The 115,000-nt window shown below is 34.8% G+C and overlaps 4 protein-coding genes across 4 annotated transcripts in view; all 4 read right to left on the bottom strand.

Annotated features, from left to right (window-relative positions):
• Positions 1–599, bottom strand: part of LOC127868618 (NADPH oxidase 5-like) — a gene marked incomplete at its 5' end in the record, with an annotated part of 17,895 nt that extends 17,296 nt beyond the window's left edge. The window contains one exon of the mRNA XM_052410558.1: positions 480–599. Coding sequence (XP_052266518.1) covers positions 480–599 — 120 coding nt within the window. The remainder of the gene's footprint in view (positions 1–479) is intronic.
• Positions 600–21,339: 20,740 nt separating this feature from the next.
• On the bottom strand, positions 21,340–60,689 carry LOC127877354 (sodium- and chloride-dependent GABA transporter 1-like). Its single transcript, XM_052423106.1, has 14 exons — positions 60,037–60,689; positions 53,116–53,247; positions 42,070–42,281; positions 40,666–40,781; positions 39,695–39,827; positions 38,519–38,653; positions 38,077–38,180; positions 37,632–37,756; positions 36,205–36,317; positions 33,595–33,726; positions 32,794–32,896; positions 30,210–30,310; positions 23,883–24,050; positions 21,340–22,948 (listed from the first exon to the last, which is right to left on the bottom strand). Exons 1-14 carry the CDS (start codon positions 60,365–60,367, stop codon positions 22,832–22,834), a joined length of 2,022 nt encoding a protein of 673 aa, XP_052279066.1. The 5' UTR covers positions 60,368–60,689; the 3' UTR covers positions 21,340–22,831.
• A 10,251-nt stretch (positions 60,690–70,940) lies between these two features.
• On the bottom strand, positions 70,941–99,589 carry LOC127868549 (uncharacterized). Its single transcript, XM_052410444.1, has 17 exons — positions 98,759–99,589; positions 97,223–97,333; positions 95,710–95,789; positions 93,391–93,496; positions 91,031–91,105; positions 90,648–90,736; positions 86,594–86,667; positions 85,676–85,830; positions 84,672–84,730; positions 82,788–82,865; positions 82,427–82,487; positions 81,537–81,648; positions 80,342–80,526; positions 79,025–79,198; positions 72,416–72,550; positions 72,031–72,153; positions 70,941–70,961 (listed from the first exon to the last, which is right to left on the bottom strand). The coding sequence occupies exons 1-17, from the start codon at positions 99,587–99,589 to the stop codon at positions 70,941–70,943; spliced, it is 2,469 nt and encodes an 822-aa protein (XP_052266404.1).
• A 4,967-nt stretch (positions 99,590–104,556) lies between these two features.
• Positions 104,557–115,000, bottom strand: part of LOC127877368 (uncharacterized) — a 17,350-nt gene continuing 6,906 nt past the window's right edge. The window contains exons 3-10 of the mRNA XM_052423129.1: positions 113,263–113,495; positions 112,695–112,809; positions 111,022–111,159; positions 110,245–110,417; positions 109,265–109,390; positions 106,821–106,920; positions 105,815–105,906; positions 104,557–104,811 (exon numbers count right to left, since the gene is read on the bottom strand). Coding sequence (XP_052279089.1) covers positions 104,758–104,811; positions 105,815–105,906; positions 106,821–106,920; positions 109,265–109,390; positions 110,245–110,417; positions 111,022–111,159; positions 112,695–112,809; positions 113,263–113,495 — 1,031 coding nt within the window. The 3' untranslated portion in view covers positions 104,557–104,757. The remainder of the gene's footprint in view (positions 104,812–105,814; positions 105,907–106,820; positions 106,921–109,264; positions 109,391–110,244; positions 110,418–111,021; positions 111,160–112,694; positions 112,810–113,262; positions 113,496–115,000) is intronic.

Here is a 115,000-nt window from a genome sequence, read left to right as displayed (position 1 = left end):
TCACGTTAAGGCGGAAAGTGTCGTCCCTTATTAGCCTGTTCGGACTGCACAGGCTAATCTGGGACGACACCTTACGCATATGCATTATGCCCAGTTTTCTCAGAAAGCGACTCAAATGATCGTCATATAAAAAAATAAGGGCGTCATATGCAAACAATAAAAAATAATTAACTTTCTATGATAGTTAAATAAAAAACAATCTCAATGGTGAATTTAGTAATCAGCCTTCATGATTGAATTCCCGGATTAAACGCCATGTCATTAACCATAATACGTTGTAAAGAACGTAGCATAAAAGCATTAAAGACGATAAATACATGTAAAAGCATGGCGAGAACACATTTTACTACGTAATTCGTCCATTTGAAGTCTTCAAAAAAATTCAAATCCACAACGAATTTTGAGACGCTTGTTGTTCTCTAAAAACATGTTTAAGGAAATCATTATTAAATAATGTTTAAAATAAGTGTAGTATTAACCTTTCGTAGTCCAAGCGCCTTTTGAAATTCTTCTTGGTAAATTTTACCATCCGCTCCTGCGATTTCCTTAAACTTGCTCTCAAGCCAGGTCAGCCATTTTGCATCTTCGTCGCTGTTTTGCGGAATGACATAAAATATGCAAATTTAGCTCATGCGTAGAAAAGACTGTATTACCATGAAATATTTCTTTAACGCTTAAAATGAAAACTACGTTTGCTTCTGTTGTTGAAATAACAAAATAGTTAAGGTTGAAATATCAGCAATAAATCATTTAATTTGGTCAACAGTAGAACAATCACAATGTAAGGAATGAATAATAAACGTATAGCAAACAATACATAACAGATATTAAAACAATTTTTTGAAATAAAAAAGGTTGAATAATTTTATTTTTTACATTCCGATGTTATTAAACAATAAACCGCAAATATCATTGCTTTCCAATTATTATTTTATATAAATTTTTATAATATTTTTATAGACCGATACACTTTTAAGTATAAAATGTTTGTTCGGGTTACATTATTATCACATTCGTTCGAATATAGATGGGTTTTTCATTATTGTTATTCTAGTAAGGAAACATTATTTATTGTATTGTTCACCTTATATGTCTTTCAAAGAAATTCCAATGATGATTTACGTCTTGAAATATTGATAAACGATACTTTTGTAGCACTATTGTGCTAGTAGCTGATTAAGTAGTCGTGATAATAGAAATGTGTCTTGTTCTGACAAAATTAGGCAGAATGCATGTGCGTAAAGTGTCGTCCCAGATAAGCATGTGCAGTCCGCAGAGGCTTATCAGGGACGACACTTTCCGCTTTAATGGTATTTTTAGTTGAAAGGAAATCCCTTTTTACCGAAAATCTAGTTTAAGAGGAAAGTGTCGTCCCTGATTAGCTTTTGCGGACTGCACAGGCTAATCTGGGACGACACTATACGCCCAGTTTTATCATAACAAGACACAATTATGATAACATGCAATTTACTAGCGTGATTATTTAAATGGCAAGCAATTATTCCGGTTATTTAATAACACACAACGTATAACTTCAGCTGTGTAACGTACGTCATCGGTCCCGTCTGCATATACAATAGTTTTCTTCCTTTGATTCGTTCCTCGGAATATTTTAAGGAACTTCGTAAATATCTGAAGAACATAATGATAATAAAATATACAAGAAACGTTAAAATGATAATTATTTATATATATACATATCTCTGTTTTGTGTTCGTATTATTCGTTAAATAGCAACAAATATAACAAGCTAATGTAGGGTCAGTAATTTTTCCGTCAAAAAACGTAACGTAATGTAAACACTATTTTTGATGCATGGCGAAGATTGCCTTAGTCGAACATGTTATAGTACTACTGCATCTATGATACGGAAAATTAAAACGCTAATAGATGATTGGGCTTTTCGTATTCGATTATCTACTACATTAGGTATTGGTGGCGAAAAATCGAGTATACAGTATAGAGTAAAATTCTGTTTCCGTTAACCACATATGTATTATATTTATTGATGGTTTGTGGCAAATAACATGTGCAAATGTTCGGTTCCTTTGCAAACATGTCGCAGTGAGAACGTGTTTACATGACGGCCGCATTGCGAATATAAACCTTCCCTTGATTGTTTTATTAGCGCGGGATCGGAGCAATTTCTGCTTTTATACGAAAGGCTTGCATTAAGAAAGAATGAGAGTAATTCATTTGCAGTTTTTATCGCAGGTTTTCCGAAATTACAATTGTAGAAGTGTAAGGAAATCGAAACTAAATGTCAGGGAAGTTCTACAATGTTGGGACGAACAAAATAGAAGCTAAAATACAGCGATTTTTCTAAATATAGGCATGTTTCGTTTAATGAATTTGCATGAAAACACAAGATGAATAAGAGCTAGCCTAATGCAAGACTTTAGATTATAATGTACTTCAATTATGATATGCTCGAAACTTTGGTTCATACGTAAATGCAATCCCTGTAATATTTTCTTCATTTGATCAAAGGGTAATCGTAGACATTGCCTTGCATGGGCGCAAGAAAACTAACATTAGCACAAAACATAACATGCATAATGTACTTAACAGTGATTTTCAAAACGTTTCATTCAAAAGTACGTGGGTAAAAACATTCAATTATTTTGATATAAACAAATAAACACCACCACCAAAATAAATATCTTTCATGACATTTTTTTCAAAGATGCATAGTCGAATAAGGTGAATAAAACGCTTTAATAAATAAGATAACAGTTGAGTGGTTGAACTTACTCCTCGTCCAAAGGAGGCGGTGTTTCTGCTTTACGGAGACTATCGACAAAAGTACCAGGCCTTCGTTGCCTAGTTAACGGTCGAAAAGTTCCGGTCGAGTCTTGCTGGTATAACGTCTTTTTATGTTTCTATATACAGGATTGAATTATATTTTAATATTATCTATTGTTTAAAGCGATTGTAAATTTTAGTTTTCGATGGTCACCATTCAAAATGCCGAATCTACATTTTTTGACATTTCGTGATTTTTGCAATGTGTATTGCGGGAAATCAGTGCGCACATGTCCAAATAACGGCGAACCGCCTACCCAATCAGAACACGCCAAACCGGCCTAATGATAAAATGCCGAACTGTGAAGCTGGAAATAAAAATATGCAACAATGCCAAGCTGAATATTCAATTATGCGAAGCTGAATATTTTTTGTAAAATGCGTCCGTCTGTGCGTAAATATTATTATTGTAACTTCGGCATTTTGCATATAGTTATAAAAATGAAAAAATAGCCCTCCTGAAAAGTTTTGTTATTGTAAGTTCGGCATTTTAAATTGTGACCAGTGTTATGCCATTTTCTTCAAACAAAAACACATTATCTAATCCCAATGCGTAATTGTTTGAGATAGCAATTATAAGATAAGCTTTGGTTTATACGCATTATTATCATAAACACCCTAAAATATTATATAACCATGAATTTGCTTATTAACAATATCATAGCATATGATATACATTTTGATTACAACGAGCATGCGGTACCACTAAATGCGCCTTTTTAGCTCAGCAAGTGTATGATTCATTACGATACACATTAATAAATGTTTAAAGAATTTGTTTAATATAATGACGCCCCCCTCCCCAATCGATTAATGGGGCATGCCAGTTTGACCTATGTCACTTTAACTGATGAATATCTTAAATTAATTCAATTCTTATCATTTATTCTGGGCGCTTGGCGGGAAAGCACTCAGTATCTCTCGATAAAACCAGCCGCTGCTTCGGCACCCTGCATTTTCAGATCGTGCCCAGTGTGGGGTTCGAATATTCTAACTCCATCGTAGCATTATACGACATGTCACGTTACGGATTTTATTTATATATTTTTTCTTTAGATACATTTCGCAGTATTTGCTACGCATTATTAAGCAATAAAAGTTACGCGGCAGGATATAAGCAATAATAATCTAAAATACTTTGCAGTATGTGCTGTTCAATTTAATTATATAATAAGTTACGCACTAGGATATGAGCGAAAATAAAGCCTCAAATACGCTACGCATTAGACTATCTAATAAATCGTACATTAAAATACGCTAACAATTTATACAATGTACATGTAACAGGGCAAAAATTATCGCAAAAACCGGTACTTCGATATGGGCAAATACATCTTTCAATACGCATTAAGAATACGGCAATAGCATGCTTTTATAAAACACTCAATCATATAGTTTAGTAAGATTACGCTTATGAATTTTTTTGTTTTATGGTTACCATCCCTTTCGTTTATGCTTACCTTAAAACCATTAATGGTAATCTTTACATCACGATATGAATCAAGGGCATCCTCCAGCGGCACTGATTCGCTTTTCGAAACTCTCCTTTTTCCTGAAAGCATGAATATAATAACCATCGAATGAAAAACTAGCCAGTTTATTAACCGTATTTTTTAAATTTTGTAAAAATTTCAATGAATAATTTGTTGTATGCTAAAAATTATAGTTTCAATGGTCTCTTTTGTTGTTGTTTTTTCAACTAATGATTTTAAAACCCGTAATCTTAAGTTGCGAAATGAAATGGGGATTGTTTGTCAGCAAGTAGATAATACATAAATACAAATTAAAAGCACAACCAGGCATCATAGAATATTCGTTATTTTCTACAGTTATAAAATAATATTAAATGTAAAAATAGTTGATTGAAGTAGTATTCATGTTTTTAGTGATGTAAAGCATTTTATTTAAGATTTAAATAGCATTATAAAGTATTGGAATCGGGTCTCCATGCATTTAAAAAGTTTCGTCATATTGGTTAGCGCAGCTTATAAAGGCCTATGGTAAAATACGAACCTTCGGGTATTCTTATAATGGCGCTTTCGTTTTTATTAATCGGATCGGTTTGGCATTTCCTGAGCGGTTTGTGGCCCGTCCCGACCTGACTGGTCACCGTTTCGTCATAGTGAAAAGCCGGATTCAAAACTCCACCTTCCGACATTTCGAGCCGCTCTTGTTCGTAGCTCAGTTGATCGCAAACTCTTAACAATTCCGAAGGTAATATTGCAGTTTCTGTTGTTGTTCTTTAAACGTTCACGCCACATACGTGGTCTTGGTCTCCGCAAATGTTGGATGAGCTATTAAAAAAGATTAAAAAAGGAGAATCGCGGGTAAACAAACATGCTACTTATACTTATTTAATCTTCATATCACAATGTTTGCACTTACTTAAAAAATACCTATGAAAAACTTTCACACCCGTTATTTAGTAGAAAACACATGTGTGTTTCCACAAAAATAAACGATACTTTTGTCGTGACTGACTTCTTTTTGCGATATTTGCTAAAAATTTGCGGTCACTATTTCCTAAGAGATCAACACTTTTTGTATGACGTTTTCTGTATAATATAGAATACTTTTTATCTATGCTATAACATTATTAATACAACTCGGTTTTTCATTTTTTGATAAAACACACAAGAGTAACGTTTGATAGTTTTAATCACATCTACACAATTGGACTACAGCCAGCAGCACGTTAGAACATCGTAAAAAATGTTAAACTTTATCCAAATGAACTAATTCTATGACTGTGCTACATGTATTTGAAGGTTAATGGAAACATAATGCGCATCATATTCGTGTCGTTACTGTATAGCATTTGGAAGGGTTGAAATGGGAGTACATTCGCATGACGCAGATATATTTGAAATGATGAATTATGCGTACATATTACACTCAAACATTGAAAAAAGTTAAACCATTGTAACAAATATGTATATTCAAACATACTTTAAGAGTTCAACAAAACATCATAACCAACAGAAGCAACCACCACTTCTACTGTTGGTACATCTACTACTGATACTTCTACTTTTACTACTACTACTTCTACAACAACAACAAAACATATTACTACTACTACTACTACTTCTGCTGTTACTACTACTATTACTATTTCTACTTCTGCTATTACTACTAATACTTGTAATACTACAACTACAACAACAACAACAACAACTACTACTACTACTACTACTACAACTACTACTACTACTACTACTACTACTACTACCACTACTACTACTACTACTACTACTACAACTGCTGCTGCTGCTGCTGCTGCTGCTGCTGCTACTACTACTTCTACTACTACTACTACTACTACTACTACTACTACTACTACTACTACTACTACTACTACTACTACTACTACTACTACTACTACTACTACTACTACTACTACTACTACAACTACTACTACTACTACTACTACTACTACTACTACTACTACTACTACTACTACTACTACTACTACTACTACTACTACGACGACGACGACGACGACGACTTCTACTACTACTACTACTACTACTACTACTACTACTACTACTACTACTACTACTACTACTACTACTACTACTACTACTACTACTACTACTACTTCTACTACTACTACTACTACTACTACTACTACGACTACTACTACTACTACTACTACTACTACTACTACTACTACTACTACTGCTACTACTACTACTACTTCTTCTTCTTCTTCTAATACTACTTCTACTACTACTACTTCTACTACTACTACTACTTCTACTACTACTACTACTACTACTACTACTACTACTACTACTACTACTACTTCTATTACTACTTCTACTACTACTACTACTACTACTACTACTACTACTACTACTACTACTACTACTACTACTACTACTACTACTACTACTACTACTACTACTACTACTACTACTACTACTACTACTTAATTTGGTCTTAATGCATTTCGTTACAACATCTTTTTAAAAAGTATTTAAAAATATAATTTTTCAGCAGATTGTCAAAACCACAAAATAATAAAGTATACAGGAGGTTCGAATATGCACGTAATTAGTTCGAATGCTCATACGTAAGTCGACTTACCGCAAATATTAAGTAAGCATTTTATCGTTTTTCATATTCCGTAATCAAATATTTTTATAGAACAGAACAGAACAGAACAGAATTTTTATTTTGACTTAAGCATAACAAGCTTATCGTCATATACAAATACATGATAATGTTACAGACATGCGTGATGAATATAAATAATAACATTGTATAAATTACATTCATCAATTCATAAATCACTCATCACTGGAGAGTGAGAGTGCTCTAATTGCAAGTTATAATGTGACATGGAATACATATAAAAACATAACCACATTTGATACATCCATGGTTAACAAACAACATGTACCAAGCAAAGTACCCTCAATTGTTAGTATAAGCTATAGTTCTTCCTAACATTCATGTGATAATAAACAAAGTGTTATCTCTTTTTTTGAAACATGATATACAATAGATGGCTAACTTTCTAAGTGTCGTTTTCTTACTACTATTAAGGAGTTTAATAAATTTGAACATACTAGGTCGCTTGTAATAGAATTCTGGGATATATTTGATTCTTTCTTCTAGGTATAACGGACATATTAGTATTATTAATATTTTTATATATTTGTTATAATGTAGCATGTATATAAATATCGACAAATAAAAAATCCGTTCCTTCTATACATTGGCCTCAACTTAAATTTTGCTACGAAGAGATTTTCTTTAAACGACACATATCATGAAAGCGGAAAGTGTCGTCCCTGATTAGCCTGTGCGGACTGCACAGGCTAATCTGAGACGACACTTTTCGCACATGGATTAAACCCCCGATTCACAGAGCACGGTCCAAATTAAGAAAAGTGTTGACATTTAAATTTGATAGAGGTAAAGCAGTTTTCAAACAAATATGAAACTATATAAACAATATTCTTATACCAGAGCCTTTCTAGATTTTTTAGGTTTTCACCATTATGTCTCGCTATATATTCACGACATTCCCAAACCCTCTAATGACCCGTGCGACCCCCATTTTAACTTGAAAATAATGTGATAGCATTCTTTCAACACGCTACATTTAGGCGGTCATTAAATTATGCGTTTAGTATCCCAATGGCAATAATTGATCAGCGAGCCGGAAAACTTTAAACCATACACATTTCGCACCAGACTCGGCTTATTACTATATTAATCGTTCGTATAAAGAGCGGTTTTTGGCAGCTTCTTTAATTAGTTTTATAAATGTTTTACCTATCATTCTCAATGAGGCATTCGCATGAAATATATTTATACATGGGTAGAAATGATGACGCGTGACTCGGTTTTGTTACAGCAATAATGTTAAATCTTTTTGTTTGAATGATTGAAATTTCATTTTAATGATATTGTATGCTTGAATGAAAAGAATCGGTGACAGCAGAACAAGACAAAATGGTTATTAAATTATTGCGTGCCATTTGTCAGATAACAGAGTAATTCCCTTTTCATTGTCAAATTTTCGTTCAATCATCAGAATCCCTACAGGATCTTTAGCTAGCATCATTTGTATCTAACAGCAGCAGCACGTAAACATGCGTCAGTACTGATGAATGACAATGACTGAACACTATTTTTCTTGTAAGAATTACATTTAAATTTTGTATTGTAATGGATTTTTATTTAAGTGATGAGCAATTAAGTATCTATCCTTAAAATTAAAACCCAATCATACCATGACTCATTCATTGACCCAATATTGTCTACTCTATGAACATGTTAAATGTTGATTTCCAACTGAAGTCGGGACGGGTTTAACATAAAACGTAAACATAATTCATTTAAATTGAAGTGCGTTTAAAAGCTAGGGCGATTCATGCCACTAATTTCGTGACCTATTTTCAACCACAATTTCATTTAGTTAGTTGAATAGCAAGACCGTTTTCTATCACTACTTTTAAGACGTTTTCAATGACATTTTAATTGCATGATTTTGGATAATATGATTACATATACCGGTACCAAATAACGCAATGGGCTTGTTTATAAATTTGTGTTTATTTTGAAGTTTTTACATGATGTTTAAAACATGTGAACTAAAGACTAATTACGAAATACATAAATAATAAAATATTACTGCTCCCATTGGGATTCCTATCATGGTCAACCTGAACAGAAGGCGGACGACACAACCATTAATGATGATGGTGATGATGGTGATGATGATGATGATGATGATGGTGGTTGTGATGATGATGATGATGATGATGATGATGATGATGATGACGTTGATGATGATGATGATGATGATGATGATGATGATGATGATGATGATGATGATGATGATGATTATGATGATGATGATGGTGATGGTGGTGATGCTGATGATGCTGCTGCTGCTGATGCTGCTGCTGATGATGCTGCTGATGATGCTGATGATGATGATGCTGATGCTGCTGCTGATGATGCTGATGATGATGATGATGATGATGATGGATTTGATGATCATGGTGGTTGTGGTGGATGTGGTGGTTGTGTTCATGATGATTATAGTCCTGATGGTTATTATTTTTTTGAGTCTCATGCTGATGATTACGATGCTGCTGCTTCTGTGGCTGATGATGATGAGGAGGAGGAGAAGAGGAAGCCGAGGAGGACGACAAAGACAATGCATTGAAAGAATCAAAAATCGAAATAACACTTACATTTTGAGTGCCATAATGCCACCTAGACAAGTGGCAACGGAGAGGATTTAAGAGATATATATCTATATATAGTGACAAGTAATATCTTACACGATATGATATAACGTACATGTAGGTCAGCAACACTTGTTCTACAGTTTAAATTTAAACAATTATTTCAAGATGGCATTTCAGTTCTTTTATAATGAATCGTTATTTATACCGAAACCTAGCTTTATTTTTAAATTGTCTTTTTTTCTATTTATGTCTTATCATAAATATTTGTGTTTGGTCATTTATTGAAGCTGGCCTATGGTTTACTTTAATAATAAGTATTTTACTTGTCTCCACGGTCGCAGCATAGCTCACAGACATGGGTGACTTACAAAAATTCTCTAATCTTTCTTCTAATTACACTCACTGGGTTTTAAGAAATTACGCCATAACTCTTTGTCCTGTCTCGCAGCCAACTATCTGTAAAAGGATCTGTGCGTATGTTGCTTGAAGGCCCAGTCTCACTATGATGCCAGCGGAGCCCCGGTGCGTGATCCGGGATGAACCGGGGTTCTTCCGGGAAGAACGGGGCTCCACCGGCGACGATCGGGATGAACCGGGGACAACCGAGGCTCCACCGGGAAAGTATTAAAATGTTTAATACCTCCGGGATGAACCGGGAGTCACCGGGAAGGACCGGCAACTACCGGCGCGGCACCGGGAACCACCGGGACGGCACCGTGAACAACCAGGGACGACACCGTAGCTCAACCGGGGCCCATTCAGACCCCGGCAGAGCTACGGCAACGCCCCGATGGAGCCCGGTGAATGCCGACATATAGGTGCGGTACATAAGTAAACCGGTGCTCTGCCGGGACGCCAGCGGCATTCACAGGGGGTCCGCCGGGGCATTACCGGCGACGATCGGCGTTAAACCGGGGCGTTGCCGTAGCTCTGCCGGGGTCTGATGCCGGTATAGCCCCGGTGAGTGCCGGCGGAGTTACGGTATACGGGGCTCTGTCGGAATGCTGCCGGCTTTCACCGGGGCTCTACCGGGGCATTTCCGGCGACAACCGGGACTCTGCTGGGCCTTAACCGGGGTACACCGTAGCCAGTCCGGGGTTGACCGGGACTCTGCCGGGCTGTTGACCGGCTTCAACCGGGGCGGCACTGGGAAATAGTGTGACCGCATTCAAACAATTCTACGAATCATGCCTTATTCTCGCAGGTCGACCGGCGATAGCAAACCGGGATGGACCGGGGCTCTACCGGCATTAGTGAGACTTTGGCTTGAGTGACCATTTTAACACTATGACATTCGTTTAAATAAATATGGAATTTTATATGTCGACCGCGCGAGTGTATGTGTTACATCAGTTGTATTTTTCAAAATAGTCAATCGGCAAAACAATAGTAGCCGTTCCTTTAAATTACGGTGATCAGTTAAACTAAACTATTTTGTGACTTCGATAATGATAAGAGTACACAAATACGTATAGCTTATATCTTAAGGATTTTAGTAAATGCGTTCGTAAAGTCTTTTACTAACACCAACCATTATTATAGTATAACAGCACAAGGATTAAGGATAATAATATACACGCTTTTTACTTTTAAAAGTACCAAATGTGGGCTTTTTAATCAAGTGAAACAATTTCTTATTTCAAACGGCATTAACGAAACTAACGTCATTAGTTACTCTTTTACAAAAACGAAATAAACGAACATTTTTAACAAAAGTAAACCGCACTAACTTAGATTGAGCAATATAATGCTCCAATAAACGAACACGTCTATTTTACTGGAATCGACTATCAAATCGTCATTCATTGACGAGCAAAATATTTCGGGCTGTTTACTTTGTAGTTCACTAATTAACTAGGGCACTCACATTAAAACTATCGTGTTAAATCTCCTAAAAAGTACAAAACATCAAGTTTCACATATTAACCCTTATTATAGATGAAAGAATTTACTCCAATCGATACATACATTTGCAATTATCTCAAACGTATAAAATACTAATTATGTGAATATTCGATCGAATAAAATGCGAATATTCGATTACTTATCGTGGTATTTGGTGCGATCTCTAGTTATTTTTCAAACGAAAGCAAATATCTATGACTCAATGTAAGATAAATATACAAAGCGGACATCATAGCCAAAACTCAACTGTAACAATATATTTCATGTAAGGAATGAATTTTCAATATCCCAAATGTTTTGCGGACAGTTTAGAAATTGCACTCAATAATAATTTAATCAATATTTTTTGCCTTTTTTTATTGCTTTCTATAAAAATTGTATTATTTTTTACTTTTGCCTTTTAAGCGTAAATATATTCATCACTGTGGATTGAATTTGGAATGCAGTACATGTAATTACATAGCGAACACAATATCTTTAACTCATCTGTGGCAATATGGTTCAATGTAAGGATCGATATTGCAACATTGCGGTTGCATGGCGGACAATATGCAAGTATCCATTATTTTACAGTGACGACAAAAAAAGAGTTTCGATACGTTGAGGCCGATGCAGTCTCACAACCGTGTAAGTTGTATTTATAATGATAATGCAATTGGGTAAAAACTAGAATTGAAATACATTAAAGGCCCTTTAGTTTTCCAGGGAAAAGAAACGGTTTTTGAGGCTTCGACTTCACAAATAAAAAAATGTAATGACAAATTGTTTTTATTCAATACACCAGTTTTTTTAAATCATCACATCGCAACCGAATATTAAATATCGTCTTATATTTCGGGTGTAGTCATTTATTATGTAAAAAACGTTCAATACCCGTGTCATTAAGAACTGACATAGTTTGTTGACATTATAAAATAATTGAATTAATCATCATGAGTTTAGTGTTAATTTTGGAAGCATTGTATTATTAATGATGAAATGAACATTTGACAAAATTTAATTTCAAAAGATATTGCAGTTGTCTATGTTCACTACACGATTTCTATTTGAACATACATCTTTAAAAGTTAGCATGTCCAATTTCTCCCATCACTGCATAATACTTAATTATTAACGTTTACATCTAGTCTAACTTAAACAGCAGGACCTATATACGAATTAAGTAAAAAAGATAATTGTTTCCTGCAAACGTTTTTTTCTAAACATTCTGTTTTTAAATAAACAGCCAATACAAAGTTGTAATGAAGCAATATACAATACCCATAATTCGATTTAAAATGGCAAACATAATATGTGCATTACAATATTGTATTAATGATACTTAAATTTAAATGTTATGATTGCGTTTCTTTATATTAAAAATGTTTACACGAGAAAAAAAGAGATTTTGTTGTATTTTTTTACTACGCTACGCTACATTTTGTAGCATTCTATTGGTTTACTTCAAATTGAAACTTGACGATTTAAAAAATAAAGTCAACAATTGAACGTTAGTCTTAACTATTAAATCTACAGGCAAAAATGTCATTTAATGATCAGTATCGTCTACATTTTCAAAACTCCAGTGCGAACACAATGTCTATTTATTCACTTATAAAATCAATACATCATTGTAAATACTGTATATACGGGTAATTTAGTTCTTTTGAAAAGAAAAACACACTCCAAATTTGCATAAAATTCCTGGGAACGCTAACAAAATAAATAGTTATATAAATGTTACCTGATAATGCTCAACAATGAGTTATTCCTCGACAGGCTAAATGCAGTACTGCCGTAAAGTAAAATTATTTAAACCCTTCGCAATCCGTACGTATAGCCGTACTGTTGAAATTTATAACAGTTGTAAAACATAAACTTCATTCAAGAAAAAAGACAGTGTCAAGTTTAATATTCACAACATATAGTTTGCCACGCTTTATAATACGGGTGTCGCGTGGAAATTCACTCATGTTTGGCGTACCATTTGGGTCGAAAATCAACAAGACCTACTAGGTAAAACGAGAAATGTAATTCGACGTACAATATGAACGTCGAGGTATATTTTTTGAACTTCGACGTAAAAAATTGTACTTCGACGTATAGTTTTTATCGACCCTTGAGTATTAGCCAATCAGAAGGCGCTTTACATCTGTTGCTTTTAGAGATATTTGACATTGAACATTTTTATTATTTATACAAAATTATGTGACTATCAACCGCTAACTCATAGTCTATTAGATATTGTGCGGATTTATTGAACATTATTATTATTATTATTTATACCAAATTATGCGACTATTGATCGCGAACTCATAAATATTGTGCGTATTTATTGACCTGGCGTGGCGGAATTAACCTCTGACTTATGCAAATTATGGTGATCACAAAATACGACCAAACCGGGGAGGTAAGTATACATTATAAATCCCGTGATCGTTTGGTAACTGTTTGGTTACCGTTGTGAATTTCCTACACAGCAATGCGCTGGACCGTGATACTCGCCCCGCATAACCAATAAATACTCACAATATGCTGGATAATTTTAATTTAAAAAAAAGTAACCTTGAATCTTCTTCAAATTTGTATATAATCTATTTCAATGCATAAAATACTTGAAACTGCTATGTGTTTTTTTTTTTGCAATTTTGATATTTTTTTATTCATTCTGTCCTCAATAAAAAAAGAGTGTTTAAACATTTATTATGAATAAATCTGAAGGAAATGTGTACGTTGAAGTACAAACTTGTACGTCGAAGTACAAATTTTACTTCGACGTACAAATATATACTTCGATGTGTATTTCATATTTGTACGTCGAAGTACGTTTCTCTTTTTAACTAGTAGGTCTTGTTGACAAATGGTACGCCATACTCATGCGCGTTCATATTATCTCTTCTGCCACTACCTTGAAGCGTGATAAAAAAGGATTAATCCTCTTTGTTTAATAAGTAATACGCTGCGTTTTTGTCATGGTATTGGATAAAGAAATTGCGTCACTAAAAATCGTTATAATTATTGATCTTCGTGATCAAAAGCTATTCAAAGCTTATGTTATAATGTTGGTATCACAGGTGGTTAGCGTGTGGCTATGATATTAATTAGTGAAAACATCATTTTAAATGATAAATAATCATATTATAACGAAAAATTAAATTTTATGAACACAAATCAGTATCAAATTTATATATAGATAACAAGGTATGAAACTCAAAATCACCCCTAAACGGGGTGCATCGCTTTGAACAGCCATACCTTCATCAAGTGTGAAGCGATTTTCACGATCTCGGTCTTATTCAACGCAGAAATGAATTTCCTTTCTGGAAATGTGTATGTCTTGTAATATTTTTACAAATGCTGGGTCAACTTTTAAGAAATAACACGATACACAACTCGCATGACATAGTTGACAATGATCATGCAGTCTTTAAGACTGAAATCTTCACGGAGAAAAGAGCAACTTCCCTACAAAGTTCATGTACCTCGATACCATAATTCAATAAAACGTATAAAAAACATTATTACCGTTCTTGTCGTTACATTATGCATCAAGACTAACTGTCCAGCGCCGTTTGAAACCTTTGTTTACATACATTTCAACTAACTGACATTTAAAACACACGAGTGATTTCATTGGATCAATGCGGAGGTGTGTCTTTACAACTGGAGATTTCATTCCACTTAAAAAAAATTAGAGCCACTTTTAAAAATTTAGCGCCATTGCCGACAATGGCGATCGACAGCGAAACCTCTTCCGTTTGTAGAGCAATTTGTAAACATGCAATGACGTTTTTATGTACCGCGACAGAACACAATTAGTCAAAGAGTGTGAGGCGGTTTTCTCAGATAAAGACATAAATATTGGAAAACAAACACATGCATATTTAAATGGATCTGACACGAGTTCATGTTAAATTATATTTTATCAATGTGAATCTAGTTAAGTAATTTGTTCGGAAAGATTTTTACTCGACGTTGCAATGTCATTTCAGAAAAATAACGTTACGCAAACAAAAAAGTTGCTAAAAATCCTATAAAAGTATACTTTACAGGCTAAAGAAAAATAAATAAAAAATATTTATATAACATCTGGTATAACACATTTATTTAATAGCCACGCTAAAAACCTTGCATTTTGATTGCTTATGCATTATTATAATTTACGAAGCACGATTAATATGACGGTTCAAGGGTGTATTTCGTTAGAAAAAATTTCAACTTTTATAAACCAGATGTATGTGATCATAAATAAAAAAAATGATCTTTAATACAATTGATCAATTAACAACATCATGCGGGTTAATTTGCACTATGAAATTTACGTGCGTAAATACTAGAATAAGGCAGGCATTGAAGTTGCTGTAAAAAACGTATCCAAACCAGGAGATAACAATTTTTAGATGGTCGCTTAGCGACCGTCTAAGGTGGTTAGTCTATAATTCAGGTCGATACGACTTAGCTACTAGCAGCCCAATACCCGCTTACTACGCGTATCCGCGCGAGAAAGAGTTGTATAATTTATGCAAGAGGTTTGAGTTCTCCAATTATATTCATTCACAAATGGAAACATGATATCAATATCGTGTTAAATGCAATAGTTTCGAACGGTGCTTTTATAGAAAAGAATCAATAAACAATGATCGTATTGTACGTGTCGCGGAGGAGATTGTTCATGAATGAATAAAAAAAGTCCACTTTCTGCAGCGTCTTCATGACGTAGTATTTTTGCTCAGTCCATTCATAATATGAGGCTATTAATAGATGCGCCTGTCGATAAACAAAGGAAAGTCCACGGGCGATAACAACGCAATAGGTTACGCTCTCACATACACCTCAATGACGTAGTACAGGTCGTAAATTGAGGCTATTAATAGATTCGGGAAAAAGTTAACGCTTATTTATATTACCAATTTATAAAATGTTGAACATTAGTTCAACAATAACTTCAGCGACACGATAGACAAAAACAAAAAAATGTTTCATAATCGCTTTACCCGAATATAACAAACAATTTATAATAATAATACGAATGACCTGTTTCGTAACCTCGTTCATGCTACTGCAGCGGGTATTTCTGGAAAACGTTCTTTGGTTCTCAACAGATAGCGGCGATCTTTTGTATTTGCGGGTGCTAGCAACGCAATAGTAGAAGGTTAGTAGAAGGTTTAGCTTGTTTATATTCACAGTTCTCAATACATAGACAGTTGGATATGAGTTCATCAATTACTACAGGCATACTGTAGGCAACCTCGAAAATGCTTTATAATCGCTAAAACCGAAAACAACCAAATATATTATATATTTATCTTTTAAAAATGTAGTCGGCGTATACGCTGACTTTGAAATACAGTTTGTAATTTACTTTTCTAAATAAATAAATACAATACAACAAAAGTTTAATTATTGTGTTGTGTTTTTCACTTGTAAGTTGCATATTAACCGCATGAAATGTGTGTTAGCATTGTCAAACCACACATTAGTGTGAGTAGATAAAAAATATACTACGGTAGAGCACTTCATATGTGTCCTCGTATGCCTTGGTATGAGTATCTTTCTTCACTATCGAAATATATCGTATGTTGATATTTGATTTAAACGCAGTTTTCTTTCGACACATTTAAATCACACGTCAATAGCGCCGTCATGCGAAAATAGGTCTTATGCGTTTCGGCAAGCGTTTGATAAACCCAACATGTGCTTTTGCGCAGTCATGCGATAGGCGATGCTTTCGCTATTAAATCACTCAATATGGTATGTTTTTTATATGATGGGCGCATATGGAATAAGACCCATTTTTGCATGACGAGGGTCATTACAAATCTCATTGCGAATTGAAAATGCCACATTTAAGAACAATTCTTTTTGATACAAAATTGAATTCAAAATAGCAAACTTGTTAATAATGGCAGCCTATCCACACATTAAGGAATGACTCCAGACTTGTTGATCAAGTACGGCAAACATTGTGGTATGATAATTAAACGATTTTCTCTTATCGTGACACTATACTATTTCGCTAATGATTGTTTTCTCATCTTGGAGGCGAAAGTGAAATTCTGCGAGATGGATTGTATTGCGTAATTGTAACAGGGCCACAATTTGTGTCGTTTGAGCATACAGAGAGTAGTCCGGAATTCCTTACACTGAACAGTGCTACATCCTTCGAATTGAGCACATACGCAGTGATGTAGCAAAATTCAGAGGTTGTATCTCGAATCAGATTATCAAATATTCGAAAATATTCATGCGTGTCTGTTGGCGTTATGTAAAAGTCACTAAGATGAAAACTGAGTAAAACAGCTACGCCTTAAAGCGCATTAGTGCTCTGTACCTATGTTTATGTCAGCGTTGTTGACACCGTGTGAACTGCTCGGGTAACAAGTCAAGTAAACAGCAATGTTTATATACTTTTATTCCTCCATATACAAGATACGAAGATTATTGTATATTTTGAATTTGTATATGGTGTCAAAAATCAAAAGTTGTGTACATGGAACTTTCATTATGAATTTATATTCTTGATGAAATAGTTATTTGATATTAGAAAAAAATCCTTTAATATGATGGTGACTGCAAATTTTCTTTATATTAAGTTCTCATTACCATTTTCATCATACTTTCTATGCTTTCAGAACGTCCAAAACGCATGTTGTTTTTATTTTGTCTAATTTATCTCTTTGAAATAATAAGGATGATAAAAAGTGCACACAAAAACTCGACCCGTGCGCTATGACATAAACTTTATAAAGTTGAATGGCGTGTGTTCATTTCAAACTTGCGATTGATTTTGAAAAAAAAAGGAATTGCGTGTTAAATTATGCAATAGCGAACATCTTCAGTGCCTTCAGCGCTTTGATGTTTAAACAGGAAAGGTTTAAGAAAGTGATATGTGCAAATTTTACAGTAGAATTGAAAGAATATGTCCTATATTCACCAAACCATTCTTAGACATAAGTATTAAAAACAAACAAACTTAGATTCAAGAAATGTGCTAATGGGTTTGCATACATGGAGGCTACCAATGGTGCCTATGTCATTATTAAAATATTCTAAATGAAGCACTAGGCAAAAACAGGTGGACAAAACTAAATCCTACTCAAAAAAGCAACTCTTTTAAATAAAAATCTCAAGAATATTATTTATTCTTAGACTAAATTGCAAGAATAGTTTGGTGAACATGGGCCTAGGTAAGTGCATGTCCTAGATGAACAACTGGAGCCAGTTTTATGATCTAATAGACACAGAGGAACAATCAGTTAAGAATCCTCTCTCATCTTTAACGACATTACATTCCACCTAAAAAGAACCTCAACCAATAATACTGACTTTCTAAATGCACATTTACAAATCCAGCCCAGCAACTTATTTGACTGGGTCTATTTATGCCTTGCCATTCTGCCCGGTCTTGACTGTCTGCCAAATCATACATGCTGTTAAGACTTATTCCTATTCACATCAAGGTTTATAAATCTTAAAAACTTTCTTTCATGTACAAGAGTATTTATGAAAAGGTTTAGCAGGCCTTTTGAACCTCTGGTAAGCTATTCAATAGGTAGATTATAGCTTGTGCATAATACATAGGTTATTTGATATTCTTTCTTTTAAACAGCATTGATCCCCGCTTGTCAGCTGTATAAATGACTTAGCCGCCAGCCAACAAGATCTGAATGTACAAGATCAATTTTCCAATTTCAAACAGTCCCTTCCTAGATACATGAACACTAGTATCTCAAGTCTCCTGCATAGCAAATTTAACGATCTGGCACATGGCCAAGTTGATAACCTTCCAGTGTTGATAACAACTGCTCTAGATTATAGCCCACAATGGATTGACCCAATTTACTGATAATCATGTATTCTCGAAAATTGCAAGAACAACCCTTATTTTCACATTTCTTATTTTAAAGAAGATTGAAGTAACCATGTAGTGTAAGATGCAATTTAAAAGTTGGCGTATTGCTAGCGATTTCCGAATGCAATATGCAAGTTGGTTATTTGCCAAAGTGGTTGTTGACTCCACCTACTTCATATAATTGGTTATTACCAAATGCATAAATACATCATTTTGATGCTTAAAAATAACATCCGGTTTCAAAAGCGACACAGCTAGATCATCATCATCATCACCATCATCATCATCATCATCATCATCATCATCATCATCATCATCATCATTAGTAGTTGTGTCGTCAGCCTTCTGTTCAGGTTGACCTGGATAGGAATCCCAATGGGAGCAGTAATATTTTACTATTTATGTATTTCGTAATTAGTCTTTAGTTCACATGTTTTAAACATCATGTAAAAACTTCAAAATAAACACAAATTTATAGATAAGCCCATTTTGTTCCCACGCATATTAGACGTGGAGACACGGCGATAATCGAATTTTTGGTAAAATCATATTATCCAAAATCATGCAATTAAAATGTCATTGAAAACGTCTTAAAAGTAGTAATAGAAATCGGCCTTGCTAGTAAACTAACTAAATAAAATTGTGGTTGAAAACAGGTCACGAAATTAGTGACATGAATCGCGCTAGCTTTTAACCGAACTTCAATTAAAATGAATTATGTTTACGTTTTATGTTAAACCAGTTTCGACTTCAGTTGGAAATCAACAGTTAACATGTTCATAGAGTAGCAAATATTGGGTCAATGAATAAGTCATGGTATGATCGGGTTTTAGTTTTAAGGAACAAATACGTTAATTGCTCATCACTTAAATAACAATCGTTTTTAATACAAAATTTAAATGTAATTCTTACAAGAAAAATAGTGTTCAGTCATTGTCATTCATCAGTACTGACGCACGTTTACGTGCTGCTGGTGTTAGACACAAATGATACATGCGAATGCCTCATTGAGAATGATAGGTAAAACATTTATAAAACTGATAAAAGAAGCTGCCAAAAACCGCTCTCTATACGAACGATTAATATAGTAATAAGCCGAGTCTGGTGCGAAATGTGTATGGTTTAATGTTTTCCGGCTCGCTGGTCAATTATTGCCATTGGGAAACTAAACGCATAATATAACGATATATGTTTGTTTATATTTATTTATTTATATAATGATTTTTTATAAACACAAAAGGGATGTTTTATTGAAAAAGCCCAAAACATTATTTACATCAGGTCTGAACCGTGGTGTTGAATTTTTACCTTATAAAGTTGAATTTCGAAAAGACATTTACCACTGTATTATTTGTGCTTTAAGAAACTTCTTTATCTCCAACCGGCTCAGAGCCCTTACAGCGCCAAGCACAAAGGTGCGGAGCGTCATCTGGGGCTCGAAATTCGTCGGTCACACCACGATTGCCGACTGATTCGCGCAGAGGCGAAAGGCGACTGAGCTGAAATCGACGAAAAGTCAGCAACACGTCCTCATGTCGCCGGACTTAAACGTGGATCTCATCGACACCGATGAGACGGCGCTTCCGGCGCTCACCAAGATGAACATTAGACGCGCAGACATGTTTGTCCTCGTCTATGACTTCAACTCGTTCGAGTACATCCGCTGGATACGCGAAGCGATAGTGGATATGCGAACCGCCGATGTTCCGATTACCGTCGTCGGCAATAAGATAGACATCCTGGCCCGCAAAGTGCATTCGGTCATCGCCGAATGCTTTATCACCATAGAGTGGGGGCATCCGCGCGTGGAGTTTGCAGCAAAGTACGGTAACGACGCATTGACGGCCGTTTTCGAAGAGCTGCTTCTACATTCGGCTCTCGAAATCGAGTCCCTCCTAACGGGAGTTTCCGCGTTTTCGCAAACGACGTCGTCGAGGCAGATGGCTCTGAGTTCGTTTCCGAACGAAGTTCAAAGGAGCACGTCGCCGCATTTTAAGCCGCAGAAAAAGAAGCGAATGTCAGCGTTTCCTTTATGGGGTATTTTGAAAAAGATCTTAAAAAAGTGAAACGGGAAAATATGCATCAATTATGTAAGCATCCTTTAATTTCATGTAAAATTGACAAAGACATATGTGGTATATGTTTGTTTATTTATCATACATTAAAATTATTATCTACAACAATTGGTCAATTTATAACTGTATTGGAAACAACATAATGTTAAGGCTTACACTTGCTGTTGTTGTTGCTGTTGCTTCTGCACAGATAACTGTTGCTTCTTCTGATGTTTGTTTTCTCGCTTATTTGTGATTACAACTCGCAGAGTCGATAATTCAACGTTGATTTTTATTTAATAAAATGAGTAGATATTTGTCCATATCAAATTCATGCGATTTTTATATACAGTTCTGATATGACTGGTATTATCTATTCGCTTAAAAATATGTAAACATTATAAATAAATATTGTGTCAAATATATCAGTGTGTTTAATTTGTATCGTACATAATTCAACACGACTAAAGCATTCCAATTCATGAAAAAGACTCGTTTGTGTTAACAGCCAGTCAATGAAATTGTTCGAATTCGCCTCCTATGAAAGGTGACTGCTTATGTAAGGCGACCAATAATTATTATTGATAGAAGGTTTGCAAATAGTATCATCTAAATATAGATTAAGAGGACATATGGCAAATTTTCGCATATTTGTTTACTATATGTCCACTATTTTTATATTGACGCATAACTTTGTGAAAACTTGACCATAGAAGATGGAGATCAATTATGACAACGAAATACTTATGGGTATCATACATATCATGCTATTTCGATAGAAACACGAAATAAATAGTTACGTGCCTTAAATTATTAGTCAAAAAGTTACAATATTTACATGAATGAAGTAAGTCAGTCATCAAAACATAGCACGTGTACTGAAATATCTTCATGAAGAAGAAAATTGGATTGAATCGTTGATGCCATAATTGCGATGATATGATGTTATAGTACGCTTATCTTCAAAATATGTAATAATGACTATGTATACATAGTAAATCATGCAGTCATTAAAACAATGCGGGTTAGCATGATTTTACAAAACACAGATACAAACATGGAGGTAAAACATACGATCTCAAGACTAAGACAAACAAATATATCTTGAAATAATTACATGTATACAAGCTGTTTTTAGAACATGTCATGTTAAATTAAAATCATAATCTCTAAAAAATGAATCACAGATTTTCGCTGAATGTTCAAAATTTTACTCAAACTGCCACACAAAACGAAAATAAAATGTTCACAAGAAGCTTAATGTCGAAGAAGCTCAATCATTGCAGCAACTACAAAAAGAGTTAAGAATACATGTTTAAACGGGACTCTTGTAACTATATATACAACTATACAATAACCATGGCGTGTGCATATATCTATTTCGTATTGCCCATGAACACAGAACCAGTGACTGAACAGACCACACTGTCGTAAATCGCCCCAGAAGTGAATTCAATGGTGTATTGCTGTCCATTGCTGCCACTGGCGGTCCGTGGTAACTTGCGGCCCCTGGTCCCAACCTAAAGCTGCACCTCGGCGTCTCTCTGCACGTGCATGGATACTTCCGAGTACGGCGGCGGTGGATCAGGGCCTCCACCAGGCAGCTTAATATCCGGTCTAAAGATCGCCTTGCATCGCTGAAAAACAATAACAAAACGTTCACAAAAGCGTTTCGTTTGTTGTTTAAATCTTTCTTTTGTGCTCGATCGTTGAGAAAGCCAGATTCTCATTAAGGCACACATAAGAGATAGACAGAACCATGTCACTTTTCTCAATAATGTTTCTCTTAAAGAGGCCTATTCACGATTTGGTGAATTTTGACAAAATTTTTAAAAAATGTTTAAGATCGAATTGTTGGTTGTAGTTTTGATATTTTTGAGGAAACAGTACTACTGAACATTTACCATGCTCCAAAATATCCATTACATGCATCTTTTGTCGATTTTATATTTTCTACACTTGAACATTATAAGCGTTGCAAAATTTGGAGAGTTCCGTTGTTGTCGTTATATTTTGTGATACTACGAGGATTTCTTTTATGAAGTATAAAAATACATCTCTCAATATATGCCAACATTTGTGAAAATGCCCTTTAAATTCCATGATGAAGAAGGTCTGTTTTTTTATATCAACCTGCTGATTTGTAAGGCCTATGTGCGTGTTTACCTACTGTTGAATTAGAATATCGGTATATTATGCTTAATATTCAAATATGTTGTTTCACTTTTTTTCATAAAAAGTTCATATCTTGGTTCTATAAACTGAAAACAGGATGATCGAATATTCGAATAAAAATTTGCCGATATGTCAAGTATATTTCCTACTCATGAGCTTTTATTCGGCTTGTTTGTTTATAACCTTAATCTACACATTCCTTTTTCAAGTCTTAAAATAATGTTACGATAGTACGTGTAAGTCTAATGTTCGCGTAGGACGTGTATATTTGCAAACAATATACGTTTAATTTCAACATTTCCAGGGCGGTCGGTCAAATTTGCAGCAAGAGGAACCAAATACAGAGTGGATAGGAATCTTGATATTTTGTTATTTATGTTCCAATATATAACCTACTTCTCTGAGGGTCCCTGGGGTCTTCAAGAAGATGTAGATCATGTATATGGGTATGAGCCCCACAGACGACAGTGCCATCATGACACCAATAACGTGGGCCCAGGTTGGGAAGCGGTATTCCAAGTAGGTCACGGGCTCGAACTTCACCACGTAGAACAGAAAGACGCCCTGAACGGGAAACAGAAAGGGGAGCAATATGGGGGAGAAAACAACACAATCTCGTATACAACCATTTCACGAAGTAAACACCAAGGCAAATTCGTGAAAAATCTAAACATATAGTAATTACTGTCCTGATAATATAAAAAAACGAGTGTTATGTTTAAATTTCATCGAAATTCATTAACAAAATATTTAGGTTTTCTTGTGGATGTCTTATCTTATTAAAGATCACCTGAAGAATTCTGACTTAAAAATCATATTTTGTAAAGGAATACCATATAATAACATTGAAATAAAAAAAAATAAATAAAAATATATATTTAAAGGTAAAAAACGATGACTTTGATGATCGGCAGTTTCCGTAATGCGTTCGGAAATTTCCGCCGCTATTTTCCCGGATGACGTAGTCGAGCACCAATGCGCATGATCCAGAACGACCTCCATTGTTATTTACCGTTACGCAAATTTCCCGCACAACGTCAATGTATACAGGACTGTGTTGATCATTAACTTGCATTTTATAAATTTTCTATCTACGCTGAGTTGATTACGATTTGAATTGTAACGTGACATTGCGAATCGACGAGTAATATGATGGTGCAGTGTGCAGTGTTTGGATGCAATGCTCGTCCTGAAAAGGGGGAGAAAGGATTTTTCCGCTTCCCAAAAGACGAGAGTATCAGGCGAAAATGGATCCTAGCAGTGAATTCACGACGGATAATCGATGGAAAGGTGGTGGACTTTACGCCCAGCAAACATGCAAAGCTTTGCATTAAACATTTTGAGGACAAGTATTTTGTCAATCCCCCGAGTGTGATGGCGAGTGCGGGCTTAGGGCTGAGACTTTTGCTACTTCCTGATACAGTACCAACTCTTTTCCCTGACACGGACTATGTAGACCAACTGTTAGTGCAATATATTGTTTAATACAATTAGGCCAGCATTTTAATTTTATTTGTTTTACGGGAAATTTTTCAAAAAATGTGAGTCGGGGGGATAAATAAGAAAAAAATAAAAGCATGAAAAGTGAACAGTCTACCAAAAAAATAAAAATAAAACTGTCTAAACCGATAAATTTTTTTATTTTTGAAAATTTAAAATTCAGCCAATTTAACCTTATGTATACTTGCATTAACCTTTATGTGTTTTATATATATCTCATTACACTGTTGTAGAAGCTTTTTATAATAATAGTAAACATATTTTTATATATATTTATAGGTAAAAGCACCTTTCGCATGTATTATACTATATTGGTTCAATAGGAACTATTAAACACGCCAGGTGTGTACTGTATTATAGTGATCGTTGAACTTTTGTTAAGTGTATATCATGTGTATGTTTATAACAAATATAGCATGCATTTTTGACTTAAATAAAAAAGACTTGAAAACTTTTTACATTTTTTAATATCTTTAAATAACAACCAACTTTGTCACTTTCATCCATGGGTGGAATATGCACACTAAAAATACTCTTTAATATACAGCAGACTTGCTTTATAGCATGATAATTTGTATCAATCATGAGGAAAAAAAATGAGCCACGTAACAGGAAATTGGACCTTAGGGCGATTGCGACCATTTTGGTTCCAAAAGAGCAGTCTGATCAGGATCCAAAATGTTCAACATAATTGTCATTCAGTCAGTACTTCTAAAGATATTAAGCGAACACTTTGTGTAGTGAAAGTTCTAGTACATAAAATGTGAATATTTCATTTAAGAAACCGAGAGCTATTGACTTATAAAAACATGTGCTGCATTTAATTTTATATTCAGAGAGAGTTATAGTGTTTATATATGTAAAGTGAACACAACGGGCATGACTACAATATTTGGTGTGTAACATCGTTATGGAGTTCTCTTTCAAGTTTGTTCAAGTCATGCAGAAAATTTACCCTCCTTAGGGGTTACTGTTTTGCTTATAAATATAAATCATATGATCATTCTCTGAAACCGCAAGGCCCATTGGTTTGTTACGTTGCATGCCAACCATATAGTGGTTCTTTGCTAAGTTTCCTCAAAGCATGTCTCCGTAGTCAAAACTGTTTGCGATTCAGGGGTCAACTGATTTATATAGGTTAATGTATTTGATAATCCCTAACAACACAGAAACCGCAAGGGTCAGGGTTCAATATTTGGTGTGTAACATGTAGGTGTTTTCTTCTTCTTGGTGTGATCAAATCATACATTTGGAGTTAACAATAACCGTCCTTGTTTCACATGATTAATATTTACTTGTTTAATAAAGAGCTTAAACAATCTTATTCTCTCAAAACGCATGGGTTAGGTGATACTTATTTTGTATGTGACATTGTATGGTGGTTATCTCCGTAGTTTTTGTATCATGTCCATTGGCTTCACATTAGCCCCAACAAAATATTGAGGTAAAAGACACAATATACCTATAAACCTTGATTTATTTCATTGAACATTTTCTTAAGTGAAAGCCGTATAAAGAATTAAATAGTACATGTAGCAAGGATTTAAATTGTTCTAGTAGTAGAATTACTCTGTTGACTGTATATACTTTACTCGCAACATTTAATTATATATAGAAAACAACTTTTGAGCTATGTAATTGTATATGTTTTATATAGTATTTTATTTTAATAATTTCGTAAAAGACTCACAGTATTGTCAAAATAAAATGGTGTAAAAGTTTGCACATATTATTTTGTTCCTCTCTTATTCACGGTTTAAGTTCAACTGAAAAAAATTACTATGGAATGTGTTGTCTGTATTATTTTAAGGAGAAAAGGGCAATGACATTTTCTTGGATATATAATAAACAGAGAGAGCTATATACATGTGAAGATAATAATAACCCTTGGAACACATACATAGAGCCAATTGAGCACATTTATCAACCGAGCCTAAAGAATGATAAATGTTTATACTTGCCTTCCTTGCAGTACTAATCCTGCAGTATGAAAACATTATGTACAGTTGATAGAACATTATATTTCGGCTAAATAATAACTCATTTTTTAAAAATGCATGAAGATGTATTTCTGATTTACAAAAATGATCAAATAATTAAGAAATAAATTCCATTTACTTTTTCATGACATTTTGAAAGTCAAAACTTTGGTTTCGTCTGTAGAAATTTTTACACACCGAAAGTTATCGATGGTGACACCTCTTCATCATTTGCAAAAACTCTAATTATTTTTGATTTCGTATCACATAATATGGGCATGATATCAACAATGGTGTTCTGAAGATTAACTTTTCTAATTGAAATTGTTTCTGCTCCGTTTTAAATTATTTTGATTTTAAAATATGCTACATTTGTCTTGTTGTTGTTAATGTCCGCCATTTCGGAAATGCAATATGAAAATCATTTGTTTAATACTCACCGATTAGCTAATATCGTGTGGTATTGGCTGCAATAGCTAATGAAAATCGCTGACGCTATAAAAGTCGACTTGGCACAACGAAACAACCCGTATTATAAACACATTTTGAACAACACTTTCGGCAATCTTCGCATTTTTTTTCTAGTTTTGGATAAAGTACCAGGTCGGCGCGTGAAAAGTTAATAAAAAAAAATGAAAGTGACTTTTATTTTTATTTGTATTTGTCAAAAAATAGGGTCGGGCGCTCCCGTAAAACAAATAATAAAACAATGCTGGCCTTAAATGTTGCTATATACATAATTGAATTGGAAACAGGTTTCAGTGTAATAAACCAATTTTGGCAAGGAGCGATGTCGCTATATCATTGTAGCATTAAAGGTACTAAAGGTGTATTGCTTGATAAATTTCTTTTTAAAGAAACATGTTTTATTACTAGTATGACTCAAAAGTTGTATTTATTATATAAGTTTGTGTTGCAATTCTTGTATTACTAGACAATAAATGGATGTTAACTGTCATCTCATGACAGCATTATAATGAGTGCAAAAATTAAATAAGACCATTTCAGTTTATTATTTTTACATTTCATTTATAAAGTTCATTCAATTTGATGGTTTCTTGACCAAATAAGTTGGTCATTAAAGTGCACATACTGTTGCAAATCACCATGTCAACAAGGCATGGAAGTGGCACCAAGTTGTCAGAATTCTGTGTATTTCCACCTTACAGATGCCATTAATCAAGATGGTGTCATAAAATAATTGGTCCTGTTTGTTGCTGTGCAGTCATGTTATCAGTGATCTACTGTTATCAATTTCATCCGTCACAGACAGTAATAAAACAATCAGATTATCAGTCTGCAGTAATACTTATTTTTTTTAAGTTGTATTGCAACAATGTTTAGTAAAGCTCATGTACTAATTCCGTCCAGTTTTCTAAAACCTGCTGTTATTGTACAGGTTGTTCTCTTTTGTTTGTCTGTGGTAATTTATATTTGTAATGTTGTAATAAAATTGTATGTATCTTAAAGTGTTGTGTACTCCATTTCAATAATTTAGTAAGTAAACATTTGACATGATATTTGTCCTTTATCATATAAATTCACCTCGCTATGGAGAGTTTAGAACAATTCAATTTCTACATATTTATATGACGAAATTTTTTAATTATTATTAATTAATTATTAATAATTTTCATTAAGACAAATTATTTATATAAAAAAAAACAGAAATGAGTAGTTTCACGTTGAAGTGAATGGCGACAACAACGAGATCAATTAAGCATAGTATTTAAGTACAATTAAATCGTGTGCAGGGTCAACATCGGGTTTCAATAAAATGGCCCTTTTCCGGATAATAGCAAAAGAAATTATAGAAATAGATATTCTAGACAATTCTAGTTTAAATTACGCGACATTTACGTAAGATTAATTCATTTTAAATCAACATTATTTGTTTTGACTACATTGTTGAAGTGTTAATTTGAACGGTTGGTTTGGACTTGCAATCGAACATCAATCAATTTCAGATAATAATTGTATCTGTTCATTATGTGTCAATTATAATTGTCTGATTAAATCGTTATTAAATACTTAAAACAATCAAGATACCCCGTCATGTGTGTGTACTTAGAAAACCCCTCGATTTTTGTGTCGATCTTTAATATGACAACAGCTGATATCGAATCTTTTGTTATGAACTAAGCAAGTGGTGCCTTACTACGTCAATTCCGTTTTGAACAAAAATGTCGACTCGATCGCGAAGTGCGAAAAATCGGCATAGTTATCGGCTGTATACTCGCTGAATACGTTGGTTTTAATCGACTAATTGCATGGATATGCATTAAAACATTTAATCTCACATAAAACTGGTATATTTAAGGTTTTTAAAACCGGGGCAGGTGATCTTTAAGTAATAAGTATATCTCTTAAGAGCCATCTCTTAAGCATATGTGTCAAAGCTTAAATTCCTTTCCGGATTTTAATGGACTGTTATTGAAAAATAATATCTATACAGTACACACGTCTAATATACTTTCTAAAAAAAGCAATCTCATTTGTTCATAGGATGTCATAAATAAACAGGTATGTTTAGCAGTGGTTTCTGGAGGTCCAATAACGCACAGTCATTCCTCAAAGAGACAGTATTTCTACAAGTTTCTACAAGACCAAGCTGTTTTCTTTCTCTTTGATTTGTATCGGAAAACAACAAATATAAAAAGGCGCGCCGTGTGTAAGGAAAAAAATGTTATTTTTGGAGTGTACGCCCTTTAGGTCCTAGTGCTTGATCAAAATATAGCAATTATTTTAGCGAAACTGTGCGAATATAGATATAAATAATTTATTTAAAGCAGTTGATAATTTAGTTTTCTCTGCTTTTCGTTAACGCAACTTAAAACGATCGCGTTCTTTGCACACGGTTCTACGCGTGACTACATGTTGGTGTTGATACTAAACTGTCCCAACCTAGTTACGCGTAGAACCATGTTCACTAGGGGCATAATAAAAAGCTGGGATGGTGTCTTCATAATCAGAAATAACAATCAATAAACACGCTATAAAATCTTGTGTGATTTCGATCATTTCTTTCTTTACAACGCAGTAGGTAAAAACAGTATTAGCTTAAGTACACCGATGATATCTGTGAGGTCTTTCCCTACCTCATAAACAACAACAATATAGATCGCAATATTGGTGCAAAATAGGTACCATGTGCCTTCTTATTTCAACAACACATTGTACCTTTTGCACCAAGGGAGCGATATGAAGTACATAACAAACAGCCCTAAGAATGACTAACACTCACCATAGTTAGCCCCGGCGTTCCAATCACCCAAGCGAATTTCCAAAATCGACTCGGGTAAAACCCGAACATCGAATGGAGATTTTCATAGAACCGATTCACGCCTGAATAAGAAAGAAAGTCATATGGATCCGCAGACATGAATAAATCGTCCGCTGAAAGCCAAAATGGCTTATCGACATCCTTTGAATGTTTAATAAAATAGGACTTTGGCTACGAATTGACGATTAACTGTTAAGGATATATGGCATAAATGTTTCAGGTACGAAGTACAGTGGTAAATGGTGCATATGAACAATAACAATTCGGAACCATATTAGAAATCGGACGAGTTATTACTAAAACTAATATTCTCCACAAGTTTCATGATAAAAGGACAAACAAAAGTTTCACTATAGCTTTGTTATGGAAACCCTCCCGGCCCATTGAAGTCATGTTTTTCAGGAATGCGAAACTGTTTTCAAACTCTTCCGAAATATTCTAAGAACAAATCTTTTGATCATGTTTCATTATTATTGGGCAGCAAATTAACTTTAAAAGTTTAAAAAATGAATGTTCACTAGAAGTAGTATAATAACTGCCCGATCCCTGGTGGCAATGTTTTATAACGAAACGTAACCATTGGTCCGTTATATCATTATAAAAAAAATGTCTTGAACAAGTTAACTTAAGTTTGGACTAAAATGTTCTTTAAGAGTGTTGACATGGTTTAACTTAGGGCATAGTTCAAACTCGACCATGATATCACAAGAACAAAGGTTCATGATGATTATGTCAAACATTGTACTTCTAGAGAGTAAACATGTTTGACCATTACTGAACAAACTTCCCCGATCTTGCGGCTATAGTTTTTCAGTGTATTGGAACCATTTTCGAACTTGGCCAACATGTCATTAAAGAAAATGTTCTCAGCAGTTAGTTGACAAGGTATCAAACAAATCTTCTGAGGGATTTTTGCAAAATGATTCGGGAAAAAATGAGACTTTTAGAGTGTTATTAATGTTTTAATTTAGCCATATCAGGAAAACTGCCCCGCAATATGGCGTCAATGTTTTGTCACGGACCAGGACCATGTTCGATCTCAGCCGACATATCATAAGAATAAATGTTATGAGCAAGTTTAATGATAAGATAAAGAGAAGATTTTGGAACTCGGGCGAGATATCATTAGAACAAATCTTCTGAGGGATTTGCAAAATGATTCGGAAAAAAATGTGACTTTTAGGGTGTTATTAATGTTTCAATTTAGCCATGTCATGAGCAAGTTTAATGATAAGATAAAAAAACACATTATGACCTCTAGAGTATAAAGAAGGTATAAAGAAGGTTTCATCATAGCCATATAAGGAAAACTGCCTCGCCCCATTGCGTCAATGTTTTAAATGGACTGTAACCATTTCCCAATTCAGCTGAGGTATCATGAGAGCAAATTGTAAGAGCAAGTTTTATGATTGGGTAAAAAGTGTGACTTCTATAGTGTTTACACGCATTTTCTTCAATTTGACCTAGTAACCTAGTGAGCACGCATGACCCAGTTTCAAACTCGGTCCAGATATCATTTGGACACAATTGTATCATGAAAATTTTGCAATTAACTTGGCATCAATTGTGTCAATACAGTAAGATGTTGACGACTCAGGATTGACGACGTATTACCGACGACGTTCAAAATGCGATCACAAAAGCTCACCAGGCGCAGGTTGTGCTCAGAATTAATGTTTATTACGACATGTTTCCTTTAATTATTTCAAAGTGGTTGCTATCAAAACAAAGTACGCACTACACTTACAAACATAACAAAACATTCAGGTACTAAACAGCGTATCTATACACGTCGGACAGACTAAATAAATTGAATCAATTAAGGGTTACTTTGGTAACCACCTAACATATCTAAATATGCCTGATATTTATTCAGACTCTAGCAAAGTGCGTACGACGTTAAATAAAATAATGTTATAGAACAAAGGAAAATGTACTTTTCGTTAAAAAGGGCCGGCACTATAATATTTTAATTATGGTAAGTTAGATGCATGAAAGGATCCCCAGGTATGCGGTGTTGTGAAAAGCCCCTTCATTGTATGTCGAATGGTTCTCAAAGATGCACTCTGACAGAAAATATTGTAATTGGACATTTACAATGAAGACAATAATTGATTGAGCATATAAATATGATGTCATATACTGCAATTTGAATAGCGAAAGGCTACTGTTAACGACAAGAACACATTCCATCCCAACTAATATACTTTGAACACTTTGGGATCAGTGTCCATTTTAGGCAAATCAAATGTAACATCACCTAACAACTGTACGAAAGTTAAGTGTTTCATTTAATAATTTTATTTCGGAGTAGCCATTTATGTGATAATTCATAATAATGTAAGTAACAGGGGTCTTGCTGTGTTTCTATATTGTGCATGACAAAGACATATTAATGTAAGTAACAGGGGTCTTGCTGTGTTTCTATATTGTGCATGACAAAGACATATTAACAAATAAACGCATGTGTATTCACTAAAATGACGAGGAAAGAAGGGGAATGCCTTAAGTGTTCAAGTATATTTCAATGTCGTTTTCATCTCACCGTAAGACCATGAGACGGCGATGCACTCGAAGAAAATCAGCACTAGAAGACATAGGCCGCTGGCTGCGTAGAAATCAAACAACTGATACATGTACATTCCACCCTGCAAGAAACAAATCTTTTGTAAAGAAACAAAAAATCAATCTTTGTGACGAGAAATAAATAAACTCTTGGTTGCAAAAACAAATGGCACTCTTTGTGACAAGAAGCAACAAAAATGTCACGTTTTATGACAAGAAACAAATACCACTATTCAAGGCAAGAAATGAACATCACACTTGGCGGCAAGAAAAAAATATCACTCTCTGTGGCAAAAATCTGTAATATATCAATGGAAATAATATTGCCTGATGTGAGAATATCCCAATGTTAGACACACGCATTACTATTTGTGACCAATTTTTTCGAAAGGAAAAATATTGAATGTTTATGGCCCCATGCGAGGAAGATTTTTTCTAAACTCGTTCCGCCTTTTTCCCGATATATGGAAAGCCGAAAATCTCATTAAACCACAAAGTACGCTAATATTTTGATTAACTAAAATGGGATGGCGTTCGTGAGACCATGTTATTTCACCGCGTCTTTTTTACCAATGGCGTGACATTTTCTTCTTTAGTTACATGCATCTCAGCATTATCTTATCGACACACTCGTTTTTGTACTTGTCAGAATCTTTTAATATGGTATTTAAATTTCGGTTTTTATCACGAATTTCTGGCACTTATTTAAAATCCACCAATTGCCTGACGTCTTCTAAACTCGTTGCAACTGCGGTTTTACCACATTTTAGTGCAGTCTTACCTCGGTGACGCAGGAAAGTCCTATGAGATAGGAGCAAAAGCAAACGATACCGATGAATAGCTCTCGTCTGCGAGAAAACAACGCGGGGAACTCGTCGATCAACGCCGTGAAGAAGCCCTCCATTGTTACAAACTGAAGCAAAATGGACAATAACAAAATTAATTTTATCAAAAGTTAATGTATTCATAACATGTTTTTAAATTTATATATTGTAATTCCTGAAATATGGAGGTTCGCAAGTTCATATGCTGGTTCATACTTTAGAAAGTTTCATTCATGCACCAGTAGATCTTTTGAGATACGAGCGAAACAAGAAATCCGACAGACGGAAGTACGGACGAAAGAACGGTATCACATATAGATCATTGTTCGCCATTTGAAATCACCCTGTGTTTTTTATAATACATGGTATATATGTGTTTGTATTGACGATACGAAACCAAAAAAATACAAAGATTTTGCTAACAATAACACGAAGGGTTTGATTCCTCTTTTTAAAAACGAATGGTTTTATTCTCCCTTTTTTAGACTACTAGTGAACATTTTCTTCCATCAACATGAGAACGTTGATTCCCATTTGACAAACAGCACGTGTAAATTGCATTTGCTTGCAAAAACACACCGAACTCGATACCCATTTTAATGTCTCGAAATTGACGTCGCTTTGCTTGTAATAACACGACATACTTAAGACATATCTTAATAGACTAGTTAAGTACATAACATTTGTTTGCAACAACACGACGGATTGTATTAGACCACACATATAAATTGCATTTTTGTTCCATCAAAACGATGAATTTGATTCCTCTTAAAATATACTTATAGTGTTTGTCCAAAAACATAAACCATTTCAAATAACCAATACCTTAGTGGAAATACTACAGGTACAATGGTAGAAGAAGTATACCTAAGTGCATCAAAGGTACTCATGAACCATTCACGCATCTTCATGAAAATAGTGTGTCTGCTTGTAAAAGAGTTGTTCAAAAAGTGAAAAATATCGACTAATGGCGATTTTATAGTACGGCTACTTAATTCAGTGTTTCGTCATAGCCCCAAAGTGAAAACGCATACGCCTTGAGAAAAAACACTCAAACACGACCCCACAGTGACCTCATTCGTGACGTCTAAATACCCCCCCCCCCCCCGGAAATAGGTTTCAAAATTGTTAATCATTCGCATTGAAGTGACGCGCCTGTTTTTGGTATTTATTTAAAACTGTCACGAATAACCACAGATGTGAATGTTTTACACATATTTTATATTAAGGATATTCATCGGGAAGAAAAAAAACTCACATGTCAAATCTTACGCATTACACAAGCATAAGCATAATACTCATAATAATAATGCATGGGCCAAATAATAACAATAATAAAATAATAACAGTGTTACACAAAAAGTAAAACATATAACATAACGAAAAGAACGTTGGATGACATTAAAGAAGGTTGTATTAACACCCAGCGTCGCGGTACAGTAAACAATTTCGTTATTTAAACATGTCAACATTTAAAGAAGTAAACAGGTAAACATGTAAGATTTACGCTCATTATATAACTTGTTTTGGCATGTTTTATAAATAGCAAACATATTACTAGTATTTATTTAGGGACGGTGGTAATTAATTTCCACTAACGAACACTTGCTTTGGTTTTAGCGATGAAGCGTTGACCAATAGAATGACAGACTCAAACATGGGCTTGTTTATTACCTCATAAAACATAAGTATTATATAAGTGCAATTCTTATTATATAAACAATGGAATGAATATTGTTTTCCAGTATGGAGTTATTTTTTCTGTTAGCACTAAGATCCCTGCGTTGAATATAAATAACTGATGTGTTAATTTATAGCGATTGTAAACATACTTTAAGGAAGTTTTGTTAGCAAATATTGCATACGTAACTTATCATATAATGCATTATACTATGTAAATAGGTAAAATATCATCCTCAATGTTGGAAATGGATAAACCATTTTATATACGCGTTCGACAAACATTGTTGAAGTCAAGAGGCAGGTGGCCCATTCCTACAAGGTAGACCAAGGTAAGTGGCCTTACTGTGTTTGCGTCATTGAACAGAGAAACACAATGGAGTGTAAACTTGCGTCGGTGAAATAACTAAAATAACACAAGAGGTGGAATGTAATGCAGACTACACCACATGAACCTCTTAAACATTTAACAGTTAACGTCTCTAACAGATAAACGCATTCAACATTGAAGATTCATGCGACTGACCAAACGAGTTTCATAAAAAAAACATACAAATTATGTTTCTTAATGAACTCAGGTGGAGTGGTTATGTTGATAGTATTCAAATACATCATCATGCAAGTATCGAAGTATGATAGATGGTAGACTAAACGATTCATGTTGGGTTAAATCACTGGAATAAAAAGCATAAGATGTACAGAAAGATACACACAGGAAATAATTCCACGCAATCATTATGAATGACATGTTCAGCATGTAGAGTGGGGGGACCAACGCACAGACCTAGTCCAATCGGTGTTTTTTTCAATCACAAAATTGATGAACAATAAAATGAAGGTTGCATCCATCGGATTGTCCAAAAAACTGAAAGTTTGGCTGTACTCACCTGGCTGTCCAATCCCAGCATGAGGAGCATCAGGAAAAATAGCACGGACCAGAGCGGAGATATGGGGAGCTGCACCATGGCGCTGGGGTACGCCAGGAACGTCAGACCGGGGCCTGGTGGAAGAGATATTGCCGGTTACAAATGTACACATGATAAGATTTTTTATGTAATTGCCGGACTCACAAATTACACTTTTATGCATTTTAGAGGACTTAAATTTACCATAAATATTAAAAAATATTTCAACGGTAAAAGGAAACAAAAGTAACTTTATAAACCTGAATTGTTTTCAACTGAACATATACATATTAATACATACGTAAACAGAGATTGTAATGACATTGCGCATAAAACTCTTACCAAAAACGTTGCGCTTTAAAGATATTTTTATTAAAGTATTTGCTTTATTGATTTCGCGATTATAATAATTCCGATAATTTATATTCAGCACTCTTAAAATGTAACTGTAGGTGCCCAGTTGTAATCATTTACACGAATTAATAGTTGAGGGGATCGAACGAGCTTATACATCTTAAAACATAAAAAAATATTTCCTATTGATTTTTCTCAACCCATTCAATTATTTAAATGAAGCAATGCCAGCAAGATATCACTCGTGAATCTTGCTAATTTCAAAACACATGTGTGTAAAGGGAATATTAATTCATATTGGTTTTTAGCAATATTGCAGTGTCCATTTATTAAAACATACACACATGTCTTTATAGTTTTTGAAAGGCTTGCACGTTTGGTTTTCGTTTATAAATTTATCCACATACTAATTATTGCATCACAGTAAAGATTCAAAAATAAAATAAAATAAATATCACTATCTGCCTTTAATTTCGATCACCAATAAATATTTAGCAGCATTTTTATGTTTTTGTGAAATTGTTAACTCCTGTGTTTTTTATTTATATATTTTTCAAACAATCAATAATATTTTTAAATCATCTGTTCGTGATCTAATTAATCGTTGCAGCATTAGTTAGATATGCACGTAATGAAGACGTTGCAGTATTAGTTAGATATGCACGTAAGGAAGACGGTAGTTAGATATGCACGTAATGAAGACGGTAGTTAGATATGCACGTAATGAAGACGGTCAACAAGACTAAGAATCATAACGGACCTTTCAGGGACAAAATGTTGAGTTTCGTTTCGGCGGCCATACGCGTTCTGATCGTACGATTACCTACGATTTTCAACGACTGAGTTGACCTACGTTGTCTTTTAAAACAACTTGCCTCTTTACAAACGAAATACCATTTAAGGACAAAAATACTTACTAAATTCTTTTGGGTATTTTTGCGACTTAGTAAAAGAGGTACAAAACACAAGCGACTTAAGGCAACAAACTCACTAATACTGGTGAATTGGGACTAGGAATGGTTTGGTCAATACCGTCCATGAGAGATCCCCCTTACCAGATGCGGCGACCTCGCTGACCGGCAGCTGTTGCTCTCGCGCCATGAAACCAATAGCCGAGAAGATGACAAAGCCGGCGAAAAAGCTCGTTGAGCTGTTAAGTACCGAAATAAGAACAGCGTCCCTGAAACGGACCCAAAGGGCAGTCAGTAATTACAAAAAAATGTCTTATCGGGGCAGTTTCGGTCAAAAACAACACAATGTGAACGAATCACAGTCAGAAATGGAACTAAGTGTCTTACAGGGAATGGTTCACAATCAGAAATTGCACAATGCGTCTTAACGGACAGTTTCGAACTAAGGAATAGCATAATATGTCTTACACGAACAGTTTCAGAAAAAGTCTTAATAAAAAAACATATTTCAACTATCTTTAAAATATATAAACATGTCTTGAAACATTGTGCGTGTCAATGCTGGTGCTTCATTTACTCGTGTACCTACTTGCAGACATTATTGTTGTACTTGTTGTAGCTTCCAAGAGCGATAAGGCTTCCAAGGCCGAGACCGTAGGAGAAGAATATCTGAGTGACCGCGTCGATCCACACCTGAATATGTATATCGTCATCGTCATGTACATCATCATCATCATCATCATCATCATCATCATCATCATCATCATCATCATCATCATCATCATCATCATCATCATCATCATCATCATCATCATCATCATCATCATCATCATCATCATCGTCATCGTCATCGTCGTCGTTGTCGTCGTCGTCATCGTCGTCGTCATCATCGTCTGTATCAGCAGCAGCAGCAGTAGCAGCAGCAGAAGATAACAACTACCATAAGTACTACTATTCATCCATGTATCATGCTACCAGTGAACTGTTTACAATAGTGATGATGAATAAAGCTCTATGCTAAAGACACCTACACTAGAGTGACCGATCTTCTCGAAATTCGGTACCAAGTAGAATTTTATACCCTCATATGCGCCCGGCAAGGTCACGCAACGCACAAGCAGGATTGACATCAGGACATAGGGGAATAGGGCAGTCACATAAACCACCTGTGAACAAAGTAAGACATATAAACTACCCGTAAAAGAAAGACTGCAGTATGAACTGTGAAAGTCAGTTACTTATACCATATTTGGAAAATTTAGATGTATATACCACCTTGATAAAAGAAAGTCAAATATACCACATTTAAAAAAGCAAGCCATATGTTCGACCAAAACAAACAACCTGTGAAAAAGTAAGTTATATCACAAGTTAAAAAGTAACACAAATGCACCACCAATGAAAAAGTCACAGAAAAATGTACCACGTGTAAAAAGACAGTTACATATTGGAAATGGTCCTATATACGCCCTTAACAGATAAATATTAAATAAAATAACTAATTAATTGAAGAAGTAATTATTAAATAACATAAGCAAACACATATATCCGTGAAACTGATGCATGCTCTCGATGATGCGTTTTGTCAATGCATTGTATGAGCACACTAACCCTAATAAAGATCTACACAATCGGATCAATGACATTGGCCTGAAAAACGAAGTGGAATGATGCTATGATATGTGCATATCCAGCGAATGATGCAAATACATTATCAACATTTGACTATAAGAGTAAGAGATCACAGCGACCTGACGGTAATCGCATGTGCATCCTAAAAGAATCATAAAGTTTAAAGTCCCATTACTATTCGAGAAACGTGTGAAAAAAAATCATAATTGAAGGGTCAATAACGCACTAAAAAGGTAGTGGAGCGGAACAGGCAATAATCGCATGTCAACCATGTCTACGTACTAAATATACAGTTTCGTCAAACTCGGATTACAAGTTCTCGAGACTTCGCGCGGGAACGAAAAATCTATAAGAAAATAAAAGATGATTAATTATAGGGCAATAACTCTTTGAACATTTATTGACAGGAACGGTATCACGACGATGCGCGTGTACAGCCCTTCAGGACTCTGAATATCACATCTAACCAATAACAGATGATTACAGATGGTGAGTGTCTGAGGCCGTCACGACCCCATTTCCCCTTCCAGCTTACCGGGCTGCTAGTATAATGCCCGTTAAGCAGAGAGACGAACCTTTCCTGTCCACTTGATTCCCTTCCAGATGCAAAAGTAGCATATAATCCAGACGAGGAGCAGACACAGGGACAACTGCCACCTTATGTTGCCCGGCTCATCAATACCCGAGGATATTTGTAACACGTGCCGCCTGAAAGAAAAATGATGCGGTATTGACATATGTATTGAAGTTAGACGAGGTGATGGATAAAGAATCAAGAATAATTTAAACGAATATTTTGGTAAACTTATTTTCAAATACATCAATGGTCAAGTCTTAGTCTAGAGAAATACATGTAGTTTATTTTTAAATTTGACATCAGAAGCATGCGTCTATTGTGTAAAATAAAAGTGCGAAGTAGTTCTAAAATCCATGGCAAGTGGAAGTGCTTGCAACCAAAGACACAAAGTCAAAGTTTATTACTTTTTACCGAAAAATATTACCATGATGTTTAGTCTTACAGATCGTTTTTCCACTGACGTACACACCTGCTCATGGTATAGAACGATTGTCAAACAATTTCAGCATGCAACAAATCTTTCCACTCACGTCCAGCATTTAGTTTACAGAAGCGCTACAACCATTAAATTAGGCTTGCGAAGCTTTTAAACTCTCGGAAATATCTTGACATACCGCGCTGTAAAGAATGTATTCTATTAAATATAATATTTATATCTTACAATTATATGGCAAGCGAAATATCAGGAATACCGACGCATGGACGAACGGGAATTATGACTGATGATCGGAGAACATGAGGTATTATCAAATAATATTTCGTATAAATAAATGATTTAACTAGACAGAGTGTGCAGCGCCTTACTAGCTTCGTCAAGGGATAAACTCTAAATGCTAATTCTATTTATGAAAAAATGTTGTCTACAAACGCTTTCATGTCACTCGTGTGTCAAACATACATCGATTGCTTAAACAAATGATTGAGCAACTGTTCTGTCAAATTCGTGAAACATTTTTCAGTAACACTTACTCCCAGTATTCCCTGACCGGAGACGTGTATATGGTCGGGTCATAGTACTGCTTGCAGGTGAACTCAGTCGTGTTACCGTACAGCTGCGAGACGTTGCCGAAGTCGCTCTTGCTGACCTGCAAAACGCATTTTAAAACGTCTTGCGTTTTTTATGTTCAACTACAAGTATATGCGTGCATTATAAAAAAAAACATAACTGATTATAAGTCCCGCAGGACTAAAGCTATTACCAATGGTTCCACGCTTAATATTCGAAACTTCGACGGACCCGAAACCTTTTCGAACTCAGCAGATGTATTATTTTAGATTACTATTCTGAGTAAGTTTCATTATGCTCGAGCATACAAGAGTGGCTTCAAGAGCTGACACCCACTTACCCAGATGTTTTCAAAGGTCGGGAACCATTTGTAAAATAACCTGAGTTATCATTTGGAAACTAGTGTTCTCAGTGTGACGATGGTGATCGAAAATGTGTCTTCCAGAGTGTTTGCAGGCCTTTTTTATTTTGAGCTTATGAAATAGCTATTGATCTTACGTGACACAGTATAGAGCTCAGTCGGATACAATACAATAACTGTAACCTCGAGATTTTCCACACAATAAAAGTTGCAGACACACAATTACGACGCACGTCTGTCAAAGGCGACCAGACAAGCTCACCGTGGTCAGGTGAGCTAAAATTGCAGTTATTTACTCATATGGTACTGAACGACGTATGGGATTGCAAAGGGTAATGAGGTACATTCCTTTTAAGCAAGACTATATTTAAAGATGTTACATATGTTAACATTAAGAACTCATACGGCATGTATATATTTAGAACTACATGGCACATCAAATTGCATAATGTCGAGTGAAAGATATTTATTATTGAAAAACATTTAACAAGAAGGCATTTGAAATATTTTCAGTAGTGCAAGTCGAATACTATTTATAGTACATGTCTCCGTTATGTACAGATTTACACATTGTCTTAAAAGTTTTCTTATTCACCAACTTTACTAAGAACACCTACTAAGAACTTGAATAATATGAGAATACAGTTTCGTCACTCTAGAGAGTTATATGATAGCACGTCAAAAAATTTCATTTGCTTTAACGCCAAAGAAATCAAGGAAAATAAACATGTGCACATGATCACATGGTGTTTTATATTTTTTTAAATGCAACAATTTTACAAAAAGTCCAAACATGCGTTTGGGGCACAAGGAAAAAAACTCCCCTCATGATCAAATGAAAAGAAAAAAAGCAGGTCTGCTTGTTTACATAGGCTTTAGTATGTTTTTAACACTCTAGTTACGCGCGTCAAATAAAGTCATTTTGTGCTAAAATTAGGCACGTTTGTGTGCTCATTATTTTACGAGTATTGTGAAAATTATTGATAACAAGAACTGATGTGCTTACCACAAAATTGAATGTGCCGTTATAACATCTTAAAGGGATATGTTCTTTATCGTAGTTGGAAAGGCATTGAGGGGTGTTCCACCAGTTGCCGCACGTGGCATACGGTAGGGTGCTACGGAACGAGGAGAACATATAGTACAGGCCCCAGGCGAGGATGACGATGTAGAATATGTTCAACCAGAACGCCATTACTGCAGCGGCATATCCGACACCTGTTGAGCAAAAGTGCAACATGGGCATTACAAAAAATCTGTGATGCTTTGAGAAAAAACCCGGAGAGAAGTCTTACAGGTTAACATTAATACAATAGCCGCATACCTAACTCCATTTAGAGACAATACATATCAGAACATAGAGAGTACAGGAAGAGAATGTAAAAGATATATGAACTCAGTGAGGGGCATGAGGAGAACCTCGAGGTGTCTCCACCAAGAATCATTATCGGCAGGATGAGGATTTTGCCGTTCAGCCACCGTAGTAACATACCTTTATACATAGGCGTCGAAATAAAATTTGTTGGATGTGAGCCAAACAAAATTAATGCCCCCTACCGAAAATATATGGTTCACGTATGTGTGCCGTTTTTTATTTGTTGTAATAAGTTGTTTGTTGGTTTAATGTCTAATAAAGGCTTTGTTTTGAAAATCTATAGTTTATGATATTTTAAAGTGGATACTATGCGCTCTGTTTTATCAAACATTTAACGACAAATGTATGCCTCAACTTATTTTTTGTTTTCTCCAAACAAAAATATATTTATGTACAATATATTCTTAAACAGACGTGACTGTGAAAACAAAAGAAATATGGATCTAAACAAATTGTCTGTGACTATATGTTGAATGCAAGTAAAAATATATCTTTAAAGATGTATCGTCATGTGTAGAGAGATATTTTTGGAATATAAACTTTGACCTGTTTCAGTCCGTTGCCAGTAATGCAATGGGTGTCACTATAAAGCGACTGGATGTCATTAGTAAGTGACAATATTCTATATCTCTGAATGCTTTTCGATGAGCGTGACTTTACAATGAAAGCGACGATATGGGCTCTTCTTGTCATGTAAGAGTTAAACTTTCAAGTAAATGTATTTGGGAGTATTCAAGTTTTCCTGTCAATATGAACCATTTTACCCAAGACGGACAATCCAACCGTAGCTTCTCGTCCTATCTTGGAACAAGCCGATATAAAATCTGAAAACCGGACGTCGAAACATGAACATGTATGCCATAATTCTATGTTATCTAATTAAAACCGTGAACGAGTTCATGCATGACATAAATAAATAACAACAAACGGTATTTCGAACAGCAAAAAAACATTGTGCTTGCTGTAATGTTTGCTGTAAGTTACTTTTTACTTTTAGTGTTAAATACAATTACTGTTTAAATTTCAACCATCAATTTATCTACGTATTAAATGAGACCAACAAAAAAGATTCTGTGTTAAGGGCAACGGTCTCAAAAAAGCTAGGTAGGGTAGGGATTGAGTTTTGTTTTGTTTTTTGTTGTTGTTTTTTTTTAACCCAAGAATCTAGGTATTGCAACGGTGTTCCTACTGCCTACTTCTTTGCATCCATAAAAACCTATGATACTTATTTGACTTTATTTCAAAATAATTTCAAGTACTAACATTTATTGTATTAAACATTTGTTTCATTCTTATGTGTTAATTGTAAATAAGTGTTGAAAATAAAATCATTTTACATCATTCGAATTTTTTTCAATGTATGTTATACATTCAATACCTTTCGATAAAAACAATTCTGAAGTAGTCACAAATATTAAAATTTTACTTGAAAATATACATGTGCATAAAAATGGAAAGCCTTATATGCCCGCGTACATGTTATTTTATATATTTATAATACCTCAATATTTCATTAATTTAATACTTATCATAGTTTACTTTAACTCTTCCTCTTCGATGGTTGCAATAATATTTTTGGACTGCCAAGGGAGATTGAATTCACAAAAATTGTGTCGGATCAAAATACTCAAATGCTCACCTTCATGAAATTTGTAGATATCAAACACTAATATTTTCACAAAGTAAAGTTATTACATAGAAGTTAGGTCTTCAAATTAAGTATGAATTGATGCACATTAAACTTCAAATGCTACCTTTTAGTGCCGTTGCATTTTTTCTCTGGCGCTTTTTTTCATGTGTCAGATTATAAAAAAAAAACACATTTCAAATACTTCAATGTTCATATTAAGAAGTACAAATTTGTTTAAAAAATAAGTTACAACGAATTTTCCCATAAAAAGACTATTACAAGTAACAAAAAATTTGAATTATTTATTATTCACGTATTTTCAATAATTTGCAGAATTACCCCACCCTGCATTAAAATGCATCGTGTCCGTCTTACAAACCTGTGTTTTGAAACTGCTGTCATCATTCCATCCTCCAACAAATCACAACACACTTATAGTATTTTATATAAAAATAAACTGGTTAAAAACAAATCAATTTCGAAATTTAAAATTCGTTTATTGTATACAAGTATGCACATTGCTGTTTAAACAAAAGTTTTCAGATACTGATCAGGTGTTTTTCCTTCTTTAGCAGGGACATTATATAGGCCCCTTTCACCATAGGAAAGGCCTCTTCCCCACAATAAATTTCTTTAAAATAGTGCAAAGTCCCCAAAATTTTAAGTTTAATAACATTTGACAAAATCCCAGCTTTCTCCTTTTGTGTATAGTTTCCCCCTAAAATTGAAGGCCAGACGTCTCACCAACATTCCGAACAAACACATTGCTGATAGTTAATGAATGTATTAAAGTTATTTTTACAAAAAAAATCACATGTATAATTGTAAGGTATCTATGAAGTACCTTTAACAACAGAACACCTGCTGGATATCGATAACATAATTAAACAGAATAAGATTAAAAAGCGCAAAGCAATTCTCGGTATAACGAATGTTTCATTAACAATTTATCGGTCGCGAAATTATGTGACAACTAATAATTTTACTACAAAAGTCAATACACTAGCCACAAGGAAAATGCATTATTATACGTCAATTTTATGGGGTGACTAACTGTTTATACCCCAATTACGACAATCTGAGTTGCAGAACGTGTATTCGTTTGAGTGTATAAACTATCGACATATTTACTCTGAAGTTTTAGCTGCGCATGCGCAGGAACATTTTATGAATGTTAACAAAAATACGATGTAATGTTTACTGCTCATATTTATTTTAAGCTCTCTTTTATTTTCAGTTTTTAATTCTTTAAAATAAATAAATTGTTGCTCTTTCATTATTTAACGGACATTCGGATCGGCAACATAGCATTTTCAATCGGCCCTGTCTTAAACGTTGGTCATGTCCGACACTTTTGAGAATGTCTGCTCGTGGCATCGGAGATACCTTTGTAACTTATTGAACGAAGTTGTTACATCAAAAACACGAAACATTCGCATAATGTTTGCAGTTTTTGTTGAAAAACACGTAAAATTGCCGAAATTTTCGACAATGTTACCAAACGCCATATGCGTTTATACGTGATTACCTCCCATGAAAATAAAGCGCTAACGACTTAAAATGTTAATTTGTCTTTAAAAACTTTAGGGTCGGCGGGGTTCTGCTAGGTAGGGTCGGGTTGCCCGAAACACGGAATCTTTTTTTTTGGCCTGACTGCATGGATGGATTAGAAGGACCATAACCAATTAGAAGGACCATAACCAAACGTGTTTAGTGTTCTCAAAACACTTCGTTTGGAGAGGTGTTTCTTTGATACGAAATGTTTTGAATAAATACATGAGACTTTATCATGTTTAAAAAATGTGCGGTCCATAAGTGTTTTGATGATTATTAGCAAAGGTGCACAGAGCGGTCTGTGCGGGTATTTGGATTGTGAATACCAACTAAAGAAATAAGTTGTGAAAATGATATTAAATTTAAAAAAAAAACTTTTTTTCGAGGTGGAATGGAGTCTACCACATGCATGTACCATGATTAGCGTAAATAGACAATGTATAATTCGTCCCATTGGTTCAAAAAGGTACCATGTGACATCAAAATAAGAAGGCACATGGTACCTTTTTTTGCACCAATGGGGCGATGTAATGTTGAACCAAACTTTATACTACCTGTGATATTTAAATGCATACGTCTAGAATAAATAAATCGCTCTGATCAGTCGGCGGCCTATTAACAGATGGGACCACAGGAGAAGATGAGATCAGGAGAGATTTGATTAATTTCGAAATGCCTAAACACTGTCAGTTTCAATTTGTGTGTAGAATAAATAAATCGCTGGAATCATTTACGAATGCTAAAACTACGGACATTTCAAGATGCTCATTTCTGATTAATGTGCTCATAATTGTTTCTTTTAATGTTTCATTTATTTTTTTAACTTATTATTTATAGTTTAATGAGTAAAATGACTTAAACACACTTAAGTTTTCATGAAAGTGTTTTTGAATACTGACTGTTTAAAGGTTAACATTGTTTAACAAGTAAAAAGATTAAAAAGATTAAAAGGTAATGAAACACCCACATGAAATACATGTTTGTGGCAATTCTTTTTAAGTTTTATTTCAATTTTGTATAATAGACGTTTTCCTTAAAGCACCTCTCCTATACATATAGAAATACAATACAATACAATGACAGGTCGCAATACAAAACATACGACTTGAGAACTGTTCGTCGATGTCGATACAGGGGACGTGGTGCTGGGCGGGGAGCTGGAGATAGGGGACACAACGGGCGTTACAACGACGCCAGAAAACACCGAAATTATTAGCTTCATATCGGGTTTTGCCATGTGAAGAGTTGGAATTTTGACAGAAACTCTGACAATTTTAATTTAAGATCCCAATGTGTTTTAGACAATGATTTTGACATTTAAGGTAAAGCTGAATCACATCTTTTAAATGAAGATTTTTTACAATTAGATGGTTATACATGGTTTGGGTTCAACCGTAAAAATATACATATTAAAGCTAAATCTGGATCGGGTGTAATAGGTTTTTTCATAACAAAACTCTGTTTTAAACATGTATGATATTTCCATTGAGGATAATACTGTTGAAGGGATTTTCTGGTTTAGGATGTGTAACAAAGAAGATAAATCGTTGATATTTCCTTGTGTATGCTACCTTCCTCCCAAAAATTCGTCTAGATATTATGATGTTAACAATTTCTTTGATAAATTGTTGTCAAATGTGTATTTATTGCAATCTGTGGGAAAAGTTTTCATTTGCGGCGATTTTAATAGTCGAATAGGTGATGTAGATGATCATACAGCTGGTATTGATTTTCTTCCTGCTAGAGATGTCAAATGTTTTAATACAAATGCTTATGGTGAGCTTTTAATCGATTTTTTAATAAATACAAATGTGTGTGTCTTAAACGGACGAAATTATGGTAAACAATGATTTTACATCTGTTCCAACAAAAGGTTTATCAGTTGTTGACTATTGTATTATACCATATAATGCCATTGATTATTGTGTAGATTTTTCTGTGACATTGGCATCAGATGCTATTAATAAATGTGGTAATATTGCTAAACTTGCACCAATATTTTGTCCTTGAAAATGCAATGTTATAGCTCTATACATGTACCTACATATGAAGATGTTAATTATAATATCTCGGGTTCTTATGTCAAGTTTGATGGTTTGTATTTTGATGGTTCATTTCTGAGCAATACTGATAATTTATCAGAGGTTAATAAAACTATAGATAATTTAGAACAGGGTTTTAGAACCCAACATGATATTGATATAGCATATGACATTTGGTGTGATATTTTGAAAACGTCTATGTACCTTAATATACCGTATAAAACCATACATATAAAGTCTGATTTTTGTTCACGAAAATATAGGCCAGGTTAACCTTGGTGGAATGACCTGTTAACAACTATGTGGGATAACTTGTCACAAGCCGAAAAACGTTGGCTACGCTGTAACAGTAAAAATGATAAAGTTTATTTGAAGTCAGAATTTGTTAAACTTCGCAAAATATTTGATAAAGAGGTACAGAAGTCAAAGAGGCGTCATTGGTATAATATGCAGAATGATTTACTTAACGAGTGCAATGTGGATCAATCACGGTTTTGAAAGTCAATTGCCAGGATCGGTATAGGGCTGTCCAATACAAAGAACATTCCTAACGTGGTTATACTAGATGACGGCTCATTGTCTTCTGATATAGATGTAGTCTTGTCCAAGTGGAAATCAGAATTTAGCTCTTTGTTCAATAACCCTTAATCTAGTTGTAATATAGATCATAGTTTTGTTAATGTAGAAGAGTCCAGTCTTAGTTATAATAATGATATATCTATTTTACAAGTAAAGAATGCTATTAATTGGTCTAAGAAGGGTAAAGCAAATGGTATAAATGAAATTCCTACAGAAGCCTTGCAAAAGGATACATCGGTTATGTTTTTACACTCGCTGTTTAATATCTGTTTAAGTAATGGCACTGTGCCGTCTATATGGGGAAAATGCATAATTAACCCTATTCAAAAGTCATCTTCTTTAGACCCTAGAAACCCTTTATCTTATAGAGGTATATCTATGTCTTGATCTGCTTATAAACTTTATTGTTCTATTTTAAACGAAAGATTAAGAAAGTGGGCCGAAGATAATGATATTATTATTGATGAGCAAAATGGGTTTCGAAGAAAAAGAAGTATTATTGACCATATTTCTACATTAACAAGTATAATTGATACCAGAAAGAAAAAAGGCAATCTACTTTTTGTAGTTTTATTGATTAAAAAAAAACGTATGATTACATAAATCGTGATCTGCTCTGGAAGAAAATGTTTAATATTGGTGTAAAAGGAAAAATAACTTCTATGTCCCTTGAGATATAACCTTCATATTTGGTATGCATGTGTATATGGACGAGGCCTTTCCATACGCACAAACATTTTCACCCCTGTGACATTGACCTTGAACTTAGGGTCCGCGTTTAGGTTTCGAAATCTGCGTTTAAGTTTCGAAAAATGCTCATAACTTCTATGTCTCTTGAGATATAACCTTCATATTTGGCATGCATGTGTATATGGACGAGGCCTTTCCATACGCCTAAAACAATTTCACCCCTGTGACCTTGACCTTGACCTTGAACTTAGAGTCCGCGTTAAGGTTTCGAAATCTGCGTTTAAGTTTTGAAAAATGCTCATAACTTCTATGTCCCTTGAGATTTAACCTTCATATTTGGTATGCTAAGGCCTTTCCATACGCACACAAATTTTTACCCCTGTGACCTTCACCTTGAACTTAGGGTCCGCGTTTAGGTTTCGAAATCTGCGTTTAGGTTTCGATAAATGCTCATAACTTCTATCAAAGCGTTTATAGGTTGCATATGTCATCCTATGGTGACAGCTCTTTTTTATAGTGCTGTCCGTCCGTCTGTCCATATTTACGTCACACTTTGTGTTTATTTTTTATTAATTTGCTTAATCGGTTGCAAATGGTGCCTTTGGCTTTGTGATTTTTGGATTTCAATGGTCTTTTTAGCTCGAGTATTGTATATGAAATATATATAGTGGAGCTATCCTACTCACGTCGGCGTTCCGTTTCCGTGCCGTTTCCGTTAGCGTGCAAATGTATACGTTTTCGTACTACCCCATTAATTTTCATTGTCCCTTGACATATTGCTTTCATATTTTTCATACTTGTTCAGGAGTAATTTACAAACTCCAACATTCAACATTCATTGAACACGGTTAATTTGGCATGTACATATCTAAAATATAATGAATAATGTGATAAGGTTTATATGTTAATAAAAAACTACCAAACCGTGTCTCAGTTTCAAACAAGTGTTGTTTATTTTTATGTCCCCGGTCGGGTGGCATATAGCAGTTGAAATGTCCGTCAGTATGTCAGTATGTCAGTCAGTATTTCCGTCCGTCCGAAAAAAACTTTAACATTGGTCATAACTTTTTCACTATTGAAGATAGCAACTTGATATTTGGCATGCATGTGTACCTTATGGAGCTGAACATTTTGAGTGGTGAAAGGTGAAGGTCAATGTCATTCTTCAAGGTCAAATGTCAAATATATGGCGTCTGTCCGTCCGAAAACTTTAACATTGGCCATAACTTTTTATGCCCCCGGAAGATCGGAGGTATATTGTTTTTGGTCTGTCTGTCATTGTTAATATGTGTGTGTGTGTGTGTGTGTGTGTGTGTGTGTGTGTGCGTGCGTGCGTGCGTGCGTGCGTGCGTGCGTGCGTGCGTGCGTGCGTGCGTGCGTGCGTGCGTGCGTGCGTGCGTGCGTGCGTGCGTGCGTGCGTGCGTGCGTGCGTGCGTGCGTGTGTGTGTGTGCGTGCGTGCGTGCGTGCGTGTGTGTGTCCCAAAACTTTAACCAAAACTTTAACCTTCTTCATAACTTTTGCAATATTGAACGTAGCAACTTTATATTTGGCATGCATGTGTATCTCATGGAGCTGCACATTTTGAGTGGTGTAAGGTCAAGGTCAATGTCATCCTTCAAGGTCAAAGGTAAAAAAAAACTCAATAAAAAACTATAACCAAAACTTTAACCTTCTTCATAACTTTTGCAATATTGAACGTAGCAACTTGATATTTGGCATGCATGTGTATCTCATGGAGCTGCACATTTTGAGCGGTGAAAGGTCAAGGTCATCCTTCAAGGTCAAAGGTCAAAAAAATAATTCAAAGCGGCGCATTAGGGGGCATTATGTTTCTGACAAACACATCTCTTGTTTTTATTTTTTTTTTAAGTAACAATAATATATTTTAGAGGCTTCTAAGAAGTAATTGCTAATCAGGTCATTTCGATCTGATCGGGGCGATACTCGATTTTCTAAACTATCTCTCTATTGTGTAATAGTGCTCGTGTTTGAACTCAATATTTTAATTCAACTTTTTTACCAATGTTTTTTTTAAAAAGGATTATCAAAAGCCTCTTGGGTTTATAATGTAACAGGGATCTGATTTGTACAGAATTTAAGTTCTGATCATTTTATGCATGTTAACATATTGGTTTATTTGATTATAAATGTAAAAGTCTCTGATATTTCAAATTAGAAAGGTTACATACAATTATCTATTGTATGTATATGTATATATATACTATATATGTATATATATATACTATATATGTATATATATACTATATATGTATATATATATATGTATGAATGTTTGTATTGTTGTATTGTATATAATTGAGACTATAATAAAGAATAAACCAGTTTTTACAAGCAGTCATTTGTAAGTCAGTCCCAGTGTTTTCTTAATTATTAGCAAGTTCGGGCATTGCAAGGGGTGTGATTTTTTTAACAATGTCATTCGACGAAATACTCCACACAACCCTGCTGAGCATTGATCGTTCAAATGCGGTGACCCAAGTTTAATGAATTGTGTTTTTGTCCTATGTTTGTGCCTGTCTAAATGTATGGCAATTGGTCACTTGCCTCACATAATCGACAGAGTAAATTATTTACCTCTGATGAAATTGAGTTTTACTTTGGTTATATTTGTAACAAATCATTATATCAATTGTTCAAGGAGCATTCAAACAAGAAAAACTATATAAAAAATATTTCCCAAGTACATTATGTTAAAACTAGCATACATGTATTAAATACTTTAAAAACTGATAAATTGACTGCTAGAATCCTATACATTTATGTTACTGTAATATATAGCTGCTTTCATTTAATAATTGGCTTTGCTTGTGAGCATGTTTTCGTATTATTAACAGTATTTTAAAATCGAAAGAGATAAAACGCTTTCAAAAAGTACGAAATTAAATACTGTGTCAGTGTAAGAGCTATAAAAGTTTTTTAAAAATTGAATACATTTTAATCTTTTCAATGAAAAAAAAAAAATTATGTCAGTGGTAGACCTCTAATTTCGAAAATAACATTTAGTTTGAGTTTAGATTTACTTTAATTTGCTATAGATGCATCAATTCATAAAGATTACGCAATACGATATTTGGATTTGAAGACATATTTCTGTTTAACTTAAGTAAATTATCTGTATTAAGAACATTATATTGCATACGATTTTTTTTATTTTAGTTAGGAATACATACATTTTAGATTGTGTGTGAAAATAATAAGTTTGGTCAAAACATAGCAAACATTGCTAGCTTTACACATGTTGTGTGAATGCCAATAATGTTGAAACTATTCGTTTTTAAACAGTATATGAATGTTTAGTAATCTATTAGAAGATGTATAGCATAATTTAGGACAACATTATTGCAACAGTGTAGTGTATTTCTATCAAAAACGACGACTAAACATATTGAAAGGAATATCAATCGGATGAATATTTGACTCCTTTCCATGGTCGCGCCCTTTTTTGACTTAGATGCTACTAACCACTTTCCCAAATGGCCGGTGTGATCAGAGTGCTGGGCTATACTTCAGGGGCAGGCGATTAGATCTAATGTAACCACCACCCACTCTTTCAAAGTTCAAAGACAGATGGATTCCTTATTCAGCGTAGATCGTACGTCATTTAACTGACAATAGCTTTCGTTAGAACTCAATGTCGCAAGTACGATCCCGCAAGTTACTGCCCTCACGTTCATTAAAATATCAGGCTTTACGCGAATTAAAGAACGACTCGGCAAGTAACATCCTTATTTTATTCTAATCCTCATCTGATATATCACAAATCAATAGGACAATAACCGGTTCATCTATATGTATCTTCATTTTGCAAATTCCAGAGCGGAGGTAAACTTGCCAATGTTACCGACTTCTGTCCTGTCATGAAGGCATTATTTAGTTTTGTATCTTTAACAGGAACACAGCACAGCTTATTTCTGGGTTATTAACCCAGGCCGGAACTTCTCGAATATACTTTTAACAGGATTAGCAGAAATTAACTTCTAAAATTTCCTTTTAAAGTCTGCAAAAACGGTCAAGAGATAATACACGTTTTTTATTAATCATGTATTTCTATTGCGTATCACTCAATCAGATTTTTAAAAAGTAATATGATTAAATGATGACTAATTATTTTAGAAAATGAGATCGTCTTTCATTTATTCAAGTTCACCAGATTTGTTAACCTTTGAATGCCGGTGCAATCTTCCAGACGCCAAGTCCTCCAACGCTCAACCACTGCCCCAGGACAAGCTCCATGAAGTACATCGGTATCCCCGCCAGTATCATGGTCATCAGATAGGGTATGAGAAATGCTCCTGGGAAATAAAGGTATTATGAATAGGAGACTATAGTACATCGATATCCCTGCCAGTATCATGGTCATCATATAGGGTATGAGAAATGCTCCTGGGAAATAAAGGTATTATGAATAGGAGACTATAGTACATCGATATCCCCGCCAGTATCATGGTCATCAGATAGGGTATGAGAAATGCTTCTGGGAAATAAAGGTATTATGAATAGGAGACTATAGTACATCGGTATCCCTGCCAGTATCATGGTCATCAGATAGGGTATGAGAAATGCTTTTGGGAAATAAAGGTATTATGAATAGGAGACTATAGTACATCGGTATCCCCGCCAGTATCATGGTCATCAGATAGGGTATGAGAAATGCTCCTGGGAAATAAAGGTATTATGAATAGGAGACTATAGTACATCGGTATCCCTGCCAGTATCATGGTCATCAGATAGGGTATGAGAAATGCTCCTGGGAAATAAAGGTATTATGAATAGGAGACTATAGTACATCGATATCCCTGCCAGTATCATGGTCATCATATAGGGTATGAGAAATGCTTCTGGGAAATAAAGGTATTATGAATAGGAGACTATAGTACATCGGTATCCCCGCCAGTATCATGGTCATCATATAGTGTATGAGACATGCTCCTGGGAAATAAAGGTATTATGAATAGGAGACTAGAGTACATCGGTATCTCCGCCAGTATCATGGTCATCAGATAGGGTATGAGAAATGCTCCTGGGAAATTAAGGTATTATGAATAGGAGACTATAGTACATCGGTATCCCCGCCAGTATCATGGTCATCATATAGGGTATGAGAAATGCTTCTGGGAAATAAAGGTATTATGAATAGGAGACTATAGTACATCGGTATCCCCGCCAGTATCATGGTCATCATATAGGGTATGAGAAATACTTCTGGGAAATAAAGGTATTATGAATAGGAGACTATAGTACATCGATATCCCCGCCAGTATCATGGTCATCAGATAGGGTATGAGATATGCTCCTGGGAAATAAAGGTATTATGTAGAGGAGACTATAGTACATCGGTATCCCAGCCAGTATCATGGTCATCAGATAGGGTATGAGAAATGCTCCTGGGAAATAAAGGTATTATGAATAGGAGACTATAGTACATCGGTATCCCCGCCAGTATCATGGTCATCAGATAGGGTATGAGAAATGCTCCTGAGAAATAAAGGTATTATGAATAGGAGACTATAGTACATCGATATCCCCGCCAGTATCATGGTCATCAGATAGGGTATGAGATATGCTCCTGGGAAATAAAGGTATTATGAATAGGAGACTATAGTACATCGGTATCCCTGCCAGTATCATGGTCATCAGATAGGGTATGAGAAATGCTCCTGGGAAATAAAGGTATTATGAATAGGAGACTATAGTACATCGGTATCCCCGCCAGTATCATGGTCATCAGATAGGGTATGAGAAATGCTTCTGGGAAATAAAGGTATTATGAATAGGAGACTATAGTACATCGATATCCCTGCCAGTATCATGGTCATCATATAGGGTATGAGAAATGCTCCTGGGAAATAAAGGTATTATGAATAGAAGACTATAGTACATCGGTATCCCCGCCAGTATCATGGTCATCAGATAGGGTATGAGAAATGCTTCTGGGAAATAAAGATATTATGAATAGGAGACTATAGTACATCGATATCCCTGCCAGTATCATGGTCATCATATAGGGTATGAGAAATGCTCCTGGGAAATAAAGGTATTATGAATAGGAGACTATAGTACATCGATATCCCTGCCAGTATCATGGTCATCAGATAGGGTATGAGAAATGCTCCTGGGAAATAAAGGTATTATGAATAGGAGACTATAGTACATCGGTATCCCTGCCAGTATCATGGTCATCAGATAGGGTATGAGATATGCTTCTGGGAAATAAATGTATTATGAATAGGAGACTATAGTACATCGGTATCCCCGCCAGTATCATGGTCATCAGATAGGGTATGAGAAATGCTTCTGGGAAATAAAGGTATTATGAATAGGAGACTATAGTACATCGGTATCCCCGCCAGTATCATGGTCATCAGATAGGGTATGAGATATGCTCCTGGGAAATAAAGGTATTATGAATAGGAGACTATAGTACATCGGTATCCCTGCCAGTATCATGGTCATCATATAGGGTATGAGAAATGCTCCTGGGAAATAAAGGTATAATGAATAGGAGACTATAGTACATCGATATCCCTGCCAGTATCATGGTCATCATATAGGGTATGAGAAATGCTCCTGGGAAATAAAGGTATTATGAATAGGAGACTATAGTACATCGATATCCCCGCCAGTATCATGGTCATCAGATAGGGTATGACAAATGCTTCTGGGAAATAAAGGTATTATGAATAGGAGACTATAGTATATCGATATCCCTGCCAGTATCATGGTCATCATATAGGGTATGAGAAATGCTTCTGGGAAATAAAGGTATTATGTAGAGGAGACTATAGTACATCCCCGCCAATATCATGGTGATCAGATAGGTTATGAGAAATGCTCCTGGGAAATAAAGGTATTATGTAGAGGAGACTATACAGACTATAAATAAAGGTATAGTTATAACGTAGAGGAAGCTTATATACATCTAGGAACATTTATTTGCTGGAGGAAATGTACAGTAATAAAGTGCTTTAAACCAATAATGAGCCATAATAAGTGGTTTGGTATAGGCTCATGGAAAAGAAGGTATGATGATTCGACAAATGAGCCATAATAAGTGGTATGGTATAGGCTCATGGAAAAGAAGGTATGATGATTCGACAAATGAGCCATAATAAGTGGTATGGTATAGGCTCATAGTAAAGAAGGTATGATGATTCGACAAATGGGCCATAATAAGTGGTATGGTATAGGCTCATGGAAAAGAAGGTATAATGATTCGACAAATGAGCCATAATAAGTGGTATTGTATAGGCTCACGGAAAAGAAGGTATGATGATTCGACAAATGAGCCATAATAAGTGGTATGGTATAGGCTCTTGGTAAAGAAGGTATGATGATTCGACAAATGAGCCATAATAAGTGATATGGTATAGGCTCATGGTAAAGAAGGTATGATGATTCGACAAATGAGCCATAATAAATAAGTGGTATGGTATAGGCTCATGGTAAAGAAGGTATGATGATTTGACAAATGAGCCATAATAAGTGGTATAATGGCTCATGGTAAAGAAGATATGATGATTCGACAATGAGCCATAATAAGTGGTATGGTATAGGCTCATGGTAAAGAAGATATGATGATTCGACAAATGAGCCATAATAAGTGGTTTGGTATAGGCTCATGGTAAAGAAGGTATGATGATTCGAAAAATGGGCCATAATAAGTGATATGGTATAGGCTCATGGAAAATGTGGTATAATGATTCGACAAAGAATGAGGAAGGCTATAAGAAACAAGATGTCTTAAGGTTGTACGGAGCTGTAAACTTTTCGACAAACAAAAATACATAAGTATAATCATTTTGCATGGCAACGGTAAATTAATCTTAATTTCAAATTGCCAGAGGATACCGGTAATAACGAAAGTTAACGAAAATATTCAGAAAACTGTAGGTTGATCTTATCAGTCAAATACTAAACTACTATCATTCGCATCGCAAATAGTGGATTTTTTTTAATAGAGAAATGTGAAGATCTAGCTCGGCACAAAGCAGTAGAAGTCATTTTGTTTAAACTGGAAATCCGACGACACAATGAACGCGAATGTGTACAGTATCAATCGAAACACAAATAACAAAATTATGTATATATAATAAATAAACCAGCTATAAAGCGTGTTTTACACATCAATCATTTCGTTATTGAATAGTTTTCACGAAAGTGAATGAAATTGTACGCAGCGATGCAGTGATACATATGGAGAGTAAGTTAGTTCCTATTTCCTAGTTCCTTATTCCTTATTCGAATAAGGAATAAGGAACTGTCTTTTATTCCTTGTTCAAGCTTAGCATAATTTTTGATATAGGGTTTTTAAAGATTTACTTAAGAATTGTATGCATTATTTTTTTTAAACCCTATATCAAATATCTTAAGCTTAACTAAGGAATAAGGAACAGTAAACAACAGTTATTTATTCATTATTCGAATAAGGAATAAGGAACTAGGAAAAAGGAACTAATTTACTCTCAATGTTACACTGCATATTTCAAGCCGATGTATTGTGAAACGACTTAAAAATAAGCGCTTCCTTTCGGCAATACCAGCGGAATAAAGTGTGTTTCGTTTATTTCGGTGAAGACTAGCCGCAACAGCCGCTTTCTTTCTGCAAAGACTAGCGGAAGCAGTCGGATTGTCTCGGCAATGACAAGCAAAAATAGCCGGTATCTTTCGGAAAATAGTAGCAAAAACAATTGCTTTATTTCGGCAAAGATTAGCAGACGCATTCGGTTTATTTCGGCAAAGTTGTTGTATAAAACGTGTTTTCACGTAATATGAACATGATATCACAAAATATGACAGGGCGGTTACGAATCTAGACTATCGCTGGTCTTCTAACACATGCGCTTTTCATTTCACGGCTGATTATAAATGCAAGAGGCAGCCGTTGAAGTACATTCAAAATTAACGTCAAAAGTAATCCATCCGGGTAAAAGATCTTGACCTTGTGATAATGATTTGACTCAGATATGTGTTTACGCCCGAGCGTGCGGTAGAGAATGTCGAATTGGCTGGGTTTATGATTGCAACTGCAGGCGTTGGTTAGGTTGATAAATTGAGATGTTTATACTTTTAGTAGAATAGCTGATTCGACCAGCCTACAAGAAAACAGTTGACCATGTCTTCTTGCAGTTACGAACATTCCCCTTATTACAGATTTTTGTTTACAGCAGATCACTATGGTGAACGGTTATTCACATTAAATTATTATCACATTATTTATTTCTTGATATTTATTACGTTACATGACTCAAATGATTTGATTCTGGGATAAAGTGATAAATACAATCAGCATTGTATGTTAATGCTAAACTTTATCAACACCATTATTGAGCAGCCATCGTCAAAATCTAATAGCCACTTGTTTTCGAAAATTGAGAGACTTAACGCCAGTTTTCTAAAACTTTCGCATTTGGCGTCAATGGCGAATGACAGCGGGAGCACTGCAGTCCGGAATTGGCTTGTTGTAGCGAGTTGGCTTTTGCGTTCGAATGTTCGAAAATTCAGATACGGGGACGTCGTTGTGTAAAAGTATAGTTATCAAAGTAAAAATATGGAATTACATTTTTCCATGATCTGTCAGTTGTTCCTTTAAGTGTTGAGGTTCTACATAATTCATAAGATGCAAATAAACATTTTCTCAGTACATTCCGATAACTGTTGACAAAATGTTAGCACGTATACCGTATCAGGAAATATTGTTGTGAATGTACACGGCTAACGCCCCGTTCACCGAGGTGAAAAGCTTTCGCAGAGGCACGAACAAGAGGTTATTTGGTGGTAGCGCACATACAAATTCATCTTATATGACATTCCTCTCTTACGAAAAATAATTCGTTGGTAAAAAATAAATGAAAATTTCCTCTTAATATGAGCACCACGTACACGATGTTTAACCGTCCTACCTGTGCCTGTATATGTATCTAAACTACACCATATTACTCTCGACTCTGGGCATTGTGAACATAGTAATTTCTCTTCGTTTCTGTTTACCTAAGTTTTGCTTCACTGTAATACTTAGATTTGTAGAATATATGAGTCGTGTTCTGAGAAAATTGGGCATAATGCATGTGCGTAAAGTGTCGTCCCAGGTTAGCCTGTGCACTCTATAAAGGCTAATCAGGAACGACACTTTCCGCTTAAACTAGATTTTTGCTAAGAAGAGACTTTCTTTAAACGAAAATATCATAAAAGCCGAAAGTGTCGTCCCTGATTAGCCTGTGCGGACTGCACATATTAATCTGGGACGACACTTTACGCACATGCATTTAGCCCAGTTTTCTCAGAACACGACTCATATAATTTTATAAGCAATTTCGGCGGACTATAACTAAAACTAATTATTGTATGGTTAATCATAAGTTATTGAATAATTTTGGAGAAAAAAAAAGCGCACAATAAATCAATCATTCGCCATGTTTTCCCAGAATGTTATGTTATTTTTTTCCTTTTTTTGTATTAAACACATCCTTTTTAAATTAAACGATATGACGGATAAAAGTATTCCCAAACTGTGCTATTTTAATTAAGCAAAATCTTGAAATAAAATAGATTGATATAACGAAAAGAATGTAACCGTTAGCCAGTTCAAACGTGTTATTAATTTCTATTCACTGAATGTGAATTTCCTAGTCAATTTTATTCACATATTCAATTATTCAAATCATAAAAAGATTACTTGTTATTGCAAAAACATATAACCCCTTAAAATGTGTTGCTGTCAAGCACTTTGAATCACGTTTGTAATAATTATTACATAAGCAGATTGCAATGTGTCACATTATATGAAACGAATATTGCTATAAAAAGTTCTAAAAAAGCTGCTTTGACAATTAAACAACATGAAACGAGTTTTTCAAGCGCGTCGAAGTCGCTGGTGTCTCTTTTTGTAACATTAACTGAGTGAAAGTTAAGATGCACTAGCATGAGATTTTTTAAATAAATGCTTTTTCGATTTTAATACAATAATTATTCATGCATTACTATAGTAAATTGTATGTTATGAAAATGTAAGCTAGTGTTTAAACCTGATGTTATATTTCTTTCATTTCAATTTAACTTTGCTTTAAACGTAAAATGATACGTACCACCTCCATTTTTATAGCACAAATACGGAAACCGCGTCACGTTTCCTAGACCGACACACTGTCCGACGCACGAGAGCACGAACTCAATTTTCCCGTTCCAAAGATCACGAGGTGGCGGTCCTTCCACCGCGACAACGGTCGTGTCCATCGGTGCTGGACGTGGGTCGTTGTGCTTGGGATTTGCCATTGCTGTCCTCTGGCTGTTGAAGCCGAACTCTGGACAGGTGGTTGCTGTAGTACGATTCTCTCTGTCTACATCATTCATTGCTTCCAGATCGGACGAGTTCCGTTTTGTAACCGAATTTCGTTTCAACTTGTAACAATCATCCATGGCATCAGAGCAAAATTCAAATAAATTTCCTTACAAAAACGTATTTCAAAAGTAATTATCAAAATTATGATTTAATTATTGACGTTAGTTTAATTGAGATTGCATTTGCCTTCTTGAAAAATAACAACAATAATATATTTCAAAATAATCCACGGAATTAGTAAAGCAGTGGTAAAAAAATTCTGTAAAACAAAGACTTCTGGTGTTCTCTTTTCTCCTGCATTGCCAAGTGTGCTTTATCTAGCACAAACAAAATAATAAGTCGCAATGTTTAGCAATTTAGCTATCAACGGAAACTCGAAACGTTCGCTATGAACACTGCCGGCCTCCCCCTAAATTAACGGAAACTACATCCAATATAAATCCTTTAGATTCTTAATGTTCCGTAAACTATAGAAGCAGCCGCACAAAGTTTACCGGACATTGCCGAAAAGTCACGAATTAATCCGAAAAGAGCGAACGAATCCTACAGCTGACGTTTTTTTGCGCTCTCACGATTCTTGGATTCGCACGGCCGATAACATCTAACAGTGATGGATTAGCCCCACATTAAACTGGGGCTGTTTGTATGCTAATGATCTTTACAAATACCTCGCGTGGCGTTTTGCAATTTACCCTTTCTAAAGCCACAAATGCCAGAATAAATTGTCAAACAAATTTGTTCGTTCATGTATTAATAAAATAAAACAAAATATGTACTTTGGTGTTTTTTTTATGAAAAATATTTTCCTTTGCATTCGATAGTTACTCAACTATCTACAGTTGTAGTTTGTGGAAGCGTAATTTGATCTTTTTAACAGAAACCAGCGAGTGGGAGGTGCAATCAGTAAATTTATGTAGCCCAATTGCTGAAATAAAATATGTGGGATTATTGCACAAAAGCACAGCGTGGACACCAATACGTCATATAATTATGATCCAGACAAAGCATGAGTATACATATTAACCCATTTATGCCCAGTGGACTCTCCCATCCTTCTTAATTGGATCAATTTATTTCAAAAATAAGGGATGTCTAGTATATTTTTTTTATTTAGAATATTTCTTTCTTAAATTCATTAAAACAATCAGCGCAGACCCTGATGAGACTCCGCATCATGCGGCGTCTCATCTGGGTCTACGCTGTTTGCCAATGCCTTTTTCTAGACGCTAGGCATAAATGGGTTAATAAACCAAGGCAGTTACTGTAAGTGTTTGATGCAGAAAATGTGGTGCTTTATAAATATTCCTGTGCACTGTACAATGACCTACGTAATCCATTTTGAAAAATGTATTGGTCTCTACCGTAAGCATTGTACGCTTTAATAAGGATGATCAATGACAGAAATTTTAACAATATCGTTGGAACGTATCTTTCTTGTTTTGCCAAATGTTTGTTTGAAAATTGAATCATCAATTGCAAACAAACTTTATGGTCGGAACCAAAAATAGGGTCAGTCGGTTTACTGGCAAAGGGCAATCATTTATTTTACAAAGGAATGTGCTCACATTCTGTTAGTCGACCGAAAGTATTCAATTACAACTAAACCATATCCAACAAAATGCTGACTGGCTCTTGGACGATACCAGGCCGAAGCGCTGACCCCGAATTTCATAGGTCATTAGCTATGGAACATGGTTGAATGTCCGATAAGCAATATTTTGCAGATCCCGCCGACAAATTGCACCAGTTATATAGCCAGTGCTTTGAAAAGACTTTGATATGAGTTTGTTATGATATTATCATCATGTGAGCCACGTTCTGAAAAAATTGGGCATAATACATGTGCGTAAAGTGTCGTCCCAGATGAGCCTGTGCAGTCCGTAAGGCTAATCAGGGACGACACTTTCCGCTTAAACTAGATTTTCGGTAAAAAGGGACTTCCTTTAAACGAAAAATACCATTAAAACGGAAAGTGTCGTCCCTGATTAGCCTGAGCGAACTGCACAGGCTAATCTGGGACGACACTTTACGCACATGCATCACATATATTTGTATTTTTAAAATATCAGAATGTTAAATATTTCACAAGTCATCGTGGCAGTAAGCAGTTGTGATAAATTGTTTCAGAACATCAAACTTCTCTGCTTGATAACCTTAATTTTTTATATGAGATTGTGTTAGTGCTTTTATTGGCGTCGCACTGGAGTGCGGCGACTAGTATGTAATGCATTTTTTTCGCTTATGGGAGGAGAAGTTATTTTACGGATCAATGTATATATTTTTGTTTTAACAATATCTTGCAGAGTGGTGATTTTTTGTGTAAATTAGTGTAAATATTTGTGCCTATTACATTTATTACAACATTTATTGCCAATAATGCAAAGCTAATTGTTTTAATTAATAACTGATCCACAACTGATCACAGGGAAAAGATCACAGGGACTGGGCAAATACGCGAAACTTTCTGGTTTTGTATAAAAACAAAACATAATCAAAATATATTTATTTTGTGGTTTTTCTAACATTATCGCAGACTTTTGCTGTTCGAGATTTGGTTAACGCGTATTTTTTCATTTGAACAAGACGACAGCGATTACACGGTTTATTGCTTTATTGATAACCGTTACACTACAGGCACTTTGTGGCTGGGAATGAGATTTTGACCCATTTGGCGCTGACGTCGTTTCCATAATGACTTTAACTTGTGATCACCGTTTCGCGTACTTTGTCAACACACTTCTTGAGATAAAACAATAGTTTAATTTTGAAGAATAACCTAAACCATGGTAATTAAGTTTAGGGAACAATACTTTTCCGTATTTTCTTATGGTTTTTATATGGTTTAAATAAACCTCAGCTTATACATTGAATCAATACAGTAGGGCACAATAATAGATCAATGGAGGCGTTAAAAGTAGCAGATTAATCCCCAAGTATGAAATATATTGGGATGAGAAAAGACAAGGGTATAAGGAGGAGAAAAGACTAGGGGAGAAATGTCCAAGCAGGAGAAAAGACCAGGGGGAGAAAAGACCGTACACCGGTGTCACAATGAAGATTTAAGACGATATTGCTATGTCAAGTTTGTGTGTTTTACCCGAAAGTTGTCAATATCTAAAACACTTCTCAATTTAACATTTGTTGTTGAACTTTTCTATAATGAAAGTGATGACATTTCGTTAAAAGTTGTGTCCATATATTACCCTTTCAGTATTATTCTATCACTTTATGTACTTTAAGATTAAGTGAACTGGATAGGGTTTGATAATCAACATTCAAAACCCCTTTGCAAAACTTTGTGCAATCACACAATAGCATGTAAGCAATAACATATTTATTCGAAGTGACTACACAATCAATGTGGCAGCAATGTATTATGTTATTCATTCTATTTGATGATAATTATTAGAATATTTTTTTATGTTTCTTTTCTTGTCAGATGATCTAGTTTCTTAGGTCCATATAAATGGCTGTGTTCATGATCAATTCAAAAATATTTAAATTCTTGTTTTAAACTGCAACTCTTCATTAATTTATTTCAGCCAAAAATACAGATTGAGCGAAAATACAAAGTGCGAACACCAACGGATGTGCTCTTTATTATCAAGTGTGATATGACCATGTAAACAATTTAAAAATTAACACCAAACTGAGCACCTTTTTACAGTTTTCAACCCATAACCTATAAGCGCTGGCACATCTTCTATTCAGGAGGAGTGCTGGATTGGAAGTAAAAGATGACTAACAAACTGCATTTTTTACCTTATATGTGTTAAGATTTTAAACAGTTGTCCATGTGTTACAAAAAAAAGATTATCTTATGCAAAGGATGTTTTGTTAAAAACAGAGAATTATGTATTTAAAGAAATATGTATTATGTTACAGGAGGGACAACAGTTTATGCTTTTGATAAAGCAGTCATACCAAGGAAGAGATTATCATGTAACCAGCAAAGTTCATCCTTGTCTTCAACACTATGGTGACAACAATTAATACATGTATGATATAATAATTTATAAGCATTATACTTTTATTATTTGTATTTTTTTAAATTAGAACATTGACTATTTTCTATTCACTGTGCATGTCTGGCAGACATGGCGAAAGACCATCACAATTTACAGGCCAGACTGGCCTATGAGGAGAAATAATTTACAGGCCTCAATTTTAATTGTTTTATCCTGGAGGGACATTGCATAGTAAATTCAAAAAGGGAATGTTAACGTGTGGTTTATTTATAAAAGGGCAAAAAAGTGTGAACAGAAATAAATGTGTTGTTTCAGTTTGGGAAAAATATTTACACATATAAGCATACACAATTGAATTTTAATGATGTATTAAAGACAGATTTTAGAGAGAGTTATGTACAAAACAATAATATTTTCATCTTGATGATATAAATTTATTAATAATTTGTTATGCTATTTTCGCAAAGATTAATTTTATAAAGAAAAATAACGATGAAGACCGACAAATATTGCGTGTTATATTGAATATAATTTCAATAAATTGTGGACAAGTATGTTGTCTCCATTATGTGATGTATTATTGATGTGTTCGTAGAAGGTTGCTTATAAGTAATCAGTTATTTATGTATTTTCTATCATTGCAGATCTTCGAAAATGCATTTTGCCAATCCTGGTGTAACCTGAGCTTACCAAGTTTACATCTTACTGTCAGTTTGGACATTGTGTAGATGATAATATGGACAATATATTGTGTTGTGATTGACTGTTTTTTTAACAGATAAAGTGTTTTATTCCAGACTTAACATGTCATTTTTCATCAAGGAATAACAAAAATACAATTTTATTGAAATGCATGAATTTGTAGTACATAATATCAACAATGTGTATCTTATGGTTTTTTTTTAACAGTCTGGCATCCATAAGTAAACATATTAAGCATGTTAAGTATGTTTAGGGAATAAAATGTATACATTTTTGTTGTTTCTGCAACTAAGTCAGATACATGAAAATCTGTTTTATGATTAATGATGAACAACTCACTCATAGTGATCTCACCATAAAATTTTCTGTCCAGTATAATAAATAAATTATATTGTATGCCTGGTATGTGTTCTAAAAATACTACCACAATTACTGTTGTAGTTCATATTGACATCAAGATATGTGATGTAAAAATATGTAGTCATATTATGTATACATGTATATTATTTTTACCGGTAAACAAACATTGAGAAGTGTAACGTTCAATCTATGATGATGTGTGCCATTAAATATGTCTTGCTGATTGCAATAATTTTGTTTAAGTTAAAAATCGTGTTTTTGAACCTCCATATGAAATGAGTGAATTTTGTTTTCTATCTACACTGATACTAAGTTTAATAATATATTAACTATAAATATATTGTTGATAACACATAGCATGTATATGCAATTGAAAATGTACTGTTTCCATAGCAACTGTTAAGTTACTAAATTAAATTTGTCTAATTAATTTTATCAATTGTTGAATAAACTATAATTGCTAATAAAAAAAAATGTCTGGCAGTATAGATGCACAACACAAATTGTATCATGAGCCGTTATTTATTTTAGTTTCAAATTTGTAGCCATACAAACTGTTCAATTTCTGATTACACACCTATTTCAAGAAAATATGCAAACATTTTTTTAGTTATAAACATATTTATGATATTCCATATCTGTCTAGGGCATATTTTTCATTTTGCTGTTATGATTTTGTCTTAAATTCTTTAAAATGGTAATAAATATGAAAAAAGAACATTTTTGTTTCCATGGCAACCACGAGTATTTATCATTTATCATACTAATATTAATTCTGTATTTTGTAATTAATTATGTTCATCGACATATGCGAGTTATTATCAGCACGAATGATCAACATAACATGTACTGATACTTGTTGAATAAAGACATCATTTCATTAAAAATGGCGCTATTTGGCGTTTATGACATGACACATAAAAATTGACATAACTTTGTCATTTTTAGCTCTACTGGCCAAAGGCCAGAAGAGTTTATGGGATGGCATGGTTTTTGTCCGTCCGTGCGTTAGACTTTTTATTGTTTACGCGATAAAGTCCACAGTTTTCATCCGATTCTTTTCAAACTTGTTCAGTTTCTTTATATTAATGAGGACTCAACCATATTGATTTTCAGGTCACTAGGTCACTAGGTCAAAGGTCAAGGTCACAGTGACTCGAAATAGTAAAATGGTTTCCGGATGATAACTCAAGAATGCTGATGCCTAGGATCATGAAACTTCATAGGTATATTGATCATGGCTGGCAGATGACCCCTATTGATTTTCAGGTCACTAGGTCAAAGGTCAAGGCCACAGTGACTCGAAACAGTAAAATGGTTTCCGGATGATAATTCAAGAATGCTTACGCCAAGGATTTTGAAACTTCATAGGTTCATTAATCATGACTGGCAGATGACCCCTATTGATTTTCAGGTCACTAGGTCAAAGGTCAAGGTCACAGTGACTTTAAATAGTAAAATGGTTTCTGGATGATAACTCAAGAATGCTTACACCTAGGATAATGAAACTTCATAGGTACATTGATCATGACTGGCAGATGACCCCTATTAATTTTCAGGTCAAAGGTCAAGGTCACAGTGACTCTAAACAGTAAAATGGTTTCCTAATAATAACTCGAGAAAAATTAAGCCTAGGATCATGAAACTTTAAAGGTACATTAATCATGACTGGCAGATGACTCCTATTGATTTTCAGGTCACTAGGTCAAAGGTCAAGGTCACAGTGACCAAAAACGTATTCACACAATGGCTGCCACTACAACTGACAGCCGATATGGGGGGCATTCATGTTTTACAAACAGCCCTTGTTTAAAAAGAGCAATATCGAAGCAATAAGTCCAGAATGACTTCCCCTTGAATATGAGAAAATTTTGAAATCATGCTTGTTTACGCAATTATTTCCACAGTTTTCATCCGATTATTTCCAAATTTGCACAGTATCTTTATATCAATGAGGACTTGAATCCTATTTAATATGAGCAGTATCGGAGAAATAAGTACACAAAAATCTCCCCTTGAATTTGAGAAAATACTCCTTGTTTGCGCGTTTAAGTACACAGTTTCCATCTTATTATTTCCAAACTTGCACAGTGTGCATAGCATTTGAGCGATTCAGGCCCTCATGGGCCTCTTGTTAGGAATTGGATGCTCAAATTTAAGATTTTGATTTTTCAGATGTAGCACTTTTATAATATATGCCTAACTAAAAAAGTCATTTTTTTTTACCAGATGGGTCAAAATCTCGTTCCCAGCTACATGTCCTAGTTAGAAGGTGATTTTTCAAGCGATTCCGTAGTGTTGTGGGTACACTCTCGCTTCACATGTGAGAGGTCCAAGGTTCGAGCCCCTGTATAATTAAATTATTTTATTTGTGTTCTATGTTAACTTTTTGTTTTGATGTAGACATTTTAGTTTAAATAAATATGCTGTTGTATTGTAGCCAATTTTTGTTTTTATTATGCCCATGAAATATATGTGTGAGAGGGAGGAGGGGTTCGTAAACACATTAAAACTTTTACAGTACATTTTTATCAAAATCAATGGATGCCGCGTGGTGACAACGTGAATTCAGATTTCTTACATCAATTAAATATCTTATAAAAAATACACGTGTTTTTATATTAACAAATAAATGCAAACAACACATCTATTATGCATGTATTTTTGTTGTTGTTTATGGTTGTCTATCATAGGCCCTTAGTACTATCCCTACCACATAAAGAGCGCGAAGCCCGACACGTATTATTGATTGTTACAATGAGTTGTTATAGAGTCAAGCACTCCTCGGAGATTTTTTTTAAGAACCACATATAGAGCGCGAAGCGCGACACGTATTTCTATCCAGGTGGTATGGACCCTTTGGTATGGACTTTTTAGGTGACACTGTTGATGCGCATTTTGTGACACTTTTTCCATTCCTTAATTAGCGCAAAGCGCGACACGTATAACTATCCAGGTGGTATGGACCCTTTGGTATGGACTTTTTTAGGTGACACTATCAATGCGCATTTTTTTAGATGAAGCAGATTTTTTTAAACCTACACAGTTCTGTTCCATTAATGAAAATTGCACACGGATGCCAGTAAAAAAAGGAAACCAATGTTAATAAAAATGAACTATGGAATATTTGGGGGTTACAACACAAAATCATAGATAATGGTTATTTGGGGGTTATAACACAACATCATAGATAATGGTTATTTGGGGGTTATAACACAAAATCATAGATAATGGTTATACCAGTATCTTTTTCCATTTTGTTAAAAATGATCGGCCAATATATTAATATTTACAGTAGAAAAAAAAATTCCATGTAACTTCATTGGGTGCCTTTTACACTGAAATTCCCGACGCCCTTTGATGCTCTGCATCAATACTTATCTTGTAAGTTGTTATATTTGAACGCAGCAAAATTTCTTTTACCATTTCATGGAATGGAATCTTTACAAAAAAAACTTATTTTAAAATAACGCACACTCTTCCTAAAATATTCCGCCTCAATAGGCCTTTTTTCTATGTTTTTTAAGCGGCTTGTTCACAGTCCGGCAAAAAGACATCCACAAATTGTCATTGATCAAAAAAAGAACGTACGCATATATAAGCAAAATAACGCCCATGTTTAAGAAAAAATGTTTAGCAATCGGTAAATTTATGGATAATTAAAAATCAAAATAAATAATAGTAGAACGTTTGTTAACGCCCTTCACTGATAATGCAGCAAAATGTACATGCATGATTGATTGCTTCTAAATTTTAACAAAGTGAGCGAAGTCCGTGAAGGATTGTTTCTGAGAAAACTGGGCTTAATGCAATGGGTTTAAATGTCGTCCCAGATTAGCCTGTGCAGTCCGCACAGGCTAATCAGGGACGACACATTCCGCCTTAACTGGAGTTTCGTGTAGAAGATACTTCATTTAAACGAAAAATACCATAAACGCGGAAAGTGTCGTCCCTGATTAGCCTGTGCGGACTGCACAGGCTAATCTGGGACGACACTTTACGCACATGCATAAAGCCCAGTTTTCTCAGAACGCGTCTCAGTGGGTTAAAATGACAAAGTTGTGTGATCTGATGAACACATGCACAATGATAAACATCAGCGCTGAAGACAACATCCATACATATAATTAGTGGAATACTTCCTTCATTTCTGAATGCTAAATTATATTTATTCCGGGGCATATGTTTAATAACGGGATAAATTCACAATCGAAACTTTTGTTAGAATATTCGTGAATTATATGTAAATTCACATCAGCTAATTGCCAATTTTTAACTTCATAACTCCAAAAGTAGATCTGATTTGTTGTAAAAGATAACGAGATTTAAAGAAAATATTATTATTAGGCAATAATTGCATGGCGGAGTTAATGTTACTGCTAATACTGTACTGTGTACAACATCTCAACAACCCACGGAGAAAACAAACTGTACTAATCCAAGGACATATAGCTGGTGCTGGCGCTAGTCGCAACAACACACGTGACATATCGTCACACTCTAACAGCTATCTGATCATATACCTTCTCGTAGGCTTCACTGGGACCGCCCTTGTCCTTTAAGACATAGCAGCATTCGAACGCGCTCCAGCACGGACTGGATGGTGTTTTACTTTGCCATATGTGATCTTTTGCTCTTTGGGTGCCTATGTGCCGTCTTTTATTTTGACAAACCGCGGCGCTTGGACACACACAATGGGCTCTTCATTTCGTTCTTTTTCTTTACATGGTTTTCAACGAATGTTTTAAATCTTTAAGTGTTCTGATAGCGAAAACGACCGTGATCATTTACCATAAAAGCACCATTGACACTGAAAGGCTAACACCTAAAATGGCTGAGATTTTTTTATAATTACCCATTCTATTTTTCTTTGCATCCTTATAAACTGCGTTTGTAACCAACAAAAATCATCCGTATGGGAACTGCCATTATGACTTATCGATTGCCACGTTACAGACCATCTTGTACGTATTTTACCTAATACATTCGTTGTCATGTAGCGCCATTATATTTTGTATACAAAGATCGCAACAAGATTACGGATGCTTAGTGAAGTTAATCCAGTCACATCGTTTTAACAGCAGTACACGAATTTTGTGTCGACAACATGAATAATTGCAGTGTTGGCCGTTGTGCGCTTCTTGTGAACTATTCTACCTTTAAAACCACTAAAGGTCTTAGAATTGCTATCATTCTTATATCACATGCCTATTTTGTTAACAATTTTGCGAACCCAATATTGTGTTCTGTTTTGAGATAATCATTTAGAAGTAAGGCTTTTAGGGCATTATGCATTCGTGGATATGCTACATTTAATGGCTTTTAAATGTGCATCTTTAGGTCAATCAAGCATTCCTGTCCAAAAAATATGTAAATGTTATTTACCGACAGTGATGTACTGAAAGGCGAATAGTTCAGTGACTTGCCATTTATAAGAATTAAATTATAACTTCTTATTTTACGAAGGGTCATTTGGTTTAACATTTTATGTTCAAGCTTTATTAGCTTCATATTGCAAACATTAAAATTACCAAATGAACGCCTTTGTGTAAAAAATAAGTTTATTTTATACGCGCTTTTATAACGGTCGGTTAATCATCGCCCGGAATGCAACATCACGCTAAGTCTGCTTGTAGGCTCCCTACAAACAGAATGACGCCATAATACCTGCATCCATAAGATCCCTCGAGCTAATTTAAATCGCAAGCTTGTGATATCATATTTTTGATCGAGGTTGGTAAATTCAAACAATAATTATTAACCGGCCAACGAAATTCAAAAATTGTCAAAGTACTAAAGTGGCATTATTCTGCTTAACTGCATGTCAGTATTTGAATATCTCTATCAGATATATAGATATGGATATATTTCAAATTAACGTTAATCTTCAATTTCTAAACGATAACATATACATTTGAGAAAGAGAAAATGTACCGGTTCATTTAAAGAATTACAAATAATTTAGATTTTATTTATTGTGAGATTTCATTTATTAATTATTTATAAGCATAGCTGTTGGTATCGTGTATGGTATTATTTAGATTGACATGTCTGTTAATCAAATAAACGATAACGAATAATAATAATTATAGACAAAGTAGGCGTTGAATTAAAATGTACTTGTTTGTACATCTAAAAATGTCTATTCTATCGTTTTTTAAAAATAATGTGCACCTATATCTTGCACATTATAAAAGAAAACATCTGTTCAATGCCTTGCTTTGAACAGCTGGATTGTGCAAACTGTATTAATTTAGTAACCTATGTACTTATAAACACAAGAGCAATATTATAGAAACGAAACAGTTTCCAAAAAAGATACACTATAAACAAATGTTTTCATTGTGTTATTGTCTTCAGGAACCAATACACATTTTACACATCGAGGTTGCTAGTTTGATGTACCAAGCAATAGCTAGCCTTATGAAACATGTTAACTATTTGGTCTATTGTAAGAGTTGTACAATATCGCAAGGCTAATGTAGAAAAGAAACGTCAACTGCACGCAACCAGGAAAGGGAAGCCTATAATGTTGTGAACACTTTTACAATCTTAACATGTATTTTGAATCATATTCCAAAGAAAGTGTTTGTTTTTAATATTATATTGCAAACAAACTAATATTTAAATGAAAGAAATACATTGCATATTTTCATTCCGATCCTTCACCGTAAACTAGGTAAACGCAACGTTGATCTCGCGTCGTTTACGTTACTCTTTCTTTCTTTGATGTGACTTAACACTTTGTTTAACGTCCTTTTCTTGTGTGCGTCCCAGCGCATTTGGCCATCAAGGTTACTTTGCAAAACGTCGTTGCTAGGGTACGGAAACGTCTGAAATGATCAGAAAGTCAAAGTCAATAAAATAGAATCAAGTGATGGACCACAATTGTAATTTACTTTCAGCTTGTAATTAAAACAATTTAAGGAAATATATAAAACATGTGTGTATATGAATGTTAGACTTAGTATCTATAACAGAGTGCCTTTGCAAATTAAAGACGAGAATTCATTGTTAAACTATGTAGATGAATATAAGAATATTGTCTGTTTATTGCTATGCTAGTTAAAATTGTTGATCTCATCATGTAGTTACCGCCTCCTTTAGTTTAACAACAAGAGCCTGCGAAGCATGCTCCAAAAAGAATTTCTTTTCGATCATTATACACTCCGCCCCATTGCTGATAATGCTGAAGTTGGGCTGATTTTCAAACAACAAATCCGCAAGTCCCTGTACAAAACAAAAAAACTTGTGCAATTTTAAACATAACAACCTACAAATATTTGTGATTATTTAAAATGTATTCCACCGGAAGAATACAGTGTTTAAGACGGCACTTGTCACAGTCGTAAAGTTTTGCATCAAGTGAAACTATAAAGAGATTTGTTAAGTGTACAATAATTACAAAATTAACAAGGCTTTTACTATTCTGCAAGTAACATGTGTAGTCCTATAAGAGAAAGTCTTACCAGTCAAAGATACGACATTACTTGATAGAATATGACTTATTTCAATGATCAAATACTGTGTTCATTTGTTATATTAGATTTGTCTATTTGTTTGTTTTCTGATTTAACAAATGTCTACTTTTGTTGCGCATAGCTCTCACATCGTAATGTATACCAAAGTGATGATATCTTACGTACATGTACTTTAAAGTTATTATAGTACCGGAATATCGTGCTAATTGATTTCAGTAAAATACACTTGGTATTTTAAATCCAGTGAATAAATTAAGACAAAATATGTCGTCACTCTTAACAAGAGGTAAAGGGCAGAACAATGTGCAACTTTTTAAAAAAAAAATCATTTTCATGTTAAATATGCACTTTTGTCGTTAATACAGTATTATGTTTTCGGTATTTTAGCAAAAATGATCCGATATCCATTAACGAATTTAAGGTCGTAAGAAAGCCTCACACTGCCATTGATTAACATTGAAAACGTCATCAAAGTCACAGCAGCAAGTATTTAATCATCTAAGAATATGAATGGGATTTTCCTTCGAGGGGCAAACGTATGGACGAAGGGAATTAAAGACAGAAGTAGAATTAAAAGATGTATATGTTTAAACGAAGGAAAACTATGTGTGAAGAAAAAGTTGTGTAAATGTAATCGATTTCCATACCAGTGAATTAACCCTATCAAATCACAAGAATCACACATTAAAGATTTCTCAGTAAACATATGTACTTCTTGTACTAGTATCACAATAATTCAAAACAAATAAATCTGTGCACAAGAATACGGCATGAAAAAGCACGTGACTTTCACTTACGAAAACATGCCCCTTAAGGAGTTTGCGAATTTCTACAAAAACTGGTTGCGCCTCTACTGGTATGTATCTTAGATCCTTTATGGGGCTCTCTGCTCCTATAGACGGCAACGACATATCCTGCCAGTCATCGACTTTCTAAAAAACGATATTCGTTAGTTTCATATAGTGATACTTGATACTTGTCGTTCCGCGAAATGCATAGTTTTCTTTACATTACATGACGAATGTGTAAACCAATTATTTAAAATAAATGGAATATTACTACATGGTTGCATAAATAAAAATATATAAGAAGATATACATATATAACGAAAGCATTGTTTTACGAATTATAAATGCTGTGTATATTCATGCTGTTCCTGCTGATAATAATGCTGATGATAATGTTATTGATGATCATTATGACAAAGAGGTGGAGCAAAACCTCGGCCTAGATGATGATGCTACTGATGCATAATCTTCTGCTGATTTTGATTTTACTATCATGATGTGGTACCTGAATATGATCGACGTTACGGTCAAGCGCTGCTTTCCGGACGTTTGGGTCCGTTTGTCTATCGCGACCCATTTTCGATGACATTTCCCCACCGTTCCTCAAGCTATTTCTGGGTCCCTGGCGTGACGATATAGATGCAAACGACACTTCTCGAGATACTGAATAAATGGATAAACTAAACATTTTATTATTGGTAAAATAAATTAGTGTTTTCGTATTAGTCGATAAACTATTATACCTTCAGCATATAACGATATTTGGCTTTGTCAACTATCAACAATGAAGAATCTTCCCTTAACCGCAGCTTTTTTTAACTGATTATAATTGGAGTTAGTGTTTTTATTTGTTTTCTTTTTTGTATTGCTATTCTGAAATCATTACATCTCTTATGGCGACTTATCAACAGTTATATTATGTCAATGTTTTAATATTAATACTTACATCCTTCTGTTGATTTGTATGGCCCCTGAAAAAATATGATGAAATTGGCACATAAATAATTTCATATGGGTTCGGAAGTCTGGATGTTTGGTGGCCAATTGCAAAAATATAGCCTTTTGTTCAAACAACTCTATGTCACGCAATTTATCTACTTTTTGTTCCGGATACATCACGTTTGGATTCGTGTTAGTGCTGCATGCTTCTTATAAAGTATAGCTTACGTACAGATGAAACAACAGCTATCCGAAGACAGTGTGTATTTTCTTTACTTTTGATCTTTTAAGTTTACTCGTTTGTCGCTGATTTTGCTGTTCTGTTAAGGAAAGAGTGGACATATTTCAAAAGGACCCAAAATAGATGCAATCATTATTTTTTATGGAAAATAACATAAATATCAAAAATTATGAGTCATTAAAAAATAATAAATATCATTTGCAAATGTCACGTTATTATGTGCATATATTTTATACAATATATTGAATTCAAGTTTCCTTCATTAAATTAGTACATTAGACAGTCAACAAAAAAATTTAATATGAAGGTCATCTCGCAGTGTTCTTTACTTCATTTTACTTTGAATATACATATACGAATTTCAAGATTTCAATATTTATTTACAACATTTCCAAAAGGCCTACGGCCCATGTGGACACATTTAAATACATGCACTTGATACCAATATTAATGATACTATAAACATATTTCTGACCAGTACTAAAATTATGAGTAAGCGATGTTGCTTAACATAATAAATACTAAATAGATAAATAAAATATATCAATCATTAACAGCAGTTTATAATACGTTCATTTACTCGTCGAAAAAAAGCATAGTAACACGATAACAAGAACTTACTCAAAACTACTGAAAATATCGAAAAAGATGAGTTATACAAATCCCATAGTGCGTTGTATTCATTACAAATCAACACTTATATAAAATGCAATTAATAATTTAGAATGATAAGATATTTTAATGACATAAAGAATTACGTCTTTCATTCGCAACAGAAAGGTATAGTAGATTATATGCAAGGAATACATCATATAATACAAACATGAATGCACACAGTAAAAACATTTTTTGGTCAATTTAAGAACTAAATAGTCATCATTTTGATAACGTATTAAATATATGTATACGTAGTTTATGTATTTTTTTGATAAAATTGACTAACACATGTAAGTAACTAACTTAGAAATGCGGCATGAACAAAGGCACTAAGTTTTCCTAACATAGATTCACGATCGGAAGACATAATTTCTATAATTATTTGCATATTTGGTCTCTTTTTGAAATATGAAGATATATATTTACATCTTAAATATGTGTATAAGTTGAAGTCAATTACAAAATGATAATTGTCTTCTAGACAGTTACAGGCAATACATGTCCTTTGCTTTACTGGTGTAGTATTGGTTTTAGACCATCTGCCACGTTCTGTTCTTAGTCTTTAGAGAAGATAATCGTAATCTAGATAAGCTAAACATGAAATTTTTAATTTTACATAATACTAAATATGGTTGCATTTGAAAGTTAAAAACGAACTCTACTTGAATTCACCAATCGGCCTTGCCAATTTGGGATAAATTATATGAAATTTTATTTAAAAGCGTAGAGAATTATAATATCTTGACCGCTATCATGAAAATATCAGACACCGTAAAAACCAAGTGTGCTTAGCAAATCACATAGTTGGGAGCAACATTTTTCTTAAGGATATCATTCGCAATTATTCATCAATTTAACGTGTTTTTTATTGAATCGATTACTATTAGTTTGTAATATTTTAACGCAATATTTCATAATATTATAATATCATCTGTTTGCCCAAATTCGCAGTATATAACATCATTTTTTTGTGTTTCTTTTACCACCAAACAGATTTTTACAAAATAGCATATGAATGCGTTGTATAGCGTCGCCATTGACAAAACCCCAAACTTCGCTTTCGTAATTAAGATGATTTTAGTTCATAAAATATGTCTAGTCTGTGTTTCACAGTAATGTCACTAAACTTGCAAAGGTATTTAAATCTTGAATATCCCCTTTAAAGCTGAACCAGCGTTTTGTGCATCAGAGAAAGAGACACAAAGCGTAAATACAAGACCAATGTAATTATACTTCGTTACTATATCGATTTCAATATAATTGTTGCTTTGCATTGACCGTTCCAAGGCGGTGACCCCAGCTTTATTCATATTTTGTGTTTATGTTGGTTTGTATTGTGCTGTATTGTGCTGTTTTGTACTGTTTGGGCAATCGGTCACTTGCCTTAAATAAAGGACCAACTAATTGTTTTTAATGAAAATTCAATACTGCTCCAGCAGCTGGAGTTTCACTTCTTTATATTGTGGAATGAAACATTGTTTGGTTACCGTCCCTCTTTTCTGAATATCATAACTTTAGTTTGATCGTTGTCAACTATTAACTTCCAGCGTTTACAATATTCACAACTAATTTCAAAAGTTAGTTAGTTCATTAGTTTCAAAACTAATTATATCACTTGTGCACAGTGCATATTTTGAAATAATATATATCTATACCATTAATACCACTATCAGAAAGACTGATTCTAAATCATTTAGAAACAAAGATAGGAACGGCGATTAACAATCCCCTTGCCTGACCAATAACAAACATTCGAAATCCCCACGTAATATAATACAAGATTTAACTCTATATTTAACACATAAGTATATTGATCTTACTATATTGAACATTTTGCCTCGTAACCCTATTTTAATGATTTTACAACAAAGGTTTTCTCGAACCACGTAATCAAAGTCAACCAATAGACAAAAAGCAGTTTCCCTTGATTAAATAAATGAGTCTGAAGACCATGCAGCAAAAAATGTAATCAAGAGTGTTCGTATTTTGCCTAAATCCCTGATGTATTATATCTAAATGTATTCAGCTGACTGTAAAATAGAGCCCTTTTTTCAGCACACTCGTGAGAAAACCATGTTATTTAAAATAGTAGTTGGCATTTGAAAAGAGGGGAGGCAACTCCATCTAATATTTCATTTAATTTTACAACGGTCTATGTCATGGGATATCACGGTTTTACTTTCAGCATATGTCCATGCATTTAAATTATTAGTAACATCGTTTGACGGTAAAGCTTCTTAAACCAATTGCCTTTGGTCAGTGTTCCACACATATTTATAAGATAATCCACACAGTACCATTTTGGTCAATATAAATTTTGTTTGACTGCTTATAATATTTAAAAGTAAAAGGGCAACCAATTAAGCAATAGTCGGACAAAATATTTGAATCCTTTACACGGAAAGAGTGAAAACTGTTAAAAATCGCTGGTGTTGCTATTACATAATCAACTTCACTAGAGCCTGTTCTCCCAATGAACGCGTGCTTTCAGTCTTGAACCCTATGACACCTACCATGTTAAATACGCATTCCGTTTTTGTTTACATAAATCTAGTAAAATAATGCCGTATCATTAATACGGCTTTTATCCTGGGAACACCGCGCGGTGCCAGAATCAGCTACGTAACCATCGGGTAATACATCAATATGATTTATACTTTCGTCTGGAACAAACTCGGGTACATCAGGTGTGTGTGCATTCATATCACCACACACTATAACATTACCATTGTCACCATGTTTGAAACTTAGATTATGTATAAACCGGGTACTCTCTGAAGAGTATTGAATTCTACCATAGCCTGCCTAGAACTATTCTCAGGTAAAACGTTACATAGGAATGCATATAATCATGTTCGAAATCAATTTTAGATTAAAAAAATTGTACACAAAGGATGTCATCTTCGCTGGTAAACACTTAAGTATCTTTGCTTTTCTTATGTAAACAATAATTCCGCCGGACGGCCATTTGCTTGATTATAGTAACTGAGTTCGATTTATTACACATTGATCAACACCATATACGTGTTAGCCCGAAACAATCGTTCGTCCTTGTTTCAGAAAAAAAAACATCATGTGAAGAAAAAATTATTCTGCCCAGTGTCCTAGATTTTATCCTGATGCCGATATCGTCGATTGTAATTGGCAAACTTTGAATACGGTCCACAAGATTCACGTTTTAACGTGTATTTTCGCAAACTAGTAAAATACAATGCTATTTATTGCGCTGGATAACCCTACCGAGTTATTGTCTGGAACAACCTTTTCGTAAGTTTTTGCTCACGTTTTACTGGCACTGCTCTGTCGCCTATCCGGAACAGATGATTGCGACCTCACCTCGGCCCTATCAGTGGATCTATTGTAGGCGTTGTCGCCTCGCAAATCAGTGTTTGGTTGTCTCTGTCTGCCAGGATGGATTTAATTGCCAGCTCGTTTTGCGACGTTTGCTGACTTTGTACTTATAAGAAGGATTGATAATGTGAAATACTGGGGATCTTGAAGTATGAGATGCTTGTGGTTTTGTTTTCAATATTAAAAGGATTTCATACATAACTATACTAAAAACATCCGAAATACAAGGGTTAGCGTTATAACTGACCTTAAGAAAAGCCATCGAGTTTCGTCGGCCTTGCTTCATTTTCTTCACAGACTCGTCACGCAACGCCGACTGGAGAGAGCCGCTGTGCCCCGTCTCTGACTTGACGTCGACGCCGGCGTCGGCCAACTTCTCGAGGGCTCCAAGGGCCCGGTTGACGATGTTGGCGTTCACAAACTGAAATACGAGTTGAACGTACATAAAGTACGTGGAATATATTTGTTTGAACAGCCTTGATAGTGATTTACTTTGTTTTGCATTGTCTAGATAGTGACACATCGGTTTACAGATCCCAGAACGCTTCAATGAGTTTGATAAATTAGTTGTGCAACGTAGAGAGAGTGATACACCTAGAAAGTAATGCAATATCTTTTGGAAAGCTCCAACGAGTAAGGATATAAGTTTGGTCAACCTAGAGATTACTTGGATAACAATGGTTTTCGCGGCCCATAGAGTAATAAACTTTATTTGCACAGCACCGAGAGTGATCTACTTGATTTGCACGACCCAGAGAATGCAAAAAGTTGGTTTGTACAGCCCGGACTTATAAACTTGGTTTTTACAGCCAAGAAAGTGATAAACTTTGATGATAAAAAAGTTATCAACTATTTTGCACAGCCCAGAGAGTTATAACCTGGTTTTCTCAGTGCAGAGAGAGATAAACATGGCAGCTACAACAATTCGTTTCAATATGTACTATTTTAAGGATATTGATCGAAACTTGAATTTGTAGTAGCCCTGACAAAAATCATGAAGTTATCACAAACTCCAGTACTCTAATGTGATATTCTTGACATTATAATGAAACTCGTTTATGATTCTGCGTATACAATATATATCTTGCACGACTATGTCCAGCGATATATAATATCAGACATAAGGAAACATATAGGTTTGATTGTCCTTTGTTGAGATTTGTGTGTATAGTGCGCAGAAAATAGTTTCGGTATACATACAAAATGTGCTTATGTGTGTTTGTGAGAAAAACATAGCAAGTAACAATGCAAGATTTTTGCCGAGAAATACATCAGAAAATATTATTCAATAATGATGGCTTCAATTTAGACTATAAACTGCATGTTATTATACTAAAACTTGGAAATGTTTCAAAAGGTGAAGTTTTTATTAAATGTTGGGTTTCATAGTAACACTTTGTGTGGCGTAAAAAAACTAATAAGCTCATCAAGTTGTGTTTATTATTATTTAAAACTTACACAGATTCAAGAATAATTCGTCTCCAAGTCAAAGAGCTATGGATTTCCCATCATGATGTAATGTGCATGAAAATAATTCATTACTGACGCCATCACACTTGCTTACCTCTTCCTTCATCTGCCGCAGCTCGTTGTATGATTCATTTGTGGGCACGTTGATCTCGGGCAGCGCGTAGAAACGCACGTGCAGGTTCTGGTCCTCGACATTTCGATTCTCCTCCTCGAACAGCAGCTGTACCTGCTCCTCGTGGCTCAGAAGCGACTCTGCTTGCACCGGATTGGTCGCCAGCACTGAAGGGATTTTAACTCAATTTCAACCATATTATGTAATGTGCATATTTGGCTTCCTAAGTATTATATATAGTATAAGGCTTTCTCTGAATAATGTAATATTTAAGGGATCCTTTATCCTTGACATCTAAATTACAAATCTGATAAGCCACAGGTGACACTATCTACCAGATCACATAACGGTCTAATTGGTTCCCGTGCACTGGTCTATTTCCCAAAAATATGTATATTTTACCAATTTCGGCTAAATATTAATATTTCCCCCTCAAAGGAAACATGGGTAGGTCTGCCCATAGATGCAGTCGGACAAGTAAATAAACTCTGAAGTACACACTTATAATTAATCAATTTCACGAATTTACTTCATAATGACACGGTTTATGCCACCATAAAAAACATACACATCTTTTTTTACCTAACTTCAAGCGAACGCCAAGGGCTCATATTTTAATGACAAATAATATCTGTTTATGATATAAATTTGTTAAATGCATTTGTTCAAAAACCTTCGCTATGTAATAACTAAAATCATGTGTATTAAACATGTTAACGAATTTACACCAGGTGCGTCCAAAAGATATGAGAATCCAATCGTTGTGTCATGTATAATAGAATAACTTTTTAGTACAAAGAATATTCGGTTACCAATGTCACCATTTACACACCTTATTTTACCTATTATATTCAAATGTGTTGAAGACACGCTTGTAAACGATAGCAGGTAAAGAATTGTTTTAGACAAAACTACAACACAGGCTTGGTGACTTATTTCTGCAATATCGTCTAGACTCCAGACAACGGGTTTTCGGATCGTACTTTATATCGTCAAACTTAACCGCTACTAGATTGTTGCTATGCTGCTGTTTAAAAGGTGCACGTGAAGTTTACCAAAGCTTGCTGTCTTGCATGGTTTTCTTTTCCAAAAACACTTGAACATTAGTCCCTTAAAAAATACACATTGCGACCTCTTTGCGGACATGCTCTCGTGCTGTCCCCTAGTGCACACATACCTTGCTTGTTACAGATCGTACCTTCCTCCCTTAAGTCCCAGAATTTCTTCTTTTTAACAGGTTCCGCCTTCAAGTTCACCGCGTGGAGTTTCTTCAACAGACTGGCACTTCCCTAGAAAATACGGAATCAAGTTAGGCCATACAGGTCCACATGAATAATATATCATCCATTTGAAAAGACTGGTCTTATTTTACACAGGTGTCTTATAAATTCCATCCCTGTTAAGTGAATCATGTTCAATTGGACTACAATGCTCAGTCTTATTAATCCTATTTCTGTAAAGTAAGTGATGTCCTGTAGCGATACAATATTCAGTCTTATCAATCCTATCTAAGTGAAGTTCGTGGTAATCAACAGAACTACAATGTTCTGTCTTATTAATCCCATCTTTGTGAGGTTCGTGATATTCAATATAACTACAATTTACATGATATCGAAAAAAAAAACAATCGCATCATTCACCATAACGATGAGAACAAAGATATTTGACGAATATGATTTGTAACAACTGGGACCTTACATGCCCACAATGACAACCGAAACTGGGTCGTAATCAAGCAAATTAGACTTCGCGGATTATAACGACAACTAGTATGATATCACCATTTCTTATTTAATGGAAACTGCTAGGGTCAGTTGAAAATAAAAATTGAGGCTGTTAATCCTAAAACATAAAGAACTACCAAAGAGACAAGTAAAATATCATAGTGGAAGTGTAATGATTTGTTTAATGTATTGAATGACGAAAAGATTGCGGGGCCAGCTTTAAAAAAAAGATTGCGACAGTGTGGAAAGGAACAAGAGAATATTATTGATGATTTAAATACATAGCATTAGAATACAGTAATCGAAACAGTTGTTAAAAATCAAGATCTAGAATATTACATACTGATTTAATCACAAAAATCCAGTCGTTGTTACATGTGTCATTAACCAGAACTGTTCCGCGTCTGAAAAAAACACATTGTTTTATTGCTGATTATGGAAAGGGCATCTAATAATAATTTTTAGTAGATGCGATACCATTCATTTCATCGATTAAACAAAAGAATTTCAGTAAGTATTTCACAAAATGCTACCACGTTACATACAAAACACTTCGTCTTGTTTCACTAGCCGAGAAGCATTTGCTCACTAAAAAACTTGTCTTTTAAATGTTAAGAGTTTGCAGAACATTTTGCTTGAAGGCACGCATAGACTACAGAAAATTGCCTTTCTTGTCTTATATAGTCAGACACATGAAAACTTACTTGAAGTAACTGAAAATGCAACGTTTCGGGTTGTTAACCAATAGCTCCCTCGGCCAGCCGTCCAGGAAACTGATTGATCTGAAAGTAGGACAATATCGATTTATATGCTTTAAATGTAATATCACATAATGCAACAACATGTTCACAACATTTCACAACATTTAGTTTTTTATGCTATAAAATAATCCTAACAAAACTAATTTAGTTGAATTTTTGTATGCGAAACTCCGTCTTAATCACGTATGGTATTGTATTTAAACGGCCCGATAAGGCCACATTTAACATTGACCCCTAAATATGACCTTTGAGTAAGAAACACGTGTTTTTTTGTGTGACGAGTCATCTCACACAGTTATTATGTGTGGAAAGTGTTTATTAACCCATTTATGCCTAGTGGACTCTCCCACCCTTCTTCATTTGATCAATTTATTCCAAAATCAGGGATGTCCAGTATATTTTTTCTATATTTAGAATATTTCTTACAGAAATTCTTTGAAGCAAACGGCGCAGACCCTATGCGGCGTCTCATCTGGCTCTACGCTGTTTGCCAATGCCTTTTTTCTAGACGCTAGGCATAAATGGGTATATATTCCGTGATAAATTAATAAGTTTCACAAATAAGATGTCTGTTGGCCACAATAATCGACATTTTATCTCTAAGTGTGACATGGAACTTTGAGCTAGAGAAAACGATGTTGCGAGAACAACGCCGTCTCGGCGGCATGGTGATCATTTGTTAAAAGTTGAAAGCCTGATAAATGATGAAACAGTTCGGACGAAATTTCGGGACGTTCAGAAAGACTTATTGACGAAAATGTATATCTGATGTATCTGAAAGATGCAATCAAAAGTAAAAAGTTAGCACAATGTGCCTTAATGGTATTGATATAAAATAATTACGAGATCACATTGATGATTATACAAATTGATAAAAAATAAAAAATATATTGCCAATAAACATCCATCAAATAAACACTACCTTATGTGTAAAAGAACGAAAAACATTAAAAGTAATTCGATGAAACTATTGTAAAAAAAACACACACACTTATAATTGTTGTTGCATCAACAGCTATTTTTAAGGGATATATACGCCAATCACATTTTACCAGCAAAAGTTGTTGTAATTCGAACGATTTTATTTCCTGGACATCAGTTGCGACAAGCACATGCAAAATGCTTGGCAAAGGATATGGACCGTGCGCTGTAAAAAGGTGGTTTAATGCATGTTCTTTAAGTATCGTCCCAGTTTAGCTTGTGCAATTCGCACATGCTAATCAGGGACGACACTTTCCGCCTGTCATGATTTTTTCGTTTAAAGAAAGTCTCTTATGAGCAAAATTCCAGTTAAGGCGGAAAATGTTGTCCATAATTAGCCTGTGCGGACTGCACAGGCTAATCTGGTACGACACTTAACACACTTGAATAAAAAAAACCTTTTTACAGAGAATGGCCCATATATAACAACACCACCACTCCATTCATTAGTTGCGTTGGCTGTTATTGAACAAACGTTGTCATAATTCGAGGTAAACAGTGAACACATGGACAAGTGTATGACAACCATCAATTTTTGGACACGGAGACACGTAATTTACAATTACTCTTTTGGTCTGAGGACAATGTGAATTTGAACGGTAGATAGAAATGACCGATTATAACTACGCTGTAATGTCTTGAGAAAAGTCCTTAAGAGTTGTAAACGAAAATGGAGCGCAGCATATTTGCGAATATAGTATACCTTGATTATGGTCTACGTGGTAATTCTCAACAACAAAAAACAACTTTTCGGTCAAATACTCCTTTTGTTCTTCTAGAGTCAAGAATGGTACAGTGAAAACAAGCCAAAGACATGAACTTACAAATTTATTTGTAAATGCTTACTTTAGAAAGGCATCGTTTGGGTCTCGCATTCCACCGGACATGAAGATGTCAACAAAATCCTGTAATATATTAGTGGAAAAGGTCAACAAAATCCTTACTGTTAATAGAAATGTCAACGAAATATTGATTGTTTATGGAAGTGTAAACAAAATCATGATTCCATTTTGGACATATCAATAACATCATGAAGTAAATAAACGTGTGTTTTTTAACAAAGATATCTCGAAAAAATCAAAATGCCACGAACTAAACCATTTCTTTATGAAATGAGAAAAGCATGTTTGTTTGTCTTGAGCGTTTTTGTCTGAAAAAAAGCTGACAAACATGTTTTGACATGATGCTTTTATAAATAAAAAAACGTTTTATAAAGTTGTATTAAAGGACATGTTAGGTAAATACAAGTGTAAAAACGTTGCGTTCACGTATTACAGTTTTGCATCCGTCACCTTCGCGTTGTCAGGCTATGCACATGACATCCACAAACATTGTTTTAAATAAAATTAAACTTATTTTATTGTATAAGTTTTTTTAACAAAAAAAATGATAAACATCAAATACAAATTGTTCTTTGGGTTAAAATGAGAATATTTTTTTAACTGCATCGTCAAAGTATGTAACAATTTTCGTTGCATGTCTCACACAAAGTATTGAGTCAAATGGTTTTATGTCTTGAGTATACATGTGTACGCTCATAGAATATTGCATAAAAACAGCGTTTTTTGTATTCCGAGCTTGGATACATTTTATCATATTTACTAGCATAACTTTTGAAAAAAAAAGATTAAAGTTTGGACGATTTTCTGTCAATGAACATAAAATTGTTTTAATGTATAACTCGTGCTTCATAAAAAGTTAACGACAATAAATAATGGTCGAGCTACATACCCTTTTTGGAAATGTCAATGAACAAAAAGACCAAGTAAGTTTCCTGTCCTAACGCATATATTATTTTTTCGAGAAATCGCAACCTTTATAATACTTTGCGTGACAAATTGGTTGTTTACCGTGTCCGTCATGCAAAGAAGTTCAATCTTTTCTCGCGAGATCACAGTCGTCTCGCGGCGAGAGTTGTTCAAGATGGACACGTCCCCGAAACTGTCGCCACGGCTCAGAAACATGACCGTCTTAGGGGCCCCGGCCTCCAATGTGGAAACGATAGCTGCATTTGGAGAAAAGCGATGAAAACAGTACAGTGGACGCAATAGTTATATACGTGGGAATTTAGTGTATGAAATAGCCGAAATAGCTATAAAAACGAAGAGACTAATTTTTACTATCAAGTCACAGACTTCGAACTACTTAACCCATTTATGCCTAGTGGACTCTCCCATCCTTCAAAATTGGATCAATTTATTTCCAAAACTAGGAATGTCTAGTATTTTTATTTCTATATTTAGAATATTTCTTACAGACATTCCTTTAAGCAAACAGCGTAGACCCTGATGAGACGCCGCATTATGCGGCGTCTCATCTGGATCTACGCTGTTTGCCAAGGCCCTTTTTTCTAAACGCTAGGCATAAATGGGTTAAAGTAAATACTGCTTTATACCAATAACAAAATAGTTTCAGAGGTAAAAACTGAATCAAAAACAATAAAAGTCCTGTGTATAAAAAACAGTCCTACACACAAGAGCTAAGAGGAGAAAAATAGTCTTAGACAATAGCTAGCGACGAGATTGCTAAATGATTAAATTGATATATACATGTAACAAAATAGTTAAAGACAAATTGCTCCATGGAAATAAACTAGGCAAAGAATAAATTAATAGATTAAACTGATGTATAAAAACCGCTGGCAAAATTGGTAAATTTGAAAAAACTATCTGTATAAATAAATTCTAAAATTTATTCTCAATTAGTTCTAGACGCCATCGGCGTTATTGCCAATAAGTCGTAATCAATTCTTAAGTAAATGAGTTTACCTGAGCCGGTCAAGATGAAATAGAAGCACATGGGCACGTGACCCTCGCGCACGATGACCCGCTTGATGTCATAGCTGAAAATGTTAATAAATACCTTGTACTTAAAACAGTGTTTCAAAATAATATTACGGTATAATTAAAGTGATATTATGCGCATCTAACATTATATGCTATGTTTTTAGGTGTCTTTCGCAACCGTTCTTTATTTTGGTGTGTTACTGTATATACACTTATATTTGATAATGGAGCATAAACATACTAAAACAATATCCCGGAAAGAGAAAAATAATGCATTTTAATATCAACCGTACTTTCGTTTGACAACTGATCATGAATGTACGATGCGAATCTAAATTTTGTCTTATTGCAGATTCGTTCATACGACACACGAACACTAACTTCGATACTAATAAAAAACAGTTCCACTCGGCTTAGATGACTGTGACAGTCATGTAAAATATCCAATATGATATTAAAAAAATAAAAACAACTGGTAGCAATATGAGTTGCAGATAATTGGTCAGTTACCACATTTCAACTAACTCCTTTGACCTGTTAATTCTTTTCCGCTTAATTCAACAGTGAAAAATGCGCATAATATCACTTTAATGTTTGAGTTTAACATAGAATTGTATTTGTTCTAACACAAATTGTTCCATTATTCCATGAAACTTTATTTGGAATAAATACTTCGGGATGGTGTTTTCGCACTGAATAATTATATGTCAGCAAAAAGTATATAAGCAATTTAATATTAAAATATTAGAGTGTATCGAGACCGTGTGTCAGTATTGTTGGGTGTGAAGTCGCATCGCGTCTTTTGTACAATTGCGCACAACCAGCTCGACGAATATAAAGTCTTAGAAAACAAAACTAACGTAATATTCTGTACAGAAATTTCCATTCCTAGCAAATAAAGGTGTGTGCTTGTCTTATTATATGCCATTTGTGTTTAATAGTAAAGAGCCATACATAAACCGTTTTAGATCTTTCGCAAGCAAAATATCAAAATATCTTCCAGCTTCAGCTCATCCATCCAAACGGATGTGCAGACCCAACTGGCCTTATAAAAACAACGCAAGATCGCTTACATGCATTATAACCCTTATTTCGCTAGAGACATGAACTGTCTACATACAGGTTACAAGAATTCATAAAAATTCATTTATATGTGTTTATTTTTTATACATTAATTATTTCGGTGATAAAAAATACACAATTCTTTGGTAAGTTCAATGACATGATCTGTCCAGAATTGAGTTTCTAGACATATTCACTCGAGAGATGAAAAACCGTACGCTTTAGTAGAACAAAAAAACATTAAATAAACCCAAGAAGAGTTTTCATTAAGGCCAATACTAAATCAATCTGTCAATCAAACACCAGGTCCGATTTAATAACTGTGACCTCAGCCAGAGTTATTAGATATAAACGTAGTCGACAGCTGATTGTTCAGCAACATTTGGGAATGTATAATATGTAAAACAGAAGTAATTCGATGAAGACATTAGTTCTGTAACTGACAAACAGTGATTTAATTTCTTCGCAAATTAGAAAGTCCTTGGGTTGGATGGGGGAGATTAATATTTACTTTGTCAACGTGATGTTGTTCATATAGCACACAGAGCTATTGCCAATTAGTTGAAACCCAACAAATTAACGAACGAATTTAAGATTAGTTTCCGGACAGGAAGAAATCTACTTGCATACGCAATCTACTTTTAGATACATGTTGCAATCATTAGAGTACGGAATGGCAAAATGGTTGTTTTCAATAATCATGGGAAACTGTTCGCACGGAATATGAAAAGGCTACACACAATTAATTGTTTCAAATATCGTCTATAAATAATAGAGAAGGAACTTGGGCTATACTCTTTTCGTAATTATGTATTTTCCACATTGTTAAGGACATGCAATTACATGAGTAAATCTTCTAGAGATATATTTTTATCATTTGTATGTATCTGCTTTTAGCTAATTAATACTTAATTTAGCGAAAATAATCGAATGTAGAACAAACAAATAAAAAGACATTGGTAGATAAACGAATATGGTTGAATGGAGCCAAGATGAATGGAGCCTGGAATACCAAAACAATGTTTGGGGTCGGCACAATTAGCTTTCATCTGATTAGAGCAACTAAAAATTGTTTAAGCGTTAGTAGCAGCGTTCTAGTCCATGGTACCTTAATTGTTTGGTCGTCAACAGAAACTTTCTAAGACATCACTTATGTACACAGTACAATAAGTTTTGCATTATTGATTCATTTTTAACGAGTTCCAATAGATATGTTAAACATGTTAGTGAGATAATGTTGGCTTAAGGAAAATGGTAATTAGAAATTTGCAATTGCCATGCGCCGTGGAAGTGTACAGTAAATATTCCCATAACGTGTTTTTTATAAAGCTTTCCATTCTTAATAAAGTATATTTAAAACTACATATATAGTTTTATTATTGAATCCAATCCCAATTAACTAAATTGCTGTAAAATAAACTGACATTAAAGGGACCTTTTCACAGATTTTGGCAGATAGTGAAGGTTGTCATTAAATGCTTTATATTGATAAATGTAAACATTGGATCTAAAAAGCTACAGTAAAAAAAGAATAAAATTAAAGAAAGAAAAACAAAGTAACCCTCAACTGGGCTCAAACCACTGAACTCTGGAGTAAAAGTCTAATGCTTAGACCACTCTAACATCCGCACTCATACAATGAGTGCTGTATTTTATACTTTATATTAGGTACAGAACTTTCCAAATTATTCAATCGTTTCGCGTTGCAACGCTTTATAATGTTCAGGTTTTTAAATCGTGAAAAGATGCATATAATGGATATTTTATAGTATGGTAAATGTTTACTATTACTGATTCCTCACAAATATCATAACTACAACTAAACATTTTTTTATTATGTCCATTAACCAAAACGTGAAAAATCCCTTTAAATTTTGAAACAAGATAAAGCCCTTTAACTTATTCACAAAATTAACAAAAAACAAAATATTGACATGATTTAGACTAATTTTCGGATTTTACAAAGGTTGCTTTTGTAATTCAACCATGAGGCCAATTTAACTTTAGACTTTAACCGCTAGGATCTAAGGTTCATATTTAGACTATACATGTGATGCTTCTTTAGAACGAATCCAAGGGTCCCGTTACCTCATGATTACAGATCTTCTGTTTTTAAGGATAACTTTGGTAATTATACTTATGTAATACGAACCCGAACCATGTTACCCTTCAATCAATGGCATATGTATGCTATTGCTAATGTTCAACAGATGATTTTTGTAAAACAACCGCATGATCCCTGTAATACCCTGATTAAAGACCTACTCACTTGATGACTACCGTGATAATTATATATATGATACGAGCCATGACCCCTGTTTTTTGCTCGAATGCCTCTGAATAAAGATGGTTAAGATGGTTAACTATTGGTTAAAACTTATTTAAACTGATAACATAATTTTAAAATCTATATATATAAACAAGCATTAAATGATTGCCAAAATGGTCTTTCTAATTGGGTGTCTAAAGTAAAAAATAGTTTAGCACTTACGGTTTGTCATTCGTGTTTAATAATACGTGCCCAACCTCCGTATATGTTAACATATGTATACCATATTGTAAAACTGTTGTAATTAATACCTGTAAACAAATGTGGTCTCGATCCGTTGAGGATTGCTCTATTTTCTATGCTTATCGTGTGTTAAAGTCTACGTTTGTTTACGAAAATTATTTAGATTTATTTCCAAAATCACAAAGCACTACGTCAAAAAGCTTCAAAAGTCGAGTCTGTCATGAAGAATTCAAACGGGAAGATATGCTGGTCAAACTATGCCACGAAACATACGTTATTGTCTTTGTTGTAACAAATTAGGTGTCGAAGATGAGTTTCATATTGTTTGTTAATCTAAACTCACGAGGCTTTTGTTATACGATCCCTGTATGACTACAATTCTCTTAGAAGAAACTGGATTTAAAAGCTTATCTAAAGATTTAACCTAGACACTTTCACAACACGACTGTGGGACCCAGTTACCTCTCGATCCAGGACCTCTGCGCGATCATGGTTTGTATTTTGACCGGATACTCCGAGATGCTTTTGTAGTTCCGCAAAAAAATCTGCACCTAAAAATCAGAATTTAACAGGTTACCCTTACAAAAAACAAATTGCATCGCTACGTCATGTTCTTCTTAGCGCTGTTAAATCATTTAAGATGTTAACAATTCAAGCATAGCAACAAAACTGTATATTCAGTGTCAAAAAGGTAACGTATTTATTTCGTTTTTTCTCCAAATTAAGTTAAATTTGAAAAAAAAAACTTTAATGAGACCTTGGTTTTCATGTTTTTTACATTAAGACACATATGCCTTATAATTCATAACACACACAAATATATATATTATATATTTATACATTACATAGTACTGTTCCTCGGAAGTCCTTTGAAGAGGAGGTTTGGTCAGTATTCGTTTCACTTCTGATGAAATCTTCGCCTGTAACAAATGTGAACAGGCATAGCTCATTAATCGATTAGCTATCGACTTAAAAAGTGGAAGGCCCTAATTACTTTCATGACATAATCGACAAAGTTACGCAAATATAGATGACAGCTTTGGCATGTATACCATCGTTTATGTAATCCAGTTTTGATTATTTATCTACAATACAGATACGTGTAGACTAGTGGATATGGTGTCCGCCTAGATACCGGAACGTAAGGGTTTGATTCACACAATTAAATTTTCTTGAGATCTCCCCTACAGACAGTATGTAGTTGTTCTGACCAGGAAACGGACTCGAGGGCTTTGCATCGAGTAAAAATAAGTAGATTTATACTATACTTAACTAAAATAACTCATATTGTATAAAGTTGTCGGATAGCAAATATTGGTATTACAATTTGAAATATGTTTAACTTATGTGATAACATTTAACAAATCAGTAGGACTGTAAAGACAATCCCAGAATCGATAAATTGACCGCCGCTATATTGGCTATCACGTGACCCCGCCGCCATCTTGGTACTGAAGAATTTGACAGATAAGAGCGTTCTACATGGGTGACATGTAGAACGCGTTCTGCATGGGTGACATGTAGAACGCTGTTATCTGTCAAGTTCTTCACGTAATGTTTAAGGCCGAATTTGCTGTATCTTTTTTTCAAGAAATCCTTTCAGTTACGCCTTTGCTTAAAACACAATTATTTCTTTATTGAATTTTATTATTCGAAGATAATTATAAAGATCATTTCCGCAGTCTGAAGTAAACTTTGTGATATTAGCGTTAATAATTCCGCAGATGTTTATTAGCGATATTTTTAAGGATTTATTACCGAGATATATAATTTCTGTGAAAATCAGATCAAATCTGCCTTTGATTAAAACATCTTTATTTCTTAATACAAATTAAATAGTTCCAGATATACCCATTAAGAAAATATGTATGATTCAATACCGAGGCAGATTTTTTTATTGAATAGTACATATCTTTGTTTTTCTAAAGATTTATTATTTATTTATTAATATTTCTTAGTAAAGTATCATTTTTAAGGTAATGTAACAGCTCTAGCTGGAATAAAATGTGTGATTTTAACTTAAATTAGTCCGGAAATATTTATAAGTGAAACTCCGTACGATTGTATGTAGAGGCAAACTTTTCATGTAAAAAGTATATGGTTTAGTCAAAAACTGTATTGTATTTATTAATATAATTTATTTAAAAATCGCTTTTAAACAAACATCTCTAGCCGGGAAATAATTTTGTGATTTTAAATTAACTAGTCCAGGATGTCAGAACATGGCAGGTTTTTTAATTGAAAAGTGAATATCTGCTTTAAATTATAACTTTATTTTTAATTTATCATTTAAATACCATTCTAATGTTAGTATCAAAGTCTGTAGCCTGAACAAACTGTGTTTGTCTTGTTCTAAATATTTACTTAATTGTTTCCTTGTTTTTTTTATTTTTTAAATACAACCTAAATTTACGATAATAAATGCTCGACATGACACATATGTAGTCATACGTAAACTTAAATAGTCCCAATAATGTTCGCTACATTCCGTCAGTGTATTAATTTCTTTCTTAAATGGTCACTATACAGTTCAGATTGAAATAAACCATTAAAACACAAACGCAGTGATGTTTTTTTCGGTAATTACGGATTGTCAATTTACCTAATTAAATTAAATTGATTTATGGTAAAAAGCACCATCTGCGATTGAAGAACGAAATCATTCCCTCAGTTGGAGATGATGTCTAATGGTGGATTAAAAGTGTTAATTGGTATGTCTGTTACACCATATATCTTCGCATGTATAGATGGTGTTATTAAGATAAGATACATTGCGTCACCTTCTAATAACATGTCAAATCACAATAAAGGCCTAATTCATGCTGAGTTTTATCAGAAACGTAGATCTTCGTCTCTGGTTTTATGACTCTTAAACAATGCAGATGGACCTGATAACAATATTTATTTAATAAAAAAAACGAACTGTTATATGATTATTGTATCGATAACAGAAACCATCTAAATCTTCAAATATATTTAATAAAATCGCGTCACTTCGTCTTATTGTTCAGGGACCAATACAAACATATAGATCCCTGCATTGTTCTTCAGTACCAAGATGGCGGTGCGAGGGGCGGTAATCCGGGAGTAATCGATTTCTGGGATTGTCTATAAGGCTGGATTATATCATAAATGGCGTATGAGCTAACTAGGCGTAAATAAATTAAGTCTAAAGAGTACAAAGGTATAAAAAAAATCACCTCACCTCCTTAGAGGCCTTATATTCGGTTACGTCAAACAGCAGCTCAACATTGTTTCCCCTGGTGATAATGTCAAGTGACTCGTTGTTTTCTACGAGAATCTCGTTAATGCTGTAACCATAGCAACAACATTAAAACACATTGATGTCATAACCATAGCATCAGCATAATAAAGCTTTCATCACTTTGATTTGGTAACCATAGCAAAACATTTCAGTCCGTTAATGGTGTAACCATCAAACACCATTACAGCACGTTAATTGTGTAATCAAAGCAATATTACTGCAACAATTGGGTGATGTAACAATTGCAACGTCAATGTAATACGTTAATGCCTCAACCATAGCGACACCATTTGACACGTTGATGCTGAAATAATTATTACCCAAAAGCAGCACTTTGATGTTTAAACCATAATCATGCATTTGCATTTTGCAACTTGACGTTTTCTTCATACATTACAATGCAATGGCAGCACGTTGAAAGTATAATCAACACCGTGACAACACTTTGATATTGTAACCATGGCAATAACATTAAAATACTTTCATATTGTTACAATAACAACACCATTGAAGAACGTTTATTTGGTAACCATTGCAATGTCATTGTGACATTTTAATGATGGTATCAGTTTAAACTATTGCAACATCTTATTTTTGTAATTATAGCGATACGAATGCAATACTTTGGTGAAATCATACTAACAGCGTAACAAGCACGTTAATGTTGAATCCATTGCATCATCAGCGCAATATGTAAAGTTTTTAACCACAGAAGATCCATTCCGAATTGATGATGTTTTCACTACAGAAACACATTTGAAACACGATGATAATGTAACTTACGCAACAACATTGCGTCACGTTGATGCAGTTACCATAGCATCACTCTTTCAACACTTAAATGTTGTTACCATGTCAACAAAATAAACAGCTACTCGACGCTTTACCATAACAAGATTATTGCAAATTTTTTAATGTGTTCACATTATAATACTTTGATATGGTTATCATAGAAACACCAGTGCAACACGTTCACGTTCAGACCATTCTCACACCATTTTAATACATTGTTATCGTAACGATGGCAATTAGATTGCAACACGTTGATGTAACCACAACAACGTCTTTGTAACGGTTTGATGTTTTAATAGTAAAACCACCATTGCAATACTTTGATTATTTAATATATGCAACTCCGTTTCAAAACGGTCATATTGTAACTATGGCAACACTATTGCGACACAAAAGCAGATTATATACACAAAGCAACACATTTGTCAAGAAATGTAACTGCACTGATACGGTCGGAAAAAACTGCACATGTACGGCTATATCGTTAAAATGTATTTATAAATTGCATTGATAGAAATTTCGTACTTTAAAATATTGGACACATTTATTGGCTCTCAATTTCGTGGATTTCATCCTTTCCAAAACACGATATCGATGTGTTTTTGAACATTCTATCACATCTTGCACTCTGTTGACATCCACTAAAAGCAGCCTGTTAATTTCTTTCAGAGAAGGTATCTTTTAAAACCTGTCAATCACGCTAATGTGATACCCAATGGTAAATTAGCGGTAATGTGCACATACGCAATGAACCAGTATAATAATAAACAGTCTTTCTAATAGTGTTACCATTAGAGTCCTGTATTTTGTCACAGCAAAGTAACCGAATTTCTTAAATAAAATTATATCTTTGATACATGTACTAGGACAACCCGTTCAGAAAATTCAGAGTGTGTATAACGTGTTCCTGAGGTTTGACATGGTAACCATGTCTTCTTTTTTTTACTCAAACCAATTAAATTCAAACTTGGCCTAGTTATTTTCAAAATATAATGTTGGCCAAATTCCTTGGAAAAATAACCTTACACCAGTCAGTTGGAGCAAAAGTCATTTAAATTAACTTTTTTCTTCGATAATAACAAAGTTTTTTAAACAGTTTACCTGTTGACGTAGTTTTTGAACCCACTTAATAAAAGTGGGCTTAGATAATTGTCAAAATAAATATTCCGACCAAGTTTCCTAACGATTGGACAAAACTCTAAAATTTAGAGTAGTCACAAGCTTAACCCATTTATGCCTATCGTCTAGAAAAAAGGCCTGTTTTCTTATAGGAATTTCTGTAAAAAATATTCTAAATATAGAAATAAATTTACTAGACATCCCTAATTTTGAAAATAAATTGATCCAATTTAGAAGGATGGGAGAGTCCACTATGCATAAATGGGTTTATTTGGCGATGCATGAAACGTGACAATGGTTGCCGTTACTGAACACAATATCCCGTCTTCAGCTCTTTTCTCCTCTTACCTGTTTGAGTGTATTTTCCACACCCGTAGAAGTAATATCACGAATTTTGCCCTCTTCCTCCAGACTTGAACTGGTCTCATCTGCGCACAAATTATGTTTCATTATAGGGAAAATGACTATAGACGCCATTTCCATTGATTATACACGATTATTTAACAAATCATTTACTAACCGTGTATAAATACGAAAACAAATGTGCTTAAAATGAATTTTAAATTTCTTATTAAACTTTGTTTTTATTGATGTTGTTTTTGTTGTTGCTTTTTATTAATGATTATTGGACCTTTTTGCCGCCGATCTGAACGTTCACAGGAGTATAATCATTTGGTTGCGTTCAATAAATTTATGCAAAATCAGCGATCTATATGAATTAATTTAAATTTGTATATATAATGGCCGTCCTATCATAATCGATCTATTGGTAAGGACAAAATATGTTCTCTGAGAAGTATTATTATTATTAATCGAGAAATAGTTTTCCCTACTTGGGACTAAAACATGAGATAACGGATGACCGACGAAACGATGTCAGTGGTATAAGACCCCTGTCGTTTATCTAATGGATCTCAAATCAAACACATATTCAATCCAATGTGTTTTTTCACAAATGCCATAGTGTTCTCCTAAATAAATACTTATCGTTATTTTTGTGATAATGGTTAATAAACAAAGATTGTGAAGGAAGCCAACAACGAGGGCAACAGTTGCGCGTGCTATGTAAGGGCAAAAGGAAATGTGATTGGTATTAAGTAACATGGCCAATAAAGGTTAGATAGGCCGAGTAGTTGTTTCCATTAACATTTTTTACGATGGCCCTCTTTAATAAGAATATGTTATGGCATGCCGAAAATCTTCCAACATGTATTTAATACTCTTTGTAGATATATTTGTTAACTCAATAGTTGATTAAGCGAATTAACTTAAATTACTAAAACAGTATCGAAAATGAACTAAGAATACTTAAAAAGATGACACAAAAAATGGGGTCGGTCGGATTACTTGAAACAACATAATTCACGCAAAAGAGCGACATCGCACTTTTTATTGACCTCTCTATTACAAACTTGGTAAATTTAATTATATTCTACCATGATGTAATAAATGACATAGTAATTAGCTAACTTGCGGCTTAGCATGTTTTTTTTATAATGAACAAAAACAAAACACTGACTTGTAATGAAAACTTTATTTCTTATGCAAGGTTAAGATAATGAATTTCGATAATTAAAACTAAGAATGTTTTTCTAAGTTCATACACATGTATAAAGGATATTTGTTGGCTTCGGTAGATTATCGATTATAATTAACGAGTGATCGGAACTGGTCTCACATTTCTCAGAGGCAATTAGTATACCTAAACCTCGAGAAATTTCAAACATCACCAACACCAGTATCAATATTTTAGGTAATAACTTGTTGTTTCACTTCTCATTAAGATTTATTTTAAATCACCATGAAAAATATATATGTCACCACCGCTGCCAACATCAACATAAAAAGAAACACTAAATACCTTTCTACGTCGCCACCGACGGCGGAATGTCTTTTGTGACTCCTCGGTAACCTCTTCCTTCTGATTGCTTTCCGCACCGGAAACAAACGCATCTCTTCCCGGTCCAACTAACTGTTTTGTAAATCGAGAATAATATATAATATACATTTTACTACATGTACATTTATAATAACTTACCTGGACAATACTTAATTAATCTATTTTGCAAATTACATTATTTTATTTTAGTGTCAGTCTTTATTTTTATAAATCAGTAACCCATTATAATCATTTTCTGCTTTTAAACGTATACTAAACTATCAATGTTTTTTTTAATTGTCAGAAGGTCATTTGAAAATATTGTGTGCTTTGGTTCGGGAAATTTACAGGTCTTAGTTAAAATATAGTCTTTATAACTTAATTAAGCGATTATCATTACTTTATCGATTTCCTGTTTCTTGGATAACATCTGAAACATTCGCATCGCACGCTCATCTTTTTCTTCTAAAGATTGCTCCGAATCGCGTCTTTTAGGCGACGTAAATGTGCCTAGTTTCACTTCTTTCTTGTGCCGTTCTGTTATAGAAAATAATTTGAATATTGTAACAATGTTTCGTTAGACGAGCTCTCATAGATGTGTTTCACTTGTAGAAAATATATTTCGGACTCAAGTATTTCGCATTATGCTTAACGATGCTGAATATATATTTCGTTAAAAAAACATGTGGCACTGTTTCACAATAAATTGTAAAAAAAAAATTACAACTGACAATATTTGAGATTAAGCAGGTAAAATGGCGAAAACAAATACACTTGAAGGAAAAAGCTGCCAGCATTTCTTGCTTTGTTTATTCTATTATCCCTGTAACATTCCCGTAGACGTAGACGAAGGCACGGAAAAGTCAGAAGACTCCGGCATCGATCGACATAAAATGGGTAGCTATCAAAATGTCAACAAAAAGGCATTTTGACAGATCAAAGTTATAAACAATAGAATACAAATAATTTAAGATTACCTCAAATATTGTATCACTGGTAATATTTAATGATAATCTATCGATAAGCATGTGTTTGTTTGCAAAACAAGGTTATCATTTTACAGAATCAGCATCGTTAACTTGTTTCTTAGGTTAAAAACTGTTCTATTTGCATGGGCATGTTTGATATTTTGTACTTGCTCCAGACTCAATTGTAAACAAAAACAATACAAGCTTTTCACTTTGATTTTTATACAAATTAACGCCGCGCTCACTTTTCTTATATGCGTCTGTAATGTCAAACAGAAAATACAAGCAATAACTAGGACTAAGCTTCCATAAAGTTACTTTTTCTTTTGATGTTACTGGTTTTTACATTGTGTTGTTGTTTTTTCTATATTACATTTTTAATAAATGCTGTATTTTTAAAATTAAAAATACAACGGATTTCACAATGAAACTGTTATTGTTTTTTTCACTTACTATAACTTATTAAACGAAAGTTTATTTTTTGTTTATACTTGAGTCATATGGAAACCGGTCGGGATCCAAATGACGAAGCTTAAGACATTGAAGTTACGCTACCTGAATCGGAAACGGCTGCCTGTCGAGAGCGGGCCTTCATGAGCACGTGCGTCGCAATGCTCGTGCGACGTCCGCCGCGCGCAAAGGACGCTTCAAGAATCGCGACTTCGCCGTTTTGGCTGTCGTGCGAAAATTGCCGATCAAACCCGCGCGATTTGGCGTTATTTCCGCTCAGATTCATGTTTTGGATCAGTTTTAACTTCTTCAATTCAGCTTCCGTTAATACCGGCGCAAAATCGCCACTTCCCACTGATTTCCGGGACCCCGAGCGGAATACGCTCGAGGAGCGTCGCCTTCGCCCTTGTCTTCGCGCTGAATCTTCCCATGCGTTATCATCAGCGTCGCTTACATCCGAGACGTCAGGGCCATCCGATCTGTTGGTATACGAAGGTTTCATGAGCGCTTGAAGGCGCGGCAACTTCTCCAAATCGTCTTTCAGTGCCTCCATCATAGAGTGCCGGCGACGCTCGCTTCGCTTCCGTAGTGTTTTTGGCGAAATTTCACGATCGTCCGACAGTTCGCTCTGCTCTAAGCTGGATAATGACGCGGGGCGTTTTTTGATGGACATTTGCTCCGCCAGTTGGTTGAGACTTCTCTCGGATTTTGTTCGCCGCAATTTCCGGCCCTCAGCGGGGCCCCCCAGATTTTGCCTGATAATTCTGCTGTCATCTTTAGAACGCTGACCGGAAACGGTTCGCCCTTGTTTAGAACGCGTTGTCCGGTTAGGAAAGGTGACTAACTCACCGACGGTGCTGTTCTCTTTCAGCAACGCCGGAAGCGAATGCGCCGAATGTTTGAGTTCTAAAGGCGGTACAACTGCATCCATATTAATTGTTTCAATTAAATCCGGTGTGTAAGATCAGTATTAGGTCATTGCAGTTTGTTGTATTTATTGGTTTAACACTCCATAATCTATTTTCAAATATTAAGCGTTTTACTTTAATGAAAATGAAACAATATATCTCAAACAAATGTGATTAATTCTGCTGATGTGTTTGATCCAATTAATAACAACACATATACTGTCCGACATAATTTTAAATAGAATAATTTACGTTGTTTTGTATGATCCATTTAACTTTAATTTGTACACGTATTACATACTTGCACATTGGTTAATGAATGCTACACTTAACATCAACTATGCTTAACATACTTAATATATTAATCTGGAGGATTATCCATTGATTTGGCCATAATAACTGTGAACTCACAGCGTTTGGGTCATGCTTTGATGTCAACTTTAGAAAACCTTTGCTTGGGTTATATGTATTATACAAATGATTTCACGTGCGATATTTCTGACATGGTATACCAAATAATTAAAGATCAATTTGTTCAAGAGTGGAGCGATACTTTAGCCTCCCAGTCCAAAATGGAACTATACTTTAAAATTAAAAAAAAAGCTTCGAATATGAAAAATACCTTGATTGTATATCTAATGAAAAGTCAAGAATCCAAATGAGCCAATTTCGATTAAGTTCTCATTGTCTCGAAATAGAAGTTGGTAGATATAGTAGATTGTCCCGAATAGAACGCACGTGAAAAGTCTGTAACCAGAATGTCTGAATCGGAATATCATTTTTTATTATGTTGTCCATCATATAACGATCTACGTATAAAATATAATATCCGAACACAATGGCCTACCGTAAATATATACATATCAAGGATGTCTTGTACTCATGTTTCTAAACTCAAAAACATTGCATTTTTTTTGGTCGAAGCGTTCAAACTTAGAAGCGAGAATTTAAATAGTCTAGATGTTGTATAATTGCATGCTAACAAACATCATTGTATTTGTTAGTCACACATATTGGTAGTTGTGATTGTCTTATTTGCTCATTTTTAAATCTGTATTATTGTGCAATTCCCTGTCTTGGCCATATTTATTTTGTATATATGTTCTTGGCCAAAGGCAGAATGCCGGATTGCCAATAAACTTTGAGTATTGAGTATTGAAAAATGTTCAGGTGGTTTTGGTTATTACTCACTCTGTCCATAACAACATTAGCTAGCGAATGCTGTACGAATACTTGAACAGACGTAATTAACTGTTCGAATATGAAATGTGTGTTTTCGTAAAAACTGATTTTGTCAACTTATTAACGCTATAGCGAACAATCACAGTGGCTTCAGCACTTTGATAAAAAAAAAACTTTTATCCTAACCACATAAAAACGTATTTAAAGATTAGCCATCCGTCAACATTCAAAACAAATGTTCACACCAATGCGTGAAACAATCTCCGCGAACAGATGGAAACGGCAACATGGATAAGTAGTCGAGTCTAAACCCAACTACAGCAAAAACACCACCCCGTTGAATGACGACAATCGTATATTATGGTTCATTAGGGTGTGTGTGTGTGTGTGGGGGGGGGGGGGGGGGGCATTATACTGCTTAAGACTAAATAAATCAAGGAAAGTCGGTGAACAAAAAAACGACTTGACAAACATGAATGGGCATGCTCAACATACAGTGGAACCGTTACAGAACATACATGCAGACTTACTTTTGTATTCGATGTCTTAATTTAACATAATTAAGTTTTGTTCAAGGTATACAAAATACACTGAATGCACACGATTAACGAAAACATCCTTCCATCATAAAATATACCGAACTTATACTCGGTGAATACTTTGCATCGACATATTTTTTCAATAATAATGCACTCACGAATCTGACTGGTGTTTAAAAAAAACGTGCTAAAATAACATTTGCATTGAATTACAATTACTATTAGATCTACATCTATTAATTATAAAACTGACTTAAAATCTAATTCATATTATATGCTCAATAATATTTTTCAATCAGCATGTAGTTGGAGTTACCGTATTCGATTCGTTTACCCCTTTATGGATACGTTCAGTTATTTTTTGACTCAATTGGATAGACGTGGTTTATTGGAACGAAATTCTCTCTGTGCACGAGGAAATCGTGTTACATACAAGTGCATGCATATATATGCTCTAACGTGCGGTTTTACTATGCAATAAAATCGCGTGTTATTTCCCGTGTTCTTTATGAAAGCACTGAATACACCTTTTACTAACATCTAAATTGTGGCGATTATTACCAATAATTTAATGTATTAAATGTTTTAGTATAACGTGTGTTGTTTTTTCGTTCATCATCATCATCATCATCATCATCATCATCATAATCATCATCCTTATCATCATCATCGTCATTATCATCATCATCATCATCATCATCATCATCATCATCATCATCATCATCATCATCATCATCATCATCATCATCATCATTATCATCATCATTATCAGCATCATCATCATCATCATCATCATCATCATCATCATCATCATCATCATCATCGTCGTCGTCGCCGTCGTCATCGTCTCCGAAATCATCATCGTTGAAATATAATCAAAAACCTCGCCGTTTTCGTCATGACGTATATATTGAGAGTAAGCCTGATGCCTTCATTAATATTGCATTTATTATGCCCCCCATTCGAAGAAGAGGGGGTATTTTGCTTTGCACATTTCGGTCTGTCGGTCTGTCGGTCCGTCCACCAGGTGGTTTCCGGATGATAACTCAAGAACGCTTAGGCCTAGTTTCATGAAACTTGGTAGATACATTGATCATGACTCGCAGATGACCCCTATTGATTTTGAGGTCACTAGGTCAAAGGTCAAGGTCACTGTGACCCGAAATAGTAAAATGGTTTCCGGATGATAATTCAAGAACGCTTATGCCTAGGATCATGAAACTTTAAAGGTAGATTGATCTTGACTCGCAGATGACCCTTTTTGATTTTCAGGTCACTAGGTCAAAGGTCAAGGCCACGGTGACCCAAAATAGTAAAATGGTTTCCGGATGATAACTCAAGAACGCTTATGCCTAGGATCATGAAACTTGATAGGTAGATTGATCATGACTCTCAAATGACCCCTATTGATTTTCAGGTCACTAGGTCAAAGGTCAAGGTCACGGTGACCCGAAATAGTAAAATGGTTTCCGGATGATAACTCAAGAACGCTTATGCCTAGGATCATGAAACTTGATAGGTAGAATGATCATGACTCGCAATTGACCCCTATTGATTTCCAGGTCATTAGGTCAAAGGTCAAGGTCACGGTGACCCGAAATAGTACAATGGTTTCCTGATGATAACTCAAGAACGCTTATGCCTAAGATCATGAAACTTCATAGGTACATTGATCATGACTGGCAGATGACCCTTATTGATTTTCAGGTCAAAGGTCAAGGTCACGGTGACCCGAAATAGAAAAATAGTTTCTGGATGATAACTCAATAATGCTTATGCCTAGGATCATGAAACTTGATAGATAGATTGATCATGACTCGCAGATGACCCCTATTGATTTTCAGATCACTCGGTCAAAGGTCAAGGTCACGGTGACCCGAAATAGTAAAATTGTTTTCGGATGATAACTCAAGAACGCTTATGCCTAGGATCATGAAACTTCATAGGTACATTGATCATGACTCGCAGATGACCCCTATTGATTTTGAGATCACTCGGTCAAAGGTGAAGGTAACTGTGACCCGAAATAGTAAAATGGTTTCCGGATGATAACTCAAGAACGCTTATGCCTAGGATCATGAAACTTGATAGGTATATTGATCATGACTTGCAGATGACCCCTATTGATTTTCAGGTCACTAGGTCAAAGGTAAAGGTCACAGTGACAAAAACATATTTACAAAATGGCTGTCACTACAACTGAGAGCGCATATTGGGGGCATGCGTGTTTTACAAACAGCCCTTGTTAAGGAAGCGATGTAAAAAAGAAACGTCGCTTCTTTATGTGAAATCCTCATAAAACAAGGCTATTGTCAGCAATATGGTCCCCTACCGGGCTCCACCATTGTCAGAAATTCCACCAATTTCAGATTATTTTTTGATGGTTGCCATAGCAGCCACAATTTTTGACGTAGGAACAAACTGAAATGACGTGCATAATGTCCATATTGCCATCTATCCATGTTGCAAGTTTCATGAAAAAATATGAAGAACTTTTAAAGTTATCGAAGAATCCAGAAAAGTGTGACAGACAGACAGAGTCACATAACAGACTCACAAAGCGCGAACAATAAGTCCCCTCCGGTGAAACCGGTAGGGGACAATAAAGCTATTATCATTATTTTCCCCTACCAGTCAGTCAGTCTGTCACAGTTTTCTGGATCCTGCTATAACTTTAAAAGTTATTCATATTTGTTCATGAAACTTGAAACATGGATTGATGGCAACATGGAGATTATGCACGTCATTTCATTTTGTTCCTACGTCAAGAATTATGGTTGCTATGGCAACAAATAATATTTTAAAAATCTGACAATGGTGGAGTTTCACCGGTAGGGGACCATATTGCTTGGCAATCTCTTGTTATTATTTATTATTAGTAGTAGTAGCATTATTATTATTATTATTATTATTATTATTATTATTATGATTATTATTACAATTATTAATACCATAATCAACAGAAACATCGACATCATCATCCTTACAATCGTATTCATCACCATCGGCGTCATCATCAACATTTAGCAAACATAATCAAAAATCGTCAGGATGACAGCTTATCATTATCAGCAGCAGCAGCAGCAGCAGCAACAGCAGCAGCAGCAGCAGCAGCAGTAGTAGTAGCAGCAGCAGCAGCAGCAGCAGCATCGTCATCAGCAGCAGCAGTATCATCATCATCATCATCATCATCATCATCATCATCATCATCATCATCATCATCATCATCGATGTCGTCGATTGGTAGTAGAAGTTTCTGTTATTCTATGCATCATTCGCACCAATATGGACATTACGAGTGTTACACATTTACAAAACAAAATCATTTATTTGTCGGAAGCCACAACTTACATAACAACTTACATAACATGTCATTACATAAAACAAGCATGTTTTTTTAAACACAGTGAAAATGAACAAGGCACGATGTTGCCACGACTCGATCAAAGGTTCTCAAGAATGAATGGAAATCAAAGGAATTTGATGTTCGCCTCATGAAATTTGCAGTCTTTAACCAAATAGACCTGAAAAAGTAAAACATGGCATGATGCATATAACACTCAGTATGTATGCCATCGCCCCATAGTATGCGTTTAAAGGGGCCTTTTCACGTTTTGGTAAATTGACAAAATTAAAAAATAATGTTTCAGATTCGCAAATTTTCGTTGTAGTTTTGATATTTGTGGGGAAACAATAAAACTGAACATTTACCATGCTCTAAAATATATATTTTATGCATCTTTTGACGATTTAAAAACTTAAAATTATAATTGAGCGTTGCAACTCGACACGGATGAATAATTTGAGAGTTCTGTTTTTGACGTAATATATTGTGATACTTCGAGGATTTCTTATAAGTATAAAATACAACACTTATTGTATGAGCACAGATGGCCGAGTGGTCTAAGCGACATACATTTACTCCAGGGGTCTGTGGTTCGAGCTCAATTGAAGGTTACTTTTTTTCTTTAATTTTATTCTTTATTTTTTACTGGAGATTTTTAGACCCATTTATCAATATTTAGCATTTAATGACAAACTTCGATACATGCCAAAATATGTAAAAAGGCCCCCTTAATGCATATCAGGCGTACGAGGAGTTGTCGTGTTTACCACAAGAACAAACCTAAGTGGGTGTGGGTAGCGGTGAATAACAACATTCGTTCCAAGAAAGGCCCAGTTGGTCATTAGATAGTTTTTAAGGAAATATTACATATTGCGTTGACATAAACAATATCAGGAAAAACCCACGCGGTCATTCGATAGTTAATGAAAGAATACATGCTTTCGTTGAACAAGGGTGTGTTTTTACAGGTAATTATAGTCACATGATTGCATAACCTGAACATGCACTGAACATGCACTTTGTTGGACAAACAACAAGTTACGCAATCAGCGGACGGGCGGGATCGATCAATAGTGTTATTCGTGGTTAAAAAACGAGCACTACAAATATGTCAGAACGAGGCTATCATAACTTTAATACAGCGGTTAAATTGCACATTTAGGATTTAACTTTATACTCACGTTGTCTAGATATCCGTAAAAGTCTTGCGATCGATCGAAACCCTGGCCCCGGCCTCCTATGAACAGTGGACAGCGATTCTGGGGGATCTTCCCTAGAACACACGATAGCATTCGTCTCATAAATACTTGTAATAAATTTTAAGTTTTTTTAGTGCAACAATATTTTGTAGCTGAACAGTTAGATTTAGGTTTTGTGCGCACAATTTTACATGAATACTTGTAATCGCCAATTGTAGGTCAGAATTAAAAGCATTGCTCAGAAAGCAAGTGTGATCTATGTATGTATATGTTGAATGGAAATATTGAGTTGGTGCAAAACTTTAGTCTGAATTTCTATGAACAAAATGGAAATTATTATATTTGGAGTTATCGGCTTTTATCAGTGTCCTCAAGTGATGATGCCAACGACATATATGAAGTTTCAATCGAATATCTGCAGCGGTTACAGGAATGTACACTTGTTGCATTGAAGCATTCACCTGGATGTTACCTCTCAAGCAAACCATAAGCTTTATTTTCTTTATACAAAACGGGGATTCATTCTGTTTTCAGATATGTGACTGTAAAAGGTCTTGACTAGAGAGTGTTTAATAAAGACGTTTAACACACGCGTGAAGTGAATATCTTAATTGGTGTTGTTCAACGCAAATAAAAACCTGACATTTTTAAGTACAAACAGGGGCATAACGCTGCTAACTTTCATGTCCGAGTTATGCGTCTTAGCCACTTAATGAACCAAGCGACAAGCGCCATTATGTACTAACCGGTTATTGTATACAATTTGTCCATACATGTACAGAATAAATAACTAGCTCTTCAAATTGTCCGCTAAGAATTCTAAGAACCGAACACATTATTTTCTGGTTAATATGTGACCCAACAAACACATGTCTAGAGTATGCCTTACATCTAACGCAAATGCGCAAGTTGTTAACAGGATTAATATTTATTATAGCAAGCTTTAAGTTATTTAACCTACAGTTTAAGTATGAGTCACCCCACTTACCTAAAACTTCTGGTTGCTTGAAAAGTAGCTTCCCATTGGATTCTAGATTCACTGACTGGTCTTCAAAATATACCACGTTTTTATACCAGCCATCCTTATCCTAAAAAATAAAACACAATAATGCATAACACAGTTACATATAATACGTTATTTATAAGTACATTAGAACCTGTGTTCTGATGATTTATGGACCGGATTTGAAAATGGTTCCCGTCTGTTGAAAAACATGGATGCCATCATATATTCAAACGACACATGTTTATATTTAAAACCGAAACAAATGTGTAGCGTGACCAAAACATAGCCCATACGTGTTCAAGTTTTTCAATTTAATAATAACATTATATTTGAACAACAATCGCCCAAGTTTCTGTTCGCAGTTTCCTAATTATACGACCTATAAAATCGTCGTATATTTCGCGCGCATGGAAGATACACTTGGGTATTACTCGTGGTTACGGCTTGTAAAGTCCGGTGTGATGAGGAAAATAACTTAATCATGTAACAACATAATATGTCGACCGTTTTCTCGCCCTAGTAATTAGGGCGTTCGCGCGCGGAGCGGGATTCCGAAGATCCGGGCCTCAGTTAGGACACGTTCTGATATGACCGGTTGCCAGGAGTTCCGATTGCCACCAAGTGCCGGGCATAAACGATAGGAATCGTGAGTAAAGATGTTCAATATAGGTGTCCATTGTGTCAATACTGACTCACCCTCACTAATTAACAAACAGACTTTTATTCAGTCTTGATTGTAAACAGCTCACTCATGTTAATGATTTATGAGTCTCCATAACACGATAACCAATCGTGGTAACGACTGTTTAAGGCGTGTTAAGTTATAACTAGATATAGAATGAATAAAATAATGCATGGGCTCGAGTAAACAAACGTGCTGCAACGTCATACCAATCAATTAAAACACACTCAGTTTGAGTTACAAAATCGTGGAAACAACATTAGTTAACATTTCCATTTAACAAGGACTTACTATGATATTTGGTCGTTAACAAGAGTTATAAGATTATGGATGTCATTAAATTCTTAACTACTTCAGTTTTTAATCCTTCATAACCCGGTTGTAACGCGTGATTATGCTTCTCGAAGTATGAAATAATAAACATTCAAATATAACAATCCTGTTTTAAACTATGTCAGTCCTTGTTCACGTTCTGCTGAACAGTTCGGTAAGGACACCGCACCGACGGCGTGTTTTATTTTTAGAGGCCACTCATTAAAAGTAACAAGCAAATTCGTTGAATTGATATCCCCCGCCATTATACTTCTGGACACAAGATATGGCTCCGGACACACACAAAAAGCATTTTTTCAAAATACAAAGGGCCATAACTCCGTTATAATTCGATGGTGTACAATGCCATTTGGCGTGCATCATCCTCTTATCCATATATAAACTCATACCAAGTTTAAATGAAATCCGCCAAAGCACCTCCAAGATATGGCTCCGGATACAAAAGTGCCGGACGGACGGACAGACGGAAGAACGGACGGAAGGACGGACGGACGGACAACGCCAAAACAACATCCCTCCGCTTATGGCCGATAATTATTGTGAAATATTTTCATTGCATCTAAAAACACTATTAACATTCCTACACAGCATTATTTACAAGGATCGTTCATTTTTACACATTAAAACGCTTAATCAAAATAATTTATTATGATGATATATCCAATTATCGTTAGTCTTAATAAGCGACACGCTAATTCACGGGGATCTATTTATAAAAGAAACAATAAAAAGAAAGCATGCATAAATTAGATATAAAAGTTTACGTTTCGCATTTATAAAACGAATAATACGAACTTATATGTGTTGATTGATGGGTTTCGTTTTGTCGAATGCAAAACGAAAATCAAAAAGACGTTTACACATAGTATAGAAAGTAATGTTTATTTTTTCAAACAGTAATAGAAACCGTGATTAATTCTAAAAGTATACAATTCCAATTAAAATGAGTGCCCTCACACTATACCGATGTAATCTCCGCTTAATTACGAATGAATGATTAGTGCTTTAAGTTTATTGTCATAAAAGGTATTCCATATGCAATATCACCTTCTGCAAAGGAAATCATCTCATATGAAGTAAATATTGCAAACATAAACCCCATACTACAACGCGGATATTTTTAGTAAAATACTGTTCGTGGGACAAAGTGTTACAATTTGAGTGAACAAACTCCATTTTCTTGCGGATAAGCATTTACTTCAAGTTTATAAATGGTATAAGTATTTGACCTTTTTAGTACATTTGTACATGGTATAATAAGTTTAATGTCATTGAATCGTATATAAGTATGGATAACTGTATCGGTGACGAGACACCTATGCGTAGAACGCTACCACATATACTAGTAGCTGTTCATTTACTGGCTTCCGATCGACATACAACGTTAGCATAATGTTATGTACGGTCTTACCGGCACTGCCCCGGTAATGTTCGTATCGATATCCGTCTGCTCAGTGCGAAACTGCAGGTTAAACGTCTGAGTGCTCGGCTGGAAGGCCAACACTATGCTCGGCTTGCGCTCCCGGCTGCGAGCGCCCTGTCGGAACGGTATAAGGTTTATACGAGCCGCGCTCCGGAAAAACTGGGCTTTAAACACGTACGTAAAGTGTCATAACAGATTAGCTTGTGCAGTCCTTACAGGCTAAGCAGGGACGATGCTTTCCGCTTTAACCGTATTTCGTTTAGAAGAGACATCCTTTAAACGAAAAATTGAATAAAAGTGGAAAGTATTGTCCCTGATTAGCCTTTGAGGACGGCACATGCTAATCTGGGACGACACTTTACGCACATGCTTATCTGGGACGACACTTTACGCACATGCTAATCTGGGACGACACTTTACGCACACGCATAGAGTCCAGTTTCCAAGAACGAGGCTCGTATTATTCAAAATGTAACTGCAGAAGAATTAGCAAGACATATATCTTACCATCTGACACTACTAGGAGTTTCTTGCGTTATTGCTAGTGATCATTTGTCCAACAATTAAACATATGACAAAATCAAACGACAAACACACATGAATAAAACAGGGGTCACCGTCTTGGAATGATTTATGCTAGATAAAAAACATGAGCGATTGTTCCATGTACATATGCATTTCAAATGGTCAGGTTTAGGATAAATTCCCAATAATTGTTTTTACGTGGTTTATTTTGCCCAATTACCATGGCAAAATCCCAACATAAACGTACAGAGATTCCAAATTAAATTGTGAATCAGATACGTGTAATTACTTGAATGGATTTGGATTAATGAACCTTAATTCAAAAGTTAAGTTTCTCTTTTGTTTTTTACTCACAAGATAGCACGTTTTCGCGGCGTAAATTCACAGTTTAATTTGTTAAATTGCAGATTGTAATCAGTATAATTCATTGAGTCGTATCTAACCTGCGTGCCGACGCACTCGTCCGACAGGAGGACCATGAAGTTGTCCTTAGTCACATGATGTGGCGAGAGTTTGAAGCTGATGGCGTAGGTGACATGAAGCTGGAAGTCGTTACCGCGAAACGACAGGAACTCAAGTGGCTGGCTCACAATCATAGCGGCCTTCTCCTGGGAGCCTGACGTTGAATGCATTATAGGTTACAGTATACATGTACTAAATTGTTTCAGTGTGCAATGCTATGCTCTCTATAAAAATCAACAACATTTTTTGAGGACACAATTTTCTGTATGAACGAGCACTTCACGTGTTGTTTTTAATATTTATGTGTGCGTTTGGTAGGGAGGACATTGTTGTACAACAAATCCACTGAATTACTGTAAGATTGGATATATTATGATGAGAACTTGACTTCTTGCAATATACCTTCCAACTGGAAAGAAGCGGAATAATACATGGTCGTAAAACAGTGACCTTTGATTCGCGTTGAGTTCTTTCTTACATATCGCATGATATACATTTGTAGCATTTAAAGCAATTTTAAATTGAACGCTCCTTCCTGTTACCATGCAATACTCAACCTCCACGCAGAGATTTGACTGGAACCAGCATAGCATTGTTTGTGAGAGCAAGGAACGACAACTCTGCGCGGAGATTGTGCAATACTTTGTAGCTTTCGTGGCGTTAAGTCTACCTTATGATGTGTTACCTGTCTGGTACCTTGCGGTACCAGATTCGTGGCCGGGTCCGTCGTGTTGACGACAAAGTTATTCGTGACATACCTGGCACTTTTCGGTAGCGGATTCTTGGCATGGTTCCCCGCCTCTCCAGCTCGACAGGTTGCACGTGGTATCCTTGCACGGAGTTGGTGAGGTTGTCCTCGAACTCCAGGTGTAGAATCTTTTTGCACACGAAACGAACTGAGGGGAAATGAGGGGGAAGCTCTTTTCTGTTATGTTCACAGTTTTTCACTATTAAAACACCATTGTAGGAAAATAAGGGGAGAATATATCCTATACAGCGGATCCATTGATTGGTTCAATGTGTGAGGAAGATGCTGACTTTGTGTCAACATTGTTCCCTATTAAACCGCATAAGAAAATGTAGATTGTAAATACATTATGTTTATTATTTTGAGTATTATCTATTATTATTATGAAACCGTACGTTCATTTGGATATACAGATAATGTATTCAATATTTTGTAATTTATTTCAAAAGGTCATCTTGTTGTGTTTTTTTTTTAAATGTTTTAAACGCTTAACACTTGTATATATATAACTCTGCAATTCCTATATTAATGTATGCATGAAATCTACGTAAACATTAAACTCAATAACACCTCATCCATCAATAGTAAAGTTCGTCAGCGAAAACAGTTTTTTAGTAACAGTGACCTTCACCTATAATATCACAAAATATCAAGGTAGATATCCATGCAAAAACTTGAAAAAAAATCGTCAGAATTGGTAATTGCAAAATAAATTTTCGGACACTCTTAGTTTTCGGACACCCTCTGATTTAAGAAAATAATTACGTTTCGTTACTCCTAACTTTCGGACATGCGGATTTTCATCCATAATTAATGTCTCTTAATTTTCGGACAGTATATTTTACCGCGCTATTCTATAGACTTCGGTCCTGGTTTAGCTTATCGCATGACACTTCGATCTATGATTTTTACAATCGGATTAAGGTCATAAAACCTGGCAGATGCCTGTCTGAGGGCTATGGATCATTACATTGGCGTAATAACCATGTATTCCGGTACAAAATGATGGATTCACCCAACAGCATTTGAATCAATGTGGCCATATTAATGAAGCAGAATGTTTTCTGTTTTTACTTTTTGTTTTCTATATCATTTAAGGCAAGAGTTAGCAAGCTGCGAAGTTGTATAACTTTTTTAAGCAGAAAAGGAAGAGTTAATAATAAGAAAAGTATTGTACATTTGATTTATTGCTTTTTTCAATATATTAACAATTTTCGGACACCTTAATTATTGTCTCTCAATGTTCGGACACATGTAACTTTTGAATTTTTTTTTTGTATCAAAATGTTCGGACACTAAACAAATATAAATTTAAGTGTCCGGAAACTTAGCGTAATAAATGTATTTGACCGAAAACCATCTATTCGCCATACCTCAATCAACATGGATATTCAACTACCACCCCATAACTTGCAGAGAATATTTGAGCGCGGCTCTGGCAAAACGGGGCTAAATGCATGTTCGTAAAGCGTCGTCTAAAATTAGCATGTACAGTCGACACAGGCTAATCAGGGACGACACTTTCCGCTTGTATGGTATTTTTCGTTTAAAGGAAGTGTCCGCACAGGCTTATCTGGGATGACACTTTACGATCATGTTTTAAGCTTCGTTTTCTCAGAGCGCGGCTCGTTTCTAAATGAAAATGGCCCCAACTACTTTTGAACGCGTTTGACTCTTTCGCACCTTTCTGTTCGATAGGCCGTTCGTTGACGTTTGGGTCGAAAATGCAGAGGCACTTCTCTTGCGACCAGACGAGACTGGCTGCGCAGTCCATCACAGCGTCTGTGCCGAAATGGCGCTTTGGAAAAAAAACAGCAAACGACAATTAAAGGAATTCACACAAACCAAGTCGGTATTGAATTTACATGCAGTCTTACTCTGGATATGCGGTTTGCAGAATTTGTGTCCACTTATTTTATATGTGTACCTTCAAGATATTTACATGGAACACGGCTTGTTATATACATAGTTTAACTGATAATTCAGTAAGAAAGCATGATATTCACGTATAGCTCACGAATATGTTGTTTGCAACAGTTGGCGCTTAAAATGCTTCTACTTGCTCATAATGATTTAATATTTGAAAATAATCAGAAAATAATCGCCATAAATAAGTGGATAGGCAGTTGGAAGAAATTTAACGCAAGAGTGCATCTATGCGCATCTCTAACGCGACTGTTTTCCTCGAGGGCGCTTGATTTGCATGGTAAATACCAGTATATTGTTGTTGAATTTCAAAGTAAATACCTACTCGGATGTACTTATGCGGGCTTTCTGGGAACGGGTTATAGCCCATCTGGGCGCACCAGTCGTTCGGATCGTGGGCGCGCAGCTCCTCGCCGCACGAACACAGGTCCTGGCGCCAGATAAGGTTCGAGCCCCCGAGAGTCGGCGGGCAGTCGAGCGCATCCCAGAATCCCTCCGAGTACTTCATCATGTACTTGCTGGGGATCGTGTCGTGCTCCCTGAACGTCTCGTTGCATGCTGCGTTAATTGATACGAAATTGTTCCAATAATAAGCATCGAAATTGTATTTTCCAACTTAAAATTAAACGATCTGTTTGAGCTATATCAAAGCTAAAAACTTGATTTTAAGAAGATGAAATAAAAATACATACCATTGTCAAGACAAAAAATTGTTTTAAAATATATAATAAAATATTCACAATAAAACACTGAATAGACCATTGTGATGAAAATTAAAACAAGAGGGCCTGAAAGGCCCAAAGTTGCTCACCTGAGATTCAAAGGAAATGACCTCTTCTGTGCAGCCCAAGATGTCATTAGAACAAAATGTTCTTACCAACTTTCATGACTAGTGAACACCCTGGCAGCCACGTTTTTCAAAAGACCAGAACCATTTTCATACACATCCAAAATATCATTCAAACAAATATTCTGGCAAAGTTTTGTGTAGATTCATTAGTCCATATAAGGAAAAATGCCCAGCCCCCTGATGGCCATGTTTTTCAAGCAACTGTAACCATTTTTGAAATTGTCCAAGATATCATTGGGACAAATCTTCAGACCATGTTTCATGATGATCGGACAATAAATATGGCTTCTAGAGTGTTAACAAGGTTTTACTATAGCTATATTAGGAAAAATGGCACGTCCCCTTGGCGGCAATGTCTTTGCACCATCCGGAACCATTTTCGAACTCATCCAAGATATCATTGGGACAAATCGTGTGACCAAGTTTCATGATGATCGGACAATAAATGTGACCTCTAGAGTGTTAATAAGGTTTTACTAAAGCAATATATAGCCATATTAGGAAAAATGCTCCGCCACCTGGTGGCCATGTTTTTAGAGCAATCGAAACCATTTTCGTACTCATCAAAGATGGGACAAATCATTTGATCAAGTTTCATGAAGATCGACAAATAAATGTGGCCTCTAGAGTGTTAACAAAGTTTTACTATAGCCATAATATGAAAAATGCCCCACCCCTGTCGGCCATGTTTTTCAACCATACCGCATCATTTTTAAACTCGTCCAAGATATTATTGGGACGAATCTTCTGACCAAGTTTCATAAAGATCGGACAATAAATGTGGCCTCTAGAGTGTTAACAATATTTTACCATAGCCATATAAGGAAAAATGCCCCGCCACTTGGCAGCCATGTTTGTCAAGCAAACATAACCATTTTCGAACTCATTTAATATATCATTGAGACCTATCTTCTGACCAAATTTCATGAAGATTGGACAATAAATGTGGTCTCTAGAGTGTTAACACTGTTTTACTAAAGCCATAAATAGCCATATAAGGAAAAATGCCCCGCCCCCTGGTGGCCATGTTTTTTAAGCAACCGAAACCATTTAAAGCTCATCCAAGATATCATTGGGACAAATCTTCTTACCAAGTTTCATGAAGATCGGAAAATAAATGCGGCCTCTAGAGTGTTAACAAGGTTTTACTATAGCCATTTAAGGAAAAATGCCTCGCCCCCTGGCGGCCATGTTTTTCAACCAACCTGCATCA

This window comes from Dreissena polymorpha, chromosome 1, assembly GCF_020536995.1.
Source record: "Dreissena polymorpha isolate Duluth1 chromosome 1, UMN_Dpol_1.0, whole genome shotgun sequence".
In the NCBI taxonomy this organism is placed as follows: domain Eukaryota; kingdom Metazoa; phylum Mollusca; class Bivalvia; order Myida; family Dreissenidae; genus Dreissena; species Dreissena polymorpha.
The sequence above is the reverse complement of the archived record's forward strand: the minus strand, read 5'-3'. Positions and strand labels throughout refer to the sequence as shown.

Bases quoted from the DNA above. Each gene is read 5' to 3' on its own strand.
- LOC127877354 (XM_052423106.1), bottom strand. From the start codon at position 60,367: ATGGATGATTGTTACAAGTTGAAACGAAATTCGGTTACAAAACGGAAC. The intron at 39,828-40,665 runs GTAAGTGTTACT...TTTTTCTTTCAG, and splicing joins CCGGTCAGGGAATACTGGGA to GCGGCACGTGTTACAAATAT. The intron at 38,654-39,694 runs GTTCGTCTCTCT...CTTTGTTCACAG, and splicing joins GAATCAAGTGGACAGGAAAG to GTGGTTTATGTGACTGCCCT.
- LOC127868549 (XM_052410444.1), bottom strand. From the start codon at position 99,589: ATGGATGCAGTTGTACCGCCTTTAGAACTCAAACATTCGGCGCATTCG. The intron at 86,668-90,647 runs GTAACTGGGTCC...TAACATTTTCAG, and splicing joins CAGAGGTCCTGGATCGAGAG to CTATGACATCAAGCGGGTCA. The intron at 82,488-82,787 runs GTAAGTTTTCAT...TGTTTTTTTCAG, and splicing joins TGCATTTTCAGTTACTTCAA to ACGCGGAACAGTTCTGGTTA.